Genomic DNA, 104,537 nt, shown 5'->3' with positions numbered 1-104,537 from the left:
GGAGATCACCTGCCTGGCTTATGGGTGAAGCAGAGTAACTTTGATAACAACCATGACTTCATGGATGTTCCATAGAAGAGCCGAGTTTGTTGTTGTTTTGATAGTGTGTGTGTGTGTGTGTGTGTGTGTGTTCATGTATTCCACGGCTTGAGTGTGGAGTCGGAGGACAGCTCAGTGCCATAGGTTCCCCCCTTCCTGTGTGTGGGTTCTGAGGATGGAAATCGTGTCACCAGTTTGCCTGGCAAGTGCCTTTACCCACTGAGCCATCCCACCAGCCCTGGTTTGCTCTTCCATTAGGTTTTTGTTCGCTAGGTTTTGGTTTTTTGAGACTGAGTTTCTCTGTGTAGTCCTGGCTGTCCTGGAACTTACCTCTGTAGACCAGGCTGGCCTCGAACTCACAGACACATCTGCCTCTGCCTCCCGAGTGCTGCGATTAAAGGTGTGCGCCACCATGCCTGCCTTGTCATTAGTTTTTGTTTTGCAGATGGACCGCAGGACCTGGTGCATACCAGGCAACCAGTTTTACCAATGAGCTACACCCGCAGCACTAAGCTCAGCTCTGAACTGAGGTCTAAGGGACCCCAGACCATGTGGATTGGAGGGGAAGGGGAAGGAAGGCGTAAAGGTTGGACAAAGAAAGAGAATGTTGCATAAGAAGGAGGGCAGGCTGATTCACTGCGGGGTGCTGAGTAAGCTGTCGGTCAGCTGACTCAGCTTTCCACTGTACCCTGCCTGGGCAGGTGCGGCTCAAGTCCCTCCTCTCTATGGGCCCAGGAGGAAATCCCAGCCCTGCCCCCATCCTGTTGTTCATTCCTCTCCCGAAGGCCCTCCCGCTTTAAAACAATTTTTGTTACATCTCATTGGCACTAGAGAGATGGTTCAGGGGTTAAGAGCACTACTGTTCTTGCGGAGGACCTGAGTTGGGTTCTCAGAACCCATGTTGGACTGCTCACAACTGCCTGTAACTCTAACTCCAGCGGATTCGACTCCTTTTGCCTCTAAAGACAATTGCAGTCACGTGCATAAATCTGTACACAGAAACACACAAGATCAACAGTAATAAAAAAATAAATCTTAAAATGCATTTTTTTTTTGAGAGGGTTTTTGCTGTTACACAGTTACACAGCCCTGGTTGTCCTGGAACTCATTCTGTAGACCAGGCTGGCCTCGAACTCACAGAGATCAGCTGCCTCTGCCTCCCGAGTGCTGGGACTAAAGGCATGTGCCACCAGGTCCTGGCTTGCATTTTATTTATTTTGTGTATGTGAAATGTGGTGCACATGCATTTGCCGTGTGTGTGTGTGTGTGTGTGTGTGTGTGTGTGTGTGTGTGTGTCAAAGAACAACCTGCAAGTCAATTCTCTCTCTACTATGTGAGTTCTGGGTGTCAAACTCAGGTCACTAGGTCTGGCACTAATCCATAACTCTTAAAAATCTTTTCAAAGTCTTTCTTCAACAAGCAGACCTGTACTTTTCTGGCCCTGACCCAGACTTTTCTCTCTGTCAGGGATGTGGGGCCCCTTTGGCTTCCTCCCCAAGCAGGACTGACAACAATTTTTTAAAAAATTTTCCCCAACATAATATTTTTATTAATTATTTGGGAATTTTGTACATGTGGTCCATATACTCATTGGAGCATGGTCAAACTCCCAGTGGCCAGCCCTTAAAGAAAACTGAGTCCGGGGGCTGGAGAGATGGCTCAGAGGTTAAGAGCACCGACTGCTCTTCCAGAGGTCCTGAGTTCAATTCCCAGCACCCACATGGTGGCTCACAACCATCTCTAATGAGATCTGGTGCCTCTTCTGACCTGCAGTCATACATGCTGTATACATAATAAATAAATAGATAAATAAATAAATAAATAAATAAATAAATAAATAAATCTTTTTAAAATTAATTAATTTAAAGAAAGAAAGAAAACTGAGTCCTTCCCCACACCCCTGCCAGAAGCTGTCAACTCTGAAGGGCTACACTTGAGAATCTTCCTCACGACTTTTGAGGGCTCTCTTCAGTAGCTTCCTGCCTGGACTGTTTCTTTCTTTTTGGAGGTGGGGAGGTTGTCACAGAAGCCCCGTGTCTCACCAATACCACCGCAACGGAAACTCCTGGCAGCAGCAGAGACCGTGAACACCAACATGGCTGCTGGCCACATGGAACGACGCACACCAGGTACAGGAATGGAGAAAAGGAAGAAATGTCAGAGAGGGTCCACCATGGGCAGAGGTGCCTGTGTGAGAAATAACAAATCATTCCTGACAATCATGAAATGTGAAGCTGGAGAAAGCGCTCAGCAGTTACGAGCAATGACTGCTCTGCCAGAGGGCCCAGGTTTGAATCCCAGCACCCACATGGTAGTTCACACTCATCTGTAACTTCAGTACCAAAGAATCCAAATGCCCTCTTCTGGCCTCTGTGGGCATCACATACATGGCATAGGCACACACACAGGCAAAACATTCATACGCATAAAATAAAAATAAACAAAATCTCAAAAAATTAATTTAAAAAACATTAAAAACTAAGTGTATGGTGTTGACCCCTGTAATCCTAGCACTCAGGAGGTGGAGGCAGGCAGAAAGAAGTTTAGGGTTAAAAAAAAAGCAGGGTGGTGGTGGTCCATTCCTTTAGTCCCAGAACTTGGGAGGCAGAGGCAGGCCAGTCTTTGTGAGTTCAAGGCCAACCTGGTCTACAGAGTGAGATCCTGGACATCCAGAGCTACACAGAGAAACATTCTCAAAACCACTCATCCTAAAAATAAATAAATAGATAGATAGATAGATAAATAAATAAATAAAAGTTCAAGGTCATCCTCAGCTACATAAGGAACTGGAAAACAGCCTGAGCTACATGAAACTGTCTCAAAAAAAATGAGTTTTAGAGCTGGTGGTGGTGCAGATCAGTGGTAGGGTATCTGCCTAGCATGCATCCCTAGCAATTATGTGTGTGTATGCAAACATATACATGTGTGTGTGTGTGTGTGTGTGTGTGTGTGTGTGTGTGTGTGTGTAGCACCTCTGCAATTGTCATACATGATTTGTTATTTCCCACACATGCCACCCTAAGCCCATGTTGGACCCTCTCTGACATTGCTCACTCTTCTCAGTGGTTAAGAGCACTGACTGCAGCTGGGCAGTGCAGGCGCCTTTAATCCCAGCACTCAGGAGGCAGAGACAGGCAGATCTCTGTGAGTTCGAGGCCAGCCTGGTCTACAGAGTGAGTTCCAGGACAGGCACCAAAACTGCACAGAGAAACCCTGTCTCAAAAAAACAAAACAAACAAACAAAAAAGAGTACTGATTGCTCTTACAGAGGACCTGGGTTCAATTCCCAGAATCCACATGGCAGCTCACAACCATCTGGAACTCCAGTTCTAGAGGTTCTGACACCTTCTTCTGGCTTCTTGAAGGTGTCAACCAGGCACAGGATGCACAGACATACATGCAGTCAAAACACCACCTATATACATAAAATAAAATAATAATTTAAAAAAATGAACCCCATGGGCTGGAGAGATGGCTCAACAGTTAAGAGCACTGGCTTCTCTTCCAAAGGTCATGAGTTCAATTCACAGCAACCCCATGGTGGCTCACAACCATCTATAATAGGATCTGATGCCCTCTTCTGGCCTGCAGGTATGCATGCAGAACACTTGTACATAAAACATAAATAAATTAATTTTAAAAATCCCATCCCAGTGCCAGAAATGTAACTCAGGGGTAGAGTGCTTGTCTAGCACACACAAGGCCCTGGGTCGAACCCCTGCTACATAAAGTAGGTATGGTGGTATTGCCTGTAATCTCAGCTCAATCTCAGAAAGTGGAGGCAGGGTGATCCGGAAGTTCAAGGTCACCCTCAGCTAGGTAGCAAGTTCAGCCTGGGGTGCATGAGACATGTCTCAACCCTATCCCCACCTCCAACTGAAACAGGACGAGAGACGGCTCAGTGGGTAAAATCACTTGCCACCAAATTTGGCAACGAGAATTATCCCCCAGGGACCGCATGATAAAGGAGAAAACAGACCGGTTTCTACATCATAAAGTGACTCATGCGTGCACACACAAATAAATAAATACGTTTAGTTTAAAAAGAAATCGAAGCTGGGCATGGTGGCATACGCCTTTCATCCCAGCACTTGGGAGGCAGAAGCAGATGGATCTCTGTGAGTTTGAGCACAGCCGAGTTAGTGTACATATCAAGTTCCTGGCCAGCCCAAGGCTGAAATTGAAATGAATAAATAAATGACTAGAGAGAGCTGAGTGCGGAACAAGGCGCTCCACACCAAGCCTGCTAACCTGAATTCAGGGACCCACGTGCTAGGAAAAAGCTGACTCCAGGAAGTGATTCTCTGACCTCCAAACTCATGCCTCTCTCCCTACATGATGAACACACATTTTATTATTTTTTTTCAAAAGATAAAAAAAGAAATTAAAAAAGAAAGAATCCCTCTCCAGGAAGCCCTTCCTCCCCTCGAGCTAAGGTCTTCTCCCCACCCCTGGGCTGTCCCATGATTCAGCCTTGTTCACAAGAGGCTGGAGGTGTCTCTATCTCCCTCTGTGGCGACAGCCTTCCCACAGGAAACGGAGGGGTTCTTGCGGTTCACATGAAAGATGAGTGTCCCAAGAGCCCCCGACAGGGAATGAGTGCAGAGGCGGTCACAGGGCAGGGTAACCCAGGAAGCGACCAGAGGGGTTAGGATGCCTGTAAAAGTCGTCATGACGGTCCCAAACCACCCTCTTCAGATCCGTTCAGGTACTCATGGGGTCCCGAGAAAGGTCTGTGGCTAGGCAGAACAAAGCTAGAGCCCTAGGGTAGGCCATGTTCTCTCCTGAGCCATCGGAATGGAAACTGTCTCTCAGAATGGATGCTCTAAAGGAATCTGTTGATCCAACAGCGAAAGATGACATGGGGGAGTGGAGACTAAAGGAAGACACGCCTACAAAACAGGAACTGGGTTCTTCCTCCGCTTCAAATCCCTGCTGCCCTTCTCCAGCTATGGTGGAAGCATTGCCCAAGGTTCCAAGGTCTCAAGGACACAGGACTGGCGCTGTGGCCGTTCCCACAGCTTTGCAGCCTTTGGCTGCTCAGACCTGCGTGGTGTGGATGGGCAAGCGCCTCCTCCTTGACCCTGCTGCCTGCCTTGGCTAAGGGACTACATTTCTCCTCCATGAGCTCAGTCCCTGGGACTTGGGACCTGGGACCGGGCCAAGCCGCAGCTGTAGGCACGCTAACATAGGAACCTGAGAACAGCCCTTAGCTTCTCCTCCCAGGACCGCCCTCTGTGTAGAATCTGCGGCTCTGTTCTCACACCCCGGAAGGGTACCATAAGAGCCAGTGTGATGTAGAGAGGTAAGGGCTCCTGGACATATGTGGCAAGGCTTAAAGCTCCAGGACATGAGGGCTGGGGACCCAGCCAGACCTTCTGACACAGCCTCCCTGGAATCCTCTGATGCCTGAAACTACCAAACTGCCTAGAGTGGCATGGTCCACTCTTCTTAGCAACTTCTACTCCCTGCCTCTCAGCTTCTGAGCCTTTCACAGGCTGTTTCCAGGGCCAGAAACACCAGGCTCACGCCCAGGACAGCTCTTCACCTAGGCGCTCATCCAACGCTCCTTTTTCTTCATTTGTTTCACTAAACTATTTGGTTACTTGTCTGCTTCTTAGAAATTATACTTAAAGTTTTTACTTTTATTTTTTTCTATTTATCACACATGTTCTGCCTACATGTAACGTCTGTGCACCACTTGCATGCCACGTGCCTCCAGAAGCCACAAAAGGACCAGGGATCCCCTGGAACTGGAGCCAGTGAGATGCCACGGAGTGCTGGAATTGAACCTAGGTCCTCTAGAAGAGCAGCCAGTGCTCTGCTGACCATATCTTTGGCCTCCTTAATTACATTTTAAAGCTTTACTTATTGATGTGTATGTGTGTGTACACGCCTGTTACAGCACGTGTGCCATGTGTTTGTGGAAGTCAAAGGACACCTTGTACAAACTGGTTCTCTCCTGACATGTAGCTCTAAGGATAGACCCAGGTTCTAGGGCTGGTGGCAAGCACATCTACCTGTGGAGCAATCCTACCAGCCCTATTTATTTATTTATTTTTGAGACAGGTTCTCAATGTATTCTAGGCTGGCCTTGAAGTTACTCACTAACTCACTATAATAGCCAAAGATGACCTTGATTTCATGATCCTCCTGCCTCTACCTCCCAAGTGCTGGGATTATAGATATGCAGTATTTCATGCAGTGTTGAGGATCGAATCCAAGGCTTTGTATATGCTAAGCAAACACTGTATCAACTGAGCTACACAGCAAGCCCTGTTTTGTTTGTTTTTTGGTTTAGTTTTTAGAGACAAGGTTTCTCTGTGTAACAACTCTGACTGTCTGGAACTCACTCTATAACCCAGGCTGGCCTCTGCTTACAAAGATTTGCCCTGCCTCTGCCTTCGGAGTGCTAGGATTAAAGATGTGTGCCACTTGGGGCTGGAGAGATGGCTCAGAGGTTAAGAGCACTGACTGCTCTTCCAGAGGTCCTGAGTTCAATTCCCAGCAACCCACATGGTGGCTCACAACCATCCGTGATGAGATCTGGTGCCCTCTTCTGGCCTGCAGTCATATATGCTATATACAAAATAAATAAATCTTAAAAAAAAAAAAAAAAAAAAAAAAGAGGTGTGCCACCACTGACAGGCCTGCCCTCTGTTTTTTGATACAAAGTCTTGATAGGTAACCTAAAGCTGAACTTGAACACTAAATCTCCTTCCCTCAGCCTTCCAAGTAGTAAGGATAAGAAGTAACACAACCCAGTCTGACAAATACTACTTGTTGTCAGGCCCCTATTGTAGATGGAGGTGGCCCAAGTCAGAGCCAGTTCTGTGATGAAAGATGATAGACAGAAGGAAAAAAAACAACGATGCTAGGCATAGTGGTGGATGCAGCACTCAGGTGAGGCAGGAGGATTGTGAATTCAAGAGCAGCCTGGCCTCCAGGGTGACACCCTGTCTCAAAAACAACAACAGAAATCTATCTCAGTTTGCTTTCTATTGATGTGATAAAAAACCAAAAACCAAAAGCAACTTGAAAGGAAAAGGTTTATTTCATCTCACAAGCGCAGTCCATCAATCAAGGAAGCCAGGCAGGAACTCCAGCAGGAACCTGGAGGCAGGAACTGAAGCAGAATCCATGGAGAAGTGCGGCTTACTGGCCTTGCTCCTCAGGGCCTGCTCAGCCTGCTTTCTGATACAACTCAAGACCTCCTGCCCAGGGATGGTATCTCCCACAGTGGGCTGAGCCCTCCCATCCCATGTCAATCATTAACCAAGAAATGCCTCACAGACTTGCTCATAGGTCAATCTGATGGAGGCATTTTCTCTCAATTGCAGTTCCCGCTTCCAAGATAAACCTAGTTTTGTGTTAAGTCGACAACTAACCCAGACTACCACGCAAACAAACCAACAGCTAGAAATGAGGTGCAGTGGTATAGCGTTGCCTAGCATGACGTAGCCTTGGGTTTGATCCCCAAAATGCAAATATAAACAAAAAAAGGAGCCTCACATGATGGTGCATACTTTAGTTCCAGCACTTAGGAGGCAGAAGCAGGCCGATCTCTGTGAGTTCAAGGCCATCCTGGTCTACGTAGAGTTCCAGGATAGCTAAGTGAAAATCCTAACTAAAAAAAAAAAAAAAAAGTAGAAAGAACCTGGGAAAAAATGGCTCAGCAGTTAATAGCACATGCTACTCTTGCAGAGAACCTGAGTTCACATAGCTCACATATGCCTATAATTCTAGTTCCAGAGGATCTATCATTATCAGAGGGCACCTACATGCATGTAGTGCACATACAGACAGACAGGCAAGACCACATGCATAACAATTTAAAAATAATAAAAAATAAATAATACACATCTTTAATCCATCACAAAGGAGGCAGAGGCAGCAGATCTTGGTGAGTTCAAGCCAGCCTGGTCTACAGAGTGAGTTCCTGGACAGCCAGGGCTACACAGAGAAACCCTGTCTTGGAAAAAGGAAAAATAAATAAATAAATAAATAAATAAATAATAAAATGAGACATTAAAAGCTATTGGAGCCAGACATAGTGATGCATCCCTGAAATCCCAGCATTGGGAAAGCTAACCTGGACAGCCAAATAAGGCCCTGTTTCAAAATTAAAAGTCTGCGCATACAGCTCAGTAGTAGAAGATCTGCCTGGCATGTGTGAGGCCTTAGGTTCAATTCCTAGTGCCTAGAGGGAGAGGGAAAAAGAAAACAACAAAAACAAAACCCTTTTGAGATGTGATGTAAATGTGGCCATGATGTGAAGAGGAGTCAGGAAGGACTTGCTGAAGAGGGAGACTTACAGGAAATTTGTAATGGCAAGTGACCTGAGGAGGCCACCTCCTGGGGAAGGCTGTCCCAGGTAGAGGGGACAGTAAGTAGGCATTCCAGGTGGAAGAAGGAGGCAGGGGCTCTGGGGTAGACTCAGCAGGGGAACTAGAGGGCTGAGTTCCGGGAGGTCAAGGGTCTGGGATTCTACACAAGTACAATGGAAGCCACTGGAGAATTCTGTGGAGAGGCTGATCTGATGACGCTGTGAACAGATCGTTCTGAAAAATCCCATCTTCTTGTCTCTTGGGGACACCCATCCCTTGCTGTCCTGGCCTTCTCCGTCAGAACTCCGGATCTTCCATGGGATCCTGCATGGCTCCTCCATCAGACCTCGGGCTCTGTGAGTTCCCTGCCTTGCTCACTGCCTTGCACCATGCAGCCTGGGGCACAGGAGGTAAAATAACTGTCTTATTCAGTGCGGGTGTTGGAGCTAGAACCTAGGGCTGCACATACACTTGGAAAGTGCTCTGCCACTAGCTAACTGGCCCCCCAGTCCTAATAAACTGTCAGTTGAACCAATCAGAAGGTGGAATTTGAAATGTGTACACCCCCAGGACCAGCCCACTCCTGTGGTGGTTTGAAAGAAAATGGGCCCCAAAGGGAGTGGCACTATTAGTAGGTGTGGCCTTGTGGGAAGAAGTGTGTCGCTGTGGGAATGGGCTTTGAGGTCTCCTAAGCTCAAGCTATTGCCAGTGTCAAGACCACTTCCTGTTGCCTGCAAGATGTAGGACTCTCAGCAACTTCTCCAGCACCATGTCTGCCTGCCTGCCTCCATGTCCCGCCATGATGATAATGGACTGAACCTTTGAAACTGTAAGCCAGCCCCAATTAAATGTTTTTCCTTTGTAAGAGTTGCCATGGTCATGGTGTCTCTCTCAGCAATAGAAACCCTAACTAAGGCACTCCCTCATAGTCCCATGTCTGGATTCAGACACTCCAGTTGCCTCAGCTCAGAGGAAGAAACGGTGGCTGATGGGGCTTTTGGAGGGAAGAGGTGCAATGGGAAGTGAGTGGAGAGGAGGGGACTCACATCACTGAGCTAACCTCCTGCTGTAGCAGCTTTGGTGAGGGCAAAGATGGATTGTCACCCCTAATGCTTCCAAGCACCTGTGACCTCCACACCTTTGTCCCTGCTTCAGAAAAGGGAGGTTGCTTCTCTGAGCAGAGGTGTAATGTAGTAGCTCAGAGGTAAGAGTGCTTGCCTGTGTGGCTCTTGATTCGATTCCTATCATTATAAAAAGTTTAAAAGGAGCCGGCTAGCAGTGGCGCACGCCTTTAACCCCAGCACTCAGGAGGCAGAGGCAGGCAGATCTCTGTGAGTTCGAGGCCAGCCTGGTCTACCAAGTGAGTTCCAGGAAAAGGTGCAAAGCTTACACAGAGAAACCTGTCTCAAAAAACTGAAGGGGGAAAAAAAAAAACATTAAAGAAACAAAAAGCTTAAAAGGTACATCTAAAAATATTTATTTTATTTTTAATTATGTATGTGTGTGTGTGTGTATGCGCCGTGTGAGCATGTATGTGGTTTTGCATACATGTGTCTGCAGGTGCCCACAGAGGATAGAAGAGGGTGTCAGATTCTCTGGAGCTGGAGTTAGAAGTAGTTTGGGAGGCCCTGATGTGGGTACTAGGAATTGAACCAGGTTCCTCTGCAAGAGCAACGCATGCTCTTAACCACTGAGCCATCCCTCCAGCCACTAAAGGATATAAGTTTTGTTTTGTTTTTGTTTGTTTGCTGCTTTTTGAGACAGGGTTTCTCTGTGTGGCCCTGGCTGTGGACCAGGCTGGCCTCAAACTCAGAGGTATAGTATGTATGCTCGTGATCCCTAAGTTTGGGAAGTTGAGCTGTGAGTTTGAGGCAGCTAAGCTACATAGAAAATTCAAGAGTATTCTGAACTAGCTACATACAAACAAAACAAACAAACAAACAATAAATAAACAAAGGCAAAATTAAAAGTAAAGGACTGGCAAGATGGCGGCTCAGCAGTAAGGATGCTTCCTGCACAAGCCTGACTGTATGGGTTCAATCCCCAGAGCTCACACAAAGGTGGACAGAGGAACTCATTTTACAAAGCTGCCACTGACCTTCACATCCACATCATGGCACATCCGTGCACACACACATGCTTGCATGCACACACACACACACACACACACACACACACACACACACCACATAATGAAAATAAAACAGACAGAAAAAGGCTGTAGAATAAATGACTTTCCTCCTCAGCACCGGCTGAATCTCCTTTGTACCGCCCATGCTCATCTCTCAGCTCCCAACCTGGCCGTCTCCACCTATCACATCTCCTTTCTTCCCTTGTCTATCCCACCCTTTCCACAGGGTTGGACAAATTCAGGCACCGACCGACCGAAGATGATTTTGGAAGAGAGAAAGACACTAGTTTCTTGGTTCTTCCAATGGGGTCACTTCAGCTGGCTGGACCCTCAACCAAAGAGCCTGGTGTACATAAATGCCTGTCTCTGGCCGGGCGGTGGTGGCGCACGCCTTTATCCCAGCACTCGGAGGCAGAGCCAGGCGGATCTCTGTGAGTTCGAGGCCAGCCTGGACTACCAAGTGAGTTCCAGGAAAGGCGCAAAGCTACACAGAGAACCCTGTCTCGAAAAAACCAAAAAAAAAAAAAAAAAAAAAAAAAAAAAAAAAAAAAAAAAATGCCTGTCTCTGGCTCTGCTGGTATCTTTTCTTTCCCATGCCTAGTCAGAGGCTCCGATGTTTTTCCCCCTCCTCTGCCCACCCACAAGGTGCAGGAAGGTCCCTAGGCCTCTGGCCAGCCCCTGCTTAGCCTTCCTCCGGGTATCCAGCTCTGTCCAGCTTTCCTCATTCTCAATGTCGTGGAAACAGCTCTCTGGATCCACAGGAATCTGCATGCTTGGTCCTCACCCTCAACTGCTCGGCATCTTTTGAAACTAGTCCTATCCCAGGCTTCCTTGACACTTTTGCCCCCATTTCCACAGCTGGGAGGGGAACACGTATACCAGCTCGATTGCCTTCTTTCTCTCTCCTAGATACTGGGCCCTCTTTGCTCTGAGGAGATGTCCCAGCTTCAGTATTTCACCCCTTCATCCTGTCCCCCAGTGCATACAAAGGCTATCTCTGTCCTTGAACCCGTGTTTCTAGATCCCTGTCCTAAGAATCCAGACCTCTTAGATTAGACATGCCTCTAACCTGCTTCAGTGTCTTCCCTGCACATCCCGTGTCTCCCTTTGCCTGGACTCAACCAGTCATCCCAGGTCAGCCCTCCTCCACCCTCTCTGTCTCCACCTCTACTCTGTTTGACCCCCTCACCCACCCCCAAATAAGTTCCACACACAGATAATCCGGGCTCCTCCTTGCTGGTATTTTGAAGTCCTTTTACAAACCCATGTCATTTTAGCCCACTGGCCTCCAGTGTAGAGGAAATGATAAATCAGCATGGGTGAGGCTTCCTGGGGTGGAGAACATTTTTTTCCCCAAGGTGCAGCTCTGAGACGGCCTCTTCCAGGCAGTCTTCCTTCCCTTACTCCTACCAGGTCACTGCCCCTGCGCGGTTCCTTACTCCACTGGGCCTGACCACATTCTTGCTGCGTCTCTTGTTCCTGTCCGGCTTTGTCTCCTCTGTCCTTTCTCTTGAGCAGGACTCACGTGTTCTATCAGTGGCATGAGAACAAACGAACCAACAAATGAATGAATGAATGAATGAATGGGCGAGTAAGTGGGTGAATGATGATGGAAAGGGGGTTGAAGGCAAGGGCTTAGAGAACCTGGTTTGGAACCCAGCCCTCCTCCCCGCCCAAAGTGATGCTTATGCTAGGTCCCCAGGTCAGAAGGAATGACTCCCTGATTGATTGGCTCAGGCTGGGAAGGCAGCCTTGGTCAGAGGACTCTGCCCAATGGATGTGACCCCTCTTTAGAAGACCCTTCCTCCGCTGGCTCCCACTCCTCTCTGTAATTGCGCGGGGTGGGGGTGAGGTGGGATGGGGTGGGGGGTGGGAGACTGACTGGATGGACTGATGGAAGGCAGAGCCTTCTAGTTACCCTGGCAACCGTCCAGCAACTGTCCAAGGCCTCCGGTCAGCCTTTGTCTGGGGCCTCTCTAGTCACCCAGACAACCGCTACTCGTTCTGGTCAACCATCAACGCTTCTCCCGTCACCCTGGCAACCATCAGTGGACCCACCACCTAGGTGTCAATCCTCATCCCGGCTACAGATTTTTCCAGACCTCCACTCTAGGCTCTGAGAGTCCCTCCTCCTGACCTGCAGGAAGGCAGGCCTTGGTTCCGCCCTATAGTGCCAGTAGGCCGGGCCCTAGGGGTCCCCGATCTACAGTCTGAGAAAGTCCTTTCCTGTCTCCCGCACGCATTCTGCATGAACTGTCCAGCCGCCACAGGCAGCTCTTCAAAATGCAAGCCGTGTCTCTCCTCTGCTTAAAAAAAAAAAAAATCTACCCGGATCGCTTTGACAGCCAGTCTGCTTGCAGCCCTGATGGTCCTGGGAGCAGTGACTAGACTCCTGTTATCCCAATGCCAGAGCTCACTCCCTCGACCTTCCTAGTAGCTGTGTCCCATTCTTGGGAGAAAAGTGCGTCCCGGCCCGCCCCCTCGAGGACTGTGGTTCCTCAGGGAAGCCTTACCTGAGTTCTATCACTTACTGGCAGAGTCTCCCATTCCCTCCCTGTCTGTGAACTCAGAATTCTAAGATGGCCCCGACTCACATTCCACCCCCAGAACTTACAACAAAGGCAGCTGAGTAAAGCAATGATATGATGAGTAAAAAGCACGTCTCTTCAGGGTTAAAGCCGGGGAGGCAGCAGAGGGGCTCTGGTTAGGCATTTCCAAAACAGAAAGCATGGTTCAGGGTTCCCAAGCCCTCATGCTCCAGGTGATATTGTTTCCAGAGGGTGGACAAGCCAGGGCAGCGGGAGCCAGCAGGATGGCTCATCTGGACGGTGCTGCCCAGCCTGATGGCCTGACTTTGATCCCCAGGACCCACATAGTAGAAGGAGAGGAGGAACTTCTGCAAGCTGACTTCTGACATACAATACAACAAGCATTGTAGCACTAGGCACACACACAATGAACAAGTAAAAACTAGATAAATGTAATAATAATTTTAAAAAAGAGGGTAGGTGAGATGATTCAGGGGGTAAAGATGCCTGTCACCAAGCCTGATGATCTGCGTTCTGATCCCAGGACCCACACAGTGGACAGAAAGACCAACTCCTTCAAGATGTCCTCTGACATCTCGTATGTGCATATCCCCCTACACACACACACACACACACACACACACACACACACACATACACACACACTGTGCATGAAATAAATTAATTAAATGTGATTTTAAAAGAGAGAGGGAGTCGGACAGTGGTGGCACACTTTGATCCCAGCGCTCAGGAGGGAGACAGACAGATCTCGGAGTTCCAGGCCAGCCTGGTCTACAGAGTGAGTTCCAGGATAGCCAGGGCTACACAGAGAAACCCCGTCTTGAAAATAAACAAAATGGGGGGGGGGGGCGCGGCGGCGCAGTGAGATGGCTCAGTGGGTAAAGGTGCTCCGTGCCAAAATTGCAGCCTGAGTTCAATCCCCAAGACCCACAGAGTGGAAAGATTAAAAAAAAAAAAAAAGGGGGGCTGGAGAGATGGCTCAAGCGTTGAGAGCACCGACTGCTCTTCCAGAGGTCCTGAGTTCAATTCCCAGCAACCACATGGTGGCTCACAACCACCTGTAATGAGATCTGGTGCCCTCTTCTGGCCTGCAAGGGCACATGCAGACAGAACACTGTGTACTTAATAAATAAAAATAAATCTTAAAAAGAAAAAACCTCTTGAAAAAAAAAAAAAAAGTAAAATAGAAAAGAACACCAAGTCAATAGAAGTGCACACCTGTAAACCCAGCACTTAGGAAGCTGCGGCAGGAGGATCACACATTCTAGCAAGACTGCCTACAAGAAGAAAAAGAAGGAGGAGGAGGAAGAAGAGGAAGAAGAGGAGGAGGGTGTTGGAGAAGGAGGAGGAGGAGGAAAGGGGAAAGGGAGGCTAGAGAGAGGCTGGGAGTTAGGAGGCGTGTAAGAGCACCTGTCCCCCCTGCAGAGAACCTAAAGCCCCAGCACCCATATAGGCTCACGACCTTCTGTAACTCTAGGTCCCTGGCATCCGATATCCTCTTCTGGGCTCCGCGGGCACCAGGTATGCATGTGTACAGGCAAACACTCATACACACTAAAAAAAATAATAGGCTGCCAGGCAGGGGTGGCGCATCATCTTTAATCCAGCACTAGGGAGGCAGAGGCAGGGGGATCTCTGTGAGTTCAAGGCCAGCCTGATCTACAGAGTGAGTTCCAGGATAGCCAGGCAGGACTACACACAGAGAGAAACCCTGTCTCAAAAAAACAAAAACAAAAATTAACAACAATAGTAATAATGATAATAATAATAATAATAGTTGGGCTTGATGACTCATTTCTTTAATCCCAGCACTTAGGAGGCAGTGACAGGTGGATCTCTGTGAGTTTGAGGCCAGCCAGGGTACATGGTGAGATCCTGTCTCAAAATAAATAAATAAAAATTAAAAACAACGGCAACACAATAGACAGTTAGACTCGCAGTGTACGCCTTTAGTCCTAGTCCTGGTGAACCAAGTTAGCCTGGTCTGCTCAAGCAAATTCTAGGCTGTACAGCGAGACTCTGTCTCAAAATAAATAATAATCAGTTAATTAATTAACTGTAAAAGACTAGGCAATAGAAATAACATTATGATTATTATGACCAGTCTGGAGCTGGGCCGCCGCACACTTGTTTCCCAATTGTTTTATTTTTCTAAGACTGCATTTGCTCTGCAGCCTAAGCTAGTTTCACTCTCACTCCATAAGCTCAAGCGGCCTCGAACCTGTGTCATTTTCCACGGCCTCCGCTGGACTGAGTTTACAAGCTTTCACCACCTACCATGGCCAGCTTTCACCCCCCACTTGTAACCTCATCATTTGGAGGCTGGTTCTACAGGCCTGTAGACACTCAGCAGAATTTTGGCCAAGTCAGATATGGTAGCGCATGCCTGTAACCCCAGGCAAGAAGATCTCCAGTTCAACACAGGCTTCGGCTACTAAGAACAAAACAATGACAATTTAGAGCAGAAGATTATTATAAGAGCTGGAGGCCTCAAATCCCAGACGGTGGCCATTTATTCCACATGCAGTGTATGTGTGTATGCGTGTGTGCATGCACATGTGTCATTGTGTACATGCAGAGGTCAGAGGACACGTTGTGAGAGTCAGATCCCACTTCTATCATGTGAGCCTCAAGGATTGAAGTCATCAGGTTTCAGGCTTAGTGGCAAGCACCTTTACCTGCTGGGCCATCTTGCCTCCTCCCAGATATCTGCTCGGGGAGCTGGGTCCCTTCTTGTGCTGAGTCTAGCATCCCAGGCTTCCTAACAGAGCCCAGAGCTATTTCCTGGGGATCTGAGACAGGCTGAGAAGAGAGAATTTAAGCTGACTTGGATTCGGTCATGACGGAGAGAGGGGTCATGGGAGCCGCCCTGGGGAGGGTGGGCACACTCACCTGTTTTCCTGTGAAGGTCCGTTCTTCGTTAGGTGATTAGACACTGGCAAGGAAGCAGGTCACTCTTTGTTGTGTTTATTTGTTTGTTTGTTTATTTTATTTTATTTTTTTTTCCCAGACAGGGTTTCTCTGTGTAGCTTTGCACCTTTCCTGGAACTCGCTTTGGAGACCAGGCTGGCCTCGAACTCACAGAGATCTGCCTGCCTCTGCCTCCGAGTGCTGGGATTAAAGGTGTGCGCCACCACCACCCAGCTTTGTTTATTTATTTTTGAGAAAATGAGCTGAAACTTTTATTCATTCATTTCTTGCATTTGAGGTACTCTTCGATGACATCCTTGGCCTTAGATTCTTTGCCATAGTCCTTACCCACTACCCAACTGCAGCAACCACTTCACCAGGCTTCCCCTCTCCTCAGTTTCCAGGCCTACCCATTCCCCTAATTTCTTGCTGTCATCAACCTTAATTAGGTTGATTTGGCGCTCAGCACAAAGTGCCTCCACCGACTTGACGTCATAGGCTCATCACAGCTGGATGCAAGCACACAGAGACCAGAGACAGGCTTAGCGCTTGTCTAAGGCTTTGCCAGCTTCGTGGATGCCAAGTGATAGGCACTGTGGATGAGGGCGGTCTTTAGCACTTCTTGAACTCAGCAATATTCCCACCTCAGCTCTTCAAGTGTTGAGATTGCAGGGGTGCACAATTGTGTCCAGCAAGCCACCCTTTCTTTTTAAAAGTTGAAAAGTTGATTTATTTTGTATGTTTGTGGTTGTGTGCACATTCAACTGAACTCAGGCTATCAGGTTTGGTAGCAGGTACCCTCACCTGCGGAGCATGGGTTTTTTTGTTTTTTTTTTTTTAGACAGGGTTTCTCTGTGTAGCCTTGCTGCCCAGGATCTTACTATGTAGACCAGGCTGGCTCGCACTCACAGAGATCCGCCTGGCTCTGCCTCCCGAGTGCTGGGATTAAAGGCGTGCGCCACCACCGCCCGCCAAACCATCTTTCTTAAGCTGGTTAGGTCATCTTTGAAAGAGTTTGATACAACTTTCTATACTTTCGTGATTTAGCAGTTAAAACACAGCTATTGTGACAAAGGCACTGTGTTTTAAAAAAATAACGCATGTATTTCTTGCTGGGCGGTGGTGGCACACGCCTTTAATCCCAGCACTGAGGAGCAGAGGCACGCAGGTCAGCCTGGTCTTCAGAGCGAGTTCCATGACAGCCAAAGCTTCACAGAGAAACCCTGTCTTGAAAAAAGTTTTTATTGGATTTTTTATGTGTAGGAGTATTTTGATTGCATGTATGCATGTATGTATGTGCACTATGTGCAGGCCTGTTGCTCAGGGATGCCAGAAGAGGGTGTCAGATCCCCTGGACATGGAGTTACAGATGGCTGTGAAACTCCATATGAGTGCCGAGAATTGAACTCATATTCTCTACAAGAGCAACAAATGCTCTTCACCACTAAGCCACCTTCCCAGCTCCGGAGGGAAATTTCATTTTAGCTAATTAACATGTAAATTGAAGTATCCTTGTGGGTTAGAATAAATTGGATGCAGCTGGTGATGGTGGCGCACGCCTTTAATCCCAGCACTCGGGAGGCAGAGCCAGGCGGATCTCTGTGAATTTGAGGCCAGCCTGGGCTACAGAGTGAGTTCCAGGAGAGTCAGGGCTACACAGAGAAACCTGTCTCGAAAAAACAAAAAAGAATATATTGCTCGCAACATTGGGGAAGACCTAAGCTGCAGACTGGAGGTAGAGAACAAGACAGAAAGGTTAGAATTTGTGGTTTATATAGCCACTGGGGCAGGGGCGCTTTGGAAAGAGAGGTAAGACAGTCTCATCTTCTAACTCCACAAGGGAGAAGCATTCTTGGCTACCAGAGTCAAAACAGCCATGCTATGTGTGGGGCAGGGCACCCACAGGTGCTTTTGTGTGCAACAGCGGGGTCATGTGCTGTGGGTGAGCTGGGAGTCCATCCTGTGTGCACACACTGCACGGACTCTCAGGTCCACAAGGACGGAAGGTGTGTGCTCCTGCACATTATGTACCTGTTGGCTGGCGAGCAAGGGCCACTAGTCCAGTAGGTCTTGCAAGAAGGCCCACATGTACTGATGCATCTCCTGAGGATGAGTCTGTGGAATCCAGTGCCCACTGCCTGGCAGATGTGGCTTTCCAGCCGACCCGGCACAAAATGACTCCCAATGGCTCCTACAAGCCCTGCTGTAAGGTGTGTCTTTCTCCCCCACAGCAGCAGCGTGGGTGTGGACAGTTCTTGGGGCTCCAGCGGGAAGTTCCTACGGCCAAGACAGACAGTTAGAAGAATGGCTACCTTCATTTTGGGGAGGGGGGGCTGGCACGCTCCTGAGCTTCTCTCCTAGGTGTAGCCTTACTGAAGAGGTTTCGATAGTAGTTTGATGGGCCCCGTGAGGCCTCCAGGTTGCGAGAAGTGATACAGGAAAGCTTCAAGTTCACAAGGGGTCAGACGTGGGATGCCCGTCTTGTGGTGGGTGAGCACGGCTTTCAGGATCTGGGTGTTACACAGTAGAGCGCTGGTTTCAGTGGCCAGCGCTGCCCAGCCCCAGTCTGCTATTCCCCTCTTCCTGGACCTCAGCCCTCACTGCACCTGGAAGTCCGACAAAGACAAGAGCGTCTCTGGCAGCCAGGGAAGCTGGAACAGGAACATGTAGTTTGATCGGAATAACTGGCCGATGTGGCGGGTTGAGTATTCTAGGAAGAGGGTAAAGGATGTGAAGAGTCCGGGCTTGAGATGGCCCTGTGCTCCTATATCCCTGCACACCCAGCTCAGGCACGCGGGCCTCTAGAACACCGCTACTGCTGGCCTGTCTGTGAAGACACCGACCGCACGCACTGTGGCTGAGCACTGCCTGCCAAGTTGTCTTTAGAGCTGCAGAACAGGCGAAGCTAGAGAGATGGCTCAGTGTTTACAAGTGCTCGCTGCTTTCCCGCGGGCCCGAAGTTTGCTTCTAGTACTCATATTGGGTGGCATACAGTGGCCTGTAACTCTAGCTCCATGGGATCTAATGCCCTCTTTTGGCCTCCATGGCAGTCATGTATACACACACACACACACACACACACACACACACACACACACGAGAGAGAGAGAGAGAGAGAGAGAGAGAGAGAGAAACATATAACAAAAATAACTCTTTAAAAAAAAAAAAAAGAATGGCTGGGTGATGGTGGTGCCCACCTTTAATCCCAGCACTCAGGAGGCAGAGCCAGGTGTATCTTTGTGAGTTCAAGTCCAGCCTGGTCTACAGAGCAAGATCCAGGACAGCCAGGGCTACACAGAGAAATCCTGTCTCTAAAAAACAAACAAACAGGAGAATGGGGGTGCCTTCCTCTGTAGCTCCTGGGTGCCCCCAGAGATACCCGCAGGCTTCCTCTGCTTAGGCCTGGACATAGTTCCCTGCTTCACCCAATAAACATTTATTGAGCACCTACTGTGTACCAGGGTCCTGCAGAAAGGAGTAGGAGAAGACAGATACCAAACAGTAAAGATGCAGTGCTATTCAGGTAAGACTCGGGGTGTAGTTCGGTGCAGAGTATGTGATTAGCAATCTTGATTCTATTATCTCCCCCTCTACCCCCACACTAACTAGCCAATAAATGGAGGTCAATGACAAAAGACATGAGGTGACCAGAGAGGGCATCTGATTCTATTGTGGTGCGGTTGGCGAGTTGTCTGTGTCTTCCACTGTCAAAAGAAAGACATCAGTGCCGGGGGTAGAGGCGCACGCCTTTGATCCTAGCATTCAGGAGGCAGAGGCAGATGTAGCGCCAGGAGTCCAAGGCCAGCCTGGGAGATGTAGCAAGCTCCAGGCCCAGAAAGAAAGAAAGAGACAACATTGTTTCCTTTGCCTCAGTTTCCCTTAGCTGGAACATAAAGCTAACCGCCCTTTCGTAAAACCCAAGAGCCTTGTAAAGTGATGCTATGCAAGTTTACCATAGGCAACTGGCAGGCCGAGGTTGACCATCCTCTTGAAAAAAATTTTTTTTTTTTTGTTTTTTGAGACTGGGTATTTTTGTATAGTCTTGAAACTAGCTCTTTTAGACCTGGCCTCTAACTCAGAGATCTTTGTGCCTCTGCCTCACGAGTGCTGGAATTAAAAGCATGTGAGACCACGCCTTGATGAAATTTTTCAGTGTTATTATGGTACTACACGTGGGGAATTCCACAGCTGACCTCTGATGGTTCAATGTACACTCGTGTGTGTGTGTGTGTGTGTGTGTGTGTGTGTGTGTGTGTGTGTGTTATGGTGTGTCATGTTTTGTTACAAATAGGATCTTGTTGTATAGCCCAGGCTGGCCTCTAACTCATGATCCTCCTGACTCAGTTTCCAAGTACTGATTTTTCTTTTAGACTTATTTTTGTTCTGTTTTGGATCAGTTTTTTTTCTTTTTTTGAGACAGGATCTCACTGTGCAGCTCTGGCTGTCCTGGAACTAACTATGTAGAGCAGGTTATCCTCAATTCACAGAAATCTGTCTCTGCCTCCTGAGTTTTGGCATTAAGGTGCACACCGCTATGACTGGCTTCTTTTTAGAGTTATTATTTTTATTTATGTGTATGGGTATTTTGTCTACATGTATGTATGTGTACCGTGTATGTGCCTGGTATTCACAGAGGCAGATGAGGACATTAGATCCCTTGGAGCTGGAGTTCCACCACGTGGGCACTAGGAATCAAGAGTTTTTTGACTAGCAAGTGTTCACACACTGAAGCCGTCCATCGCTCCGCCCCGCCCGCCCCAAGTGCTGAGATTAATAGGGGTATGCTAGTAAAGCCAATCACAAAGTTTCTTCATACACAAAATTACTACAATTATTGTATTAATTACTTTCAGTTCTACGTGTACAAAGTGTATAAGAAGATTAATTAATTAATTAATTTCATACTTAGATTTAGGCTCTAGCCTAAATCTAACCGGAACCTCCCCCCCCCACTCCTCTCTCTCTCAATGTTGGAGATTACACCCAGGCCTCTAATATACTAAACAAATGTTCAACCACTCGGCTGTACCCCAGCCCTAGTCCAAAGCATTTTGTTATACCCGGGTTATTCCTGAGTACACTCTCACTGATTTCTGTCCCTGACACAGTGACAGGTCACAGACGTACACCCTGGCATTTAGGCACATCCAGCACTCCCACCCACCTTGGAACACCGACATAGGAGGTCCGCTGACCAGACCATCGCCGCTCCACTAGGGACGGGAAGTAGATGGAGAAATTCCAGGCAAGGACAGCCCCCAGTCATGGCTCACAAGGATGGACTTGAGTACCTGGGGGGAAGAGGGGGCAGACGTGATGGTGTAAGATGTAGTAGGGGTGAGGTAGAAGTGTGGGAGTGGGTCCAAAAGGAGCAACGATAAGATGAGTGTACAGGATGGGAGAGGCTCTCCTGCGTTGGTTACTGACTCATACCAGGCTAAGAATGACGTCCTTGATATCAGCCAACAGCAGGTCAACGGTGTAACAGTCCACATCCTTTGGAGCATCTGAGGGGCCATAACCACGCAGGTCCACAGCGACCACATGGAAAACGGCTCTGGAACTCCCGCAGCTGGTAGCGCCAGGAGAACTGCCCGGTGAGGGAGTTGGGAGTTGAGTCAGCCATCTGAAGGATGTACCTCCTATACCCAGCAACTACCTTAGGGCACCCGCCTTTCTGCTCTGGACTTCTTAGAAAGGAATGGGGGAATCCAGGCAGAGAGGCCCAAGGCACCTCACCTTCAATAATCCCCTCGTCCAGTCTCTTCAGAGGGATAACCTGTCCTCTGGGGCGGTATCTCTGCCTCTTTGCCACCTTCTGGGTTTTTTTTTTTTTTTTTTTTTTTTTTTTATGTTCTGTACCCCAGGACTACTCAACCCTGTTAGTTCCCATTTTCTCATGGTCAGAGCTCTCCTTTTCCCAGTCCAGTGAGCACCAGGACCCAGGGACCCAGACTTACCAGTTCTCTGGGAAGCCATGCAGAAATAGCATGAGGGGCCCGTTGCCGCGACCAGCAGAGACATAGTGCAGACGTAGGCCGAACTCTGAGGGAAAGCCCAATCTAAGTAAGAGCTGAGGCAGGTAAGGGAACTTCCTTCCTAGATGGGCCGCAGATCCATTTGGACTCCATTTCAACCCCCTTTCTTCATTCTCCGTCCACCCACCCGTGAAACCTGCCTCCAAGGGGCACTCACCCTAAGGGTCAGAAAGCAGTGCTCGCCCAGTGTGGGTCTCTCAGGCAGTCTGGCGCTGACAACCGCTGGCGGCCGCAGCAGCCCCGGCGGGGGCGGCACAGCACGGTGGTGAGCGCGATGCAGCTGTAGACAACGGCGGCCACCAAGGCAGCCAGATACACCAGGCTCATCACCAAGGCGCGCAGCAGCTTCAGCGAGAGGCGTGAGGGCGCCAGCAGCGCCGTCACCACAAACTCCTCCGGCATATCCTCGCGCTCTGGACCACCACGGAGCCGGGGTCGGAGGACTGAACCGGCGGTGCCGGCTCCGGGAGCCCACCGCCTTTGTTTTGGGATCCCACTGTGCTGCGGCGCTGCGGAACCCTCTGAGGACACAGGTGAACGGCTCGGGCAGAGACTGCCACCGCGCATGACTCACTCCAAAGTGGCAGGTAAACGACCTGGGCTGGGTGAGACACTTAAAGATGAGGGGGGTGGAGCCCGAGAGGATCTGGTTTCTGTGGTTGGGGAGGAACTTTAGGGGAAAGAGGGACTGCAGGCAGCGCCTAGGTCATCTTGGATGGAGTTTAAGACAGGGACAGGGATTAAAATGATTCCTGTAGCAAGCAGGCGCGGTGTTCAGGACCTAGAGATGGCTCGGCAGCTAAGGGGCACTTGGCGCCACGCTGGCCTCCTAAGTTTGATCCCAGGGAACCACAGTGGTAGGAGAGAACTGACTCTCACAAGTTGTCCTCTGACCACACTCGCGCTGCAGCACGTGCAACCCTCGGGGCTTTTTACTCTCAGCAGAAGCAGGCAGATCTCTGAGTACAAGGCCAGCTGATTTATCTAGCAAGTTCTAGACCATTCAGGGCTACATACAAAAAATAAACAGCAACTGGCAAGGCTCTAAGGAAGGCGAGTTGAAGCCTGGATTACTCTTACGAGAGGGAAGCGCTCTGTGAGATCGGTGGAGCTTTGAGCGAAGGGCCTGGCACACGCAGGGTGGGTGGACCCAATTTAGCCCAGATGCTGTGCAAGGGTGAGGGGCGCGCTTTATGAAGGTGGAAGGGGAATTAGGGGGAACTCGTATTTAGATGAGAAAGACAAAGGCTGGGTTTGTTGGCTTGGGTAAAGGCTAGACGCAGACTGGAGTTTGTTCTGAAGCTGTAGAGAGGCCGGAAACTGACACGAAGAGTGGAGCAAACCCGGAAAGCGAAGGCCACACTGCGCTATATAGACAGCTGGATTAGTAGGCAGATGTAGGCAGGAGTCTCACTGTGTACTTCCTAAGCTAGAGTGCGTGACATTCCCCTTGACCTCGACCTTCTCCTGGTCCTGATGGGACCCATCACCGCTTTTAACTGGTTCCAACCCCGCTGGTTCCTCTCCTCTCGTTGGTTTAGAAAGTCTGTCCATCACCCCTACACGACTGTGAATGGACAGCAGTGGCCATGGATTTCTAAACGACGGGTGGGGCCAAGGTGCTAAGTAGGTCGCATTGAGGTCCAGGCTCTGTAGGTGGCAGCTAACCCTAGGCAAATCCTGCCTCCAGGAGAACAGGCCCGACTTGGAAGCTGGAGCTAGCCTGGGCAGACTGGGTCACTGCGGCTCTGGTTGAAAGAGGAAACAGGGCAGCGCCCGGTATGATGGGGCATTACGTCACGAGTCGTGTCTCAGCCAAAGCTAGCTCCTTTGCAACCTTTCCCAAGATCCTTTACTATTTTAGGGACATCCATTATTTAACCCTTGTAGCAGCCCTGGTACATGTAGGTAGCATCATCATAGCCTCACATTACAGATCCTGAACCTGAAATTCCGGGATGAGGTCATTTTGCCTCAAGTTCTATCATCTGCCTTAGCAGCAATCCAGGACAACATGGGGGCAGCAGCCTGTGTTCACCCAACACTGAGGCCACTGGCAAGCTTTCAGATTCCTTCTGGCAGTTATCTCGAGAAACATGAGGTATTTAGAGGGAAGCACTTCTGTAGCTGCTTCTATCATTGCGGTAGTATGGACTGAGCCTAGAGCTTTGCACATGCAGGGTAAGCACGTCAGCAGGGCGCTTCACTCTTAGCCTTAAAAAAAAAAAATTGATTACTGAGTATTACTCAGCTGCTAAAATGTTTTTGCAAGCATGAAATTTGTAGGCAAATGAATGGAACTAGGGAAAAAAAATCATCCTGAGGTAACCTAGCCCTAGAAAGATAAATATGGTATGAATTCACTTAAATGTGGGAATCAGCCACTGAATAAATGATAACCAACCTACAGTGGATAGACCCAGAGAGGTTAGGTATAGAGGAAGGAACATGGATCTCCCTGGGAGGGATTTTAGAATAGATTTTATGTGGGGACATGTGGGGATTGGAACAGGAGGATCAGGTAGGGAGGAGAAATAGGGTTGAGAGAGGAAATAGGGGAGAGACAGCTGGAATAGAGAGGCATTTGAAAGATGGTATGGAAACCCAGTGCAGTGGAAACATCTTAAAATATGTGAGGGTGATCCTAATGAGGTCTTCTAATAATAGGGGAGACAGAGTCCCAACTGACCATCTCTTGTCACCAAACAAAGCTTCCAGTACCAGGACTGGTTTCCAAGCTGTTGGCCAATGGGGTCCCATGGGAATCCCCAAACAAACCCAGGCTGTTGCTAAACAATGGGTTGCTCTCTGCAAACTGGCTCACTACCCACACAACTCACTGAACATGGAGAAGTGGAGCTGGTGCCCACATGGAGCCTTCACCCTATGTTCTGGTGTCTTTGGTTCGGAAATGTACTCTGCAGGCTACCAACAGAGAAAGGTAAACACCAACCTAGATACAAAACTTTTGACCTACAATTTGTCCTGTCTGCAAGATATGCTAGGGCAAATGGTGGCACAGAACTTGTGGTCTGGTTTGACTTAAGGCACCCCATGAGACTGAACCCACACCCAACACTGCTTGGGTAACAAAGAACCAGAGGCTAGATAGCCTAGAGACCTAGGGTAAAAGCAAAATACTATTGGTCAAAAAAGAAAGAAAAAAAGTATCAATGGATTGACTCTAATTGATCTTCTGTTCTACTCATAGATCAGAAGATTTGTCTTAATTTGTCATCATCAGAGATGCTTCCTCCTGCAGCTCATGGGAGCAGATACAGAGACCCACAGCCAGAGAGAGTCCTTGGAACACTTAGCACTAAATGGGAGGTCTCCATCAAATCCCTCCCCTCGGAGCTCTGAGAACCCCAAGGAAGAGGAGGTGGAAGGAGTATAAGAGTCAGAGAGAATGGAAGGCACCAGGAGAACAATGCCCTCTGAATCAACTGAGTAAGGCTCATATGAATTCGGAGACGGAAGCAGCAACCACAGACCAGTCCTCTGGGTATATAGCTTTCAGCTCAGTATTTTATTGGGACTTTTGATTGTGTGAACAAGTGGACTTTTTTTGTTTGTTTTTTGAGCCTGAGTAGCCTTGGCTGTCCCAGGACTTCCTTTGTAGACCCGGTTGGCCTTGAACTAATAGATTCACCTGACGTTGCCTCTCAAGTGCTGGATTAAAGGCATGTGCCACCACCGCCCAGCTGGGTCTCCAATTCTTGTGCTCCGCTCCTGGGCTCTTTTCCTTCTGTTGATTTGCTTTGTCCACACTCAATCTTTTAGAAGCCTGTTCTTCTCTAATGAGACAGAAATGAAGTGGATCCAGAGAGGGCAGGTAGGATGAAACTGGGAGTAATAGAGGGAGGGAAAACTATATATTAAAAAAATATTTTCAATAAAGGGGGGGAACAATTACTTATTTATTTGGTTTTTGTTTTTCATGCTGACTCTTGCAGCCATGTAGCTTAGGTTGGCCTGCGAACTGGCCTCCCCTTCCGGCTTGATGGGATTACAGATATAGCCATCTGTACCCAAATTTTTGAGACAAGATCTTATAAACTGCTTAGGATCCTCTTGTGTTTCAGCCTTCTGAGAACCCTGATGCCTGACTGAGTGGCTAGCTCTGAGACAGGGCTGTGGTACACTACAGCTGGTTTCAAACCTCTATGTAGCGAATGACCAGAAACTGATCCATCTGCTTCGCTCCGAGTTATAATTACAGGGATACATCACCACGTCTGGTTTGTGTGATGCTGCTGCAATTAACCCAGAACCTCTTGCACGCTAGGCAAGCATGCCTACCAGCTGGCCTTTCTAAGTGGCTAGTTAAACATTACCATCTTGGAGTATTGCCTCTCAAGTTACCACTTATTGCACATGGCTCCCTCACTTCTCTGCACTCTACTCATCTCTTGCCCCACTTGCCACTGTATATGCCTTTTTTATTATCAAACAGGATACTAAACAGTGTATTTATTCTGCACAAGGACGATAATTAAACCCTTGGCGAATGGCCACTGTTCAACCTCAGTAAAAAATCCACTTGAGTAGAATGACACTGTCTTTATTGTTCTGACTTTACCATCTCTTTCCTTGTACTGAGATTAACCTGTACTGTTTTGGGGATGGGAAGGGGCGCTGGCCACCTACTCACATTTTTTCCTGCCTCCACCCCTCCTGAGTGTTGAGATTGTAAGTGTGAACCACCACCACACCAGGCTAACTTTGGTTTCTTTAATATTCCATAAAATTAATAATCTAACATGGTGTCCCCAGGATTTCTACCGAGCCTCCAACGTGGCTCTTTGGCCAATAGGCATCTAAGAACTTCCCTTTATTGAACTCCACTATACAATTTTGTCTCTACACCCAACTAACCTCCATTTCCCAACTCTATACTCAGAAAGACATCAGTAATCACAGGAGGGTAACTTTATATTCAGTACAAATGTTTATTTTTGCAATGAGAACTGCAAAAAAAAAAAAAAACCCTTTAGTATATAAGTGAAAAGTCTACGAATTCCCTTCTACAAATGTCTAAAGTATTTTAATACAAGTCTCAGATTCACTGACATAATTATTGGCCAAGCGACCCGTGCATACAGTACAGTGGGGGCTTGTACACACCTCTTATTCTTGTATAGGACTAAGATGTCTAGTACTGTGGGGAAGGACTTGAAAATGGTCAGAAATTAAATAGATCCCAGTTCTAATTACAACCCAGTTAGAGGAACACCGATCAGAAGGTGTGGAGGCCATTTAAAACTTGAGCAAGGTGGTACAGATGAAATCATTTCCCCAGCTCAAAAGCGGGGCCCAGCATGGGGAAATAATCTGAACAAGAGTGGTAGAAAAAACCTCAGAGGACCAAAATGCCATCATTTCCACATAGTAGTATATGAAATGCCTGGAGGGGGACAGGACCTTAAGAACAGGGAGGTGAACACTGGCTGGGTACCCTAACTGTGAGGTTTGGCCTTTCTGGTTGAGGGGTAGGAGATACAGGTTAACAGTGCTAGAAAATATTTCAGTCTTGTTTCTGCATACATATAATTATTTATCTTACATCTTAGGGACGACTGTTCTTGGGCGCCACCCATGCCTTGTAGCTGTGGCATGTGTGAACAGGTGGACAGGAAAGCCATCTGGGGGCTTTTCTCAGCAGAAATGTGTTCATATGTGGGAATACAAAGACCCTATTTGGAGGGAATGTACACTTACCTAAGAGTATCTGGTTAACCCTGAGCTTAAATCAAATTAGGAGTTAGGTAGAGGCAAGCATGGTGGGAAGAGTGGCCCAGAGCCTTGTGTGAAGAGACCAGGATGGAGGAGGGCCATTGTTAAGAGTGTGGTCTGGATATTGGCCAAGGTTTCACTGAGGCCCATTACCACCCAGTCCAGGTATTTACAGAGTTTCTGGCTCCCTGTTACAGCTTCAACTTGGGGGGAACTCTGAGCCCAAGGAGCTCCTGCCCAGGAAAGTCAGAACCCACCAGTGGAGAGGGGCTCAGTGGCCACTGTTGGTAAATCTTATGCAAAGGTACCTAGGGACCTGGGCCTACCCTAAGCAAACTAGAAAACCTAGTTGGTTCACAAAGAAATGTCAGGGAGACACCAGCATTAAAAAAGAGAGATGTGTTTATTCCATGATCAGTACAGACCAAATGCATATTCACCATATGAAAGTCAAGCCAGTCAGTGACTCCAGAGTTTGGCCAACACTGAGGCACCAGCACTGTGGTGTAGAGTGGGTTCTCATGGCACATGTAACCTCACCAGGGGCTCCAATTTAAAAAAAAAAAAAAAAAAAAAAAAAAAAAAAAGGGAAGGAAGTTGCAGCCCACTGGTCTAAACCAGGTGCTGGATGGGGAGCTTCTGCCTTAGTCTGCAGCCCCCAGTGCCTGGGGCCCACCTCATCCCAGGCTCTCCCTTTCTTGGTAAAAACAAACAGATTTGACATTAAAAACACAGAAGCCAACAAATACGAGGAGAGGGAAAAAATTGCAGCTTTCTGGTTTTATAATTAAAAATAAGACTAATAAAGTTTGAAACTGAATACAAGCAGGATTTTTTTTTGTGTGTTTTGTGTGGGGGTTTTTTGTGGATTTTTTTTAACACCAGTTTGGTGGAGTCACCAACAAACTTCAAACAAAGATATGCCAACTATATTCACTATACAGTACAGCCACGGTCACACACTACCCACAGCGCGGTGGGAGCCGCCACTCAATGAGGAGACAATCACACCATTTCGGAGATAAGCAGTGCCACTGTGTCTGAAGGAGAAGAGAGTTAAAAATAAAATAGAATTCAACAAAAAATATATATATATATAGGAAAAAAAACAAAACAAAATCAAAACACAGGTGGGAAGGAACTGACTTTGGTTGGTGGCCTTACTCCCCAGTGAGGCCTGTTCATACATATGAACAGTTACCTCCATCCGAACTGCCATGGACATACGCACCCTGCCATGGCACTATTCCCTTTTGCACAAGCGAACACTTATAGAGAGCGGCTCTCAATTAAAGGCTTGTGGGGGGAGGGGAGAGGGTCTGTTCAAGGCAAAGTCAGTGCCAGCAAGGGGTGGGCCAGTGCCTTGCCATTCCAGTCCACACAGGCTTGCCCTGGTCTCCTGGGAGTGGGCAGCGATGGCTGGGGTGTGAAGGACTCCCAATGGGTAGGACGTCACAAACGTCATGTTCTCAGGGACAGAAAACCAGTCAGTCACGGTGGCGGCAGCAACAATGTCCTGTGTATACTGTGTAGACATTTGGCGCAGAGAAGGGCCTCTGCCCCGCACGCGGGGACGCAGGCCTTGGGTCCAGCCGGCACTTGACTCACATTGAGGCGCGCTCTGAACTGACATCCTCTGAGGGGGTGGCATGTGGTAGGACGTCTGTCCGACTGGCTGTAAGGCAGATGGGCTCTGTGATCCTCAGCTGCCCGTCAGGCCTGCCCCGGGCATAGCATGCAGGAGAGCCAGGCCCAGAGACACCCCTGGCCACTGCTACTGCCTCCACTGCCGCCCCTAACACTATGGAGAGTCAGTATTTTTGCCAGAAAAAGGCAGAAGTCACCTAGGTGCTCTCAAAAAAGATTTTCTTCAAATATTGACAAAAGATCACTCTGGAAATTCATGTCAATCGTAGCTGCCATCTGGAGGGAGAAGGAAGCAGAAGGAGTTTGGAGTGCACTGATCCACCTGTTTCCCACACTGTCTGGGCACAGCTCCCAGGTGCTGCTCCTTCATACCCCCCCCTGGACCCTTATGTTAAACCCAGGTGTGAGTGAACGCACCAGACCAGCTTGGTATAGTGCAAGAGGCCTGGGCTACTGCCCATCCTTCCCTCCGTCTAGGACCTCTATCCCAGGATCTTCAAGGGACTCCTGCCCCAAGTCCCCACCAGGTACCCCTACTCACTGCCTCCCTGCGCCTCCGCTCCTGCTCTCGTTTCCGGGCCAATTCCCTCTGCTGGTCCAGCATAGACTGGGGCTGAGAGCTCTGGGCTTGGGGGGCGTGGCAGCGGCCACAGCAGCTGCCTGCTGCTGCTGTTGCTGCTGCTGCTGCTGCTGCTCCTGCCTCTGCTGCTGCTGCTGCTGCTGCTCCTGGCGCCGTCGTGCCTCCTCATGGGCTCGACGTGCCTGTTCCAGCGCATCCTCATCCTCTCGACTCCTGGGCAGAGCGGGGCCCCAGGTCAGCCTGGAGCCCAGTATGGCCCTGGGAGCCCCAGTGCCCTGCATGGACCCCAGCCCACCTCATACGCTCCTGCCTCAGCCGCTCCTTCTCCTTCTCTGCATGCTCAGCCTGGGCCTTCAGGGCTTTTTCCCGCTCTTCCTTCTCCCGAGCGGCTCGACGGAAATGCTCGAAGCTATCACTTGAGGACTTGGCTGTGGAGGATGGGGTGGTCGGGTGCTTCTGTACCAGACTGGCCCAGGAGCCCATGTTCTTGATTTTCAGGTCCTATAGGGGCAGAAATCAGGTGCCAGGTAAGGACCTGCTACACAGGATATGGCAGGGAGCTTATGCCCACCAAAACCATCTCAATGGATGAATGCCTCAGAGTCCTTGGTCACCTACTGTCCTTACCTTTTTGGGTGCCACTGGCGTTTTTGGCTCCTGTTTCTGTTTGTCTTTGTCAGGGGCCCCGATGGGGGTGCATTCTGCTCGGGGGGCCGGATCACAGGCCTCCCTACATCTACAGGTTTCATCTCAGGCCTAGAATTGACAACAGATATGTGAGTCTGGGCCACCTGAAAGGTGTGGCTCATGGTCATCACCAGCATGGGCCTGGGGCCCGAGTCCCAGATGCAGGCAGGGAGGACACTCACGCTGGGCAGGTGGACTGGGGCCTTGATGCTCTCTGGGTGCTTAGGGGCTCTTGGGTCGCAGTGAGGTGCTTGAAAGGCTCGTCGCTGCGGATGATTGGTGAGTGGGATCTCTTCTCCTCCTTTTTTACTACCACCAGGGGCTGGCTTGGGGCAACTGAGGGTGGACGCAAGCTCCTTGGGACACAGCATAGGTACGGCAGCCGGTGAGGCAGGTGGGCATTCCTGGCCTCGCGGCCAGGACAGGACCTGGGGCTGTGGCTCAGCCCTGCCTTTACTGCTTCTTAGAGGCTGGACATTTTTGGGTGCTGAGGTGGAGACTGATGAGTCAGGCTCTGGAACTGTGGCATCTGAGGGAATGTATCTAAGGGAGGGGGCTTCACGAAGGTGACCTAGGAAATAAGATAAGAACTGGTATATAGGCATAGGCCACTTAGCCCTGAGCCACTTGGCCTTGAGGAAACAGTAATCAAAGAAAGGTCAGGCTATTCATAGACTACCTTAGAGCCCAAACAAGCCTGGAGACTCACACAGTATCTATTATACCTGAAGGAATGACTGCCCCTATCCTGAGGGACTGAGGACCCTCTAGCCCCAAAATGGTGGACCCTATTTAGTCATGCCTGCTGAGATGATCCAAAAAGCTTTTCTAGTCCTGAGGTGCTAAGTCCCAAGTTTTTGATTCTTCTGCACTTAGTATTACCCAGGAAGCTTTGTTAACACACATTTCCAGCACATTAGATCTCATGTAAGGGTCTGCATTCCAGAGCATTTTAAAAGCCCCCCCCCCCCAAAGGCTCTATAAAGTTAACCTGGGTTATACAAGGGAGATCAATTAAAATTCTGAAGACTCAACCTGATATAAACTTTGCCCCCTGTAGTCTGGCTGGCTAGACAGAAGAGTAGCTCCCGCCCTGGGGGTGAAGGTTCTCTGCCCCAAATGTTTCCTAGCTAAGTCTGTTCATCCTACAGAATGTAGAGAATGGAAGAAACTTGGGAATGACCAAGTACAAACCTGAGCCACGAAACAGGGTCCAGAGCATGAGTCTACTACTGCATCTACCTAAGCACCTGGCACAGGTTAGAGGAGTGCCAGGAAGCTCTATGCTAGCAAAGGAAATACAGAACACTTAGTTCTAAACACTCAGCTGTACCAACTGAGCTCTCTACTTTAGAAATGGGACCTTGCCACCTGTTATATATTAGCTCTAAGCTAGCAGAGCAGACTGGATCTCCCAGGTTTTACCTCTAAGTCATTGTATACTACAGCAGGAACCCGTAGTCCATTGTATAACATCCCCCCACCCTCCAGTCTAAGGTGTCTATTTTGGTAGACCTAAACAGACCATAAATTACGTTGTGCAGACTCTTTGGCACCATTGTTGGGCTAGTACACCAAATCCAATAGGGTGAGTTTGACACTTTTTTTTGACTTGTCTCCATTCCAGCTTGTCAGAACTCCTTAAAAAGCTAGCAACCCTGGCTTCCACTGGTTCACAGGTACGAGTCTGTGACTGCCTGTCAATCTGTGGCAGTATCACCAAGAACAACTGGTAAGGGTGCTGGCATGGACAACAAAAGACTCTTTAGCCTATGGTTTTTTGGTGGCTTTACAGAGGCTTACAGAGTTCAGGGATGGTGCTGGGAAATTGGCGGGTATCCCAACTGAGTGTCTAACGAGTGTTTTTTTGTTTTTGTTTTTTTTTTTTACGGTTTTGTTTTGTTTTTTTGTTTTTCAAGACAGGGTTTTCTCTGTGTAGCTTTTGGCACCTTTCCTGGAACTCACTCTGTAGTCCAGCCTGGTCAAACTCGCAGAGATCCGCCTGCCTCTGCCTCCTGAGTGCTGGGATTCAAAGGTGTGTGCCCCGCCGTCCTGGTGACAACCTTAGTTTTTAGCCCAGAGCTGTCAGCTTAGGTTCCAACCATATGGTTCCATATGCGCCTTAGGTTATGGGAGCTTTGGGTTCGGGCTCGAAGAGGACTCGAAGAAAAGTAGAGGTCTTTAGGGGCTGCTGGCCGCAGCTGCCAGAGCTGGCTCTGCTGCCACCTGTTTACCACCTTCCTTGCACAGGCTGATAACAGCACAGCTGCATGGGTGGCCATGTCCAACTCTAGTTTTCCCAGAGAACCAACAGCCTGCTCTCAGTTTGCAGGGCATGCAACAATTCACTTGTCACCTGGCGGCTTGTGTTGAGTCTACTTTGCTACTCAATTCTTTTAGTAGTTCCCCTAAGGCAGACTGCATTGGAATGTACAGTGCTAAGCCCAGCATGCAACTCCCCTCTAGCCCTCAATGTTACTGTAAAGATGCTACTGGAAGCTGTGACTGGAACATTTTCTAGCCAGAGATTGCCAGAGCATTTTGGTTAAAAACATTTGAAAGTCAAGTATGGAAGAATGGGAAGCCTAGCAGTGGTAACACACGCCTTTAAATCCCAGCACTCAGGAGCAGAGCAGGTGGATCTCTGTGAGTTCCAGGCCAGCCTGGTCTACAGAGCAAGTTCCAGGGCAGCCAGGGCTCCAGAGAAACCCTGTCTCAAAACACACAAACAAACAACAAAGGTGAAAGAGTATGCCTAAACAACACTGTTGGGAATGGGAAGTCTGCACTAGGCTGGAGACAGGCAGGGTTTCTGAGTGGATTCTGCTTCTGAGTCCCAGTCATATTCACTAACACGGTCCATGCAATGCCACCTGGTCTTTAGGGCTCAGTACAGAGCCTGATTCTCAACTTGTTCACCAAATTAGCTCCTGTTTACCACAGTCAACACCAAAAAACCTACTCTAACCCTGAATGTGTAGATCCTGGCTTCCACCTAGCAGGATTAAGGTCGAGGAGGTCTTAGTCTGGGCTATCTCTACTTGTGAGCATGACAGTCTGATAAAGACAAAGCAGGGGCAGCGATACTCCTAACTACACAATGCTGACAGGGTTTGCCTCTGAACTCACTGAAGCCTGACACATAACTAATACTGCATTGTCAGACAGAGTAAGTCACCAGGCCAGCTCCAGACTCCCTTGAGTACAAGAACTGGAACCACTTACCAGCTGAGTAGGGGTCCGACTTGTGGTGTCGGGGGGAAGGGTGATGCTGGATGACTTGCTGGGGCTTGGCAGGCTGTGGTGGGGTGGCTGCTGGCCTGGGGTGGTGAGTAGGCTGCTGGCCTGGAGGTGGAGGGGCTGCTGAATATGAGCAGGAAAGGGCATGGATGGCAAGTGAACTGGCCGTGGTGGGGGCTGGTGTTGTTGTTGGGGTGGTGGTTGGGGCTGAGGAGGTGGGGGTGGTGGAGGTTGCTGCTGGAGCTGCTGCTGCTGAACAGAAGGGTGGGGTGGAGGTGGCAAAGGGGGGGGGTTGAGACTGCACCTTCACGGAAGGGAGTAGTGGTGTGGGGGGCTGCACCTTCTGCAGCTGCTGTAGGTATAACTGCATCTGCATGGAGGTGAGGGGTGGGGCAGGTGGCTCTTCATCCTCCAGCAGCACTTGTGGGGGCTGAGCCATGGGTGGTTGTGGGAGTAGCGGGGGCTGGGTCAGGGCAGGGGACACAGCTGGGGGTCGGGAAGGTTTTGGAGGCAGAGCAGCAGCACGGTTGCTAGGCCGAGATGGTTGCTGGGGCAGCGCATTGTGCAAAGCTGGAATGACAAAAATATGGAGGTGAGACCTTAGTTACCTACTAAGATTCTGTTTTCTCTGCTCTGTCCTGACCTTGTTTACTACACTGCAGTGATCTCTTTCTGCTCCTCCCGCACTCTCCATAAGCTCCACGAGTAGCACAATAAAGACCGCATCCAGCAAAACCTACTGGAGTAAGTTCCTTATAGTCATCCTGCACTATAGTCTGTGTCCCTGACCCTTCCTCTCGTTTCCTACACAGACCTTCAGGCCTCACTGTAGGTCTTTGACAACTACTCACAGACTTACCAGCCTGCCGATTTGTTGAACAAATCTCTCCACCCTCATTTATGTTGTCCAAGTTCCATGGGATTAACTATGAATATGTCTCCTCCATACCCTAAACCAAGAGCTGCAGACAAGTCAATCTTTCCTGATGACATAATGCCTGGCCCCCAAAGAGTTAAAACTACAATCTTCTGACATGCCAGTCACGTCCCAGACAAGTAACGAACTTAATTACTAAGCTAATAAGGTGCCTAGAGTACCTGGTCATGATGTGGTAGACAGAACCAAGGTGCCAAAGGGAGAGAGAGCCATGGCTCACCTGGAGGAGAAACCACAGCGTGCTGGTTGAGATGGGTGGAGTGCTGTGCTCAGGCGGCTGGGCAGATGAGGTGGCAGCTCCGGCTGCGGCAGGTGCAAGATGGGCTGGGTGAAGTGGCCAATAGGGTCAAATACACTGCCTGGTAGCTGTGGTTCCAGGACGGGTACCTGGGCAGTGATGAAGGGTGGGGGCGAGGACTTGATCGCTGGGGCAGTCTGCTGTGGCATGGAGGGCGGCGGTGGGGGGGGGGGCGGGCTGCTGCTGCTGCTGCTGCTGCTGTTGCTGCTGCTGCTGCTGCGGAGGCGGGGGTGGAGGAGGCTGCTGGGGAGGCGGGGGTGGCTGCTGGGGCACAGGAGCTGGGGCTGTCTGCATCTGTGGATGGTGATGGTGATGATGCTGCAGGCACACAGAAAGACACACAGGCTAAAGTCAGACCGGAAACCAGCCAGGGTCAGATCCACAGCATCCTCTCAGCTGAGGAGCCGGCTACCACCTAAGAAGGAGACAACCCTGAAGTACATACCTTTTTTGGTCCCTCCAGGGTGTCCCTTCTTTTTTGACTTGGGAGCCATCTCTGCAGAGAAAAGACAAGGTAGTGAGACTCTGAGGAAGTGATCATGGATTGGCCTTGAATGCAGAAGAGGACAAGAACAGGGTATTCAGGACAAGGTTGAATTACACTGAAAAAGCAACTGAATTGGGCCATCAACAGGGAAGAAAAAGACGTGTGGAATGTCATCTATCCATCTGCCTGTAGCTGTCCCAAGGAACTGTGCCGGAAAAATGTCTCATTAAGTTTCAGACCACAGGCACCAGGAATAGTCAAGGCCCTGGCTATGTCAGAATCTGAGCTATGGAGACCTTACCTTATACTTCCCCATTTCATGAGTCACACCTTGGGCAACAGTGTCAGGCACACTCTGGATTATAACCTGCTATGTTCTGGGTAACTCAGGATGTTTGCAATGACCCCATGTATTGAACAGTTGAGAACACTCCAAAAACTGAGGACAACCATTCAAGGCCACACAGCTGAAACAATTTAGAGACTCTTGAAGAATGGTTTACTGAAGTCCCTGCCTTAGAGTAGGTCGGGTTGGGACTGAAAAAGATCAGTGACATTGGCACAGGGCATGACCTGACCAGAACCACAGGTGCACAAGGAAAGTGCTGTACAATGAGAACCAGAAAGGGTCACTTTTTTTTGGGAATAAGGAAGCAGGATAGCCTCCCCAGAATGACCAAGAATAAACAGAATAGGTGCTCACTGCCAAAAAGATGGCTTTGACCTCCTTTCTCTTCCTTGGGTGAGACGAATATCAGTGATGTCTCTTCTCTGGAACAGTCAATGTGCTACATAATGAAAGCAGCATGTGCCTTGGCTCCTCAAGAAGCCGAAGCCTGGTACTCCAGGTGCACAGATGTGCCTGCCTGTCTCTGTGAGGCAGATTAAAAACCTAGGTGCAAACCTGTCTCCACCTTAGACTTTATAATAAGGAACTTTTACCAGATGAATACTCCAGGAGAGGGACAACGCCTTGGCCAGTGCTCCTGGGCTGACAAACAATACAATTGTCAATTACCAGGTTGGAGGCTGGGCCCATAGTACAGAGACTTTCAGAGTCCTGTCACTGAGAGTCATTTGTGTCTTTGCTATGGTTCCCCAAGCCCTTGTCAGAACACCAGTTCTTGGTGCTAGTGTCAAGGCCACCTCTCTCTGCTCATAGCTCAAGACTATACACAGCCCCTGTGTGCAGTGTGCTACCAGCAGGAGTAAGACGGGACCTTGTGCCCTGCAAGAGTTTGCCACTCCATGCAGGACTGACAAGACACAGACCCCAGCAGCCACAAACATGTCCTCACACAAATGGCAAATGGCAAGCAAGTGAGGACACCTAATACATGGAGACCAAGGCTGAGCCCCAAATTTGGATGCTAGGAAGCAGGGCCCACAACTCCTTGGGTCAGCAAAAGAAACTTGGTAAGAAAACCCTTACAGAGAACACATTCAAAAGGGGGTTGCTGGGAAGATTTGTGGAATCAGGGGCATTTGGCTGTTTTGCATGTAGAAGCGAACCAGCTGGACACCTCACACCAGAAGGATTTGTATGGCAGGGGGACAACACAAGGGCTAGACAGCCAACAATTCAGTAGTGGAGAGAGAGAGGCTGGGGCGGCCAGTGGACAGGCTCCTCTGTTAGCACTTCCAGGGTAAGAAGGTGGAGTGTGCAGGGGGAGGAGAGACAGGGACTTGAGGAAGGCTGCTCAAAACAAATACTGATTATACTCTTGAGGGATTTCAGCATAAAGATGGGAGATAAGCTGAACCATTGTGTCAAGTATGACCTGGGAAAGCCTTGGGGGCGCTACCCAGATGCAGAACTGAATGTGAGATGTCTAGGGAGGAGAGGGGATGCCTGTTGTCTAGTAACACTGAACAAAGCAGTGTTTTCCCACTTATATAAGGGACAATGGCTCCAACCCCTTTCCACCTGCCTCAAGTTATGAGTAGAGATCCACAAGACCAGGCTTAGGTTCTAGGAAGTATCTCAGCTGCACTGGAAAGGTCACAGGAGGGTTCTGGAGCTCATCTTCAGAGTGGAAGTGGAAGCACAAGGCAGCCCTGGGCCTAGGCGAGACTAGTGGAAATGAACATGTGTTGTGAGGCAGCCCTGTGCAGGTCCTGTGGCCCAAGCCTCGTGTTGGGTTACCAGTAAGAAGACAAGACGGTAAATGCACAGCTTAATGACACACCAGCCCCAGACACCCCACACAAAACTCTCTAGAAAGGGTTACATGGAGATGGCCTCAAATACTGTGTGATCTTTATTCCATAACAATCTTAAACTCCAACACAAATTTCATCTTTACACAGGATGGTATAGTACAAAGTAAAATGTTTTTGTAAAGTCTGAGTTAAAACACTGATTTCTTCCATCCCAGCCCAGCCCCACGTGAATAAAGGAGACAGAGGTTTAAGGGCAGGGCAGGGCAAGTTCACTGTCCTGGATGGCTCCCCAACAGGACCCCACAGCCAGCTGGTATGCTAAGGCCCTCCAATGGCACCTCCCACTGCCCAGGAATAATAGAGAACTACCAAAAAGGAAGAATAGATGAGACACTGTCCTTTCTGGCTGTGTTCTCAGGGCACCAAGTACAATTGATAGTTTAAGTCTAAAGATCTTTCAAGTTCAACAGAGTTTCTGACACACAGAAGGCCCACACAGCCAGGGATTCTGGACAGTAAAGTACTCTATAGGACAAGCTGCCCTGTGTGTATGCACATATGTAGAGAGGGTGTGGGGAGGGGCAGGGGCAACACATAGCCAAGATATTGTGGGAATGTAGGCCGCCATTTGGTCCAAGACAGCAAAATCTTCCCAGAAAGATAATGCCAACAGCTTCCCAACTGTCCTGTGGGAATCTCTGGGCAAGAAGCCTCCCCCCCCATCCCAGCCAAGCCAAGTTCATTGGGAACACGTCAGGCACGGGCCAAAGGGCAGCTCAAAATAGTCTGTTTGGCAAAAGGAGCTAACTTGAAGCTGGACACAGAGGACTTGAAATGGCCTAGGAACTCAGCAGCATCACTGAGGGGCCATTGGATGTTCTAGGATGTTCTGAGGCCCAGAGGCCATTTATCAGGTAGGGCAGCAAGCAACCCAAGGATTCTGGAATCTGGGAAGGGCACAGCACCACCTCAGCCTGCTTTAAAGCTCTAGAAGAAGGCAAGGCTCCAATGTTGTCAGGAGACAGGCAGTCCTCTCAGAAGTCATAAAGCACATTTTAAAAGACAAAAGGACAGAAAGAGCCTACTAAAATGCAAATGCAATTCCTTTGGGGTCTTTTAATGTTAGGCAGTTTTCTGGTGAGGTGCCAGATTTATGAGCAAAAAAAAATGGTCAGGGCCAACACTTGTTTTTAGGGAGAAAACAAAACAAATAAACAAACCCAAAACCAGCCTCCTTTGGTTTGTCTCTGGAAAGGTTTGCATGGTGTGGCCCACTCTTGCCTGCTCTAACCCCAATAATGTCATTATAGGAAGCTGAAGCTGAAGATGGTCATGATGGCAATGGAACTTGGAGAGGCACTGTAGGCAGCTCACAAGTAGCCATATCCTTCTTGCCCACTTCCAGATCCTGACTGGGCTTGGAGTGGGGCCTGATGGGTCTTGCATGCCCTTACCAGCAGCCTTAAGGTGTTTTTTCTTAGGTGACTTGGGGAGAAAAGACCAAAGACACCAGACCACTTGAACTTTTAGTACTCTATGGGAACATGGAAAATTCAGGAGGCAATGGGTAAGCTAAAGCTGATCAGTCTCCACTTGATCAAGCCAACCAGGGTGGCCCTATATAGCCTTTGGGAGACCAGGTCAAACTATTACATCCTCAGGGTGAATTAGATCTTTCCTGGGCTAAAATAAGTTACTGCTAGGTCTGGAGTCTCAAAAAGAGGGAGGGACGAAGAGAGGAAACACACTGTGACCAGGCTTCGCACATAGAGCAGCACCACATGTATGCATAGAAGGGGATCATTATATCCTCAAGGAGATGCCACCCACCCAGAGGACCCAGATGACCAGAGGAGGCTGGCGCAGAAGCAGCCAGGACGCTTCTTTGTACAGAGAGAACAGGGGCGGGGCCCCCCCCCCCCCCCCCCCAGCCCCACCCCCCCCCCCCCCCCCTGCCACACCCCCCCCCCCCACGGCGGGCGGGGGGGGGGGGGGGGCGGGGGGGGCGGGTGGGAGGGGCCCCCACCCCCAGCAACGACACCCCCACACAAAAAGGGGTCGGCCCCCTCCCTCCCCCCCCCCAAGGTGGGACCCCACCCCCCCCCCCCCCCCCCCACCCCCCCCAATAAGGGGGCCAGGGGGCAGCCCTTTTATTACAAAAAACACCGGGAGGGGCCACGACCCGCCACCCACTAGGGGGCCCCCCCCCACCCCTATCCCCCCCCCCCCCCTTTTTTTTTTTGTTTTTCCCCGCCCCCCTCTGATTTTTTTTTTTTTTTTTTTTTCTCTCTCTTCCCACCACGAGCCCCCCTCCCGCATTTCCCTCCGGGCCGGGGGTGGTGGGTTGTTTACCACCCCCCCGCCGCCAAGCACACCCCACCCACCACCCCCCCCCCCCCCCCCCCGCGCTCCCACCCCCACATGGCCTCCCCCCACCCCAACCCAACCCCCGACCTTTTTTTTTTGGATTGAGGGGTCGTGAAGTTGCGGCCCTACCCCTCCCCGGGGCCCCCCCCCCTGGTGTGTGTGTGTGTGCCCCCCGCCCCCAACCCCCCCCGCTTCTTCCCGCGCGGCTTACTCGCCATTTCAGAGAAAGCACAACCAGACCCCAACGAGCCTCCACCTCTCCTAAAGGGGTCAAAGAATAGCAAAAGGAGGGTGTTGGGGCGGGGAGGGGCGGAAAAAGAGGGGGGCGAAACTCCACGGAAAAATGAACATAAGGAGGGGTGGGGGGGGTGGGGGTGGCCCCCCCGTATTGTAATGGTGAAAAGAAATGAAAGGAGGCGCGGGGGGGGGGGGGATTCGGTGTTTTTTTCTAGGGGGGGGGGTGGGGGGGGGGGGGTCGTGGGGGGTTGTGGTGGGGGGGGGGTTTTTTTGGTTGGTGTGGTGGGTGGGGGCGGGGGGGGGGAGGGGTGGAGTGGGGGGTGGGGGGGTGGGGGGGTGGTGGGGGGGTGGGTGGGGTGTGGGGTTTGTGGGGGTGTTTGGGTGCGGGAGGTGGGGTGTGGGTTTGGCCGGGCGGGGGGGTTGTGTGTTGGGGGAGGTGGGGTGGGGTGGGGGGGGGGGGTGGGGTGTGGGGGTGGGGGGGGGAGGGGGGTGTGGCGGGTGGGTGGGTGGGGGGGCGTGTTGTGGGGTGGGGTGGGAGGGGGGGATGGTTGGGGGGGGGGGGGAGTGAGGGGGGGGGCGGGGGCGGGTAGCGGGGGAGCGGGGGTGGGGGGGGGGGTGGGGGCGGGGGGGTTGGGGTGGGGGGGAGGAGGCGGGCGGGGGCCTGGGGGTGGGGGCGCGGCGCGCGGGCCGGGCGCCGCGCGAGAAGCAGCCCGAGCAAAGCGCACACCAACACTACTTATCGGGGTAAACAGCATGGCGCTACCAGACCTCCCCCCCGTCGTTTAACTGTCTGAACCGTGCGAGACACAGCACATCGTCCCCTACCAAACCCACCACCCCCTCCCCCGCGCCCGTCCCCCCTGCCACCCACTGACCTCACACTCCACCCGCGCGGCCCCGGGCACTGCGACCACGGCCAGGGCTCTGCACCACAATTCCACCTACCTCGCATGGCAGGCTCCTGTCCTTTCACACGAAGAAAAAAACACGACTCTAAGCTCATACGCCTTGCCCTCCGGGCAAGAATCTCCGCACTCGCCCAACGACCCCGCTCTTCTATCGAAGACAGTCGCTGTCCACCCATGACCTCTACGCGCCCAGCAGACCCTCACCGCCTCCCAGCAGCGCCGCGACGAAAGAACCCACGTGTTACCAGGAATGACGCTGTGAACATGTACCGTTCAGTTACCAGCAAGAATGCTGCCAGCCCTGAGCCAGCTCCTCTCGTCGCCCCTTAGTGCGCACTTGACAAGCCGCACAGAGAACACCTTGTTCGGAAACCCAAGCGAGCCACCATCCCTGCGCCTCGCCTGCTTCACGCAGGCGCCATGGACTACACAATCTACACGACGCGGCACACACCGGCCACAGCCTACCTCGCCCTCCACCCCAGAAGGTCTTCTAACAATTAGCCCAAAGCCTGTCCCTTGTACTTCCCTAACACAGCGACCACCACCCCCCAACTCCCGCCTCTCTCTCGTAATGAGTTCCATATCGCTGCCCCTGGCCTGAGTAGGACTGTGTATTTTCCTCTTTACTCGAAATGTCCATAAGAATGTGAGAGGAATGCCCCTGAAATTGTCATCACAGTCAGGTGTTTCAAAGTCACAGGCACAGCTAACCAAAGCCCTTCCTCACAGTGTGCTCCTCAGGGAAGAAAAGGTCCCAGGAGAGGAGGCAGTACTGCATTATAACAGTTACCACTGAGGAAGGCAAAGAGCGGGAGTCACCTGTTACACACATTCCCAAACAAAAGCAAGAAACTAGAAAAGAGGAACTGGTGACATAAACAACTGTTGAGCGCAGGCAGAGGCCAAAGAGGAAAGGCTTTGTCCTTTCCGTCCTTTTCCTAGGACCATCCAATATGGCTTCTGGTCCAGAGAGGCTCTGGACTGGTTCCCACATGCAGCCAGAGTGGCGCTGGAATTAGATCTAACATCCCAGTCCCAGAACATGCTGGGAAAACCCGCCCTTCAGCCTCCTTACTGTAGGCACATTCCACAAGCTGGCCGGCGCGCCCAGGAAACCCCCAACAACCTCCAACTATAACTCCTGGGCTTCTGAATGTGCCACTGGCTTTGCACATTTCCCGCTCTGGAGGGGCCTTACCCCTTTCTGAAGCAAACATTCTGGCAGCAGGACACCATATATCCCTGAGACAGGAATGGAAGGAGTCCTCAAAGATCTTGGGGCCAGAGAGCTGAGGCTGGCTTCCTGATCAGAGCTCAAGGGTGTCTCATGCTCTGCACTTCCCAGCTCCAGCCTTTCCAAAACCACCATGCATTCCCTCTTTACCCTGGAGCTATTAAGGAACACCCACATGTTTCAATCCTGGGAAAAGGAAATAAGACTAAAATAGCTGGACTGTGCTCTTCATGAACAGGCCAGAGTCTCAGCCTTTTCACTGTACCTATCCAAACCCATTCCAGTCCAGGCAACTAAGATGCATGCTAGGGATGGCTCCAGAGAGGGTATATGTAAGGTATATAGCCAGCCACCCATGCCCACAAAGACCTATGGAGGATATGTGAAGAAAAACCAGATATTAGCATATGAGAGAGAACGGAAAGAGTCTTAGGACTCCCTTACCCCATATGAAGCTGATCTGATCCCTATGCCGGTGACCTCATGGCCACAGCTGGGAGAGTAATGGGAAAGGGAGTGCCCACAGTGTCCTTGTTCCGGCTTGCCCAGCCCAGGTCTGATGACTTCCTAGAAGTTGGAGGGGAGGTAGTATCTGACCTTATTCCTGTGTTCTACACACTGACCCCTGAGCAGTTCCAGACTCAAGCTAGAATCAAAGCTCAATGAGAAAAAAAAAACAAAACAACAAAAACAACAAAAAAACAACCCTACAACAAATAGCTGGGTTCAAGGAAAGTGTAAGATGGCACTGGTGATGCTGCAGAAAATAAGGGCATACATAGTGAATGGAATCCATCTAGCAAGCATCCACACTCATCTGCCAGTGTGGTGCTAACCCTGTGCACCCTTCCAGCCGCCCTACTGAATGCTTTTCATTTTTTAGGTGATTCATATCGCTGGGCCATGCCAGTAAAACTGACCTTAGTGTTAAGTGACAAAAAGGTCCTTTGAGAATTGTAGCTTCATTTCAAATAGAAACATAAGAATCAAGGAAGACATAAACTAGGCCCAAAAGACAAAGGAAAAACACCTTCAGTGCTACCACCTCTGCCCCCACTCTCCTGCCAAGGTAAGAATTACCAGTAACCTGTTATATAGAGGTTGGGGCTGCTGCGCTTCCTGGACTCATGAGATCAACTGCTCAACCGCACACTCCACATCCCACAAAGTGCAGTGTCTGTGTGGCATGAGGAGACAAAAGCTTTATTGGTGCGACATTTACTGGTGTATACACGTGTTCATTCATGTCTAGTGTGTCCTTCTGTGTTGTTTGTGTCTATTTAGGGATCTATCTGCAAGAAAACTCAGCAGAATCTTCCTAAGCAGTGGCATCAATAACCTCACAACATAGCACTCTGTAACAGCAGGAAATAAAAACCTACTGCTCCACTGGCAATGAAGACAAAAGGGAGCCAGCAAACAAAAATGGAAGGGCATCATCTGGAAAGAGGGAGAGGCTTAGCCCAGGCAGCTAAGCAAACGGTCAGGGCTAGAGAGCCAAGGTCTAGAAGTCTGCTGATTAGCAGTTTCACATTAAATCTCACCCTTCTCGCTGTCCAGGACAGCTGTTCCCAGGACTCTCAGATTACTTGTTGCACAAGCTTTTTACTTGAGAGAGAGGGAGGTTAGAAAAAAATTTCTTCGCTCTGTAACAGTAGCAGAAAGTCCTGGAAAATGTCATCATGGCAGTCATCAAAGACGGGAGCAAGCACACCTCAGGTGGGAGCACAGAAGAACTACTGCCTGAAGAACAGAGGGCTATGGAGGCAGTGGCTCAAAGTGTGTGTGTGTGTGTGGTGTGTGTGTGTGTGTGTGTGTGTGTGTTTGTGCGTGTGAGAGAGAGAGAGAGAGAGAGAGAGGAAGAGAGAGAGAGAGGAGGAGGGAGGAAGAAGGGAGGAGGGAGGGAGGGAGGAGGGAAGGAGAGAAGAGGAGAAGAAGAGCCTCAGCAAAGGTAAGCAAGTTGTTTAGCATCATGTCAGGGTCAGTCTCTGGCATTGTCTTTTGATCACTTTGATTCTTAGGGAAAAAAAAGGTAGCAAAATCTTAGGAGGAATGATCTAGAAAACACAGGAGGCACAAAAAACCCAAAGGAAAGGCAAATCTGAAGCTTGGCTGGCAATGAAAGTGAAAAGTCAGTGGCCACCAAGAATGCTAATGGAGCCCCAAGAATCCATCCATTCACCCATTCACCCTGCTGAAGGTGGTGGCCAGTTCAAAGGGAAGTGGCTCACAGCCAGCCCTTTCCAGGAGGCTAGGATGCAGCTCCCCCTGCTGGTTCACGGGAAAGCAAGACAAATGTTTAGGTTAGAATGCAAGGGGAAAGAATAGATGATAGGAGAGGCTAAGGTCAGCCACTTTGCACATGGCAACTTCTGCAGTCTGTATGGAAACAAATGCAGAACACAAAATTTAATGGATTATATTTCCTTTGTAATTACACTGCTCATAAAAAAAAAAAAAAAAAAAAAAAAAAAAAAAAAACAAGGTAGTACAGAGAACTGTCCTGGAAAGGCGCCAGTCTAGTCCCATGGCCCACAAAAAAAATGCTCTTCCTCATAAACTCCTGCTGTGGGATGTCTGTATGTCAAATTGCTCTGATTGGTCAATAAATAAAACACTGATTGGGCAGTGGCCAGGCAGGAAGTATAGGGGGGACTAACAGGAGAATTGAGAGAAATTCTGGGAAGTGGAAGGCTGAGGAGGGAGACACTGCCAGCCGTTGCCATGACAAGCAGCATTGTGAAGATGCCGTGAGCACATGGCAAGGTATAGATTTATAGAAATGGATTAATTTAAGATGTAAGAACTAGATAGCAAGAAGCCTGAGCCATTAGGCCAAACAGTTTAAATTTTAAATAAATAAGCATGTGTTTTATTTATAAGTGGGCTGTCGGAAAAAAATTCTCCAGCTACACTCCCAGTTTCTTTGCGCAGAGGTAGACCTGTGTATACAACTTGAAGCAACAAAGTTCATCCTAGCTGCTGTAAGGGAGCCTTGACCTTCCTTGACACAATCAGGTTATTATTCCACAAGTGAGAGATCTAAGACTACTAACAGGAGCCTTTTTTGTCCACAGACCCATTTCCCACTATAGACCTCATATATCCCAGCCCATTTAGAAGAGCATATTAAGACCCTAGGGCTGGCTCCAAGATGGACTGTAACTTATCTGCTCAGCTGATTGTGCCCGACCTGCCTAGTAGTAACCCACTCACATGAGCCATGTTTCAGGCAACCCAGGTACACCATGCCTTCCTTCTCTATTTCCCTGAGGCCTATGTAAGCATCTGCTCCTCTGGGAACAATGAAGAAAGGCACCTCTGGGGAAACAACTGTTTCCCATCATTACCACCTGCTCTCACTTCCAGCTCTGCAGCTGCTGCTGAGTAAGAACACAGGAACTGAACACTATTATATGCCCACAGAGCACAAGAAGGGAGCAGGAGAAGAGCAGGATATACCTGTTCTAGGATGCACATAGAGCAGAGCTGGGAACAGCCAACACAAAACAGCAGTGAGCACACTGTGTAGAAGAAAATGGCAATTCCCAGAGTTTAGCCCAGGGCTCAAAGTTGACTGATCACGCAGGCTGCCAGATGCAGGTGGCTTGGCTCTATTCTGCTATAATGTGGCCAAAATTGCTTCAATGCCAACTGTGATGCCAGAATATTTGGAAGGGAGGGGCAACATTCCACATCAAGGTTGAATGGGACCCCAACACCTACAGTCCTCAAGGTCTGCCCTCTACCCTCATGGAAGAATAGAGTGCTGCTACACAAGGGTCTTGCTACCCTGCAGGGAGAAAGTTAACATGGTGAATGGTAGAAAGTAGGGCCCAGGCAGTTCTCAGTGACCACCAATTCTGGGTTCTTGAATAGCCTGGACAAAGGACTGAGCTACTACCAGGGATGAGTAGGGTAGTTTGACAAGATGCTTTAAATACGAGTCAACTAACCTGTTTCGGAGTCTTCACTGTCAGAGGAGCTGGATTCGCTGGTGCTTCTCTGACTCAGAGGATGAAAAGGCCCTTCATCTTGGAAGAACCAGCAATCACATCAACTTTTTCAGCTGTAACCCAAATAACAGACCTGTATCAGAAAGGTCACCAAACCAACCTAGCAGCTGCTGCTAGCCACAGTTATACTCCCAAAAGCCCAGAGGAAGGACCAGTGGGAAGCATGTACCCATAGGCTTACAGACTGCTCCTGTCAGCTACTATCAATCCAGACCCTGAGTAGTCACACTGTTCTCACTGGTAGCCTACTACACACTAGCTGAAACTTGTCATGTGCTGCAAATTCAATGCCTCATCAATTTCTTATAATAACCTCTGAATGGTTTCTCATGGATTCAGGAGACCAGCAGAGCAGTAATTTCTTCATATGATATACTGGCTAGCTTGGGTAAAGAGGTATTCTTTTCTTCGTACAGGGCATTATGTCTAGAGCACAGCAAAACATGCGAAGAGCTCAAGGGTTCTGCCAACCTTCCTATTTAGATTTAATAGTGAAACCCAAATAACATCACTGAACAGCAGACCCAGAGCAAAGTTCTAAGGACTGAGAACTTAGTATGGCTAAGAAAGCAGTGTATAAAAATACTTTTGACATATATCCTAAGCTAAAACCTCTTGTACTAAAGGGGAAAGCTGCAAGCCAATGTGAAGCATATATAAAATGGAAGAGATGTCTGGAAGGCTGGTGGCAGGGATGGGGTGAGTATCACCCCCATTAGCAAAAGTGGGGCTCAGTACTGAACTACTATCAGTACACATATCCCTGGGACATCCACATCCAGGCAAACCTTTTCCTCCTGGCCTCACTGCGAGAGGTGGGAGATCACCGTTGGGAAAGATTGTATGGCTAGCAACCAGAGATGAAAACAGCTGCTGTTTAGGAGTAGGCTCAAAAGACGGGTTCAGGAAGGCTTCAGCAAACCACCAAAGACATCCAGAAAAGAACTGACAACCCAGAGTCCAGTGCAGTGTCATACTTGGGATGTCTATAGCAAAAGTATGGAATTCATTACTGTGGGGGTGGGTGAGTGGGGTTTCAAGTGTGGAGTGCTAAGTTCCACAGGAAGGACCTCCAAAAGAGTTCTTAAGTATACCTTGAGGTTTCCTTTTCTTCCGCAAACAAGAGGTAACATAGCGTTCCCAACTCTCGAAGTGTAGATGGTTTCAGAGTCTCAAGTCAATCTCAATCTCAATCAGGGTTGGAGTTCTTGAGTGATGGCTCCCTCGACTGGATAATGTGTAACTACACGGCCCCAGCTTCTCACCAGGAAGTTTGTTGATGTCTAGACTTAGCTGCCTCTTCTCCTCATAGGACATGGGCTTACACTTGTCTTCTTCCTCTGATTCATATGTAGGAGGCGGCTTTTCTTCATGGGTGCTGGTTCCTTCTTGCTATGAAGGGATGACGCAGACAGTTAAGAATAGGTCTCCTGAGGAAGCTGTGCACACATCCTCTGAATGTATGTGGTTGAAGTGTGCATGTGTGTGTTGGTGTGTGTGTGTGTGCGTGCGCACGCGCGCGCGCGCATGCGTGTGAGGGGGGGGGAGAGGGAGGGAATGGGTGGTGGCTGCCTGCCCACACCTAACTGGAAATAGGATTTAAAGCTACTAGCAATCAGAAAGACCAGCAGCTGAAACTCTGATGTGGCTGCGGGATGGCCACCTGCACCCTCTCTCCTCAAGCACAGTGAGCTACCAAAGCTCATTCAGGGAGAAGAGCAGAGGGAGAAGGAACAGGCTAAGTGCTTATGACAGGACACCAACCCAGACTGGAGGCTGCAGCAACAGAATGGTCTTCCCCTACCATGGGTTTCTCGAATCACACCACTACCAAAGATGGAAAAACTGGGAAGCACAGACCTCACATTGCTGTTGCTACTGTTATTTTTCTTTGTCTTTTTCGGAGGAAGTTTCCTTGGCTTTGCTTTTCTTATTTTCCTCTACTTCCCTTTTTCTTTTTGTGCTTTTCCTTTTTCTTTTCTTCTTGTCTTTCTCCTTTTTCTTGGTTTGTTCTGCTGAGGCTGTGAGAGGGCTGCAAGCTGCTCATGTACTGCTTTGAGCTATGGGAACAAAACAGGCAAAACAAAACCACAATCAGGCCAAGTCTAAAACTCCCTTCCCACATTTGGGAGGCAGAGACAGACAGAACTCTGTGAGTTCCATCCAGGCCAGCCAGAGCTGCATAGTGGGAACCTGTCACAAAAGCAAACTAACCACACCACAACTGGGATTAAGAGTTCTTCTAACCACCTCACCCCTGGAGGACAGCTCTGTGTCACATGAACAGTTAATACTGGAGTATCAGGCTGTGATAGGTATGGGAGAAGCAGAGAATGGGCTGGCTTCCAGCCATGGACCTGCCAAATTAATGAGATCTCTAAAGTGCCCACCTACTACTGGGTCTCCAAGGATTGCTATAATCTCCCACAACAGGAGCTGTACATGCTGACAGATACTAAATCACCTGGCTACCTTAGTCCCAGAGAAGGTTTCTAAGGGCTTGATGACCAACTAAATGTTAACACTGCTGTAGGATCCTGAAGCCTATGTACCCAGAAAATGTCCATGCCTCACTCCTACTCAAAACACACAGCATATACTTCTACAGGATTAACATTCCATTAATTAAGTAAAGAGGAAATGCCACAAGGAGATCTTTGGAGAGGTAGAATCAAGAACATTTCTTGGAAACCTCTGAGGGATTATCCTGGCCTTTGGGCACAGAACACAGGTTCCCTCACCTGCTCCTGGAGCTCAGCCAGCCGCTGGGCTCGCTCTTCTCGGAGTCGTCAGTGGAACTGTCACTGTCAGAGAACTATCGCTGCCTGCTGTCACTAGATGAGGGTGGGGCCACCACCTTGTAGGGGGTGGCACTGCAGGGGAGGACACCATAACTACTGGTTCTTCAGGCTCGTCAGGCATCTTGGCAAAGCGCATAAACAATCCTGGGGAGGAAAAGCCATGCCTATGAGAATGCCTTAGTTTTTTGGAGCTTCTTAAACCAATTCAACAGGAAGTAAAAGATCTATAAGAATAGCCCCATCCATGTGAGTGCTTGCGTGCGTACCCATTACACATGATACTACACAACCAAGTCCTGATCTGGCCAGGTATTTAGCTGGAGGACACAGTGACCCAGGTGGAAGACTAGTTTTTCTGAGAAAATCAGTTTGAGGGTGCTCAGAAAGCAGCAGGCCACAACCAAGACCACCCAGAAAACATGCCTGTAAGTTCCTACCAGGTCTGTAGCTCTCTGAACAGGAGGGGTTTGCTGGCTTTCCAAAGAGAGAAAAACAGTACTGGCAAAGGCTCTGAGTTGAAGCATTTGTGGCAGAAACCCATGTGTCTGCCTCCCTACAACTCAGGGTGCTCTATCAAACTTAGCCGATGAAAGCCCTTAGTTCAGATATCGTCTAGCAATGTTGTTGTAGTGGTTAGGGGATAGTGTTTATGACAGGTGTAGGAAGGAGTATCTTGGGAGGTCTAATCAAAGCAGAAAGAGAGGCCAGAGATTCTGGCACAGCAAACACACTTCAAGAAGGACCCTTGAGACGCCCAACTGACAGTCCCAAATGGAGTAACAGAACTCATGGAACAGTTAGCCCCTGCCTGTGCTCCTAGATCAAGTCACATGCAAGCAAACCAACTAGCAGACACCCCCTGAATGGTGGGGACTCAACAGTCAATCCAATGATTATGCTTTTGATCACAAACGTGAAGAATAAGCTGGGCTTTCCAGAAAGATTTTTTTTTATGCCTGCTTTAAAAGAATGGAATAAGCAAGTCGCCGGCGGGGTGGGCGCACACCTTTTTAATCCCAGATACTCAGAGGCAGAGCCAGGTTCTCTGTGAGTTCGAGGCCAGCCTGGTCTACAAGTGAGTTCCAGAAAGGCGCAAAGCTAGCTCACAGAGAAACCCTGTCTCCAAAAAACCAAAAATGAATGAATGAATTGAATGAATTAAATGCAAAAATTGGTGTCCTGGGCCTGGCGGGTGGGTTGGCGCACCGCCTTTAATCCCAAAACGTCGGAGAGGCAGAGGCAGGCGGATCCCTGTGAGTTCGATGGCCCAGCCTGGGCTACCAAGTGAGTTCCAGGGAAGGCGCAAAGCTACACAGAGAAAAACCCTGTCCCATCAAAAAAACAAAAAAAAAAAAAAAAAATGGAATAAAATGAAGGGTAGATTTAGGAGAAATTAAGGGGAGGAGAAGGACACATATATGATCAAAATACAATTGTATGAAAATTTCAAGGATTTAATAAAAGAATAAAATAAAATGATCAGTGTAGTAATTCATACACTGAAGAAAGGGACATTCTTTTTGTGTGTCCGTGCTTCCAAGAGATGTGTATGTAGTTGGAGTTTTCCTGTCTTGCAGCTGCTCCTCAAATAACCAGAGGCTTGTGTTAGTTACAAATGTCCGGCCAATAGCTCAGACTTGTTACTAACTAGCTCTTACAACTTATCGCTGCCCAAGGCTTCTATCCCATTTTTGTGTGTCGATTCATTCTCTATTTGGTTGGCAATTCCTCTGACTCTGCCCTTCCTCACCCCATCATTCTCAGTTTGGCTTTTCCTGCTTAACTTTATCCTCTTCAGCTATTGGCCAGACGGCAGTGGACATATATTCACGCAGTGTACAGAAAGATTATTCCATAGCATATGTGTAACGTGCACATCTGTGTATTTGCTGCTGAGGGATGTGGTGGCTAAGTACTAAAGCTGCTGTTTTAACTTAGGACACACTGGACTTTCCTCCGGAAGCCTGGCCTGAAGGCTCCATGAACAGGCATCTAGGAGAAGATGCCCTGTATAGCAGGTATCCATGTAACTATGGAACTGTTTCCCACATTTGCAATACCATTCTGCAAAGCTTAGCTTCCTTCTCACAGGGTAAGGTATTGCCTTGACATTTGTTCTGTGTAAGTCTAGCTGATCAAGTACTAGACAGGCACTTTTCTTAATTTATGTAAAAATCAATCAGAGCAGAGCCCTGGACAAATATACACAACAGAAGGTGACTAGCACTTGATTAGAGAGAAAGACCAGGAAATAAAGTGGCTTCACACCAAAGTGGGAGTCCCTACTGAATGAAACAACTAAGACTCCCCTATCAACTAAGGTGGATAGGCTACAGCCCCTCAAGAGCAGCCAGAGAGTTAGGCAGCAGTAGTAGCACACGCCTTTTAATCCTAGCACTTGGGAGGCAGAGGCAAGGCAGATCTCTGATTTGAGGCCAGTTGGTCTACAGAGGTGAGTTCTAAAACAGCCAGGGGTACACAAAAAACTTTGTCTTGAAAAGCCAACCCCCCTTTCCCCCAACAAAAGGCAGCCAGAGCCATGGCTGTCTGTTAAAACCAGGCCTAGGGCCAAGCAGAACAGAGCAATATAATGAGAAGCGCTAGGACTTTGTAAGGGAAATGACCAATTCTCTTTCCCAGAACACAAGGAAGGCACAAGAGGAAGCTGTTTCAGGCCCTATATCCATGTCCACCTTTCCTGGCTAGTTTTTTAATACTTTTTACCAGAAATTTTCATTCTTTTTCAAAACTAGCTGTTATGGACATGAGTGGAATGGACAGCACTCTAAGGCCTTCCATTCTCTAAGTGCTCTGCCTTGGCAAGTAATACAAGACAGGAAGTTGGTCAAGGTGAGAAAGTATCATCAAAGCAAAGATAGAGCCTACTGGCTTCCAAAATGTGTTTCCAGCTATATGACCCATCCTTTTCTTTTTGTGGGAACCAGGGAAATCCTACTCTACCAAAGGGCAGAGGCATCAGGAAAACCAGGGCTGTGGAAGACAAACTTGCTGAGGGCTTCCTACCTTAAAGGAACCAAGAGACCAGTTGGAAAGCAGGACCATCAGTGAACACAAAGCTGTACTAAGGGGAAATAGCAAGGGAGCAGAAAGAACTAGGAGAGACTGGAAAAGGTGTGTAGAACCTCAGGAAACACCTGGGTCAAGGAGAGGAGAACACAGATGGCTGTTATGGAACGGTGACAGGAAGAGAGTAGATATCAGGAACAGCAACAGTAGCACTCAGGGAAATGTAACAATCAGATCTCTTATTGGGGTGACAGCATCTCAAGGTATGTTCAGCTACAACCTGCTCTAAAACTCTATGGCTAGCTAGGGTGGAGGATATGACTGACATTCTCCTCTGATCATCACAGCCCAATGGTTGTAGAGCAAGTATTTTTATGTGTCAGAGTATTAAGCAGCCTCACCTAGCCCAGGCTGTACATGATACATAAAGAAAAACAGGCAGGTGATCTCTGAGTTCGTGGTCAGTCTGGTCTATAGAGCAAGTTCTGGGACAGCCAGGGCTACAAAGAAAAACCATCTCAAACAAACAAAAAGAAAGCATAAAAGTCCTTCCAGTACAAATTCAGATGCTAGGTTGTCTGTCCAAACTATCTCAGATGAACCAGTCCCAAAGCCAAAGTGGTAGCTAGAAACCCACGGAAGATGCAAGGTACAGAAACTGAAAAGCTTGGGATAAAGCTTGAACATTCATGAATAATAACAAAACTGCCAGTCTATGGGACCTAATGTACTCACCAGTTTCATTCTCCCTATGTAAACAATTATACACCACTCCATATATTGTGACTATCTTGAAAGATTAAAGCCCAGTAGACACACAAGCTACAGTTACTACACATTTTTTCTCAATGACTTTGAACGGAGCAGGGAATAAAACGAAGGATACCCAGCAGCCCTGGAACCACTCCAAGACTAGAGTAGCTTGGTATTACTAAGACCATGCTTGCCAGGCTATGGGACACAAGTTTTCTAAACACCCAAAATTTTGTACAGTAGAAGGGGAAAATGAAGTGGCTCTATATAACTTTTCCAAGTAAATTCCACTCCTGCAGCACAGCCTAATTAAGAAATCTAAGTTGGTCTCAATATAACTTATTAAAAATTGTTTTTTGTGTTTATGTGCCTGTGTGAGTATATGCCTATGGGGAGGGAGTGGGTGTGCACACCTGTATGCACACTTGGATACCAGAAGAGGACATCAGACATCAGCAGTCTTCCTTTATCATTCACCTATTTCCTTGAGAAGGAGTCTCTCTCAGAACCTGGGGCTCATGTTTTTCTTAGTTAGGCAAGAAGCTAGCAAGGACTAGTTATCTTGGTGTCTTTATTCCCCTCAGAATTGGGGTTCTAAGCATGTGCAGGACGCCTCGTTTCTTATATGGATTCTGAGATCCAATTCTAGTCCTTCCTCATGAGGCACAGAAAGCACTTAGTCACTTCTCCAGTCCCTCAGTATCTCTTAAAAGAAGTGAGCAGGGGAAAACCTTGTGTCCCCTTTCTAACTACTTATAGCCTTCTGATATGGGAAACACTGAGAAAAAAAGAATACAAAGCATGCCGGCGGTGGTGAGTTCAAGGCCAGCCTGGTCTACAAAGCAAGATCCAGGACAGGCACCAAAACACCACAGAGAAACCTTGTCTTGAAAAACAAAACAAAACAAAACAAAAAGAACACAAAAGCACAAAGATTCTACAAACACAACTTCCTTCCAGACAGGAAATTTCTGAATGCTACTTTCAGAAACACTGGCACAGAACCTCCCACACTGCCTCAAGTAACCCTTTTGAGAGTAGGCATCTCATTTAAGTTGATGGTTGAGCTTATCAAGTCAATGCCTAGAAAGAACTCATCTCTAGAGGGGCATGTGGCAGATAGCTTGATGGTCATACCATGAGTGAAAATGGCATGCTTGGACAGCTTCACCCACTAAGAGGAGAATGGCAGGTGCTACACACACACACACACACACACACACACACACACACACACACACACACCCTTAAACAAGACACCAAAATGTAAAATAAAACAAACAAAAAACCCTCTTCAGAAAAGTAGAGATTATAAAGAGTTATTAGCAGCAAGGTATCACGAGGATAGAAAAAAAATCCAATGGGGTGGAATTGGGGGGGGGTTTTTTTAAAAAAAAAGAAAGTTGGACAATATAGTGGTTTCTTTTTCTTCCCTCTTTAATAAAGAAAGTAGTTCAAGATAGCATTTTTCAGGTAACTGATTTGATTTTTGCAATTTCAAATGGCAAGGATATCAAATGTGGATCCTGTGGGCAAATACTACCCAGGCTTCTCAAGAAACTGTGGGGAGAGAAGGAAGGGACTAAAGGTCCAAGTCTGAAAGCATGCTGCCACTTGGTGGACCTATGAAAGAACTACAGCAACAGAGTGGTTGCTGGGAATTGAACTTAGGACCTACTTGGTCTGAGTGGCTGCAGATCAGGCGGGACACAAAACAACTTCAGCTACAAAATGCTATGGAATAATGCTTTTGTACACTGGGTTAATAAAATGCTGATTGGCTAGTAGTTAGGCAGGAAGTATAGGTGTATAAGCAGGTAAGGAGAATTCTGGGAGTAGGAAGGATGAGTCAGGAGATGCCAGCCTGCTGTCCAAGGCAGCAGCATGTAATGGCACACAGGTAAAAAGCCACAGAACACGTGCAACATTAACAAAAAATGGGCTGAGTTTTAAGTGTAAGAGCTAGTCAGTGGTAGCCTGAGCTAATGGTCCAACAGTTTTTTAATTAATATAAGCCTGTGTGTGTTTACTTGGGTCTGAGAGGCTGCAGATCAGGCGGGACACAAAAAAACTTCAGCTACACTGCAGTCATCTGGATAGGGTGGCACATATCTTTAATCCCAGCACTCAAGAAGGACAAGGTAGGGCTACCCGAGATACACAGTAAGATTATCTCTAATAAATAAAGCATTTTTTAAAAGAATTGTAGTACAACTAAAAAAGCCTGAATTCCATAAGGGATTAATACTAAACTGGAGAGGGAAACACTAGACCCCAGTGCAAGTCAGAAGACAAAAACTTCCTAGGCGCTGGCAAGATGGCTCAATAGTTATGAGCACTGGATGTTCTTGCAGAGGATTTCATTTGGTCCCAGGACCCACAAGGTGATTGACAGCTCACAACTCCATTCTAGTGGTTCTGCTAACCTTTTTCTGACCTGCACAGGGACCAGGCAGAGACATAAAGTCAAAACACCCATACTCATAAATGTAAAACAAGTCAAACCAAAACAAAAAAAAAAATCCTTCTAGCCTGAGCATGCATTTTTGAATCTGAGAGCCAGGTCAACCCTAAATAATCCTATCAAGCTACTCTTGAATCTGACAAGTTCTCTGAACCAAAGGCAACCCATCATCAGAGGCCAAATGACAGAAGTGTCTTAACTCTGATGAAAGGAAAACATGCTATCACATGGCAACCAAAGTAGGGAAGCAGGGAATCACTGGGGATTGAGTGGCCTCTGTGTGACCAAGACCAATGGATCACCAAGAGTTTTGCAAATCCTCATCTCTGTCCTTAAGTACCTAGAGACTACTATGTAAGGAAGCCTTGGAATCCACAACCAACGTATTTGGGCCTCTTAACAGCAGGTTGCTCAGCCTATAGACTACCAAACTGAGAGCAATAGCAACCCATGCACAAAGGAAGAAATGGCTGGGAATTATAATCTTATGTTTCCTTAAAGGCAGGTCTGGGGGCTGGAGAGATGACTAGGTGGTTAGAGCACTTGCACCTTACAGTTCTCAAGTTCAGTTCCCAGCACCCACATCAGGCTGTTCACAACTCCCTTTAACTCCAAATCCAAGGCATCTGGTGTCCTCTTCTGGCCTCTGTGGGTATCCATAAACATACCATACACAGACACATAAATAAAAATAAAATTAAAAAAAAGATAAAAGGCAGATCAGATCATAAGGTATTAAATATTACCTTTATTCTCCAATTTTAACCACCACTAACCCACTTAAAGCCTTCTCCAGGTTGCTGAGGAAAGAGAGAGAGAGAGAAGAAGGAAAAGCCAGCTGTGGTAGTCCCAGCACAGGAGAGGCTGATACAAGAGGATTATTACTGAAAAGTGGAGAAACAGTTCACACTCATGCTGTTCCACTCGTGTACTCTGCAGGATTCTCAAGGACAGAGCCTGGGAACTACATCCACTAGGATCCAACACATCAACAGCCACTTCCCAACTCAAAGGCAAATAAATGAAGGCTTCCAAAGCTGGTGAGAAAACATACCACTACTCTGGCTCACATATGAATACAACCGTGGCATGCTGTCTACAGCTGGTGGAGTGTTCCTGCCTCCTTAAGACAGGTAAACCTCTTCTATTTTGAAGAGACTGGACTGGGGCCAGGTACAACACACGGGCTTTTTTCAACAAGAGCAACAGAATATAGGTGAAGGAGAAGGGAGAAAAGACTCAGTGGAACACAAAACCAGATACCCTATTTTAGTTTTAACAACTCTGACTTTAAATGTGTGTATGCATTACTTAAAATGTTACATATGCTGTTCGGAGGAGTCTAGTCTATATTGAGTTCTAGGACAGCCAGGCCTACATAAGAGAGACCCTGTCTCCAAAAAACAACAACAAAAAGAAAACAACAAACAAAAATCAACAAAGGAAACAACAACAAAGAAACCTCTTCCCAGGTCCCACAGCATTATTATGAGTGAAATAACAGAATTATAACTTCCTAGGCCCATATAAGGTATGGCCTACCCTTCTTGGAGGCTCACCTGGAGTTTTCGAGCCATGGCTACCACTTCATGGTCAGGGGGGTTGTACTTGTAGCAGTGGAGAACATCAATCGGACATCAGAACCAAAATCCTGGGCATCTCTGTATTCACGGGACTCTAGTTTAGACTAGAAATACAAGACAGGGTCCTAGTTAGTCAGGGTGTGTGTGTGTGTGTGTGTGTGTGTGTGTGAGAGAGAGAGAGAGAGAGAGAGAGAGAGAGAGAGAGAGAGAGGAGAGAGAGAGAGAGAGAGAAAGAGAGAGAGATGTTTGTGAAACAAGATGGTCTCTTAGTGGCTCTCAGTTTGATCCAGGCTAGGGTATGGGGTAGGGGACACAGAAAACAATAAATAGGTCATCAATCCAGTTCTCAGCACGAGACAAGGAGACTGCCAAGCCTTGGGCTGGGAAATGACCTGTTAGCACCAAGCTTACCTACTAAGGTCACTAAGGTCTAAAGGGAAACTGAAAACACAGAACCCCAGAAGAGATTGTGCCAGAGCTAATGAGAAGATTAAAAAAAAGAAGCAGCAGCAGCCTGGATCGAGTTCTGATTTTGCATGTACTTGTATTAAGGGTACATAGAAGTTGGTTCATTGTCTCCTGCTTGAGCAATGTTATTCTACTTCCAGGAGAAAAATCACAACTGTTAAAAAAGAAAAGAAAAAGTAGACAAGTGCTGTGTCTCCTATAGAAGACAGTAAAGCCTTCCCCATCCCACTGCACCCAGAGCACCCAAAGTCTCCTCAGTCTATGTGCCAGGTGCAAGGTGCAAAAGGGCACTGAGAGTCTCAGAGTCTCATCTTACATCTCCTTACACGAAGAAATAGAGGCAGAACCAATACCTAAATCAAACAGCCAAGTAACCAAGGTTAGTGTATGTTTCAACAATGCCCTGCAGTTTGGCACCCAGAGTTAATGGGTTGGTCTAGGAGAAATCTTGTCTCTGCCCACAATCCCAGGGGCCTGTGGCTAACCTTGATTGTGCTCATGTCCATAGGATGTTTAATGATGTCACAGTAGTCGTGCAGACCCAGTGCTTCCACATCCACAGGCTTGTAGAAGGGCCAGGCATAGGCAGCGTGTTTCTTGGCGAACATCTCCTTGAGGATGCCACTGCAGCACTTTAGCTGCTCAGAGATCTTGCTGCTCTTCTCTGGTGCTGGGTGCTGCTGTGAGTCCGGCACATCCTTCTTTGGGGGCTTCACAGGTCTGCTGCTCTCCCGTCGAGGACCAGCTTGGCGGTCTTAGGCTCTGGGGCCAGTGAGGGCGGCTCATGAATGGGGTCGATGGTGGTGGGGGTGGTGGTATCTGCTTTCCTCTTCACCCCTTTCTTTGTCTGCCATGAGCACAGGCACAAAAAGGCTCAGTCAGAGGCTCAGGCTGGTAACAGCTGCTCTTTAGGAGCATCTCAGAAACCCAGCCCTGACTAGGATCTCAAAACAGGCCCAAAACAGAGACCCTGTCATACCACCGTTTACCACAGCTGGGATAGAACCAGCCAGCAACAGAAAAGCACAAAACTGAATATTTGCTCCCTTAGAGGCCAGAGAAGCTACTGAAGAGGTTTCCTGTTTAATACCAGGGCCTTGACCACAGAAGATACCCCTCTCCTCCAAGCCCGTCCCTGGTGGCAGCAGTCCACCAATACCCAGGATGCTTACCTTCACAGGCTGTGGGGTGGCTGCAATGATGGAAGGGTGACTCTGAACAGGCTGTGGAGCTGGAACAGGTGGGGGGGTGCTGGGGGGGTACTGGTTGAGGCGTCTGAAGTGGCTGGGGAGGCACCACTGTCACGATAGGAGGCTGGACAATGAGGTCTGGGGTGACAGCAGGAAAGGGTGAGTTGTGGCCTGCACAGATGGAGGAGGGTTCGCTGAGGTGTCTGGGTCTGCGGAGGAGTTGATGCTTGAGTTGTGTTTGGTACCGTGGATACACCAGGTTTTGCTGTCCCTACCAATCATGAAAAGGATAGGTTAAAATGGTATGCTGGCATACATTGGCTGACCCTTACAAAACACCCATACAGATTTGTGTGGTACATCTGCTTTAGTGAGAAGACCATCCTGAACATTTCCAGACACCACTGTATGCCAAACATATCCTTGTGTCCCCAGGGTTGGGAAGGCAGCAGCACATCAGAAACCTCATTTCCTGAGGTGTCCTGGAGGCAACTCCTCACTCAGACACAGACTTTCATAAGAAGGGAAACCCAGGCTGAAAAAGTAGAAAACTTATATGCTGTGTGTTAGCACCAGGGCTGCACATGGAAATCAGAAAAATTTTCCTTGAGAATCCAGAGCTTTCTTCATTCCCAGAAGTGTTCCCTTCAGAGTGCTTTTGGCAGAATCCAGCAGCAGCCATCCTTGCAAGGCTTCTGAAAACTAGCATGAGCTCAACTCTCAGAGCCACTGGGGACTAGTACACAGTTGCTGCCTCTTGTGACTACCCAGGTTGTTCCTGCAGTTGTACCACACATAAGTCCCAAACACAAAATACACAGGCACACCAAATCAGTATTACAAAGGGTTGACAACCTCAGCTCAAATTATGAGCTGACCAGGACCAGGAACCATACTGCCATATCCTTTGCACATACACTGGATGCCATGCAAAGAGAACAGACTCAACACCCCTATAAAAAGCAAGTCTTCAAAGCCTGTAATCACAGCAGTGAGGAGGGCAAGGTACAAGGATTGAGGTTTGGGGCAGCTGGGGATATATAAATACAGACCCTGTCTTAGAAGAAAAGGGGAAATGGAGAAAGGGACAGGAAAGAAAAAAAAAGTACTCTGCAGCCATAGGCTGTCTTAGAGCAGTGTCCAGTACCACATGAAGAGCAATGGAGAAGTTATATTGAGTTTTCCAATTTTCTTTATCTAGTCACCAAGCCTGGACATCATCCAGGACTTGTAGAGAAGACATTTCCATGCTTGCCCTATAAATAATCCTAACTGTTGGTCTTGGAAAGTGAGGAGTAGACTGTGACTGTATGGATAAGGGATGTGACTTAATATGCCAAAGGAGTGACCTGGTTTTGAGTAGTAGTGTACATCTGTAACACCAATACTCAAGAGGCATGAAGACTTGAACCTGAGTTAACACAGAGACCTAAAAGGATGGGGAGGGAAAGAGGGAAAAGAGGTGGGGAGCATCCATGTGAGTGACTAGTTTTCTTTGGTTATTCCAAGAGCTAAATGGATTTAGTGGTCCCCTGTGTCTTTGCAAGGTGGGCCAGGCTAAAAGCATCTCACATCCAGGAGCTACCTGAAAACTGTCACCTATTGCATCTCAGAGCCATAAATGACATAAACATAGAGGCAGAATGTGCAGATAGAAACAGGGAACAAGTTATTGGCTTCAGATGACCGAGCATCAGAGGTGAACATGACTAGCACAGTTCATTAAAGCAATTCAGTTTTAGGATTGCGACACTAGTTACGATAGCTTCTGGTCAGATTAATTTCCTTATTCTAAAATGGAAAAGCAGGGCTAGAAATGAAATTCAATAGTTAAGTGCTTGTCTAACAATGTGGTGGTGCTGATTTGAGTCTTAGAGACACAAAATAAATAATAATAAAATTAAGATAGAAAAGCAAAAGAAAAAAAGAAAATCTACAGCACTAACAAGTCTTTTTGGCCGGGGCGGGTGGTGGCGCACGCCTTTAATCCCAGCACTCGGAGGCAGAGGCAGGAGGATCTCTGTGAGTTCGAGGCCAGCCTGGTCTACCAAGGGAGTTCCAGGAAAGGCGCAAAGCTACACAGAGAAACCCTGTCTTTTTACCTAAATCCATGAACCACCCACTGCCCAATTACTTCTGCCAAGGTGGGATTTCAGATCTGTAGAAGCCCTGGGAGCCTGGAGCATAGGCAATACTAAACCTAATCCCATGCTGTACAAACGACAGCACTGTAATATTTGCTGTCACCACTTAATGTTCCTATAATCGCTGGTACTCTTCTAAACTTGGGAAACAAAGACAAGGGAGAAACACAGCTGATTTATTTGCTATTTCAAATACTCTACCTGTTTCTTTCCTCCCTCGTCCTCTTCCTTTTGTCTGGACTATCATGATCTCAGTTTCTTCTGTGGGCAGTTCATTGATTTTTTGCAAGAAGAGCTTCTCCAGAGCTTCTGCCATTAAGACGATGTCATCTCCAGGCTGGATGAGGAAACAAACAGGTGGGGTAGAGCTGGAAGGCCCACCCTTCCCATCTTTGTGGACAGGACACCAAGGCCACCCCCATGCCCCAATACTTGGAGCATTGTATCCAGGCTCCTTCCGTGATCTGGACTCCAAGGGGCCACAATGGTTATGCTACTAGGTATCCCCAACAAAAACCTGTCCACCTGTACCTCCCTTTCAGTTTTAAGCTCCAAGAAACCATCCTTGTGCCTTATGTACCTACCAACTTGGTCAATCTCTAACTGGAGGCCCTCCTTTACTTTGGAGTTTCTTCAAATACAACTCAAATGAACTCACCAGAAATACTCAAATTATGCAGCATTTCTTGTGATGAATATTTTAGAGCTCCAACAGTGCCCCCAATATACCCCAGAGGTAGTTCAGTGGGGTCTGATGAAGCCCTTATCACAATGCCTTATTGATCCCCACTCTATCACCATGTCCAGAACATGCTGTCCCCATTCAGCTCTAAACTGAGGGCCTAGTCTGTACATTTTGCTTTCACCTAAGTGGTGAGAACTACGGCTTTACAAAACACAGTAAACTTCAAGAAACTCACCTACCCATCTCTTCTGGGCAATTTTACCCACTTACGAGCAGAGGTCAAAAGCTGAGTTCTGTATAGTGTCTCCCTCCAGAGTCGTTCTATTTGAAAGGGTTGGTTTTAATCACATCTGTGGTCTGAACTGTAAACAAATGATCTGCTTCATGGCACAGCCGAGCCGAAAGGTTGGCTACGGGGTTAGGAAGTGACCCTTGGGTCTGTATGTATGGCCATGTCCACAGTTCCAGGAGACTGTGACCCACAGAACAGTGGAGTCTGCAACCAGCCCCACTGTACCCTCTCACATCAAGGTTTGTGCCTGAGCACACCTCTGCAAGACTCTAGTTGCACAGGTTCTTTCACCTAACAATCCCGATGGACCATCTGGTGTCATCTGGTGTCATCTGTCCTCATATGTTCTCTACCAGACATGCTCAAGAACTAAAATACAATTCCCAGAGTACTAGAGGCAGGTGCTACAGGCTAACAAGGACAGTACCCTCCTCCCCACGAAAGAAACACCCAGCCCAGGCACAATTACAGGTCCCATCACCCTACCTCTGGAAGTTTCTTACTATCATACTTACAGCCCAGCTGCTCCCAGCAACCCTGCCCCTAGGCTCCTGACAAGAACCCCATTTTTACTTCCTCTCCTTCCCAAGTAGGACTGGACCCCTGCCCCCCACATCTCACCTTGTTGTAGATATAACAATTGTAAACATAGTGTTGAAGTCCTGGATACATTCCTGAGCATTCCAGTAATAGTTGTTTTCCAAGCGCTTCTTTATTGTTCCCATATCCATGGGTGTTTTAATGATCTTATAGTAATCCTGAGGAGCAGAGAGATCAAAGAAGGCCAGAGTCACCTGAGAAGTCATGCTGGACTAGCTGTCTGTGCTTGAGCCCCTCTCTCCAGTCAATCAAATACTTTCTCAATGGTGTCAGGAAGGAACTGAAGGCAAAGGTGGGCAAAAGGACAGATTCCTAAACACTAGATGGCAAATGTACAAGCTAACACACTGTCTTCATAGGAAAAACAAATGCAAATACTTTCTTTAAAAAAAAAATAAAAAAAAAAAAAACAAGGGTAATTTTGTATACACAATATATTTGATCATATTTGCCCTCACTCCCCCCCCCTCACCCAGGCCTCCTCCTTGTCCTTTTTAAATATTCCTCTAAGTCAAATCAGTGCTGCCTGTGTGCACGTGGGTAGGACAGTCAGAAACATCAACTTCCAATGGACATATCCCCAAAGAAAACTGACTCTCCTTCCCCAGAAACCATCAACTGTCATTAGCTCCTCAGGTAGAGGAGAGGCTTTATAAACTCCCCTTTTTCTTTTAGGAGAGTGTTAAAATAGCCTTTCATTCTAAGTAAATATCAGGGAAATGACCATCTTTTTAAAAAGTAGTTCTTGGGATTGAGGGACAAAGGACAGCATGAAGGTACAGCATCAAAGTGGGCAATAAGGTTTTGAGTTGTGCTGACACCCATAAAGAAAGAAAAAGCCACTATTACCCATGTAAGAGGAGGGACACAGGGGTGCCTTGCTCTGGTAAGGGCTGCATGTGCACACCCTAACCAAAAGGCAACTCAAAATCTGACCTGTATCATGCTGTCGCCTCCCTTCCAAAGAAAAACTAATGACAAAAATATTAACCCCTGTGGAAATCTAGACAGATTTTCTTCTGTGACCTTCATTGCAGACTGCAGCAAGTCACTCAAGGGCAAAAGGACAACAGTAAAGGGCAAACAGAAAGAGCAGTGGGATGAAAGAAAATTTGGAGAAAAGGACTGAGAGCTAAGGCAGTGGCTTTAAGATAAGACAAGAGGTCAAAATGCATGTGAAGGCTTGAGGCCCCAGAAAATAACACCTTAAGGTGGCTCTTTAATAGCTCCAGAAAAGTATGAGCTCTTAGGACACCAGCTGTTCAGCTCCCAGGTCTACTTAGAGTTAGGGTTTTGAGATCACTCTTGTCTAGCAGCCTTCTCTGAAGACATCAAATCAGCGGAATTCTAGAACTTAGGAGGTAAGGGTAGGAGGATATGGAGTTCAAAGGCCAGGCTAGATAGAACAGGTAACAAATTCAAGGCCACTCTGGACACACATGTCCCTTTATTTTTGTAAAAAGGCTACTAAAGGTGACATCCAAATTAGCAAAGTGGTAGGATTCACACCATCTAAGAAAGGGAAATTCTGGCGCACCTTCAGGCGTTTCAGCCTCTACACTTGACAGATTTTTAACAGTCAAGCCTCACCTACTAGATATACTTACTGGTCAGAATATCCCTGTAACCTCTAACCTCACCCAAAGGCCCCTAGCAATCCCCTGCCTTGGTCTTTGCCTCTGCCCCTATTGTTTCCCTTATAATAAAATTGACCTTCTATTCTAGCCTGGACATACTTTTTCCTCAAAGCCAAGTTTCTTCAAATAGCGGTTCATATCCTAACTATTTCATTCAGACAATCACATCTGTATCACATTTTCTAAGGCTTAATGATCTTCTATTGGCCAGCAGGATGGTAGTGTTCTCTGATATAAAAATCTGAGGACTGCTGTTTGCTGGTGACACTTTGGCCTCTTTTCTCCTCTTCTCATGAAAGTTTAGAAATCTGCATTCCACCACAGCAGTTCCTTTTATGTCGATGTGATGGTTTGAATGAGAATAGTTCCCATAGGCTCATATAATGGAATGCTTGGTCCCTAACTGGCAGAAGGTGTGTAACTGGGGTGTGAACTTTGAGGTTTCAACAGCATACACTAGACCTGGAGTGTCTGTCTCTGTTGTCCCGTGTGCCACCCCCAACCACCACCCCGGCAGACTGGGATATTGTTAAGTTTTTAGCTCCTGTTCCAACACCATGCCTACCTGCCACCCACACTCCCAACCATGATGGCCATCTGAAACTGTAAGCATCCCCAATAAAAACACTTTCTTATGAGCTACCTTGGGCATGGTGTCTCTTCACAGCAAAACAATAGTAACTTTTTTACCTGTGGATCCTGCATATCCCTGCTACAGTTCCCCAAAGAGCCTCCTGAGTGACCTGCAGGCCATCACTGCCAGCTGCTTGTATTGCTTCTTAATCAATGGTGGGCACTATTCCCTCCCCCACACATCTCCTTTCTAGCAAGTTTATGTCTTGTCTTGTATATAGCAAGTATATGTCTTGTCTCTTCTTCTGATGCCAGAAGACATATTTGGTGGACACACATGAAACATTATCACAGCCATGGTTTTCAAGACAGGTCAGAGATGGGTATCACATTTTGTTATTTTGGTCCCCCCCCACCCCAGAGCTGAGGACTGAACCCAGGGCCTTGCGCTTGCTAGCAAGTGCTCTACCACTGAGCTAAATCCCCAACCCTGGGTATCCCATTTTGGAGAATTTGAACACCTGGCAGATAGATACTAAGGCTACCAACTCCCCATGAGGAGTTCTAACTCTCATAGACCCAACTTGGATAATGGCTACCACCACGTAACACATCTGACAGGAGGGTGTGGAACTTACACATTCCAGAGAGCAACTCAGAAACCAAGCACTGGCTTTTGAAGGAGAAATATGAAAACAGTTGTTCCAACCACTCCCTGAGGTTCAGTGAGATAGTTCAGATTATAGAGCTGTCTGCTAGGGATGTGCACAAATGGGAGATTCTCCAAAAGAGAAAAAAACAAGATTAAGTAAGTGTGTGGTGAGAGATAGGGAGTGTAGTATCTCCAGGGGACATGTAGCACAGTCCCCTTCCAATCTTGCCCCGTAGGAGATGCTCTATTCTCTTCACCACCTTCGAAATGCTTTTTGGTGGTGATGGAAGTAACTGCTGCTCAGTAAATCAGTCCCCTTTCTACACAGGCTGACCAACCACAGCTGAGAGAGGAAAGGGGCTTGGACTATTAGTTGAGGCTCTGACTTCAGCTCACCTCGTTTTAACCTCTCTATATACAACTTTCCATGGGGTCCCAAATAACTAAGAAATCACTGTATGTCTAAGCCAGTTAGCTTCCCCCTTTTCTTTTTCCTATTTGATTTTCAGGATGGCTGCAAGCATATACTGAAAGGCCACTGTGGATACTGGTGTTCAGAGTCCTTACCATGACTCCAAACCCACTTCCACCTCTGCAGAATCTGCCTTCACGGGAGACTGGGGGGGGGGGGGGGTGTAGTACAGGCCCTGCCCAGCTACTCACAGGGAGGTTCAGCTTGACGGCATCCACAGGCTGCTGGAAAGGCCACGCAAACTGGTGTTTCCATAGTGTCTTGAGCACCACTCTGAGCAGATATTGCAGTTGATTGTCTGCCTCTTGGGCTTATTAGGGTTGGAAGTCTCTGGGGTGGAGGATTGGTGCTGGCTGCATTTTGCTGGCTGGGGTTGGGCCTGGGCCTGCGTTGTAGACATTTGGGAGGTTTCTAGTCCATCCCCCATTACTGGCAGATTTCTCAATCTTGTCCAGGGCCGCTCTCCGTAGACATGCTAATGATCCCATCACATTTTCACCAGGCACTCTACACAGAAAGAAAAAAAGTCCCATCAGAGACAAAGACAGCACATGGACCACACTAGAAATGACAAATGACCCTGGCTACAGACTCCAAAGATTGTGCTCCATTGGCACTAACTGATCAGAATGGTTGGGAGAGCTACTCCATGACCCAACTAAAAGGGCTCTAGTGCCTGTCTCTTCTAAGACTGGTCATCTAGGTGGGCTTGGTGATAAGGGCCTGTAATCCTAGTTACGGGAGGCTGAGGAAGGTGCTTTGCCAGGTTTGAGATCTATCTGGACAACTCAGTCAGATTCTTCCTCAAAACAAAAAATAAAAAGGAGACTGGGTGGATATAGCTAGCATACACAATCCCAGCACCACAAAAATACTTGCCATCTAGCACAGAAGATAGGTATAACCTATCAACAACTAGGAGCAATGTTGTGATATTATATCTGTATAAATAAAATGTTGATTGGCCAGTAGCAGGCAGGAGCATAGGTGGACAAACAAAAGAGAATTGTGGGAAGTGGAGGCTAAGGCAAGGAGACGCTGCCAGCCGCCACCATGAACAAGCAACATGTAAAGATACAGGTAAGCCACAAGCCATGTGGCAACTTATAGATTAATAAAAATAGGTCAATTAAGATAAAGAACTAGACAGCAAGAAGTCTGCCACGGCCCATACAGTTTGTAAGCAATATAAGTCTCTTTGTGGTTTACTCGGTTGGTCTAAGTGGCCGGCAGGACTGGTGTGTGAGAGATTTGTCCTGACCATGGCCAGGCATGACCAGGAAAACTCCAGCTACAAGCAGAGCACTCAGGAAGAGCTGATCAGGAACAGGTGAAACAGGTGAAGAAGGTATAATAACGCTATGTTTCATAAACCTGCAAGACCCTGTCCTCACTTGAAGACCTTTGGAGGACGCTGGTTGTATGACAGGGACAGGATAAGATATGTAAGCCCTTGTTTATAACTGTGGCTTATGAAGCACAAAGTCAAATCAATACTTCTATTTGGACCAGGGCTGCAAAGGGGAAAGAGCAGCAAGATAAGGCCTATTCACCTGGTTTTGGACAGGTTTTGACAGTTACTAAGAACATTTTCTGGGTAACTCAAATAATGCATGTTACTGAGAAAAGAAATCTCATAAAAGGTTACTGCTTTCTTTAAAAAAGTTCATAGCTGTCTATCTAACTATCCCAATGAAATAAACTAAGGCTTATAAATAAATGAACCACAGCTCAAAGACTAGCAAGTTCCTCCTCTGACCCCCAGTTCACAAAAAATATTTTTAGGAAGTGGGAAGGAGGAGGGTGCTTCGTGGATATAAAACCTTGTCCTGGTATCTCTGGCACAGCATCAGAGATGGTGAAAGGGTACCAACAGCTGAAACTAAATGTGTAGCTGCCTCATAGAAGTCTGATAAGTCTGATGGGGCTGATGATAAAGACCAGCCAAGCAGCTTATGAAAAGCACCCCAAAAGTGAGTGATGGGTTCAGGACCAAAATGTGGTAATTCCCTAGAACAACTTCATTGGAGGCCAAGCATCATGGACTACAGTGGTTTCTTTCCTTTAAAATATCTTAGAAGAGGGAGAAAGGGAGGGAAGGAAAGAGGGGAGGAGGGAGGGAGGGAGGGAGGGACAGAGAGACTCCAATGAAGCTAAAGAACAGACCTCCAGTTTGCCACAATCAGGTTTCTCCTAGAAAGCTTAGGATATGCCTATAATCCCAAAATTGGAGAGGCTGAGGCAAGATCATGAGTTCTAAGCCAACCTGAAACACACAACTGTCTCAAATAAATAAGCAAGCAAACAAAAACATACATGAACAAGCACACACACCCTCCCTCTCCTGATGCTGTGTATTGAGCAAGTGCGTAAGGGCAGCGGGGCCGGAGAGCAGAGGGACAGGTTAACATCCAGGACTCTCATCCTCACCCACACCACTGTGGTTCCTGGACAACTATTGAACATGAAAAGCTCTGGGAATTTCAAGAACCCACTCCTACTGCAGGGAGCCCTGCCCCCAAATAAAAACAAAACAAACATGATGAAAGGATGAACCTCTTATCTACCCGTGGGGGCAAGGAAATGACTCCCTATAGCACAGATGTGACCTATTCAGTCTCCCTTGGTAAATTCCTCCTTTAATGTCATCCTCACTGGGTCTTAATCATCATGCTCCCACAACTTGACTACCACCATCCCTGTCACCTTCACATCTTTTACTTGGTATCTCTGCTAAAAGCACACACAGTGAGACATGTCCCAACCTCCTAGCCAGCATCTGGTGCTTCCTTGATCTTCACCTGCTACTTCCCATGAGTGCACTGTCCGAAAGTCACTTTCCATTACACAGAAGATTGTTACTGTAGGGCTTCTGGCTCGGTCTCGCGGCTCTAGGAAAGCAGCACTCATGTGGGCAGTGTGGTAACTATCAGACTGAATCACTTACTCAGCCAGTGAGTCTCACTGGAGCTCCATGGCAGCCTGGGGTATTTAGCAATTGACATGACATTCCCTTTGAGTTGACAAAGTAACACTTCAGGCAATACCATGAAGAAGGAAAAAAAGTCTGGGCTGCTACTCCTGCCGTGGACTGGGAGAGAAGATACTGTACTGATGGCAAGGCATACCACATGTGTGCCTACGGTGAGGTCTGCAGAGACAGGTCTTATCAGCACAGTGACAACAGAGGAACTGACCTAGACAAGAGACACAGCAGCATCTGTGAGGATCAAACAGGAGGGTAGCTGAGTATCTGATAGTTAAATCAACTGTTTTCAAGCCAATTTTTCCATCTAGGGGGTCAAAAAAAAAAAGTTGCTGTCGAGGAATAGTGAGAGAATTTCACTTATTATTTTCAATCCTAAATGCTTGCCCTGATTCTCAATCTGTTCCAGAAGAAATTCTATAATAACTAGTTTTGAGTTTAGAGACATAAGGAAAAAGATGAAGCAAGGGTGGACAGTGGGGTGCTAATGCCAAGGTGCTCTAGGACTGGGGCACCTTGTTAAAGTGAGAGGGGCACTGTAAGCACTATTAACACAAAGCGCTAGTATATTCGTTTCAATGGGCTGTTATTTCCAAAGCTTTCTATTATTGTAAATAAGAAGCAAGAATCACAGAAAAAAAAAATCCATATAGAAGGAAGAAGTGGTGTCCACACTGGTTCTGAGAGGTTGTATTTACTGCATAACTGCATAAGAGAGACAGGCTGTGGTGAATTTTGTATGTTAATAAATAAAGTTTGCCTGGAGATCAGAGGAAATTGCAAGCTGTTTTAAGTAAACACAAAAGTCAGGCAATGGTAACACATGCCATCTGATCACTTAGCAGGCAGCATCTCTGTGTATTCAAGGCCATACTAGGGAACACAGCCAAGCATGGTGACACACGCCTTTAATCCTAGTACCAACCATAGAGACCTGGAGGTCGGTACAGACAGGCAGTGACAGGAAATGAGGTAGCTGGGCTAAGAGTCAGTAAGAGGGCAGAACAGCAAGACAATAAAAGCCTGGGTAGAAAGGAAGTTTCATTTATATATATGAACGCTCTTTCTGCATGTACACCTTTATGTCAGAAAAGAGAATCAGATCTAACTATAGATGGATGGTGCCAATAATAATGCGGGTGCTGGGAATTGAACTCAAGATCTTTAGAAGAGCAGCCAGAGCTCTTAACCACTGAGCCATCTCTCCAGATCCCGGCTCCATGTTTTTATTTAATAAGATCGCTCAGAAACTCGGCTACAACAAACTGTCATTTGTAAGTAACTATATACACAAATAAAGAATTCTCCTTCCAAAAAATTTCATTTGTTTCAACAGCAACACAGCTGTTGGAGCATTAGCAGTTTCAGTTGTTTGTACCTACATAATAAACAAAACAGTGTTTCCTTTGACCTAGGTGCATGTAAAAAGGCAGAGAGTACCCTTACCTATTTTACACACACAGGTATGTTTGTGCTGGGTGTCTATGTGTTTGAATGAGTGTAGGCCCTTGGCTGACTTTGAGAATTATCATTTTAATTGTTCTTCCATCTTAATTCATTGAGACAAGATCTTTCAATCAAGCATAGAGCTCACTGATAATGCTGGTCTTGCTAGCCAACTTGTCCCTGTAGCCACTGTGCCCATTTTGCATTTATGTGGGTTTGGTTATCTGAACTCTGGTCCTCATGCTTGGGTAGCAAGTATTTAACCTCTGAGCCATCTCCACAGGCCCAACCTTGAGATTTTTAAGGATGCTGTGAAAAGTTTGGAAACCTCTAGATTAATGAATATGGATAATATATATTAATATATATCCATTAACACAACTGTATGTATGTATGTATGTGTATATATAATTCCCAAAGTTTAGCAACTTCTGATTAAGTATGTCTTTTTCTCAAGGACACCTCAAAAAAAGGGGGGGAAGGTTATTTATTATGTGCGTGCAGTGTTGTGCCTGCAGGCCAGAAGAGGGCACCAGATCTCATTATAGATGATTGTGAGCCACCATGTGGTTGCTGAGAATTGAACTCAGGACCTCAGGAAGAGCAGCCATTGCTCTTAACCACTGAGCCATCTCTCCAGTCCCCTCAAGGACATTCTTTGATACCTTCTCCCCTCTTACCATTGTGATAAGACTATTTAAGAACAACTGATAGCTCAGAGGTGGTGGTACATGCCTTTAATCTCAGCAATCAGGAGGAAGAGGCAGGGGAACCTCTGAGTTCTAGGACAGTCAGGGCTACACAGTGAAACCCTGTGAAGAAGAAAAGGGAAAGGGAAAAGGAAAGGAAGAAAAAAAAAGAACAGCTGATGCAGAATGTGTATATGTCCATTGCCAAGATGTTTAGTAAACTGAGTGGGTGCAGCCAGACACATTTTGTTTCTCTGGTTCCAGTCTGCTAGTCCACTGAAACCCCAGTAAGTCCTTAATTCTGTCTGTCCTGTCAGACTACCTTCTTCCTGAAGGTACAACACATAGGTAGCAAAATGCCAGGGAGATAAGGAACAGTTATAAGATGAGTGCTAGTCAACTGAAAGCAGTCACTGTATCTGTAGATTACAGACTTGAGCTATATTAGTCTAAATCCTCAGAAACTTACAATTCAAACAGTGGCATTATCATCTTCACTGTAATTCCCATGACAACACAGCAAATGGAGGTCACATGGAGGTGTGTTACTTAGCATGCTTTGATTTAGTTACCACAACAAGCATAGGAGCAATAACCATGAGCTTCTGCCTTGGCTGACAGCACTTTACACCTCAGAAGACCTGCCCTCACTACAGAGGTATCCAAATATCACATGGTTCATGAGCTGGGGCTCAAGCCATATTTCTAGTAGTGCTATTATTTCCAAATATTTTCAACCCCAATAAATAAATCAGAACTGAGACACCTTGCGGTAATTGGCCATCTGTTTGCAAGAAGAGTTAAACATCATTATAGGCAAAATGTGAAGCACAATTCCCTGCTGAAGCTTGGGTACAAGAAGAGGCCTGAAAGGGTATAGCCTAAAATTATTTCCTACTGGCCAATGTGGTTGGCCCCAGGCCCATAGGAAAAATACATTCAAATTCACACATATCCTTAAAATGTGGGAGAGCAAGCTTTCTATGAGTACACAGTACTTGCATAAAGCATTTGGACAATGATAGAGTCTACCACAGACCAAAACAGAGGTATGGGGCACTGATGCTGGCAAAAAACAAATTTGAAAAAAAATGAAACAAGAACTTTGCAGATAAAATGGATGGAACTACAAAAGATCATAAAGTGAGGTAACCCAGATCCAGAAAGACATTGGAAGCTCTTAGCCCAAATCTCTCAGAATGTACTCACATATCCTGGAGTAACTGCAACAATCAGAAAAGTAAGAAAGGAACCACTGCCAGGGTAAGAGGCAGGGGGGAAACAATAGAGAGGTGAATAGCAGGGTATAAGTGATCTGTGTGTAGGGAGTACTTAGGGAGAGAGGACAAAGAAAAATACAGAAGGAGCGTAAAATAACAGTAAGAATGAAAAAGTCATTAATTTATTCACTAAAAATCCTAACATTTACTATGTTTTATGTATAATACAAAACATATTATTTTTAAATGATATTTTCTCATTTGGGATCCCTCCTAGAGCCAAAGACAACCTAACAAAAGCTCCAACACTAGGCATGAGAAGCCCTCTTTTGAGTTTTTGTTTGGGGTAGTTTAAGAAAACTCCCCAACATGCATGCTATTGCTATGCCTAGGCTGTTCTGGAGAGATGGAAGAAAGCCCCTATTGCTGAAGACATCATACACTTCAGACACAGGGCACAGAGTGCCCTGAACTGGAACTGACCTGAATGCGCCTCACTGATAACTAGCTTTTCATGGTACCAGAAGGCCACTGTGCGAGCTTCCACAGGAGGGAAGCAACAAACCAACAGCCCTACGTAGGTCTGACTCCTACAAAACACAACGATGATCAGCAGGCACAGCACAAATACTGGTGGTAGCAAAAGCTCTCTAATTGCACTGAAGACCTGTTCAAGGGGAGGGAAATTATTCTTGGTACTAGAAACCTAGCTAACTACCAAGGGCTAGTGAAGTCATACATCTGAGAGAAGAACCTAACATCCACCACTTTAACTAAACCCGCATAATCCCTAACTACATTCTAAATATTTGTCCTTATTCCCACCAGTGACTACAGTCCTTGCTTCTCATGAAGGAAACTTCTCTTTGCAACAGAGACCATTACAGAAAACCACAACCAATCAAAATGCAGACTATGGAGACCAAGTTCCAATGAATACATCTAAAAACACTCCTGTACTTTCTTAAACCACAAGAACACTGATGAAGAGGTGGCAGAAAGGTTGTCAGGGAGCTTGATGTGAGACTGTCTCCTAGTAATGTCATAAACTATACTCCATGTCTCACCAACAAAACAGCCTAAACAAGAGATGAACAAGGACAACAACATACATGCTAAGGTGGATGGGGGGAGGGGTCACAAAACCTCAACCCCACACAAAGAACTACAAGCACTACGGAATGCTGAGAGTGGGAGAAAACAGTATTCATCAGGGAAAGTACACCAAATGGTCAGCCCTTGAAAACAAAGTAACTTTTAACATATACTGAGCAGGTTTTATTTATATTTAAAAATACATATGTATATACATATATGTGTGTACAACAATCAATTTTAAAAGGCCATGAATTTGAAAGAGAGCAAGGAGGGGGCTTTATAGGAGGAAACTAGAGGAGAATGATGTAATCACATTACAACTCAAAAGAAAAAAAATTAAACACACACATATTCTCATTACTAGTCAAGTTGCAGCACATTTTTACCCTGTCCTAGGAATATCTTTGCTGAAATATACTGGTTATACAAGTATACAAGGATACAAGAAGGCCCATTCCTCTCCTGGTCCTAGAGCAGTGGCTACTTCACATTCATGATGACAGCACTGTTTAATTGTGCAATCTGTGTCAGTGGGGAAGTACAAACAGGATTACTTTTCCATCTGACTAGCTCTTGCAGCTGGTGAGAACAGCGCTTATATCATGAGCCAGACTGCACTGCCTGGAGCCAGGCCAGTGGCTATGTGCCGAGGCAGCTCTTAGAAGCCTTATCCTTTTTTTGCTCAGTTTGTACATAACCCACCCCTCCTGTCTTGGACTTGCCAGGTTGGGGCCCATTACCTCAGACGCTACAATATTGTATACCCTGAATCTTCTCTTGAACCAGAAGGTGAAGATAAGCCCACCATTTTCACTAAGGGAATGAGAGATACAATCAAGTTCTGTCTTCCTTCGGGCCAACAAAGATCTTTCTTACAGCCAGGAAGACCAGAGGCCAGGCCAGGGCTGGCTACAACCACACCAATAGAATTCTAGTGCCTTTCCTTTAGAAGAAAGCAATAGGCAGGGAGGACAGCTACACTGGGAGTATGAGAGAGCTGAATTTTTTTCCTCTTCTCTGTAAAGGTTGCCAACAAGCTGGATGGACAAACAGTTTGTGTACCGTTAAAAAAAAAAAGGAGGAAGCAGCAGCTGCAGCTGTACTGTCACATACAGGTCCCATCATGGTGCTGAAAGCTTAATCTGGACAGAAAGATTCTTGAATTTAAAATGTTTCTATAAGGTGAAAATCAAACCAAGCAAGCACTGCTGTGGACACAAGATTGCTGGGCTACCTCTACTCCTTCCTGTAAAGGAGCACAGAGTAAATACTGTCAGCTGATGGGCATAGGTCTTTCAAAATAATCCTTTCTTCTGTTACCACAATATGAAAGAAACCAGACTGGCAAAAATTAAGTCCGGCCACAGAAGAATAAGCTCCAACTGGCCTGAGGGCTGGTTTGTAAGCCCTGTTCCACAGAATTCTAGACTTTCTGAAGAAAAGGGGATCGAGAAATGTTACATAATAAAATAGTTTTTTAAAATAATAAAAACTCAGATTATGTTAGGTTCGGATGTACACATAAACACATGGGGAAAAGGTGGCTGCAGTGGCAGGTCTGTGAATGACTATGGCTAATTTACACTAAAAAGCCACCCACCCAACAACCCACCACATATATAAAAACAGTCTAGTTTCTTTGTCATCCACTTCCTTTCACAAACACCCATTGGACTCCATAAAGTGTCTGCCTGTCAACACTACTACCATGAGTTCTTTGTTATGAAATAACTGGGGGTGGGGAGGGGAGACAGGGTCTCACTATGTAGCTCTGGCTGTCCTGGAACTCAGAGATCCACCTGCCTCTGCCTCCTGAATGCTAGGATTAAAAAAATACGTGTCACTATGCCTGGTGTGAAGCTGATTTTAAAAACATGTTACACGGGCTAATTTCTAGGCACTTAAAAAAAAGATTTATTTTATGTGTATGGATGTTTTGTCTGCATCTAGGTATACGTATCATCTGTGTGCTGGTGCCTTTAAAGGCCCAAAGAGGGCATCAGATCCTATGGAACTAGAGTTATAAATGTTTGTGAGCCACAACGTGGGTGCTGGGAACTAACTGATCCTTTGGAAGAACATCAAGTTATCTTAACTGCCAAGCCCCTCTTTCTAGTGCCTGATTTCTAGGCACTTTTAAGTGGCTCCAGGAAAGGTAACTTCTCTTCTCTTCTTTCCTCACGAACTCCAACTATACAGGATGGAGTAAGTAATACAGGAAGTAACACAAAATTAATACCAAGCTTTTTATATATATATATATATATATATATATATATATAAACAAACTGAGGTCTCAACTTACAAAGCAGGAAGTAAAGAATAACCAAGACCAGAAGATCACAGGCAGTGATAGCGAACAGTGTCTAAAATGTTGTTTATGCCAGGCAGCGGTGGCACTCACTTTTAGTTCAGCACTCGGGAGGAAGAAGTAGGCAGATCTACAAAGCAAATTCTTGGACAGCCAGAGCTGTTACACTAGAAATCCTGTCTTGAAAATCCAGTGATATTCACAACCAATACAAACTCCGACGATATAGAAAAAAAATCCATTCTACACATTCATAGATGCCTTTGACAGTCAGTGAGGCTCCTAGGTCAAGGGGTTTTGGCTTCCACACACCACTTACTTAAATAAGCCACTCAGTCAGTCATCTTCATGTACTACCAGGGAGTTCTCAGCCACTGTTCCATTTTTTTACTGTGCAGAAAATCTAACCAAGTCAGTTTGAGGGGGATGCTTGCACTTAAACTGACACCTTCTCAGTAACTTCCAGTATGACTAGGAGCTGAATGGAAATAAACCCTACACCATTTTAAATGAGAACAGTTCAAAGCAGCCCCTCCCTCAAAAAGAAAAAAAAGAAAAAAACAAGAACTATGACCTTGCAAGAAATAATGTTCCTATTTGTAACCCACAGAAATCAAGTATCCCAACCCAGAAACTAGTAAGAGGGAGGATGGAAGTGGTACAAGAAAAAAGCAAGTAACATAAGGTACGTCTCATTTCCTCTTGGGGCTTTCCCAATCAGCCTAGTCTCTGTGAAAGGGCAATGATAATCAACCCCTCCCTGTGTATCTAGGTATCCAGAGGAACCTCAGGAGCACCCAGGTTGGCAGAACCCATAATGAAGACTCCTTTGCAGACTGCTCTGTCTTCTGGGTCTAATTACTAACAAAGAGTTAGGCTGGGAACATAGCTCATTTGGTAGAGTCACATAATCTGGGCATGGTAGCCCATGCCTATCTATACCTGTAACTCCAGGACGGGTGTGGTAGAGTCAACAGGAAATCAGAAGTTCAAGGCTGTTCTTGGCTTCAGAAAGTGTGAGGCCTATCTGGGATAAATGAGCTCCAACTCCAAAACCCCAAATAAAATAAAACAAAAAACAAAGAGGAAGAAAGTCATTCACAGACAGGAACTTTTAACCCAAAGCAAACCAAAAACTATCACATCTATCACACTCCGGATGAAAACATACTCCATAGACATCCCTGTTGCTTCTGTATTAAGAACTAAAAAGATAGAACTAATATTCATGTGATAATTTTTTTTGTTTTTCGCGACAGGGTTTCTCTGTGTAGCTTTGCGCCTTTCCTGGAGCTCACTTGGTAGCCCAGGCTGGCCTCGAACTCACAGAGATCCGCCTGGCTCTGCCTCCTGAGTGCTGGGATTAAAGCGTGCGCCACCACCGCCCAGCTTCATGTAATAATTTTTAAGATTTATTTATTATATAGACAGTGTTCTGCCTGCATGTATGCCTGAGCACCAAAAGATGGAACCAGATCTCATTATAGATGGCTGGGAGCTACCATGTGGTTGCTGGAAATTAACTCATGGCCTCTGGAAGAGCAGCCAGTGCTCTTAACCTCTGAGCCATCTCTCCAGGCCCCATGCAATAAATTTAAAACAACACATTAAAACACACAAGGGCTGGGCAGTGGTGGCGCATTCCTTTTATCATAGCACTTGAGAGGCAGAGGCAGGCAGATCTCAGTGAGTCTGAGGCCAATATGATCTACAAAGTGAGTTACAGGAAAGCCAGGACTGTTTTTGAGAAACCACATCTCAAAAAAAAAAAAAAAAAAAAAATCCAGGGACATATACATACTCCAGAGGAGAAAAAAAATAGAAAAATAATTTGTCTTTGCTTCATTTTATTTTCCATTTCCCATCTTCCTGGCTGGTAAAACATTTTCTAGTCTAGGGGAAAACAGAAGGGGGAAAAGGGGGGGAAGAGGAGAGAAGTTGCTGTTGAAGTTGAAGTAAAGAGATCTTAAATACCCAGGTTTGAGTAGTGGCACACCAGAAGTACCCTACTTTGTTAGAATGAAGCCCACCTTGGTATGGAAACATATATGGAGAGAGAAGAAATCCACACACTACAGCCTTCCTCGCGCTCCAGCTCTCTCAGCATGTCTCACTTAGGAGTGGAGGCACGCTTGTCACACAATAACCTGTCCCCTCTACCATAAGGTAAGTAAGAGATGTGGCTTAACGCTTGGTGGAGCCAACACCAAGACACAAGGCAGAGACTGAGCAGGCACTGGGTACTCACAGCCTGAGATCTCATTAGGACAAATGTAATACCAGTCAAGAATTCACCAAGACAAAGGCTAAGAGACTCCAGCATCATCGAGAAAGGAAAGTAAGAGATGGAAATCCCATCAATGACACTGTAACTATGTGTATCCACAGAAATGGTAACTCATATGGCACATTAACATAAAAAGAGGTAAAGTCAATAGTTTGCTTGATGAACCTCTTAAGTCCAAAACATTTCAATATGTGATCACTATTTATAAAAACAACATAAATTATTGGCTAGGTCTAGAGGCAAACTACAAGTTTTTAGGCCAGCCTGGTCTTCAGAAAGAAACAACAAAAGAGGCAGGGTTGGAGGAAGTGAAATAGCTCAATGGGAGCCGGCAGTGGTGGCGCACGCCTTTAATCCCAGCACTTGGGAGCAGAGCCAGGCAGATCTCTGTGAGTGCGAGGCCAGCCTGGACTACCAAATGAGTTCCAGGAAAAGGCGCAAAGCTACACAGAGAAACCCTGTCTTGAAAAACCAAAAAATAAAATTGTCATTGATTTATCTGTAGGTATTTTGTTTTCCACTCTTTAAACAATGCTGCAAAGAACATTCTTGTACATGTGTCATAAGATATATGTATATACAGGGCTTGGCATGATAGTGAACACCTTTAATCCCAGCCCTAGGGAGGCAGAAGCAGGTAGATTTGTGTTCGAGGCCAGCCTGGGCTACCAAGTGAGCTCCAGGAAAGGCGCAAAGCTACACAGAGAAACCCTGTCTCGAAAAACCAAAAAAAAAAAAAGAAATAGCTCAATGGGTAAAGGGGTTTACTGTACAAGCCTGACAACCCAAGTTTGATCCCCATAACCCACAGGAGGAAAACCAACTCCCAAAAGTTATCCTCTGACTTTCACATAATTATCTGCATTCTTTCACAAACCCCAAAAATAATTTTAAAAAAATTAATATTCCATACCTAACCTTGGCATTCCACACTGTGCAACTCAAACTGGAGGAAAATTTTTCACTCAAAAAATATATGGTCAGGAATGAGCATGTAGATCAATTGGTAGTAGTTGTTTAGATGCATGACGCCTTCAAGTTCAAGTCCCAGCACGGCACACATTGAACATTAGCAGTGCATGTCTGTTAATTCAGAATGCTTACTTAAAAGAAAACTACGTAGTAAGTGTAAATGGGAGAGGACATTTTTGAAAACAACGCAGGAGGATCTCGATATGGGGGATCATTGTTGATTTTCCTGTTACAAAACTCCTTCTAGCCAGGTGGTAGTGGCGCACACCTTTAATCCCAGCAGAGGCAGGTGGATCTCTGTGAGTTCGAGGTCAGCCTGGTCTACAGAGCTAGTTCTAGGACAGCCAAGGCTACATAGAGAAAGAAATCCTGTCTTGAGAAACCAAAAAACAACCAACTGCTTACTAGAGTTCAGGTGGTGGTAGCACATGCCTTTAATCCCAGCACTAGGGAGACACAAGCAGGTGAGTTCGAGGCCAGCCTGGTCTACAGAGCAAGTTCCTGAACAGCCAGGGTGACACAGAGAAAGAAACCCTGTCTTTGAAAAAACAAACAAACGAACTAGATAAAGTAAATAAACAATAAACAAATGAATGAATGAATGAATGAATGAATGAATGAATGAATGAATGAATAAGGCTGCTGTGGTGTTAAAAAGACAAGGCCCACTTTGTAGCCCTGGCTGGCCTCAAACTCAGAAGTCCTCAGCACTAGGATTAAAGGTGAGCCACCAAGCCAGCCTTCCTTACCCTTTATGGAAGTTATTGATAAAGGGTACCCCAATCTGGCCTCTAAATCATGATCCTCCTGCCTGAGCCTCCCCAGTGCACTAGTCATTATCCACAGGCATAGTCATTATGCTAACCCACCTACTAATCCCTGGCAGTGGTGGTGCATGCTTTTAATCAAAGCACTCCGGAGGCAGTCAGGCGGGTGGATCTCCCTGAGTTCAAGGCCAGCCTGGTCTACAGAGCAAGACCCAGGACAGGCACCAAAAACCCTATCTGAAAAACCAAATAAATAAATAAACAAATAAATGAATGAACAAACAAATAAATGCTAAAACCTTTATGTTGATGTATCCAACAGTCTTATTAAATAAGAAACACAGAACCAATGTAAAGAGAAAGCCGAGAGGTCAGAGCTCAGAGCTAAATTCTCACCCTTCCGCCTGCAGTGTCCCAGCTTCCCGAAAGAGAGCTATATCCTGTCTGTTCGTTTTTTTATAGTATTTTGTTCTGCCTTCTCATTGGTTGTAAACCCAAACACGTGACTGCCTCATCACTGTCTGAATGTACAGCCCCCCAGATCTTAAAGGCATATGTCTCCAATGCTGGCTGTATCCCTGAACACACAGAGATCTATGGGATTAAAGGCGTGTGCCACCACCGCCACACTCTGTCTATGGCTCTAATAGCTCTGACCCCCCCGGACAACTTTATTTATTAACATACAATCAAAATCACATTTCAGTACAATTAGATTACCACCACACCTTTATGTACAATTACATTACTATATAACCACCACCCACACCACATCTCTGTAACTTTTTCCATCCTGCATCCATTAAACACAAATTCCCTGCTTCCCTGATTTCAGTCCCTGGCAACTAACTACCTTTCTATCTCTAGAAGCCTCCCTTGAGTGGAACTTCATGCTGTGGGATATCCTGTATGTTGTGAATATATGTTGCTATGATTTGTTGATAAATAAAACATTGATTGGTCAGTAGCCAGGCAGGAAGTATAAGCGGAGCTAGCAGAGAGGACTGGGAGAACAGGAAGGTGGAGTAGAGAAGATGCTGCCAGCCACCATGAGGAGGAGCAGGGTGTAAAGTACCGGTAAGCCACAAGCCACGTGACAAAAGTATAGATGAATAGAAATGGGTTAATTTAAGATAGAAGAACTACATAACAAGAAGCCCTGACGGCCATACAGTTTGTAAGCAATATATGTCTCTGTGTGTTTACTCGGTTGAGTCTGAGCGGCTGCGGACTGGCGGTGAGAGAGATTGTCCTGACCGTGGGCCAGGCAGGACTAGAAAAACTTCAGCTACACTTCATGGATTATTTCATTTACAGGATCTGCATTACAGGGTGTCAGAAGTCACTTCCCAGCCTTAAGGTTGACTGTACACATAAACCACACTTTACCACACATTCATCAGTTTCTTTTTTAATGTGTGTCTTGTGTACACGTATGTATGTGCACCACATGTGTGCCTGGTGCCAGAAGAGGTCAGAAGGAGGAATTGGATTCCATGGAATTGAGTCACAGATGATTGTGAGTCACTGCATGGGTGCTGGGAACCAAACCAGAGTCCTCTGTTAGATCAGCCAGTGCTCTTAACCACTGGGTCATTTCCTCCTCCCCTTCCCACTTTTTTTTTTTTAAACAATTTGTGTGGTTATTGTAAATCATGCTGCTATATAGGTAGAGGTGTACAAATATCCATTTACATCCCTGATTATAAGAGAATGTCCTGTTTGTCTGCTGAGACAAGGTAGCTTAGGCTGGCCTTGAACTCATGATCCTCCTGATCTGACTTCTAAGTACCTAGATTACAAGCATGCACCACCACACCCAACAAGAATGCCCTCATTATTTCATTTCAGCATGCATACAGGTGTTCATGTGTGTGATATGTGCTTGTAGGCCTGAAACTGATACTAGGTATCTTCCTTGATTTAACTCTACTAAGACAGGATCTCTCTATTGAACTCAGAACTTGGTGATCACCTAGTCTAACTAGCCAGCTTATCCTGGTGGTCCTACCCCTCCTTCCTCAGTGCTAAGATGGCAGCCATACCTCCACGTCTTTTACAAAGGTTTCTCATGTTTGCACAGCAAGTGCTTTATCCACTGAGCCATCTCCCTAGCCTCATGCCCTCATTCTTAAAAAGATGTTTGTAAAATTACAGAAGAAGAAAAATATCACATCTGAAGCTTCCCTTGGGGGGGAGGGTGTGAATTAAAAGAGGCCTGGTGACACAGGGGAGTAGTCTGAACTACTCTAAAGGATGAGGTAAGAGAAAGATCTCTAAAGCCAGGAATTAAGGCCAGCCTGGGCAACATAGTGAGATCTCCAAAGGAGAACAAAGACAAGAAAGTAAATATATCACAATTTTTTAACTGATGATGAGTCTTTCTAAAGGATTTGAAGGCTCCAAAAAAGCACTTGGTGTGTACATGTAATTTTACTACCCTTCAGGCTGAAGTATGAAGTTCCTGATTTGAAGCCAGCCATGGCTACATGTGAGACCCTCTCAGGAAAAAAAAAAAAAAAACACAAAACTTTTAAAAGTCCCTAACTTAAAATCCAGCATTAGGTGCTAGAACAGAAAGCTAGTATAAAAAACCACAATGAAAGTAGCCATGGCTTCTGGTCTAAGACTGAGCCTGCATTTGATTTCCTATGTCTTCTCAAGTGAGAGGAACTGAGGGACTAAAAGAGAAGACCATGCTCCCAGATGGCAATCTGTCTACTAGGCTAGTCATCTTACTTAGGGGTCCACATCACACAAACCCTCTGAGATCTTTGTTGAGGGGATGGGAACAGGAATAAGTTTGGCAGAGAGGTTACCAGAGGAACAGAACAAAACCACAAAGGGGAAGGGGGTGCTAAGGACACATCAGTGTAGAACACGTTTGTTATGTACAAAGCTCCAGTTTCAGTCCTAGCGTACACACGCTCCAATTTTTAAAATAATTTAAGAGCTTGGAACAGACTGGATTCTCAAGCATCAAGACCAAAGGGAACACAGCACAGCAGGTTAGATATGGCATGTATCTAATGTAGGGTCACCCGGTCTTAGGTTATTGTCAGTTTAATTAAAGTAGGGTAAAAATAAGTTTGCTCTCCAAGAGTCACACGTACATGTAAAGGGAGAAGCAGAAGCCACTCTTAAAATACTAAAGTGAGGTACATAAAAGACTCCCACCCATAGCAGAAACTAAAGGAAAATCTTAGAACAAGGAAAATACACTAAGAAGTTTCCAGAGTCTAACAAACAAATATACTGAGCTCTTCGCACCATTAGATAGCTTCTCCAAGAGGGTACAGAAATGTATGAGCTTTATAGCATTCCCTGTTCTTGCCGCAAGAGCAGAGCAGCTGTGTATACATAAGCCAGTGTTCTGTCATAAGTGAGGGGGCATTTAGGACCCCTCAGGACAGTACCAAAGGCAAGGGTAATTAAGGTACCTTCTGTAGCAGATGGAAGAAGGCAGTATACTGCTCTGTGAATGCTGTTCTTTTATTATTGCTGGGAAATATGCTTACAGAATAGAATGCTTAGGGATGATAGGAATAGACTGCCGGTCCTCCACAGACAGATTGATGAGATTGCCCATCTTTGTCAAAGCAACTCCAACAGGCGCACACACTCCCAGCCCCAATAAATCCCTCTGGTCTACAACACTCTAAAAGAGTAGGGTTTTTTTTTAGCTGGTGGTGCACACCTGTTGAGGCAGGAAGATATGGAGTTCAAGAGTAGCCTCAGCTACATGAGATCCTGTCTCAAAAGAATAAATTTGGGTGCATTTGTTTTCATGCCCCAAATCTGAAAATAAGAAGCATTTTTCCAGAATCTAAACTGTTCCATGTAGCTAACCTGACAAGAACAAGAGCCAAGACAGATGTGCTTTATGGGGACACTGGACTTGTATGCCCACAGAGCACTATTTGTAACTGAGTCCAGACAGGGCTGCCATAGGTACCTCACAGCAAGCCGCTTGGGTCAAGACAAGATTCGTGAGACAGTGGGTAAAAAGCAGTCACAATTTTTAGTTCTTGGAGAAATTTGGTTTTTGAAGCAATACAAACAAGTTAAAAACAGATGCCTTTTTGAGTTGGCCATAGTGCACAAATCTATAATCCCAGCATTTGGAAAGCTAAGTGTGCTTTCTCCTCCTTCCATCCCTGCTGTATTACAGATGCGACTCTGGGCCCTGAGGAAGCTAGACAAGTGCTTTGTTGCTGAGCTATACTCCCAACCCTTAGTTTGAGAAAGGGGTGTACCACCACACCCAGTGCACCAAGATTTATATACTCTATATACAAATTTGTATACCCAGAGAATAAAATCACTAATGATTTTACAGAAGATCTATTTGAGATTAAAATAAACTAGAAATAAATAAATGAGTAAAAAAATAAACTATGGCTGGAAAATGGCTCTGAGGTTAAGAGCACTGACTGCTTTCCCACAGGATCCAGGTTCAGTTCCCAGCACCCTTATCAGGTGGTCACAAATGTCTGTTAGTTCCAATTCCTGGGGGATCTGATGCCCTCCTTCTGTGGTGCACAGACACACCTATCACGGCCTTCAGCCTGAAACTCTAATAGCAAACTAAATAGAGGAGCATGGAGATTATTAAAGGATTTACAGCCAAAGAGGTGGTGCACACCTTTGATCCCAGCACTCAAGAGGCAGAGGCAGGGAACTTCTATGCTCATGGTCTATAGAGCAAGTTCCAGGATGGCCAAGGACACACAGAGAAAACCTGTCTCAAAAAAACAAAAACTAAACTAAAAAGGATATAAAAATGTTGGTCAAAAAAAAAAAAAAAAAATCTGTGCTAGCCAGGCCTGGTAACACATGCCTTTAATCCCAGCACACAAGAGGCAGAGGCAAGGGAATCTGAGTTCAAGGCCAGCCTGCTCTACATGGGCCAGTCAGGCTAATTTTTAAAAACTCGTAGTGTGTAAGCTCAATTTCTTCAAAAAAAAAAAAAAAATCAGCACTGGCTTACAACAGAATTTTAGATGTGCCTTCACTAATCCTGTTATCATGCTAGACACAAAAATAGAATCTGCCCTTGGAGTTCACTAGTTGCCATAGAAATGGCATCGAAATGCATTAGCCTTTCAGGTGAAGAAACGTACTATGGGTGCTGAAGAAGAAAAGCCTTATTAAATCCAGTACAAACGTACACCCTTCTAATAATAAATGGGTGCAGCAGAACCCAACACCTCCCCCAAAGAATGCTCCTGGAAGAATCTAGGCAAATTTGACTCACGTGGGTTGCCTTCCCCTCTAGGGCACCATATTCTGTACCACCAGGCTTTAGTTCGGTCCTAGAGTCTAAATTATCAGAACCCACACATCTCCTTCCCTCTCCAATACAATACTTTCCATGTTTCTATTGTTTCTAAGACAAATTTATAAAACTATACCCCCACAACACTCCCACACACAAGTTCCCTCCTAGAGTTGGCTCACTGTCTATTATTACCTACTGTTAGTTAGATGTATCTACTAAAGACTTGATTTCAAGCCAAAGACCAATCTTGAGTCTTTAAAAAGTATTCTTGTGGTAGTGCACACTTTTAATTCCAGCACTTGGGAAGCAGAGGCAGGGGAGGAGGTGTTCTGGTATTGGGGTATAAACAGATGGCAGAGTACTTGTACCTTACAAAGCACTGGGTTCCATTCCCAGTACCACCAAAGAGGGGAAAATCTTCAGTTACAGAGGGAGAGGATATATATCTGACTACTCCAGTAGGACCTAGATGGAAAATTAGCACCATGGCACAATGAACACCTTAAAAGCCCAATCACTGAGTAAGGGTGCAAGCCGCTCATTGTTTACAGCTACCTAATCACTAACAAACATAAAGATCGCTTCTGACTTTGACTGCCTCCTCCATACAAAAAAAAGTTGTTTGAAAGGTAAAGAATGGGCTGCATACTAACTCTTGGTTAAGGCTGGTCAAGGAGCAACAGCAGGCCTGGAGATGACTTCAGTCACCTCATCTCTGTCTTTTTTTTTTTTTTTTTTTTTTTTTTGGTTTTTTGAGACAGGGTTTCTCTGTGTAGCTTTGTGCCTTTCCTGGAACTCACTTGGTAGCCCAGGCTGGCCTCGAACTCAGAGAGATCCGCCTACCTCTGCCTCCCGAGTGCTGGGATTAAAGGCGTGCGCCACCACCACCCAGCTCATCGCTGTCTTTTGAACTGTTTATTACTAGATTAGGTTGAAAACTGGATTTCTCACTCAGCCACTCAACAAAATAACTTATTACATACTTTGTTGCACTACAAACTTTTAAGATAGATACAAAAATATTTGTCCTCATGGCCTCACAAAGACAGGCCATCAGAAATAAAGTAGATGCTAAGAAAAGAGGATGAGGAGGGAGCAAAGGAATCAGAGAGCCTGGTCTTTCCTCCATATAATACAATAAATGGAAGAATGACATAATCAATCTAACTTTCTCCACTGGAATATCCCATTTACGTACAGATTTATCTAAAGCTAGCTTCCCAGATTAACTACCTATTTTGATTATGAAGTCTTTTTTTTTTTTTTTTTTTCCGAGACGGGGTTTCTCTGTGTAGCTTTGCGCCTTTCCTGGAGCTCACTTGGTAGCCCAGGCTGGCTTTGAACTCAGAGGTCCGCCTGGCTCTGCCTCCGGGTGCTGGGATTAAAGGCGTGCGCCACCACCGCCCGGCTTGACTATGAAGTCTTAACCACAGCTTTCATTCTTCAACAGAGACACTACCACCTGTAAAGCTAAGGGAAAAGAAGTACATCTATTACTTAAGACAATTCATTAAGCCAAACCTACATTACAACTTTGGTGACTGTACATGCTGTGCTTGCTATTTTACCTACTGATTCCTACTGAAGAGTTAAGTATATGATCTGATCTACCTGAATCCCACCCTCTCAAGCAGGTTACAATGACAGAACCAAGAGGCTTATACTGTTACATATATGTAATCCCTTCTGGGGATAGGGGTGTCCCCCAAATAAACACTGCAATCCTAAGCACTGCTGAATGATAGCTACTCAACTAACCAGGCAGAATTTTCATCTTACCAGTATGTTCTATCTTTAATTAGGAAGGAAAGAAAAAGAAAGAAGCCACTATGAATAAATTGATCTCACCCAGTTTACTCTCATTTTTTAACCCCCAAACTGAATCCTTTTTTTACTTTGAAAACTATGGACCCAACAGTGGAACTTTTATTTCTGCCAATAACAAAAGGAAAAAAATTAACTCATTCTCAACCTCAAGGGATTGGAAGTTACAGGTGTAGAATAAAATATGAGAAGGGGCACCCTAATTAAGGGAAAAAAGACTCTTCATATCTTATGGGGAAAGCTGGAAATTCTCTAGGAATTCACTCTCCTCCATCTCAACAGAGGCCATGGCATTCATCAACTGATACTTGGAGTAGGTGTATCAGTTAACATGAAGACAGAATTATTAGGAAGTTAAATTGCCTGGCAGTCATTCTGACAGCCATTTTACTTAATTTTTTTTTTTCTGACAGCCATTTTAAACCCAACCAGTTTCAGTTAGAGCCTACTGAAGAGGAATTTCTAAACTACAGACACCCTGTCCCACAAAGATTAAGGAAGGTTTAGGTCAGTAGTTCTCAACTTTTCTAATGCTGAAACCTTTAAGTTTTCTTCACGCTGTGGTGACCCCCACCATAAAATTATTTGTTACTACTTCACAACTGTAATTTTACTACTGTTATGAATTGTAATGTAAATATCTGATATGTAGGATATCTGATATGCAACTCCCGTGAAAGAGTTATTCGACAACTCTCAATGGGTTGAGACCCACAGGTTGAGAACTGTTGGGTGAGGCAAGAAGACAAGAGTTCAAGGAAAGGCTTAATCACATAGGCTAGTGGTTCTCAACCTTCCTAATGCTTCAACCCTTTAATACAGTTCCTTACGTTGTGATGACCCCCAACTATAAAATTATTTTTGTTGCTACTTAGTAACTGTAATTTTGCTGCCATGAATCGTAACATAAATATCTGATATGACTCCTGTGAAAGGGTCGTTTGACACCCAGCACTCAGCCCCCAATCGCAACAAAGCAGAGCAGGGTGGGGTAAGAATTCAGCTAGAATCACCTAGGCAGTACTCAAGGAAACACCTAGAAACAAAATCAAGAGTTTCATTCCATAACCATCTGGGGCTGCAGACTCAGGTGTCTTATCTAAACCCTGAAAGGCCTCTTTACTGCTGGAAATGATGAAACTGAGAAGCCAGTCAATAAACTAGTATACTACAGAGAAAATGGCTTGACTAAGGAAGGCACTATGGGCAAATAAAACATTTTCTGGAGTTTAGAAAGCACAAATATCCCCCAAACTCAATTGTTTCTGGTGTGGTATCACACAATTTTGGACTTAAAAGGACTCCATCCAGGAAGACAACTCTCTGTTCACAGCTAGGTAGATATAATGATATGTACCCCTCCAAGAAGCCTTAAAAGAGTGCATCAGGCCAAGACCATCTTGCTGCATGGACACCTGGGAAGCTGTGATCAACCAATGCCAACAACTCAAGGAGGCTGCTGGTAGCACTGTGCAAAATAAGACATTCAGACCAAAAAAACCCAAGCTGTTTACAGTGATGCAAGCCCCCAGTCTCTAATACTTGGGAGCTTACCCTTCCCTCCTGCTTCTAGGGAAGTTTAAGACTAGCTTGGGCCCTGTCTCAAACAAAAAAGGGAAAACAAATACCTTTACCTCAAAACAAAGTTAGTTTAATCCTTAGGTACCCATGGAAGAGCTTAACTTATTCACCGGGGTGGATAGTTTAAGGATTCCAGAACATTTGCACCTCACATTGCCCCAAAACTAGAGGCCATAGGAAGGTGGTACTTGGTAAAAACACTACAATGTCCAGAAACAGTAAGCATGCTTACCTCAGTTCTCAGGACACCAGTTTATAAATAAACACAGCCAAATGGTAGGGGAGAGGAGCAGTCAAAGGTATCAGTAAGCAACAATTCAATACCAGCTATGCTGTTTCACAGAAAGAAAATTCAGACAAAATTTAACTGTCACAGAAGAGTACAAAAGCCTACAATCCTTGATAAATGTAGTCACTGACCAATTCAGAACACCAATTTTTAAATATATGGTTTGGGGAAGAGTGCCATGCACACTTTCATTAAAGCACTCAGGAGACAGAGTCAGGCAGATCTCTATGGCCAGGCTAGGCTAGGCTACACAGTGAGAGCATATGACTCAGTAGCTGAGGACATTTACATTGCTATCATTCTATCCTTCCTCAAAATTTATCCATCATCCAACAAAGTCTGCACACTAAACAGTAACTCCTCACTCCTTCTGTCCTGGAAAACTACTTTTTTTTTTTTTTGTCTATATGACTGCACAAATATCTTCTTTGTATATTTAGAAATGTATGTATATGTAGAACAGCATCATTATTTGTCTACTTGTATCTGGCTGTTTCCATTTGGTATGTGTTCAGGATCCACTCATCTCTTATATAACATGTGCCAATCTCCTTCAAGTCTGAATAATAATACTGGGCTGTATGGGTATAAATACATTTTGCATATTTCTTCACCTTTCCTAAAAATGGACAGTTACGGTTGTTTCTGATTTAATTCTGCTAATAGGCCCTCGCTATGAAGCCCAAGCTAGCCTAAAACTTTTGAACCTCCATGAATACTGTAAATAGTACTACTGAGGTGGCAATGATACAAGAGGCAAAAATCAATAAAGTGTCCATTCATGACCAATAGAAAATAGGTTTCAACACTGAAGGTGGTAACAATTCAATTTCTCAGATTTCATCAGTTTAAGTACAGTCAAAACAGTCAAGTAGGCCATAACAAACCAAACTACCATTCATTATCTCTATCTTCAAACTAACAATGATACTTAACAAGAGAAATGTGGTAGCAAGTATTAAAGACAAGCAAGTCCAGAGAAGTACAACTTGCCCAACATGTATCTTGCCTCACAAGACTGTGGGTTTGGACTTATGACTCAGTTCCTGACCCAAGGTAAGACTAGAAAGCAGTAGTGTGCATACCTACACAGCCGGCAGCATCTAGAATACCTTTACAGTTTTTGATGCTTGGGTTCCTTTCCAATATTTCAATAAAATAAAGGGGTCCCTAGCAAGTACCAAGTGTTGTATTCCCCCACCTTTTTTTGTTGTTTTTCAAGACAGGGTTTCTCTGTGTAAAAGCCCTGTCTGTCAGAACTAGCTTTGTACACCAGGCTGGTCTCAAACTCAGAGAGACCCACCTGCCTTGGCCTGTGTGCCACCACCACAAGCGTATTTTCAAAAAACCTTTCCTGATGACTCTAACCTTCAAGCCATGATTCTGAACTACTGCACAATCAAGAACAATGAAGAAATAAGAGAGCGATACCAGACGCACCAGAAATCTGTGAGTTTTCACAATTTAACTTGGCAACAATTTCCTTATAACTCAAAGCTAAACATTTCTGTATTCAGCAAAACAGAGTGGATATGACTAAGTGTAATGTTCTCTTTCCCCACATATCTGAAGCTGTAACTGATAAAGGCCTGACTATACAGTTCAATGAGGAAAGATCAAGTCTCTAGACTGGAGAACCCCAATGCAATTCAGTAGATAAACTCTGGCATGCAGGTTTTTCTTAGAGCCACTGTTTTGTCCAGTCCAAAAGCAAACATGGGAATGAGAAGAGGAGGGCTTTTTCACTACCAGTTTTGAACAAAACTGGAACACAGCTGTCTTGTTGGCTAGAAGATGAGAATAGAAAAGGGGACAGGATGATAGGACTGGCCTGGAAATCTAGTGATAATCACCCCCACTCTTTTTCCTACTGTTTTTGTAGAAGCCTTCTCAATATACCAGAAACAATTAACAACCTAGAGCAAGCTTGTGTTTCCACAGGGCAGACTGAGCCCATTTTTGAGACTCCTCTGCCAGGTTCCCAGGGAAGAATGCAGCAAATGACGGCTGGATGCCAGGACTAATCCAAAATGAACAAAATCACTGATCCCCTCAGAGCCCAGGGCTCTAGGGCCTGGCTGATATCCAAGCTCCATGGTAGACTTAGCCACTGGCGGACTGTGGGACCCTGGTCCCTGAGTAGTGAAATGGTATAGCAGTCAAGAAGAGAAACAGACGGGCAAGGAGGCTCCATGCCAGAAAGGCCATTCAGTAAACAAACCACCATGTCTAACTCCACAAACACTCAACATCATACTTTCACCTCTGCTGTTTGTTTCCTACTCTGCTACCAATTAGAAGTTCCAAGAAAGGGGGCAACAATCCAAAGAATTAAGCATACAGTTAAAGCTGAACTTTGGTAGCACCTGTCAACCTCAGACAACATTTCACTGTCCAGGGAGGTTAGTGTAAGTCTAGGGTCTGTAGACCGTATGCCTAACAACTCAGTGCATCCAGCATGGGTAGGATCAGGGACGCTAAGTTTCCCTATCTCTCTTGCTGAGACATTCTTTGAATTCACTAGCTTACCCCATCTTTTATAACCCTGCATCTGCCCTCCTTGTGATCTTCCTCAATGTTCTGAAAGTGGACAGACTGTTGTATCACATTCACAAGATTCTTAAAACTGAGGAACTACACAGGTTTTTGCCCTTTATGATCTGAACAAGCAAGGGTGTCCTATAAATTGTGTTGAAGTCTTAACTAATCTAATAACAAAAGGAAACAAGAGACATAAATGTGAGGGAATAACTAAAAAATTTTCTTTGCAGATGCGATAATTACCTCCTTAGGGATACCAAAAAAAACAAATCAAAAACAGTTCTAGAACTAAAAGCAAACTAAAAGCACAAGGTTAATGTGAAAATAACTCTTTCTTGGAGACCGACAACAAACTAAAATCTTCAACTACAAGCACTCACTCTGTCTTCCACACTGTGCTACTGTGACTCTGTCTGTAACCCTTCTCCTAGCTGATATGAAGTGACAATATCAAGTGGGGGCCTGGCAGGTTGGAAGCCCCCAACTGTTTTGGAAACTTAATCACAAAAGGTCAGGCCCCACATATGCACATGTAGGAACAGAATGTCTAGATAAGACAAGCCAAAGACAGTTTATCATAGCTGATTCAAGTGGAGCCCTAAGAACCAATGCATGTATGTGGAAGCACCTAAAGCAGTCTCCCTGACCTCCCAACAGTTTCTAACGCACCCTCCACCGGACTATGAGTTTAATGGGGCATAAAAAGAAACAACCCATTTTTTTTCTAGCTCTGAGAAGCTAATGACAAAAACTGCTCCATTCTAAGATCCACCTGTTTCTCTAGCTGTCTAAGTGAATAACCATTGTAGCATCTGTGCACTCTTGACAGCGGCTGCCCCCACAGATGAAATGTTCCTAAATTAGCAAGACCTTTGTACAGACAGTGACCTTTTGTGATCCTGAGAAGTTATTTTGGCACAAGAAGAGAATTCTCTATCACCAGCCTTTATACTTTTCTTTTTTTAAAATTTATTTTATATGTATGAGTTTTTTGCTTGCATGCATGTCTGATGCCTATGGGGTCAGAAGAGGGCACTAGACCCCCTGGATTGGAGCTACTGACAGTTGTGAGGTCATTTGAGTACTCAGAACTGAATCCAGGTCCTCTGCAAGAACAGCAAGTACTCTTAACCATTTAGCCACCTCCCCAAGCCCATTAACCTTATATAATAAGAATTAAACAAGCCAGGTAGGTGGTGGAACACGCCTTTAATCCCAGCACTCAGGAGGCAGAGGCAGGTGGTCTGGTCTACAGAGTCAGTTCCAAGATAGCTAGGGGTACTCAGAGAATTAAACAAGATAGTATGTAAAACTAGCCATTGTAGTTATGTAAAACCGTATCAGAAGTTTTTTTCTTAAGTCTTTCCCCTTTCTAATACATAAATTGTAATTCTCTAACTATGAAAGTTAATAGTCCTCCACTTAACATTTTTATTTTGACAAGAGAACAATACCATGATAGTGTCTGGTTTGGTCTCTTTATCACACCTTCAAATGTCAAGAAGGGAATGTGGAGAGATGGTTGAGTGGGGGAATTACTCTTGCTGACAAGCACAGAACTGAAATTCATCTTTTTTCAGATGGGTGCAGGAAAGAAGATACAAACTTAAAACAGTTTCTCTAACAACTGTTAACTAAACCATTGTCGTAATATACATACTATTGCTAGGAAATCAGATCCATGGGAAGAATGACAATCACTTATCGATTGTAAAATAACGCCAACAGTTAACTGAAGCCAGGAGAGAAAAAAACGAGCTTGGGGTGGGCTTGGGGTGGGGATATGTTAGCTGTGATCTCAGCACTAGGGATATGGAGGCAGAAGTTAAGGAGTTTGAGGCTATACTAGCTACATAAGCCCTGTCCAAAAAGCAAACAAACAAACAAGAAAATAAACACAACATTAAGAGTCCCCATGTAGCACAGATTAATTTCCTGGGATGGGCTCAAGATGGCTTAGAGGTTAAGAACACTGGCTGCTCTTTCAGAAGACCTGGGTTCCCAGTACCCACATGTCAGTTCAAATCTGTAATTCCTGTTCAAGGGGATCCAGCAACCTCTTACTCTGCAGACATCATACATACACATATATTACATGGAGTATAGAGACATATACATGGAGGTAAAATACTCATAAAGAAAGGTCTTTATTTTTAAAAAAATTTAAAAAAAATTTCCTAGAATCCCAGCACTTGGGTAATTGCTGGTACATCCTGATGTTTCTTGTCTATACCCTTTAAAGTACTACAGTTAACAGCCTACTTCTGACACAAAGTCCTTTCCTCATTTACAGTAACACCACAGTACTGCAGAAATGAACATCTGAGGCACACAAACACACTTGATGTGGTGACTGCTAGCCTGAGTGTCAGACATCACACTTCACAGAAATTAGGTAAGGCTCTCCCACTCCAGGCAGGAGAGAGGCCCTTCTGGTCAAGTGCTATTTGTGGTCAATCATTTGTCTTAAGATAGAAGGCCCTATCTACCATTCTATTAGTAAGATGATCACTATACAATAAATGGATACAGCCCCTTCTTTACATTTTAAAAAGAATTTTTGGGGCTAGAGGCTCAGAGGTTAAGAGCACTGGCTGCTCTTCCAGGTCCTCAGTTCAATTCCCAGCAACCACATGGTGACTCACAATCATCTATAATGAGATCTGGTGCCCTCTTCTGGCATGCAGACAGAACACTGTATGTGTAATAAATAAATAAAGAATTCTCTAATTTAGACTAATGCTCACTCAAGGTATGCCACTTCTTTTTCTAAATTTTCATGTTTATGAGTGTGTGTGGTGCCCATGGAGATCAGAAGATGTCGGGTCCCTTGGAACAGTAGTTGCAGCTGGTTATGAGCTACCTTGTGGGTGCTGGGAACCCAACCTGGGTCCTGTACAAGAGCAGCAAGCATTCTTAACCACTGAGCCATCTCTTCAAGGCTCCCACCCAAGTTCTGCCACTTCTATAGATTCTTTTCTTTTTTAACTTTATTTTAGGTGTATGAGTGTTTGAATTGCTATGTCTGTGCATTACTTTCAGAGAATCAAGTTCAGTTCCCAGTACCAACATCAGATAACTTAGAGCTGCCTTTAACTACATGGCCAACTTCACAGCCAGGGAATCTGACACCTTCTGGCCTCCAAGGGCACTGCACTCAGATACACTCATACCCATACAGAGATATATAATTTTTAAAAAAAATCTTAAAAAAAAAAAACTAAAAATATTACTAAAAACATTGCTGCTCTGGAGAAAGCTTGTAAAATGGTACCCCTAGATCTGATGAATGAGTTTTAAAACCCATGTTTTGGAGCTGGAGGGATGGCTCAGTGATCAGGAGAAGGCAGCTCTTCGCAGAGACCCTGTATTGATTCTCAGCATCCACAAGGTGCTTCACAAATGTCTATAACTATAGTCCCAAGTACTGAACCCTCTTATAACCTCCTAGGTCACTGCATACTCATGGTGTAGATATACATGCAAGCAAAACACCCCTATACATAAATAATTGTGGGGGTGGGGAGAGGCTGAGACAGGGTTTCTTTGTGTAACAACTCTGGCTGTCCTGGAACTCCCTCTGCAGACAAGGATAGCCTTGAACTCAGAGATCTGCCTGCCTCTGCCTTCAGAGTGCTGGGATTAAAAGGCATGCGTAAAAGAATGTGGGAATCACCCTGATGGCTTGGGGACTCCTCAGCAACCCCAGCCTCATTTTGACCCCAGATCATCCTAAGGGGAAATGAGAGAGAATTAAAAAAGCAGAATTCTAAACCATGACCTCTAAACCATTCTGGGGGGAAGTTCTTCCTTGCATACTGCCCCCATGCTTCCTGCCACAGCCACTTTCTGTACTGAGTCAGTAATCAAGAGTGAGCTGTGGGCCCCTCTATGACCCTGACTGAATAAATCTATTTATGTTTCTTAAAAAAAAAAAAAAAAAAAAAAAAAATGTGGAATCAGTGGTGGCGCACGCCTTTAATCCAGCACTCAGAGGCAGAGCCAGGCGGATGGATCTCTGTGAGTTTGAGCCAGCCTGGTCTACAGAGCAAGATCCAGGAACAGCAGCAAAAACTACAGAGAAACCCTGTCTCAAAAAAAAACGAGAGAGAGAGAGAGAAGAGAGAGAGAGAGAGAGAGAAGAAAGAAAAGAAAAAGGAAAAAAAAATGTGGGAATTCTGAGAGTGGCAGCCACACACCTTTAATCCAGTACTCAAGAGTTCAAAGCCAGCATGGTTTATATAAGTCCCAGAACAGCCAGAGACACTGTCTCAAAGAAGAAAAAAGTTGAGGTTGGAGAAATGGTTCAGTATTTAAGAGCATGGCTGTTCTTCCCAAAGATCTGAGTTCAATTCCCAGCATCCATGTCACAGCTCACATTGTTAACTCCAGTTCTAGAGGATCCACATACCTTCTTCTGGTCTCCACAGGCATCAGCCAGGCATACAGTGCACACACAGATATGAAAGACAAAAACCCTCATACACAGAAATTTTTTTTTTTTTAAAATTAATCTTTTAAGCCGGGCGGTGGTGGCGCAAGCCTTTAATCCCAGCACTCGGGAGGCAGAGCCAGGCGGATCTCTGTGAGTTCGAGGCCAGCCTGGGCTACCAAGTGAGCTCCAGGAAAGGCCCAAAGCTACGCAGAGAAACCCTGTCTCGAAAAACCAAAAAAAAAAAAAAAATTAATTCTTTTAGAAACAAGATGGGGGTGGGGGTATAGCTCAGTGGACAGAAAACTTGCCTGGCAAACAAACACAAAATCCCACTCCCCGCACACAGGCGCAGGTAGAATAGGTAAATTTGAGGCCAGCCTAGGATACCAGATATCCAGTCTCAAAATCAAAGCAAAGAACAACCCAAATATGGGAGAGTAGTTATCACCTGCAGACAAGATGATGCACACATAGGGGCTGGAGAGATGGTTCAATGTTGAGAGCACTTGCTCTTACAGAGGACCTGGGCTCCATTACCAACACCGACATGGTGGTTCACAACAGGCTGTGATGACAAATTCCAGAGGATCCAATGCCTCCTTCAGAGCTGTGAGGGCACCAGCCATGCAATGCACATACACATACACATACACACACACACACACACACAATACATATATACATGATATTTTTAAAACTTCAGGAACAATTTTCAAGCTCACAACTTACCAAGAGTACCTATGCGAAGTGATCAACATGTGTTTAATCACAGAGACTGAGAGAACATCAATAACAACAAACCTCCACCCGGGCGGTGGTGGCAACATCTTTAATCCAGCACTCAGGAGGCAGAGGCAAGAGGATCTCTCTGAGTTCAAAGTCAGCCCGGTCTACAGAGTGAGATCCAGGACAGGCACCAAACTACACAAAAAAACCTTGTCTTGAAACAAACAAACAACAACAACAAAAACCAAACCTCCAAATTAGACTTATTTACTCTTCTCAGGCTAGAACTTCTCTAAAACAAAAGCAAGTGGAACACAACTTGCTGAAAATCTTAATTACAAAATATGTTGCTGATAGAAGTCTCTATATAAAGTAATGGTGCCAGTGACTTTAGTACCTGTGGCTTAACATTTACAAAAGCAAAGCAACAGAGGCAGGAGGATGCCTAAGGATTTAAGGTCATCTTGGTCTACAAAGGGAACTCTGGGCCAGCCAAGGTCACAGAGTAAGAGCCCCCCTCCATTTAAAAAAAAAAAGACAAAAGAAAGGCCAATCTGTAGTATTTCCCTCGCCATGATCTTGAGCTATACGGCCCAAAGGAGGTGCTGCTTCCTGCTGTTGTGCATGACCTCTTTTATATAGGGTCACATGCCCTTCTTTCCTGCTCCTGCCTAGAGGTGGATTCACTCCCAGTCAGATCAGAGGATGATTTCTGCTGTCTACTCCATTCTGTATTTGTGAGTGTATTTCCTCAATTTATATCTTAGTAAACTCTGTTACCCACTTAATAGACTCACAAGGATTGATCATAATACAAAGCAGTAATAAAAGACGATGTATGTGCATGTGTTGTTAGGTGTTTTGTCTGCATGCTTCTATACTATTCATTTCTTGTACCCTCAGAGGCCAGAAGAGGGTGTCAGATCCCTTGGAACTGGATAGCTGTGGCTAGCCATTGGGTCCTCCAGAAAATCATCTTTCCAGCTCCAATACCACAATCTTCAAAGAATAATAAAATGTTTTGCTTCAACAGCACATATACTAAAACTGGAATGATACAGAGAAGATTATCATGGCCCTTGTGCAAGGATGACATGCAAATCTATAAAGTGTTCCATATTTTTTAAATGGAGAAAGGAGGAAGGAGAGGGTGGGCGGGTGGGTGGGCAGGGTCAGGTAGGGCAGACCAGTGATCCCAGCACTGGAAACTGGAGGTCATGCCTCTGCTACTTAGGACCAAAAATGTTAGAAAAAAGAAAAACTATAGGCTGTATGATCCCTGCATTCATACTCATTGTAGAAAAGGAAGCATTCCTAGTTCAGAAGAGAAAACCAATACACAGCAATTCAAAAGTGCCTGATACATAGTTAACCTTTGGGTAACTTGACTTTGTTGATTAAGAGCAAAGCTGCTACAGAATATTTTTTTCATATTAATACTTTCTGAAAGATCTTAGCCCAATTTTAAAGTGCTGATTAAATCTTTAGCAAAGATACTTGTATCTTCAGGGATAGGGAGATGATTAAAAAAAATCCTAGGCAGAGCCGAGCGGTGGTGGAGCACTCGGGAGGCAGAGCCAGGCGGATCTTCTGTGAGTTCGAGGCCAGCCTGGGCTACCAAGTGAGTCCAGAAAGGCGCAAAGATACACAGAGAAACCCTGTCTGGAAAAAACCAAAAAAATCCTAGGCAGAAAGTGCTGAAGAGTCAAAATTAGGAAAGTGACCCCCTACAGAACATCTTTATGTTCAGAGGAAAAAAGCAGCACTAAAAAGGACAAATCTTTCTGTGGGACCCTGTGATTAAAACATACAACTATCATTACAATAGAATTAAAAAAGCTAGTGAAAAGGCCATCTATATATAACACCTATTTTTATATTTCCAAGGCTAGCTAGCCATAGTAGTGCTTAGAATCAAAATTGCACCCACACCTTAGTTGTAACCTTTTGAACTGTAGTGTGAACAGATAGTTGTTTTCCTATCATTATATTATAGGCCAGTCTCACTTACCTACTCCCAAACTATTATCTGCCTGAATGTTTCCAGTTTTCAAATATGGTCATTAAAGTGAAGAAAGGGATCAATAAGTATCTGATGGCTAATTATTACACTTCCTGTTACAACAGCCGTCATTGTGAAAGACACAGGACAAAGACCTGATCAACATACAGCAAGGCCAGGCAGTGGCATGTGTCCCACTACTCAGAAGGCTGAAGTAGATCAATTTAAGGCCAACCTTGGCAACATAACAGAACTCTGTCCCATAAACGAAATCTATCAAAACTCCCAGCACAACTGAGACCCCATTAGTAAGCCCATGCACAGATTCAATGACCTTTGAATGCTGTCCTTCTGGCAGCTGACTCCTTAGAATAGTTTAAAAGAAATGTCCACTGATCTTCACAGTCACTACCTACCTTTCCTCCAGAAGAACACTCAACGCTGCTCTCACTGCCTACAACTTTAAACCTACCATGCAATTACAATCCATTCTATCCCGTCACAAATCATTCAGAAAAGATATGTTGGCCACAAATGCCAAAAGCCACCAGATCCCCTGCCATCTGTTTGTTTGCCCACAGGAACACACATTGTGTTTGGGCACACATGGTACCAACAGTCTCTGTACAAGCATTTCTGCCCCAGAAGGCTCAGCTCAGCTCAATGCCTTTGGGCTTCCTACCACCATTATAAATGGGAACTAGGGCCTTTGGGCACAGTGTTGTGACCAAGCAGGGATACCGGAAACAGAAGTGTGGTGTGTGTGTGTGTGTGTGTGTGTGTGTGTGTTGTGTGTGTGTGAGAGAGAGAGGAGAGAGAGAGAGAGAGAGAGAAAGAGAGAGAGAGAGAGAGAATTGTTTAGCATTTAGGGGGGGGCTTTCTTTAGGAGCAACCCACCCTTTTTTTTTTCTTCTTTTTTTTTTATTTTTGGAGACAGGATCTCTCACTGACCTAAATGCTTTGGCAAGTGTGTTAGACTGTCTGTAGATCAGGCTGCCCTAATTCACAGAGATCACTGTCTCTGCCTCTGGAGTGCTGGGATTAAAGCGTGGGCCACCCCACCCACCCCGGTTCTCAGGTCATGACTGCAAAACAAGACTTCCATGACTTGTCTCCCTAGCTTCCCAGAAGACAATCTTGTGCCTTCCTTCACTTCTAGAATGCATAGCTATGCTATAAACTAAGACTAAGCATATGTACCTGCAAGCCAATAGTACCCCCACTAGGGGATTTGCTGAGCCTAGCTGCCACAAGTGAACTGGTAAGCGACACATTGTAGTAGCAATTTTCCTAGTTAGGTGCCAACTTTCCTGAATATCCACATGCCTAAAGAATGAACCTTGCCAGCTACTGGTACGCTTTAATGGGAGAGGGGGCAGAGGCAGACCCCCTCTGAGTTTGAGGCCAACCTGGCCTACAGAGTGAGTTCCAGAACAACAGGGCTACACAGAGAAACTCTTATTTAGAACACCCTCCCACAAAAAAATAAAATAACCTGTAATTACTACACCAAAGCATAGGGGCTCACAACTGTATTCCAAAACCTCATGAGGATCATGAATACAAAGAGTATAGGACCTTGGGTTTAGAACCAGATACGTTCATTAGCTAGAAATACAAAAGTCAATCTGGAATCTGCATACCTCAAACTGGCACAAACTGGAAAGGCAAACTTACAACTTTTTTTTAAAAGTATTCTTATCAAATTTATGTGCGTGGGGAATGCATATGCTCCACACCTGTGGAGGTCAGGAAACTTTTGGAAATCATTTCTCTCTTACACATGGGTCCCAAGGATCAAACACAAGTCATCAGGCTTGATGGTAAAAGCACCTTTATAGCTAGCCTTTATAACTTTTTTATCAACATAGAATGTAGCTAGTGTCAGAGCAGTGTTCTTGCCAAGCAAAGGAGAAGTTTAATTCACATACATTAAAAATAAGATCCTCTGATCTTTATTAAAGATACTCTAAAACGTGCAGAGAGGACACCAAACTCTACAGACAAAGATGTAGTGCTCAGATACTACCAAGATCTTTATAATTAAAATCACAATGACATTTTACAGCCATCAAATTGGCAAAAAAAATTAAGTCCATTAACTATTAATAGTGAAAATGTGAATGAACGTTTTAATTGGCAAGATAGGGCTGGAGAGATGGCTCAGAGGTTAAGAGCACAGAGTGCTCTGCCAGAGGTCCTGAGTTCAATTCCCAGCACCCACTTGGTGGCTCAACCATCTGTAATGAGATTGGCACCTCTCTGTAGATGTAACAAATAAGCAAATCTTAAAAAAAAAAAAAAAACTTGGCAAGGTAAACGGCTAACAATTGTTTTTAAAAACACATGGTCGGGGGCTGGAAAGATGGCTCAGCAGTTAAGAGCACTGCTCTTCCAAAGGGTTTAATTCCAGCACTTACATGGCAGTTCAACTGTTTCTAACTCCAGTTAAGCGATCTGATGCCCTTGTACAGACATGCACGCAGGCAAAACACCAATACATATGAAATAAAAATAAAGCATTTTTTAAAAGAAAATACTTGGTCAATTTACAACATCCCTGCTGAGCCAGATATTCCACTCCTTAGCATTTACTGAGAAACTTCCTGGCCGGGTGGTGGTGGCGGCACGCCTTTAATCCCAGCACTCGGGAGGCAGAGACAGGCGGATCTCTGTGAGTTCAAGGCCAGCCTGGTCTCCAAAGCGAATTCCAGGAAAGGTGCAAAGCTACACAGAGAAACCGTCTCAAAAAAAAAAAAAAAAAAAAAACCTCAACACTGCTCTCTTAATGTGCCCATTTAACCAGTTGCCTTCTATTTTGGGAGTTCGGATGGAAACCCAGGGCTTCAAGCAAGCCAGAAACCCTTTTCTATTAAAGCCATTACCCGCCTTGATCCTGACCTTTTTTTTGAGACGGTTTCACTATGAACCTTAGGCTAGCCTCAAATTTGAGATCTCTTGGGATTACAAGTGTGCCATCACATCTGATGCCATTTGCTGATTTTCTTATGGCTGTTGTGAAAGATACCTGACTCAACTATTTCCTTGTCCTTGGGCACATTGATCTCAGCTGCCTAACAGAATCTCCCAACTACAAGGTACTGTTAATATGTAGGCAGAGTATGTAGAACTGTAGTAGGCTTCTATAGCAAAGCTGGAGTTCTAGCCTGTGCTAAAAGCAGGGAGGTAGTAACCTGTGGCGATACACATCTTTGATCCCAGCACTGAAGAAAAAGCAGGTGCATCTCTGTGAGTTTAAGGTTGGCCTGCTCTAATGAGTTCTAGCCAGTAGGACTATAAAGTGAGACTCCATCTCAAAAAAAAAAAAAGGAAAATTAAGTGAGATGGCTCAGTGGTTAAAAGCATTGGCTGCTCTTCCAGCAGACTCAGGTTCAATTCCCAGCACCCACTTGGTGGTTTACAACCATCTGTAATTCCAGTTTCAGAGGATCAAACCCACTCTTCTGGCCTCTGAAGGCACCAGCCATGCAGGTGATGCACAGACATACATGCAGACAAGACACCCACACAAATAAAACAAAATAAATAGATTTTTAAAAATTTAAAAGAAAACTGTCATAGTCGGGCAGTGGTGGCGCACGCCTTTAATCAGCACTCGGAGGCAGAGGCAGTGGATCTCTGAGTTCGAGGCCAGCCTGGGCTACCAAGTGAGTTCCAGGAGAGGCGCAAAGCTACACAGAGAAACCCTGTCTCGAAAAACCAAAAAAAGAAAAAAGAAAAAAAGGAAAAAGAACAGTGTCATAAGCACATGGTGGGATATTTTTTAGTCAATGAGATATTATTAAGCTATTATGTGGACACACCTGGTAAACATTATCTCCGCTGTAAGCTAGTCACAAAACCAAAAAACAACAACAACAACAAAACCACTGATACCATTTAGATAACAATATGGTATAATTCATAGAAACAGTAAGTAGAAAGTGTAACTGTCATGATGTGGAAGGTAATAGGACAACCTTAATAGTTGACAAATTTAAAGTCAATTTATCTTTACAATGTAAAGGAGCCATCAAGATGACTCAACAGGTAAAGGCACTTGCAGAGTTCAGTCCCAGGAATCCACATGGTTAGAAGAGAAAAGCTATCCCCTTCTTACTGCACCCTGGCTTCTGGGACAGGCTACTATCATACTCCGTGTCTGTGCTGCCTTAACTTCCTCTAGCCATACTCGCCATTCTTGCTGGGATCCAGTTTGGGCTTCACAGTGGACCTGGTCAAATCACTTATTCACTAACTCACTCATTCATTTCTCCAGTCCCTTCTCATTTTCTGTGTATTGTTTTGTTTGTGAGACAGGGAAGATCTTGTGTGTATCCTTGGCTGGAGTTACAGACCATTTGTGAGTAGCTGAGTAGTGGGAATGGAAAGCAAGTCCTCTGGAAGGGCAACACATGCTCTTAACCAGTGAGCCACCTCTCCAATCCCATGCACCCACTTCAAAAAACAAACAAAACTTAAAACTCTTACTTCTCTTACAGAACAGAAAAAAAAAGAAAACTGTTTGAGTCAATAAAAGCTATACCTTCATACTAAGAGTGAAATTTAAACTAAGAAATGGGAATTAAAAGCTAACAATAGTAAATGAATGCAGGAAAATGGCCATTAGTGTATATAGAGAAATTTCAAACCTTAGAGGTTAGGAGGAATGAAAGGACTATTATAGACACTGCACTGTTCTTAGCAGTAATGAGCTCTTTTCCATCCTGACTCAATTCTGCCCCAATTACAAAAGTATGAATTATTTAAGTTTATGGTGTTGTATTTCCTATTTCTTCCATCAGGCAGTGATGTGGGAAGGGAGAGTAGAGTGAAATGTTTTTTCCCCCTCCTCTTCCTCTTCCTTTTTAGACAGGGGTTTTCTATGTAGCCCTGACTGGCTGGCCTGGAACGCACAAAGATCTGCCTACCTCTGCCTTTCAAGTGCTGAGAATTAAAGGTCCCAAATACAGTCTGGTATAATGTGTCCTCATACCTGATGTGCAGAAGAATGGTACTTTCCCATAAACTGTCTTCTTCAGTCTGCAAGTTCAAGTACATGGCTGAACAACACTAACTGTCCCATAACTTAGGAGACACTAAGCCACATAAAAGCAGAAGCTAGGGTAGAATTGGGGGGGGAGACTTTCTTCATCTGTACCATTCGAAATTTCTCCTTCCCATTAAAGAGCACAAGTAATAAGGTGAGAGAGGCTAAAGGCAACCTAGGAGTATGGCAGCACTACTGATACAGAGGTAACCTGGGGACTCTAGAAAACCCTCTATGGACAGACAATAATGAATATCTCCAGATTGATTTGGGGTCAAAAGTCTGTGACTCTCTACAAGAGCAGAGTGTATATGAAAGTCTCCAAAACTAAATGTCTTAAACACCATAGAATTTATCACTACAAAAGTAAAACAGTAAATTCAGTTTATGTATGTATGCATTTTTTAAAGAGATCTTTGAATTCTAGAAGGCTCTCTAACCTTGCCTAGAGCTAACAACTGATGCTCCAGCAAAAAAAGTATGACTGATCTAATTTTTGACCACTGACTTCCACTGGGAAGCATGGCCTACAGCCCCAGTGCAGTGTTCATGAATTTGTGCCTGAGGCGGGGGCGCATGCTATGCTTAAAGGCCTCCATCCAGAGCCAATGTTGGTGATAAAAGGTGATGCAAAGGAAAGTTCTGCCTCCTGTTTGCTTGTCCTCCTTCAGTCAACTTCCACAACTGTTTTCAACAGCAAGAACCATAAGAAAATGATTATCCTAGTCAAGCTAATTTTGATTATGGAAATCTGAGTAGGCCCCTTGTAATACTAGAAGGCTAAGCAGCAGATTTTACAAAAGGCTGGGTATAAAAACAGTTTAGCAAATCATGAATCTACAACAGTTGCTTCTCTAAACTTGGAAGACAGATCTAAAACAACTTCCAGCACAGTGTCATTCATGTAAGCCCGCTGAAGCTTAACCTACCTGGCTTCTAAACCAAGAATTCTTTGCAATTCTTTTATGGTGTAAACCTTTCATCCTTATGTTTCCTGAGTGTTTTTTATTTATTCTAGCAGCAGCAGCCTGAATCCTCCTGCCCAGCCAATAACTCCTCCTCTAGAGCTGAGTCCCCAGAGCAGTATTTCTGCAAAGAGCATTGCCAGTACCTCTGTACCTGACATAAAGTAAGGTATAAACTATGTCTTTTACTTC

At 46.0% G+C, this 104,537-nt stretch overlaps 1 non-coding gene and 2 pseudogenes across 1 annotated transcript; 1 reads left to right on the top strand and 2 right to left on the bottom strand.

Moving 5' to 3' along the window:
* Positions 1–17,831: 17,831 nt before the first annotated feature.
* Positions 17,832–22,561, bottom strand: LOC114680876 (annotated as a pseudogene).
* Positions 22,562–28,558: 5,997 nt separating this feature from the next.
* Positions 28,559–66,349, bottom strand: LOC114680836 (annotated as a pseudogene).
* Positions 66,350–97,349: 31,000 nt separating this feature from the next.
* On the top strand, positions 97,350–97,452 carry LOC114680883. The gene has a single exon (XR_003732831.1). It is a non-coding gene; the product is annotated as a U6 spliceosomal RNA (small nuclear RNA).
* The last annotated feature ends 7,085 nt before the right edge of the window (positions 97,453–104,537 follow it).

The sequence above is a fragment of the Peromyscus leucopus genome, unplaced genomic scaffold, assembly GCF_004664715.2.
Source record: "Peromyscus leucopus breed LL Stock unplaced genomic scaffold, UCI_PerLeu_2.1 scaffold_876, whole genome shotgun sequence".
Taxonomy (NCBI): domain Eukaryota; kingdom Metazoa; phylum Chordata; class Mammalia; order Rodentia; family Cricetidae; genus Peromyscus; species Peromyscus leucopus.
The sequence above is the reverse complement of the archived record's forward strand: the minus strand, read 5'-3'. Positions and strand labels throughout refer to the sequence as shown.